Here is a 144,179-nt window from a genome sequence, read left to right as displayed (position 1 = left end):
TGTCGAAGTTCTAACTCCCAGTGCCCCAGAGTGTGATTATATTTGGAGATAGGAGCTTGAACAAAGTCATTAAGTTAAAATGAGGCCATTGGGATGAGCCTTCAAACACTCTGGTGTCCTAATGAGAAGTTTCTGTTGTTTAAGCCACCTAGTCTCCATTATTTTGTTGTGGTAGCCTTAGCAAACTACTACAATATCAAAGCCCACTGTAAAAATTTTTAATTTCTAAAAATGTGCAAGAAATTGCTTTTGATTGCATGGTAGATTTTTATCTACATTTGGAAAATGGTTTCAAGTTATTTTCAGTGGTCCCCAACCTTTTTGGCACCAGGGACCAGTTTCATGAAGATAATTTTTCCACAGACCTGAGGCAGGGAGCCGGGCAGGGGAGATGGCAAGTGATGAGGAGCAGCCGTAAATACAGATGAAATTTCGCTCACTCACCTCCCGTGTGAGGCCTCGTTCCTAACAGGCCACGATCTAGTACCAGTCCATGGCCTCTGGGGCTGGGGACTACAGATTTAGCACTATTTTTTCCCCCCATGATTGATTCTTTCCAATTTCCAGAAAGTAATTTGTTCATACTCTTCTGAAACTTAAACCCCAGTTAAATATCAGAACTGGAAGGTGTTTTTGAATCATTCTACTCTAGCCCCTTATCTTATAGAAGAGAAACTGAATCTCCAATTCATACAATCAGCCATTTCTGTAAAATAGAGGGCTGGAGGATAACCAGGTACCTTTGTCATAGGAGTATTGTAAAGAAAAACATGGGTAATTCCAGTAAAGCCCTTAGCACAAAGCCTAGTAGGTAGCAAGTGCTCAGTATATAACAGCTTCTTAAGATAATACTGAAAGAGGGCAAATGCTTTTATCTGGGTCACACTTCTAATTGTTGCTAAATCTAGCTTTCCTTCAATGTTTGGGGTACTGAAACTGTCAGATATCCCCCCAAATCCAAGCCCCATAGGTCTTCCCAATAATAATAAACTCGATCTGATTTAGAATAAACTCACTGGGAGGCTGATGAGTTTTTAAATATTTGATTTAATTTGTCAACAGGAACCACAAAGAATGTGGGCAGCTGAAGGGTGCAGACCCCCTCATAAGCCTTCCACTCGGTCCTTAGACTCAGTCAAAGCCAGACTAAACTGCTGAGCCCATGAGTCAACAGCCCACTCTCCAGGCCCCTCCTTTCCTTCTGGAAAGAAACCAGAAGCACGAAGGGCGTCCAGGGAAGGTAGGCTGCCCACCAGCTCATTCCATGGGGCCATCACCAGAGACAACCTGATCAGTAGCCTGGGGCCAATGTGAACTAGTCCTCTCGGTTCACCACCCCCCAGCCAGAGCCATTCCTAATCCTTAAAAAAGAAGAAAATTAGGCCCTTGATTTCCCTTTGGCCCCTGACCCTGGCTATCTGCATGGATCCTCCCCAGCTGTGTTGAATCACTCCTTTCTACCTTTCTGTCTCTGTCCTCCCAGCACTGCCTTTGCTAAGTAACACAGACGGTCGCCCAGACTCGACACCTTCCCCGACTTGCAGTCTGGATCGCAGAGGAATACTCTTTCATGTGAGGCGCTGGAGTCTATGGTAAAGATTGCATTAGGGACAGTTACCTGCCAGCTATTAACCATCGCCTCTGGTCTGACCTGAATTCACAGAGGGCATGGTCACCCGACAACTTAATCAATGAGCCCCTTTGGCTTTAGGGTAGCAGGGGCCAAGAGCTCCATCAAAGAAGCTTATGTGCTTTCAGCAACTCAGAAGATTCCAGTTGTTTTCAGCAGGCCTGAGAGGTTAAAATAAACAAATAAGAAAATGCCAGGTTGCCCTCTCATTTCTTCTCATACCCCATGCCAGCCAGGCCAGGGCTGGACAGGCTGCCCCCAAAAAGGCTGCGGTGGTGCCCATGGGTGCCAAGCCACGCGACCAGAGCTTTCCCTGCACTAAGTGTCTGCCTTTCTCTCCCGCCCCTGCACTCTCCCTTTCTAAAAATGCACGAAATGTCCATTGCTGTGTAATTACCAAATGAATAAAAGGCCCTCCAACCCCTCTCCTGGCACAGGGTTCACCCAGGCTGGGGCTGCAGTTGGCAGCCTTTGGGGACATTAACACTTTCAGTGGTGTTTGAAAACAAAGCCTGGTGCAGAAAAGCCAAGCAATTGCTTGTGTTTGCAACTGTCACTGGTCGTGATTTTTCTGTCCTATGGCGGTAAGGCCTGGGACATGAGTGAGATCTCCACGATGGCATCACAGGGTAAATACACATCCTCCCTTTTGCCCTCAGCCTTTAGGCCCTTGCAGGGCTTTTTTAAAAGCTCATAAACACGTTTGGCTGCCAGACAGCTCACAGAAGAGAGGCTGCTCACTGAGCCATTGTCCGACCTGAGGGTCGTACTTCACGGCAACTTTGGCCCTGTACTTTGTGTCCTTTCAGATGCATAGATCTTCTGAACTGGAATGGAACCGACAAATGCTTTCACTGTTTATTGGTTAGTTTTGAATGCAAGCATTCAGTCTTTAGACTCTGAATACAAGAGGGTTGTATGTCCCTCTTGCCTGAGATGAGAAGAAAAATTGCATAAAGCACTTGTGAATGTCTGTTGACCTTGAGCATTGATGTTGAACTTGTTGCATGTGTGCATTGAATTTGTTACATGAATGCACATGTGCATACACATAAGGGTGAGAGGTGGTCAAAGCCAGGGCCAACATTCAACTCAGCCTCTGCTGATAGTGTTCTCAAAAGTCACCAGTGAGTTCCTAATTGCCAAATCCAGTGGCCACTTCTCAGTCCTCGAGCTCCTTGATGTCCTGGTAGCATGTGATACCATTGATCATCTGCCCCTCTTTCTCAAAGCTCTTTCTTGCAAAAGCATGTAAGACACTGCACCATTGTGATTTTTTCTGATCTGACAACTCTTTCCCGGGTCTTCATCTTCTTTTGTCCCTGAAACCTGCATTTCCCCATCAGTACGGTCATGTCCTCAGCCATCTTCTTTCTCCAAGTCTCTCATAGGGCACTCTGTGCCCTATCCAGAAATCAAAGTCTGCTACTATGTGAATGACTCCTAAGTAGACATCCCTGGCCCTCCCTTTACACTCAAATCTTATTTCTTTCTCAGCTCAACCTAGATATCATACCAGTATCTCAAACTCAGCAAACACCGACTAGAATCTCACATGTGCACACCCCTCCCCCTTAGCCCCAGCTTCCAGACCTGCTCCTGTCCTTTCATTCCCTGTTTGTGTCTGGATCACCAGCCTCCATCTAACCAGCCAGTCTCAGAACCCCAGAATCACCTCCAATTTCTTTCTTCCACTTGCCCCTCATATGGGACAGTTAATCCACCTGGTGCCCTAAATATCTTAGGTAATATTTTCCTTCTCCATTCCCTCTACCACCACACTGGTCAAGCCTCTGTTATTCTCACCCAGAGTATTACTAGAATCTCTAAGAATTTTACAGCTTTCTCCCCGTATTCCACTCCGTCCTATGCATTACAATCAGATTAATCACCTCACAACACGGTTTTTATTATATTACTCCTCACCACAAAAATCAGTGGCCCTACTACCCGTAAAATAAAGTTCAAACTCTTTAACCTAAAATTAAAATCACTTCAGGACTCTGGCCACAGCCCATCCAGTGTTCATCCAAATGTGACTTTCTGATATTCCCTGTAAGTATTTGCCATTAACATCTGTGTCTTTATTCATGCTGTTCCTGCTGTCCAGAATCTCCACCCATCTCTTTGTCTTCAAATGTACAGACTTTCCAAGACTTGGCATAAAAGCCACCTTCTCCTTAAAGATTTTTCAGACATCTTCTTCCCTTAACTCAGCACATCTCCAACCCAGTAACTACAGAGATTACTTACCTGGATTCTCAATGGCTTATCCATAGCTTTGTATGGCATGTTCTACCAAAGAGTCAAACACACACACACACACACACACACACACACACACACACACACAAATATAGTATAATATTCATATCTAAACATTGTTTTAGAGTAGGGTTCATATCTTATTCATTGTTATGGACTAAATGTTTGTGTCCCACTCCCAAATCCGTATGTCGAAGCCCCAACCTCCAATCTGATGGTATTTATAATTGGGGCCTTTGGGAGGTAATTGGGGTTAGACAAGGTCATCAGGTTGGGGCCCTCAAAGATGATATTAGTGCCCTATAAGAAGAGACACTACAAAGAGCTTCTCATTCATGCTCACACTCCATCTCTCTGTGTCTCATTCTCTTCCCAGCCCATGCAAAGAAGATGCCATGTGAGCACAGAGCCATTTGCAAGCCAGGAAAAGAGCCCTCACCAGAACCAGACCATGCAGGTACCCTGAGAAGTAAATTTCTGTTGTTATGGCAGCCTAAGCTGCCTAAAACACTCATTGTAGTACCCATTGCTTAACACAGTGCCTGACAACATCATAAAAACTTCTAAATATTTGTCAGATAAATGAATAAATATATGTGTGGAATATGTGTCAAAAATTGTCTCTGATCAAATAAATCCAGTGGGCTCTCTGATGACCTGCAGGGCCTGCCACTCACGTTAACGTTCCTTTGTACTCTGACTCCTCCCCACTGCTCCAGCCACTCCCCTGCCCCAGGTTCACTTCAGCCTGACCACTGCAAGCTCATCCCTCTTTCTAAGCCAGAGGTGGCCAACTGGCAGCCCAGAGGCCAGATGTTGCCTACAATCACTTGTTTGTCCAACATTATAATGTTTTTCAAATTTTGAGTTAGTTGCCAGCATTTAAAAATTGGGAGATTTCATTTGAATATATGAATTGAGGCCATGGTGGACCCTCAATGACAATAAGCTACCATTCATAGATGGGGCCTGTATTGTTGAAGCCACAGCCCAAAGTAGTTTATGTGACTTTCATGGCCCTTGTATAAGTATTTGAGTGTAAGAGTCATGTCCTATGTCTTTTCCCACTTTCTCAGCTCTGTAGCTAAATTCTATATCTCTAATTTTGTCCTTCTCATGCCAGGAAGAATTCACCAACTATCAGAGCCTGAAATTGACTCTCCTCCCCTCTTTGTATTTCCATAGCTCAGCAGAGTTAGCATAAGTCTCCAGGAAATTAGGGTACACCAACATTGTACTCTCTCACTTTTCTCATTTATTCAAGTAAAAGAGTTCAGAGTGAGGCTCCAGAAAAGTGGCCTGTGATATTAATTCTCACAAGTGAGAACTGGTGTTCTAGCCCAGTTCTTATGACTTCAGGTTTTGTTCTTTATCTTAATGATGAGTTCTTCCTTTACTGGTTTGTGCTGTTGTCTTCTGCAATTCAATCCAACTTAATTAAGCAAATATTTAAGTACTGAAAAAATGTTATAGGAACTCCTTTCTGTCCTGGATCAGTAAACATCCTCAATCTAATTACTGAAAATTCTTACTCTTTGACTGGTTACCCTGCCCATTGACAAAGGACAGCCACTAAAGATAAATTTTTTCCTTCACTTAATACTTAATGAGTATCTATTTTATTTAAGGACCATGCTAGATCCTAGAAATACAACAGTAAATAAAACCAATATCTCCTTGCCCTCATGGGGCTTAAAATATATTTATATTTATAAATATTTATATTTATATATTAAATAAATGTACAGTCTTTTGTTTCTAACAAATTACAATTCCTATAGGGCAAGACCTGAGTCTTAACTCACTTTGAATGATACAATGGAATGAATTCAGAAGGTACTTAATTGTTGTTATTGGTGACAAATATTCAGCTCTTTCCAGGTAGAAGCTGTGCTTGTCTCTGCCTTCTCTCCTGAGCTTCAAAGCTTCTCTCTGCCTCCTGACAGCTGGTTTTCATAGAACCATAAGGGCAAGAATATATCAAGCCAGTTCATGTGACCGGGACAGTCACACAAGGCCCTGTACTCGAGTTAATGCTATGCTATTACCATCCTGAAATTCTTATTTTTGAACAAGGAGCCTCACCACTTTTGTAGTTGTTCTGAGAGCAGAGTTGGGTGTGGCAGCTGATACAACTTTAATGACAGCACTATTAGGTTGTCATTAGGCTCACTTATGATATATCTTGAGACCTATTCAAATGCAGAAAAATAGTAGGGGCACAGTTTGGAAGCTGTCTCCATATGTGAAGTTATCTGTATTCTATAGTGCCTCACAGAGTGCCCGGTTCTAAGACACAAAAGAAATAATGATGATGCAAAGACAACAACAACGTCCTGTTCACTTAGACCCCTGGTCTCTTGAGGTTCAGTTTGCAGTGGTTCTTAAAGTGACAGCCCTGGGCCACCAGCATCCACATCACCTGGGAACTTGTTAGAAATGCAAATCCCTGGTCCCTTCCCCAGACTTACTGAATTAGAAACTCTAAAGGTGGGGCCCAGTTACCTGTGTTTTAACAAGCACGTCTGATGATTCTAGTATGTGCCGAACATTGGCTGCTGCTGGGCTATGGCATTGCCAGCCCCTCGAGAGCAAGGTCCTTGTCTCCATGTTACTCTAATCCAGGCGTCCTCAAACTACGTCCCAAGAGCCACATACAGGCCGCCTAGCACATTTATCCGGCCCTCCGGTGTTTTTGCTACCGCTGCCTGTCCTGCTTAGCAGCCGACTCGTCCAGGGCCCACAGTGCGCACTCTCCAACGGTCTGGGGGACAGTGAACTGGCCCCCTGTTTAAAAAGTTTGAGGACCCCTGCTAAACCATCTACTGTTTCTCAGCCTGCTGTGGATTATTTATTACTGACCTATTGGAGGACAACTGGGGCATACCCAGGCTTAAAGAACTTTTTTTTTAAGAGTTTGTATAAACAGAGGGGAATAGAACAGAACTGGTTTTTTTTTCCCCCTTGGGCAACATATTTGTTTATCTAGCTCCTTTGAAATCAGAGGCAATAATGTAGAAGGCTTTGGTGGCTAAAGCTTGACATCTGAGTGAAATAGAAAAACCTTCTTTTAACTGCTCCCTTGCATATACACATTTTGGGGATAATATCACAGAGCCCTATTGCGAGAGTGGCCTTAGATAATAAGGCTCCAGCCCCACATTTTACAAATGAGAAAAGCAACACCGAGAGAGATGAGCTGACTTACCTGGGGTCGCCCAATCTTCCCTTGGCAGAGAAAGGTTTGTCAAGGTGAAAGTCGGAATCACCTGTTGACAGCTTTGTGCGCTTTATGATGGGGCAGCCATGAATGAGATAAGTGGGAAGCAGTCACCCTATCTGAAGCTCTATCAATTGCTTTGCCATAGAGCAATTCATTCATTTACTCCCTGTCTTCTCCTGGTGGTTTGATTTCAGAACACATGTATTTTTAAAGAGACAGCCTTCCCTGTCTCCTCCTATTTCCAATGTTCAATTTTTCCTTTGCAGTTGGACATCTCGCCCCAGGAAGACAAGGTGGTGGCCAAGCTGTGTTGCTGATGACCAACTCTCACTCCTGGGGAGGAAGATGAGTCCTGCTTCGAGGTGGCCTTGCTCAGCTCCAAGTTGCTTATCTCCACACCTGGTTCTCGTTTGTAACACCAAAAGCATTTCATGCTTATTAAGCATCATCTGTTCTCAATTTTTAAACCACAAGTTTGGCTTGGTTTATTTTTAATAAGTGGTTACAACAGAGTCCACCTTTTCAGTGTGATCATGTCTCTTAAACCAAGCTATTGGCATCTTTTAGATTTGGATTAATATGGCCATTATAGGAGGTTAAAAACATGAAAAACATAAATCCTGCAATGTCTTACTTTCTCCAGCCTAAGATACAAAACAGATTTATTTCCAACACATGTATTTCAAGAAAAGAATGATCATGTCTAAAGGTATTGTGTAACACTCTTTATCTTTGCATAGCAGTCTGTGTCTCCATTTTTCTTCTCCAATTTTGAATTTGAAAAAGTCCTAGATTTATTCAAACTTAGTTTGGGGGGATAAAGTCAATAGAGCCCTTCATCATCGCTCAAGTTCTATTTCTCGGTATTTTGCAATTGGTATCGCTTGGTTTTTTGACAGCCAGTAGTACTTTCTGTGGTATTTTGTCACTGCACTTGGCCAGGAAAGTTAAGACATTCATCTTCTTTGAAGATGAGAGAGTCAGGAGTCTGTCAGTTCCAAGTCAAATATAATTGTAAAGTCACAAGTTTTAAAAAAGATATGTAACTGATAGTTAAATTTTAACAGGATTTTCCAGGTTCCTTTATAATGCATTTTTAAATGCCCATTGCCTGGTATTAAACACACATAACCATTCATGCATTGGGCAGGGATATTTTAGTCCTGGTTCTGGGCAGGGATATTTTAATTTTAGCATGTTAAATTCTTTGATGTTGGGTGAGTGTCACAGGTTTGGGCCAGCATGGCATAAGTCTGCAGCCATCTCAACTCTCTTCCTTTAAATTAAAGGCCAACCTGAATTGGTGGAAATGTTTACTTTTTCTTCTAAAATAAGTGTAATGGATGTTTCCAAGCTGTCCTACCTTCAGGAGAAACAGCCCTCCTATGAATGACCAATAACAGTCTAAACCTTCTTCCAGTGTGATTTCAAAAGCTAAGTCCTTTTCACAAGTATTTCTAAGGATGTGCCCTAGAACATGCTTGTATGTTTCACAGATATGTCCTATCATAGTCTGTACTCCACCCTATTGTTCCAACTTAATTGTCTGTCCTCATTAACTCTGAGCTACATGCGGTCAGAGCCCTTTCTACCTCTTCTCCACATGTCCTCAAGACCTAGAACAGTGCCTTGCACGTAATAGATGCTGAATTAATCTCTTGGGTGTGGACTGAATGAGTGAACCGAGGACTAAATAAATGAGAAAATACAATGGAAACATACCTAACATGATGATCCACCCTTAAAGTTCAAAACTTAGATTTTTATATAAGAATGAGAGAAAAGTAAGGAAATTACAAGAATACTAACCTAAATCTCTATATTATTCCTAGGGGACTGTCTCTAAATTAATATTACTATTCAGTAATAAATAATCAAGCCTCTTAATTGGATTAAACTCTGCAATTATCATTGCTATAATCCCTACAGATTAGGGATATTTTTCTTTAATGTTTATGAATTGCCCTGTGATATTTTCCTCACAGATGATATAAGATAGATCAAAATAGAAATTGTATTTCTCTTTCCCAAAACATGTGTGCAAATTAGTGAAAAGATATAAGAACTTTACAAATGTATAATAGCATGCTTACATTTTTGTTCCCTTTGGAAGTCCAGGTTAATGGCTAACAGAAATCACAAAGAAATTATTTTTTTATATCTGTCCATTCTTTTACATTTCAAAATTCCAAATCAGCAAATCAAAAAAACCAAAGAAAGATTATTAATATAAATGATCACACCTTGTGACAGATTTCTCTCCCAGTGCTGTCAATAAATTACCCTATAGGAAGAGTCAAACTCCTGAACATTTGAATGAAATGTTTCTAGCACTCTCTCTTTCTATCTTGGATCATTAGCATTCAAGGCATTTTTTTTTTCCTCTGCACATATACATCCCTTCAAAACTGCTTTTTCTTCAATATTCTCCATATCTCTCAGGAAGATTTTAATACCAATAAAAAGTAGAATTTACCTCATTTGGGAAGGATTGAGATTCTATTTTTTGGTTTTTGTTTTGTGTTGGGGTTTTTTGAATTTTTTTATTTCAGCATATTACAGGGGTACCAATGTTCAGGTTACACATATTACCTTTGCCCCACCTGAGTCAGAGCTTCAAGCATGTCCAACCCCTAGACGGTGTGCATCACACCCATTAGGTGTAAATATACCTGTCCTCTCCAACCCCCTCCCACCCACCTGGCACCCAATGAATATTACTACTATATGTGCACATAAGTGTTGGTCAGTTAATACCAATATGATGGTGAGTACATGTGGTGTTTGTTATTCCATTCTTGTGATTCTTCAGTTAGTACAATGGGCTCCAGCTCTATCCAGGATAATACAAGAGGTGCTAGATCACCATTGCTTTGTGGGGCTGAGTATAACTTCATGGTATACATATGCCACATTTTATTAATCCACTCATGTATTGATGGACACTTGGGTTGTTTCCACATCTTTGCAATTGTGAATTGTGCTGCTATGAACACTCGAGTGCAGATGTCTTTTTTATGGAATGTCTTTTTTCCTTTGGGTAGATGCCCAGTAATGGGATTGCTGAATCAAATGGTAGTTCTACTTATAGCTGTTTGAAGTATCTCCATATTACTTTCCACAGAAGTTGTACTAGCTTGCAGTCCCACCAGCAGTGTATGAGTGTTCCTATATCTCTCTCCACATCCACACCAACATTTACTGTTTTGGGACTTTTTGATAAAAGCCATTCTCATTGGGGTTAAATAATATCTCACTGTGGTTTTGATTTGCATTTCCCTGATGATTAGAGATGTTGAGCATTTTTTATATGTTTGGTAGCCATTAGTCTATCTTCTTTTGAAAAGTTTTCATTCATGTCCTTTGCTCACTTTTTAATGGGGTTGTTTGATTTTTTCTTGCTGACTTTCCTGAGTTCTACATAGATTTTAGTTATCAGCCCTTTATCAGATGTGTAGCATGTGAATATTTTCTCCCATTGTGTAGATTGTCTGTTTGCTCTCCTGATATTTCCTTGGCTGTGCAGAGCTTTTTAATAAACAGGTTCTGTTTATTTATTTTTATTGTTGCTGTGATTGCCTTTAGAGTCTTCTTCATACATTTTGTTCCCTAGGCCAATGTCTCTAAGAGTTTTTCCAACATTTTCTCCTAGAATTCTTATAGTTTCATGCCTTTGATTCAAGTCTGTCATCCACCTTGAGTTGATTTTTGTGAGAAGTGAGATGTACGGATCCTGTCTCAGACTTCTACATGTGGCTATCCAATTTTCCCAGCACCATTTATTGAATAAGATTCTTTTCCCCAGTGTATGTTTATCTGCTTTGTCAAAGATTAGATGAAGTCTCAGGTTTTCCTGAGGATGGTTTTATATCTGGGTTCTCAGTTCTGTTCCATTGGTCTATGTTTCTCTTCTGGTGCTAGTACCATGTTGTTTTAGCTACTATAGCCTCATAGTATAGCTTGAAGTCTGGTAAATTGATGCTTCCCAAGTTGTTCTTTTTGCTTAAGATTGCTTTTGCTATACAGGGTCATCTCTGGTTCCATACAAAGTGTATAATTACTTTTTCTAGATCTTCATAAAATGATGTTGGTATTTTAATCGGTACTGCATTAAATCTGTAGATACCTTTGGGCATTATAGACATTGTAACAATGTTGATTCTGCCGACCCATGAACATGGTATGGTTTTCCACCTGTTTATGTCCTCTGCTATTTCCTTCCTCAGTGTTTCGTAGTTCTCCCTATAGAGGTCTTCCACCTCCTTAGTTATATATATTCCTAGGTATTTTATTTTCTTTATTGCTATTGTGAAGACTATTGAGTCTTTGATTTTGTTCTCAAAGTCTCTTTGACTGTTGTTCATGTATAGGAATGCTACTGATTTCTGTACATTGATTTTGTAACCTGAGACTTCACTGAATTTATTATCAATTCCAGTAGTTTCATGGCAGAACCTTTGGGGTTTTCTAGATATAAGATTATATCATCAGCAAAAAGTGATAGTATGACCTCTTCTGCCCCCATTTGGATGCTCTTGATTTCCTTCTCTTGTCTGATTGCTCTGGCTAGGACTTCCAGTGCTATGTTAAAGAGAAGTAGTAATAGAGGGCAACCTTGTCTAGTTCCAGTTTTAAGCAGGAATGCTTTCAATTTTTCTCTATTCAATATGATGTTGACTGTGAGTTCTCAGACAACCAAAGACTGAGGGCATTCATCAAAACAAGACCTGCCCTCCATGAAGTACTCAGAAGAGCATTACACATGGATCAGCACAATAAACACTCACCAGTGTAAGATCATCCAAAAGCTGAAGGTCAAAAGCCAGATACCACAATGGCTCAAGAAAGCAAACAAAACAATAAAGTTCAATCAACAGGATGAACAGAAATCTGTCCCACTTACCAATTCTCTTAATAAATGTGAATGGCTTGAACTGCCCACTAAGGAGACATAGGCTGGTTGAATGGATAAATATACACAAGCCAAGTGTCTGCTGTCTTCAGGAAACACATCTAAGCCACAAGGATGCATTCAGACTCAAGGTGAAGAGATGGAAAACAATATTTCAAGCAAACAGCAGCCAAAAGAAAGCTGGTGTGGCAGTTCCGGTTTCAGATAACTTAGTCTTCAAATCAACAAAAGTAATGAAAGACAAAATGGTCACTATATAATGGTGAAGGGTACAATTTAACAAGAAGACATGACAATTCTAAATGTTTATGCACCTGATTCAAGTGCACCCAGATTCATATATCAAATCCTACTTGATCTAAACAAAATGATAAACAGCAGCACTGTGATAGCCAGGGATTTCAACACCCCTCTGAAAGAACAGGACAGATCCTCCAAACAGAAAATGAACAAAGAAACAATGAGCTTAAACAGAACTCTATAACAAATGGGCCTGACATTTACAGAACATTCTACCCAAAAACCATTGAATATATGTTTTTCTCATCAGCTCATGGGACATTCTCTAAGATTGACCATATGCTAGGTCATGAAGCATGTCTCAACAAATTTTAAAAAATAGAAATTATACCAGGCATCTTCTCACACCACAATGAAATAAAATTAGAAATTGACTCCAACAGAAACTATCATCTCTACACAAAGTCATGGAAACTAACAGCCTTCTGCTGAACGATTATTGGGTTAAGGAGGAAATTAAGATGGATTCAGATTCTAGATGTTGGTTCTCATGCTCTGTTCTCTTCTACATCTACAGTAAGTCCACATTTAATGTTGTCCATAGGCTCTTGGAAACTATGACTTTAAGAGAAATGATGTATAGCAGGTTCTGGAGTAACATCATTTTGTCCAACTTTTTGTTATAACGTGGATGAAAAAAAGAAATTGTATGTGTTGCTTCAATTGAAGTCACAATTTCCAACAACCTAACAACGACATTAAATAAAGACTTACTGTACTTGTGTCTTTCAGGAAAATCCTAACCTTATTGTATCTTGCATATCAATGGCCCAAATAAAAGCACCCTGAGTCAGTTCACAATGCCCAAATATTTTTATGTACCCTAGAATCAGATTTTCGACAAGGCACTGAAAAAATATGTTAAAATACTTTTGTCAAACAGCATGATGACTTCCTATATTCCCACTCACAGACTCAACTTTTTTTTTTTAATAGTTCCTTCTTGGTGTCTGATATTTTTACAATGAAATTGTGTTTTCTCATATATTGTCTCATTTGACCACAATGCAACTTGCTGTATACATTTTAAAGACAACATACCATAATGGTTAGGGGCACAGGCTTTGCAGTGAAACTGTAGTTTGACCTCTGACTAGCTGTGTGAACTTAGGTAAATTATTTAACCCTCTGTCTGAGCTCCCTCCATACAACTATTAAAAGAGTTAGGTGGGAGAAATACATGGATAACAAAGAATACCTTGGTTGAGGCTGATATTCTGCTATACCTACATGTGAATTTGGTTGATATGTACATTGGCATCAAGCAGTATGACTTCTTCACTCAGACACATTCTTGAAAATATATGCATGTTAGTACAAAGAGATTGGCCTCCTGTCTTTTAAATGGCCATAGAATATTTCATAGTATAAATGCTCCAGTTTGGTTTTGTTTGTGTTTGTATTTTTGCTTTTTCTTTTGCTTTTATTTTTATCTATCCCTCAACAGATGGCCATTTTGGTGGCTGCCAACATTTTTACTATTACAACAATAATGCAGTGAACCTCTTATATATCTTCCCTTGCACATTTGTGCTAGTGTTTAGTGGGGTAGATGCCAATAAGTTGAACTGCTGGAACATAAAGTATACACATTTTCAGTCTCAATAGATGATACCAAACTGCTCTCTGGTTTCAATAGAGGCTACCAAAGGCTTTTCAAAGATGAATTTCAGCTCACCTTTGACAACATATGATATCATCAAAAGTTTTTAGGTTGAACACTCAACAAATAAGAAATAGAAGAAAATTAACTCAACATAATAAAGGCCTCTTATGAAAAGCCCACAACTAACATCATACTCAATAGTGAAAGACTGACAGCCCTTCTTCTAAAATCAGAAACAAGGCAAGGATGCCCACTCACCAGTCTTTCTTAACATAGTATTAGAAGTCCTAGCCAGAGTAATTAGATAAGGAAAAAAATAAAAGTCATCCAAATTGGAAAGAAAGAAGTAAAATATCTCTACTTGCAGATGCCATGATTCTATATTTTAAAAACTCCAAGGATTTCACCCCCCCCAAAAAAACCTATTAGACCTAATAAATGAATTCAGTAATGTTGCAGAATATAAAATCTAACATACAAAAATCAGTAGCATTTTTATACACAAATAAGAACCTAACTGAAAAAGAAATCAAGAAAATAATCCTATTAACAATAGCATTTTAAACAAATACCTAGGAATAAATTTAACCAAAGAGATGAAAGAGCTGTGCACTGAAAACTATAAAGCATAGGTGAAAGAAATTCAAGAAGACACAAATGAGTGGAAAGGCATCCCATGTTCATGCATTGAAAGACTTAATAATATTAACATGACCATACTATCCAAAGCAATCTACACATTAAATGCAATCTCTATCAAAATCCAATGACATTTTAGCATAAATAAAAAAAATTCATCCTGAAATTCATATGGAAGCTCAAGGGACACCCACAAATATTTAGAACAATTTTGAAAAAGAAAAACAGAGTTGGAAGACTCACATATCTTGATTTCAAAATATATTACATAGCTACAGTAATTAAAGCAGTGTGGTATTGGCATAAAGACAGACAAATAGACCAATGGAATAGAATAAAGAGCCCAGGAATAAACCCACAGATGTATGCTCAAATGATCTTCAACAGAGTGCCAAGACTGCTTGATGGGAAAAGACAGTCTCTTGAATAGATGGTGCTGTGAAAACTGACAGCCACATACAAAAGGATGACTTTGAACTTTTGTCTCACATCCTTTGTGAGGTAAAGGGAAATTTTTGCTTATTGGGTATAGAGTTTCAGATTTGCAAGATGAAAAATTTCTGGAAATCTGTTTGCAACAATGAGAATATACTTAACACTACTGAACTGTACACTTAAAAATGGTTAAGATGGTAAATTTTATGTTATGTGTTTGTTACCACAATAAAAAGAAGTGATGATGAAAAAAAGTTTTTAGATATTATCACTCTGATAGATGTAAATTTGTATCTTACTGCATTAGTTCTCTGATCACTAACGAAGCTAAATATCTCTTCACTTATATAATGACCATTTGTAGTTCTTAATCTTGTCCATAGCAATGCTTATTTTTCTTATTGTCTGTGTGTTTTTTCCTTATTTACATACAGTATATTTAAAATATAATCTCAAAACTAATTAGTTATTTGTTAAATATGTTGTAAATATCATCTCTCAATCTTTCTCTTAACTTTTGACTTTACATGTAATGAATTTTTGGTATTTAAAAATTTTCATTTTAGTCAAATTATTTTTCCTTATGACTCATTCATTTTGTGTCTTAAGAAACTCTTTTCTATACCTAGATAAAAACATATTCTCCTGTATTTTCTACTTATAATTTTAGGTGGGTTTTTTTCATATTTGCATCATTAATGGATCTGGAATTTATTTTTATTTTTGTGAATGTCAGAGTTAGGGATATAACTATTTTTTCCAAATGGATAACCAGGTGTTCCAAAAGCATCCAATGACTAGATATTCCTTTTTTCACTGATTTGAAATGCCACATTGATCATATTGGTGATTTTCACAAGTGTTTTCTAATTATTTCTGGATTTTCTAAGTGTTTCATTGACATGCATGTCTCTTTTTGTTCCCATATCACACAGTTTTATTAAGTCTTTATGACATATTTTGATAAGCAGTACGGAAAATCATCTTGTTCTTTTGTTTTCAAAATTGTCTTTGCTTTTCTTGCATAATTACTCTCTTGTGATTGTTAGAATCAGTTCGTCAAGTAGAACACAAAAATTTTAGGGGATTTTGATTGGGATTCCACTGATTTTATTGATTAATTTGAGGAAAATTGACACATTTACAAAATTGAATTTTTCCATCCATAAATATGGTGTACAGCCCTTTTTTCAGATCTTTTTGCCTGTTCTTCAATAAAGTTTATGGTTTTCTCCAAAAGCCTTACATACTTATTGTTAGACTTATTCATAAGCACTTTAGAGTTGTTGCTATTATATAAATGAGATATTTTTCATTATATTTTCTAATTAATTATTGCTGGTACATATCGCTTTTCATATTTTTAACTTGTTTTCTGTCCAATTCACTATATCCTTATTAGTTCTGGTGGTTTGTTCATTGATTATCTTGGGTTGAGATGGATGATCATATGAAAGGTCTCACAAGGTGCCAGCCAGGCTGCATTGCCATCCAGAGGCTTACCTGGGGGGAAGAATCAATTTCCAGTCTCACTCACGATGTTGGCAGAATTCATTTCCTTGTAGTGGCAGGACCGAGGGCCCAGCTTCTTGCTGGCTGTCAGAAAGATGTCACCATCTGCTCCTCAAGGCTTCCTGCAGTTCCTAGAGACTGTCCACAGTTCCTTGCCAAATGGGCTTTTCCAACATGATCACTCATTTCGTGAAGCCAGCAGCAAGGGCCTCTAGAAACAGTCTAATAGTAAGACAGAGGTGTATATAATGTACCATAATTGTGAATGACATCCATTTACTATGAGTTAGAAGCAAGTCACAGGCCCTGCCCACACTCATGGGGAGGCAACTGCACAAAGGCATGAACACCAAGAGTCTAGCATCATGGGAAACCACCTTACATTCTCTCCACCACAGCCTTGATATGATATTAAATTTTTAGAATATGTTAAGTTTCCCTATTTAGGCTAGTAGTTAGATAATATTTTATAAACATATTATGTGTAATTAAGATAATTTAAGGTATGTAATTAAGTTAGCAATTCTACATGCAACTATCAGATCAAATTGATGCAAATACTCTCTACCCTTACTCACCTTGTTTGTTCAATCTGTGAATTTCTGAGAGGTTTTTATGAAGGTGTCTACTAATTGAAAATTTATGAAGTTACTATTGTAGTCTTTTTTCTCTTGATAAATATTTTGAAGTTATGTGGTTAGGTACATAATTGAGGATGATTATATATCTTCATAGTGGATGATTCCTTTTATCTGGAATCTCTCTTTTAATACTCCACTTATTCTCTTATGCCTGGCGTTAATATTACTACACTAGATTTTTTTTAAATTCCTGAGTATAATTCAATTTTAGTTGTTTTACATCAAAGATATATTTGCATGTAATTTAAAGAACAAAATAGTTCCATAAGACTGATGGAAATTTGCAGTTCTTCCTCTAACTTTCCTGCTATGCCCACACAATTTTACAATTCTAAGAGGCAACCACTTTTAAATACTTATTATTCAATGGCATGTTCATAATACTGTCCTTTTATTTTTCAATTTCAGTTTTAAATATGAAAATATTTCCCTGTTCACACACATACACACACCCCTCATCTCCACTCATTTAGATACACTCTTACTTCTTTCAATACAGTTAAATCATAATATTGGTTAAATTAATATGTAATGTTTATATTATACTATGTAAATGCCACTCAAATCTGAGATTATATATTATGCCGTAATGCTCTTTCCTTATTTGTATTGCTTTTGATTTTTCCTGGAGTTAGTAATTATTTTGTGTTTTCATGATTATTTTTCCATCTACTTGTTATTTACCACCCAACTCTTCCTGAATTTGGTCAGTTTCCTCTGAATACATTTATAATCCTTTATTTAGTTTTTCTTCTTGAAAAATTCTCTCCAGGGCCTCTGACATGCTCCAGTCTGGATTTTTTGAACATTAGACCTGTTGAAAGGCCATCCTCGTGGAATGACTTCTTAGTGATACACCAGCATAATCCTTGAGATCGCCTTTGCTTTTTTCTTGCGAAGGATTCCTATTCCCTGCATCACATTCTTCCTCTTTCTTAGTTACTCCCACATTATAGTGGAGTTATATTATATGTCATCTTGTATCTTCTCACAAAAGGTGCCTAGGTAGTAAATTTTTTAAATTCTTCAGTGTTTGAAAAAGTTGAAGGGCACAGTATTATAAGGCAATGTGTTAGTGAGAATGCTGGACTCAAAAGAGAAGCCTGCTCACTGGACTGCAGTCCCCCTCTCTGTGATCTTGGGAAAGCCACAGAACTCTCTGAGCCTCAGTTTCTCTTTCTGCAATGGATAATATCCCAAGCTGTGCCTGCTTAGAGGTATGGCTAGGAGAGTGTGTGGAAAGAGGCTTTATATGGTGAAAGAATCTTATAAAGACCATATGCTGCAGCCAACTTATACTGGCTTGCAAGAGCCAATTGTTAAACCATTGGTAGCCTGAAATTGGCCATGGTGAAAGTATTTACACCACAGAAATGGGCAAATGCTACAGGGACTCCTTTTACTTATTTTTTTTTTTGAAGACAGCCAGTTTATGAGCATATCAATTACAAATGGAAGTGAATATTACAACTGTTGTTGTTGCTATGCCCTCCCTGGTGTTCCCATGGCCTCATGTACAGCTCAGTGTGGTATTGATCACACGTATTATTATTATACAATAAGTCATGAATGCCTTGAGCCGTGAGACCGTGTCTTATTCATGGCGATATATCTTCCCTGCACCCTACTTCCCCCAGTACCTAATACATTAACTGGCACTTAACTGATATTTAATTCCAAATTTGTTGAATGAATAAAAAAATGTTGATTGTTGTTTTTTTTTTTTTCATGAGTTGAGGATAACCATAGGGAGAGGTGAGGTGAAGGAAGGGGTTAGAAAAGGTTTAACACATGGAACACCTTTTGAAAGGGGTGTCCTGTTAGGCATAATAGAAATGGCCCCAGGGAAGGCACATTCCTCGTGGTTGAGCGCTGAGCTGTTGATTTAAAAGATTCTTAGAATATTCTGTTCAATACCCCAGTGGGAGTCTTCTATTACCCAGGCACCATTCTAGATGCTGTGCAGAAATTATCTCATATTACCCCCATAAAAACTCATGAGGCAGGTGTTATTATCACCATTTCACAGATGAGAAAAAGAAGATGCAGGAGTAAAGAAATGTGCCCTTCATCGCACAGGTTCAAATCTAAAGAATGCCTTTGCTTAATCATATCCCTGCACTGAAAAGTAGCAAACGACAATATCTATGGGCATATAGGTAAAAATAATAATAATAACATTTGAGTGAAACAAGTCCACTTAAAATAAGAAGGAGGAGTGAGGATTGTAGCAAACTCAAGCCCAGACCCTGTCTAAAGCGGATAGCTTTGTGACCTGAAGAAATGTGATCTATGAAGGCTAGAACTTGGATTTTTTTTTCCAAAAGAACCTGGGAATCTGGAATTTTATCTTCCGGATTTCATATGTTGGTAACTAGTTCTAATCGAAAACCAAGAAAGGACTCTTGAGGGTAAACATCTGTAAATGCGCTGTCAGTTGGTGAACTGTGATATATACTACGTTCCCCCAAAATAAATTTCGAGCAACTAGGGGGCAGCATAAGGGTGCGAAGTGTCGCTGGAGGAGGAAATGGATGAAACAAAAGGCAGGTTTAGTCCGGTTCACGGTGTTCCCCGAGTGCAGACTTGCAGGGAGCACCGATCGCGTTGCAGAGCAGGGACGGGGATAAGCCTCCCCGCTGTGCACATTCCGCCTGCTGCAGGCTTCCCCCGGGATGCCACATTCCTCTGGTCGAGAGGCTGAGCTGTTGATTTAAAAGATTCTTAGAATATTCTGTTCAATACCCCAGTGGGTTTTTCCTGCCTAGGAAACAGTATATCGAGGCCCTGCCTGGGACAGTGGGACCTCCGTGAAAGGGAGTGGGGAAAATGTCACGACTCCAGGCCCCGCGGGAGAGTTTCCCTGGGGTCTAGCAAGTCCCTTAGTGTCCCTCATCCATCAGTTTCTTCTTCCCGCAGCAGGGAACAGTGCTGGTCACCCTGCTAAATCACAAGCTAATTGCCCATTCTTTCCCAGAAAGTGTAGCTTCTGCAGAAAGTTGGAAGGTTGATTCATGCTATTTAATGAATCTGCAGTTCTTTTTCAATGAAGCTTTTAAATAGTTGCAAAGTTCCTCACAATTACCTCTTGAAGATATAAATAGCTTAACTATAAGCCCATTCTTCATGGACTGCAACTGACTCCCCAAGATTAATTAGGGAATTCAGATTGAGGATCTACAAGAGATGACAAGGACTCGAAGAGAAGGTTTCCACAAGTCCAGGTACAATGTGAGGGGCTCCTGATTCAGAGCAAGGTGTGAAAGGAAAGTTTCGGCCTGAATGTGACAGACAGTTTATCTCAATGGGGGACCAGTTACCAAAGCCCATCCGGACAGGCATGTGTGTTTTGAAAAATCTTCTCTGCTATTTCTGATAGCCTTTCCCACCCCACCCCCAAAGCCCAGTGGGAACCTCTGTGGTAAAAGGCAGATGAAAAAGCCAGGCTGGAACAGCAGGGCTGTGGATTGGCCAAGCGGGGCACAAAGCAAATTGCTCTAGGAAAGATGTGAAAAGGTCCTTACTGTTCGCCGCAGCCTCGCTGTGACTCAGTTACGTTCTAACAGCCCCTGGGGAGTTGATAAATAGATGCAGTGCTTTCCAGCAAAGCTTCAATTGTTTCCCTACAGCACAAGGGTCTTCAGAGCTGGTGCCCTGGGGCTCTAACCCTAATTTCTTTTTAACATTCACAACTCAATAGTGCTTGCAGATAAAGACCCCAGAGATATTGTGCTACTTTCTCAATAAAAAGAATTGAGGCTCTGCTGAGTTCCGCTGCTGAACCCAGCACAGCATAATACATTCCATTATGCTTTTATTCCCTCCACTGCGGGCATCTGGTACGGGAATAGTCTATCCCTGCGCTCGCTCGCCTCCCACCTTCCTGCTTCGGTGCATTCCAGACAGTAGCCAGCCGGCCCTTGCCCGGTCCCTCCCCACTGGACACAGCAGCCTGAGCCGAATGCTCTCGCTTAATCCTCACACCTATCTGGAGGAGGCAAAGGCCATCCTTATTCTACAGATGAGAAGATTAAGACTGAGAAGTTGCAGTAATTTGTCCAAGATTCCAGAGCCAGATGCAAATTCAAGTCGAGTTGGACTTCAAAACAGCCCATTGGATACCCTAAAAGCCAGACTTAACTGCTATGCAATGTATGCATGTAGCAAAATTGCACATGTACCCCATAAACTTGTACAAATTTAATAAGTGCAGCTGAAGTTTGTAATAAATGTTTTAAAATAGATTTTTAAAAAATCTTTCCCATCAATTTGCCCTAGGTGACCCACACAGCCAATGTCCCCTCCTTTTCTGCATCGCTAGTTCACTGCCAAGTACACTCTCTTTTTAACACAAGGTCACTCTAACTCTCTTTGCTTCTTCTTGCTCAGTTACCTGATAAATATCACTTTCCTATTTATTCTTATGGACTAGGACTTATGAGAACTGGGTCCAAGTCTGTTTCAACACCATTTGCGTGATCTCAGGCAACAAAATAGTTCTATAATCCTATGAATAAGATGCAGTTGCTTTCCTCAAGAGGAACCTAGCACCATGGACTTGTATTTGTCTCAGCCTCTGCCCCCATGAAGCAGCTTACACCTTATTCAGGGTGACTAGGTGCACACACAAAAAACAGAACAAATCAATGCAAACTGTAATCAAATTATAAAACTTGTCTGGTATCTAAAACAGCTGTGGAAATTCAGAAAACATGTGTCCGTCCCTATGGAATAACGTAGTTGGCAATAACAATAAAGGAAGAGAGATTCAAGGTAAGTCTAAGAGCACAGGCAGGTGTCTTAGTCAACTCAGGCTGCTGTAACAAAATACCACAGTCTATGTGGTGCAAACAACATAAATTTATTTTCTTACAATTTTGGAGGCTGGAAGTTTCAGGTCAAGGTGCAGGCCAAGTCGGTTCCTGGCAAGGGCTCTCTTCTTGGCTCACAAAGGGCCACCTTCTTGATCTGTGTTCTTGTGGCCTTTCCTTGGTGCCGGGAGAGGGGGAGAGAGAGAGAGCGCTCTGGTGTCTCTTCTTAAAAGGACACTAATACACTCAGATCAGGGCCCCACCCTTATAACTGAATTTAACCTTAACGACTTCCTTAGAAGCCTATCTCCAAATACAGTCACACCGGGGCGACAGCCTATGAATTTGTGGGGGACACAAACATTCAGCTCGTAACAATAAGATATGACTAAGGAATGTGAAGGAAAGTGTTTCAGACCAAAGACAGCATGAGAGAAAATGAGGAGGTAGGAAAAGTGTGCATGGATAGGCCTATGTATATTTATGTGTGTGTATTGTGTTCACACTCACACAGGCACACACGGGAGGGCATTAATGATATCTGAACAGGTATTTTTTGAGCACCTACTCTGAGCCAGTCACTGTTCCAGGCACAGGGACCCATCATTGAACAAAACAGACACAGCCTCTGCCCTGGTGGAGTCAACTTTCCAGCAGGCAGAGACACGCATAAGCAGAATGGGCAAATTATGTAGCAAATGTCATCACCCGTGCAAAAGCGATGAGCACGGTGGAAACGAGAAGAAAGTAGAGCAGGCTGTGAGGGCCAGAGGTAGGGGTGGTTCAGGGCAGAGGCGGGGGTTTAATTAGGGCAGCCAACACGGGCCTCATGAGAAGGACAGAACAGAGCCCAGCCTCAAGGGGTGGCCGAGGTGGGCAAGTCGGGGAGAGCATCTCAGGCAGAGGGAAGGCATGAGACACAGGAAAACTCTTGACTTTCAAGAAAGAATGAAGAGGGCAATGTGGCCGGACAGGAAGGAGGGATGTGGCAGGTCCCCTACATGCGTTGAGAGCCAGTGGGGACAGGGCTTGGACAAAGGAGTGACCCGACCCACCCTCTCCGCAGGCTGGCTGTAGCTCCGTGTGCATGGCGAGGAGCTGGGAGGCCAGTACGTGTTTGTGGCAATGACCCAGGGGAGACAGGATGGTGGCTCAGACCAAGGCAGTGGCAGGGGACGAAGGGTGGGGGTGGCAGGTGCGATTCTGGATGTATGTTGATGGTGGAGCCAAGAGAATTTACTGCAGACTAAGAACGGGTAGGAGGAGTCAAGAATGGCCCTGAGCATCCCCTGTGCACGTTACACGAACTAGGTTGGTTCACTGCAGTTAGGGTGCCTCTGTGTCCCTGCCCCAGCCCTGCTGTTGCTTAGAGGTGAGGAACGCAGGAGCCTCTCTCTGAGTGGCCCAAAGTCTCTGTCTCTGTGTGGCTAAAGGATTCAGAACTGAAACTGTTTCTGTGTGTCATACATAGTATAACTTCAGTTTACATTGGTTCAGTGCTGCCTGTACTGTTAAATCCGGGCATTCTCTGATCACCTTTTGAAAAATTGCAACCCTACGGTCCCTATTTCCCTGTTTTGGTTTATTGTTTCCCAAGAAATTCCAATATCTAATATGATATATATTGTATTTATATATCTTGTTTATTGTCCGTAGGATAATAGAAGCAGCAGTTTCTCTCGGTTTGTTCACCGCGCTATCTCTACTGCCTAGAAGAATGCTTGGTATGTGGCAGGTGTGCAGTAGATATGTATTAGCTGAATGCATGCATGAGTGTGTGAAAGAAAGGGGGGGAGGAAGGGATGAAGGGAGGGAGGAAGGGGGGAAAGGGAAAGGGCTAGAGAAAAAAGAGAGAAAGAGAAAGACAGATGGGAAGTTAAAATTCCCCAGCTTTTACTCCAGAAGACTTGAAATCCTGCCAATTTCCACTGAATGGGAGATAAAAGCTAAGGTAGGAGTTAGAGAAGCTATAACATAGGGTTTTTAAATGAATATTGAGCAAATAAATCTAGCAACACCATTCTTTCAAATAATGTTGAACTGTGTGTACCAGCAACATTTAGTGACTCATAACTCTGAAGCCCCTCACAGAAGAAAATGTGCTACATCCTTTTGTATAAACTGAAGAAGAATTGAAATTGGGGGGGCACAAAGTCAGGACTGAGCAAGCTGGCCTTTCCAACCTCTGGTCCCCATGAATCCAAATGCAGGACAGCCAGCAGGCATGGAAGTGATGCCTGTTAGTGAATCGGTAACACCACTCGCTGCAGCTCTTCCCAGAATTGGAAAGGGGTTGAACTGAAAGACGACAAACCCTCAGAAACAAGGAGTGAATATTTTCAATGTCACCATATCTAATACACATATTTCAGTTTGCAATTTGCAATGCATGTTTCATGTATTTAGGGCATCTGGGGAGCTAGGTAGAGCTGCTTTGCCTAGGTAAGAGGCAAATCACTTAAATTCGAGTTTTTCATGGTCCCTGTGCTAGGTGTCTTCCATTTGCCACTCCAGGTCCATTCTCCTCTCTTCTCCTTCTCCCTATTCTGTATCCTCCTCTGTGTCTAGGAAGCTGATCCCACTGCAGCAAGGATCCCCTGGGCTTCTGGCTTCTCACTGGACTCATCCTTGGGAGACACAGTGGAGAGGCAACCTGGGCATTAATTTCACCTGCTTGCTTCCTACCAGATCTCCAGGCCCCTGGGGAAGCCACACAGTTCCTTTCTGGAACCCTTCTTGGTTCCAGACATGGCCCCCTCGCCTTTGCCCCTCCAGGCCTGGAGATGACAACATGTCAATGATAGCCCCAAATATTGCACAATTACTTATTGGTTTCCCTGAACCTGGCCTTCACTTTGTGCATAGCCCCTTTATTAAACTTTCTTCAAGTCACCTGATTTGAGTGTCGCATTTGTTTCCTGCTGGGATCCAGCAATACACACACTTATCAGTAAGGGGAAGAACAGGACTCAAATCCACATCTGTTAACTCCGAGTCCAGGCTTCTTCCCCTGTTTAATAGTCAAGGCTATCGGATGACAAAGCTATACACCTTCTAGAGGAAACCTCATTGTCCTCTTCATATTTTTTTAACAATGCCAAATACCTCTCTCACTTTGAATGCCATTTATTCAACCTGCCCACCAACATTTATTGAGAGCATACTCTGTGCTAAGCACTTTTGCTGGTGCTGAAAATACAAAGATGAAAAGGGCACAGTCCCCATCCCCAAGTTGCTCAGATCAGATGAAGGCAGATATCCCACAGGGGACCCGTGGAAGCTGATTCTAAGATGGACATCAGTATGCAGATTTATTAGGGAGCTCTTGAAATCAGCACCTGTGGAAAGGCAGAAAGGAAGCGGGATTGGCCACAGGGAGAAGTTGAGCTGCGATGCAGTCTCAATGGAAGCCTCAGCCAACCTGCAGAGTGCTCTGAAGCTCAGGTGACTTTCAAACTTGAACCCACCTGGGTTTAAAGGCCAACACCTTCCACCTCTGTGTTGGTGAGTCACCAGAGACTGACCATCGCAGAAAGGGGATGTGACTTGGCTCAGTCAGCCCTTGCAACAAAGGCAATCCCTTGAAGGGAGCTGACAGCTGATGGCTCTCTCCAGCGGCACTTCCAGCATCTGAGGGAGTATGTTCCTCGTTCCTGAGGAGGATCAGTGTCCCTTACAGTAGGAGAAGGAGGAGAGACAGACAGTTATACAAAATATCATTGGGTCAGCCATGGAGATAAGCACCGGATGTTATGGGTGCCTGGAAAGGAAACCTAATCCAGCCTTGAGAATCTTGAAGAAACTTCCTGGACAAGGTGGTGCTTGATTTGAATCTTAAAGGCTAAAGAAGATACCAACCAGACAGACAGGAGTGGCTTGCAAAGGCACTGTGGGTATTCTGGACAAAGGCAGGGACTGCATATGGCACTGTGCATCTAAAAGAAGAAAGCGTGCTGGGGCATGAAGTTTGAGGCTGGAAAGGCAAGAAATTAAGCCAGAAAAGTAAGACCACAGCAGAGAGACTTTGCTGTGTCAAAGAACAGGGGCTTTGGACTTTAGGCAAAGGGAAGCCACTGTGGAGAGAAAGAAAGCCCTCCCCCAGGACGCAGGCCCCCCATCAGGGGGTATGCAGTGGCAGGGCAGGCTCTGGAGACAGGAAGGCGCTTCAGGTTCTCCCAAGGCAGGGCCATGTGCATACCGTGAGCATGTGCAGCTTTTTCCCTTTTGCTTTGCTCCCTCTTCTCTGCCTTGGAGGAGATCCTCACTGAGAAGGTGTCTGCTCACTAAATGGCCCACCTCCAGAGGCAGATCTGGTTTCCACCCTGGGCAGAGGCAGGATGAGGCCCACACACGGACTCGGGGAAGCTCAGAGGAACTGATCATCCTGGAGGAACCATCATTCCATTCTGTTCAGTTTCACAGGTATAAATCACCCCCACCCAAGAAGCCAGACAGGATTCCTGATTCTCATTCTTTCTCTCTGCCACTACACTGGCCAAGCCCAACAAGTCCTCCTCTTCTCTGTACAAGGCACACACTGTAGTAAGACAGTTTAAGCTGCCTCTGAGGAGTCAAGGGCTGCTAGGATCCTTCAGAAGCAACCGTCAAACCGGGTGAACTGGTGTAAAAGCCCAGTCCTGTGCTGTGATGAAATTAATCACAGCAGGGAAGGAGGCAGCTGCACATGTTCACGCCTGATGCGAATGTCATTAACTGATGTGTTCCTGTCGTGTCAGGTTGGTCCGGGGAAGAGCATCACTCTGGACAACCACATCTTCCAACAAGCTGAGAAATACTAAGACGTTCGACTTTGACCTTTAGTTCTGGTGGACAGGCTTGATTGTTGTTGAATTGTATAGAATCTGTTTTTCAAAACATGATTTTTCCCAAGGTAGACAAAGCCTCCAAGTTCAGTTGGCTCCATGTAGATCATTAAAGTGTTAAATATATGAGACTGAGAAGGAAGAGGCTGCCCGACTGGATCCTTCCACCTTCCCACGATGTGTTTTTGGGCTCTCTTCACTGGCTGCAGAAAGGTAGAGATAAAATTCCATGCGGAACACTCTGCTCTCTTCCACGGAGTAAAATGAGAACATCAAGGGAAAGGAAAGTGGTTTTGGCCAGGGAGGAGCCCTGCCAGGGTCAGAGTTGGAAAAAAAAAAAAAAAACACCTCAATTTGTCCAAGCCTCTGCTGTAGATTTGAAATATATAGCTATGCAGGATTTTTGGCTGATTTCCCAGGGGCATATATGCTCCAAATTCCTAGCTCATCTATCAAGAGCTGTAAGTTGTTTAATGTTGCTTAAGACACTTTGGGTGTTGCCAATATATCTTTCCCTTCAGGGAGCATTTTTCCCCTTGAATGTTTTCATCTTGGCCTGTTTGAGGCAGAGGCCTTAAAAACACATCAAGTGCTTTGCTCGGGGTATCTCCACACCCCAACTGCTCCTCTTCATTCTGCACCTCAGCACATATCGAAATGGGTCCTTTCACTCATTCTTTCATCCACTAAGCCTTGAAGGATTATATCTGTTCCACATATCGAGCTTAGAGGCTTAGGCAAATGAGGGAGATCAACAAGTCAACACAAAACCATAATCCAAGCTTATTATTGCTGAGAGATTTGGAACAAAGTGCTTCTGGAATACTTTCCAGCTATCTTGTCCTCAAAAAAATTATGGGCTCATCTCAGTGATTTTGCTTTCTTCGGGTCCTCACTATACCAAATAGAAATCTCTCCTTTAGTTCAGTTCTTTCCAGAAGAGCATTACTATTTATTCTTCCTAATGGATGGGCCCAGAAAGTCTGTTTTACATAATGCTACTAATTCTTTATTATAGTTGTATTATAGTCCTTATATCATAAATATCACAAGGCGATTTCTCCAAAGTACGGAGCCATTCCAAATAGTAGCTAAGAGGCACCCAGGCTTTTGTGCGATGGATTCATTCAAGAGGAGGATGGCTTCCTCTTGAAGGATTTTATGCAGAATACTGAAGATGGGAACTCAGTCTTCAGTCTCCTAAACAGAGGGCTCTTGAAAAACAGGAAGGAGTGGCAGCTTAATGTTCTTTCAGTTAAGTCATCTAAAAGCATAAACACAGGAATTCCACTTCCTTATCAATTTATTTATCTCTAACGCCTCTGATGGATGAAGAGGTGATCTCACGTTGTTGATTTGGATGGGCAGCAGCAAGGCATTCTGTAGAATATGTTAGAGGAAAGAAAAGTAAGGCCAATTCCTTAAAACAATTATGGAGAAACTGCCAACAGAGCTGGCATTTCTTTATAAACAGTTGGCTTGGCACGGCCCAGAGATTAATCGACTGGGAGGAGGCATAGCCTCATCGGCTTTCACCTTGACGTCATGGAACTACCGTTGCATGCTCTTCCCTCTATCAAACAAAGCCACTCAGAGCCCCCAGTGAGTCCATTTCCCTATTCCTGTCACCAAACGCCCTCACGCATTTAAATGTCAGTGCCTCTGTAAAGGGACCTGGCCCTGCAGGCCAGGAAGAGGGAGAGCAAACAGAGGCTTATCTACAGGAGCAGAGGAACAGACTGCTCTGGTCTGAAGCTGAGCTGCAGCTGAGCGAGGCACCTCGAGGACGCCGCCTGGCAGGAGGCCATGCGCGGCCGTCCGCGGAGGCCCGGCGCCCTGAAAGAGTTCATTCACTCCACATGGGTGAGCAATTTCCTCCCAAGTGGCTACTCACCAATGGCAGACCCAATTACAGACAAGATTGATGGGTCTGCCTGGCGTGCTGAACCTACCTTGCCTTTTTATTTTTTTCCTTTGAATAAAATAATATTCACACACAAGAAACTCCAGTACAAATAATAGCAGGATTTCTTTAAACAGAGTTTAAAAGGAAACAAAATAGGAAAGCCACAAGAAATATCGCAGAAAGTGACTCAGGAAGCACTGACTTTCATACCTCCTCTCTCTCTCTCTCTCTCTCTCACACACACACACACACACACACACACACACACACACACACACACGCACCCCAAAGGGCAATAATTCTCAGGGCCAAGAGTTGAAGACACTTTCTTACTAGTGTGGGAAAAGCCATAAGCTCTGCCCACGGGAACTCCACCGGCCTTGTGCACGTTCTTCCCCTTCCTGCCTGGATTCCTGTGGCCAAGAGGAGGAGTTTGCCTTTGTCCCATTTTATCTAGAGTAGCTTCTTGGTAAAGCTGTATTGGGACCCCAAGGACTCTGAATTTCACCTCCTAGCATCTTTCTTCCAGAGCCGACTACATAATTTATGGGGCCCGGTCCAAAATAAAAATGTGGGCCCCTTGTTCACAATAGCAGGCAAAAAAAAAAAAAGTTTTTTCTTCCTTCCTCAGTCTCACTTTTGACTGTCAAGGTGGTTTTTTATTTTCTGTTTAATGTTGCACTTTCTTGGATGGAACAGAGAACATCAGAGCAAATGATGGAGACCCTCATGGGTGTCCGAGGCCTCATCCTGAAATGAAGGGGCACATGCACTTGACCTCCGACCTCCCTCCACCCATGCCCATGCCCCCAGCAGGGACAGGGGACAGCAGCAACAACTGGACATCTCATAGGACAGAGACAGAGACCCGTCCAGTGGAGGCAGCAGAAGACAGGAGCACAAGTGAATCTAGACTCCAAATGCCCCATGCACACTCCGTGGTCCCATCAAATGTCACCCACAAAGCACAAATTCAAACAGAAAACTATAAAGAGTTTCGGGACAGTTACCACAGAGCATTAAGCCCCAAGTACAGTACCCCTTTCTGAGTATGGTACCTCAAGCAATTGCACTAGGAGTTTACCCATGAAGCCAGCCCTGTTTTCTTCTGATACAGGAAATAGTATGTGGGCGTAAGAATTACAAGAGTTTCCCCCAAAATATATACATTTAGATAAATAGACAGATATGGGCAAACACATGCATTTATATTTGTATGTAATTGACTCTTCCCTTATTGTTTTCTTAACTAGTTGCTCAGATGCAGGATTACTGAGACAAAGATATGCACATCCTTGGAGCGCTTGATACATACTGACAGATTGTTGAAAGCTGTGGTGACTTGCAGTGCCACCAACAAGTCCCAGCAGGACAGATTGACTACATTGCCTTAGGCACTAGATGGTACTATGTGCTGGCAAATAGTTCTGTTCATTTAATGTGAAAAAAGTTAACATAAAAATTTTTATTTTAATTTAGGTTAAAATGTTATTTTGTGTACTTTTTGTATGTTTGAAATATTTTGCAAAGTGTTTTTTTAAGAGACAGAGTCTCACTATGTTGCCCAGGCTGGCCTCGAACTCCTGGGCTCAGGTGATACTACTGCCTCAGCCTCCTGAGTAGCTGGGGGTACAGGCATGTGCCACCACACCCAGCTATTTTGCAGTTTTTAAAACCATCAAATTTTTTAAACATTAGTGATATAATGTAATGCTATTTTAAAATGTCACCTTTTGTGTTGATCTTAATGTAACAGTCTACATCCAGCAGAAAAGGAGAGAAGAAGGAAGGAAAGGAGAAAAGGAAAAGAAAATTAAGTTTTGGGTAAAAAGTATCTTACCTTAAAGTTATTAATGCAGCAGTTGGACCTCACACTTGTCATTGTAATGAGACAGGCACATCTGGTCCCACAGGCTATGTTATCAGTATTTGTCATAAGGCCTTTGTGATTTGCTACATTGAACCACAGTTACTTGTGTGATTGTTTCATTCCCTATCTTTTCACCCCTAAATAAATTGTGAGCCCCTGGGATTTTAGTCAGCTTTGCATGTTTCACAATGCTTTGCATGGTGATAGGTATAATCATCACCAGGCTTTCTGAAAGAATCAAGAAAATTCAAATGGCTTATTCATGTTGAGGTTCCTCATTCTGTCCTCTGACCCTCTTATGTAGCTATTACTAGATTGACGAGTTCCAGGTAGAATTATATAGTAACCTTGAGTTAAAAGATAAATGAATCCAAAAGAGTTTGTATTACATATATGTAGGTATAAATATAGATGATAGATTGATATAGAATGACATTTGGTTAAACCACAATATCTGCTCTATTCAGAGTACATGATAGTTCTTTTACTTAAATTATTTCCTAATTAATATCTAAATTAAGGAAATTTAGGATGATTGGAACAATACTTTCTAACTTGGCAGATACATATATTACAAGTATAAAATACATTATACATTAGAAGTTTTACGAATATTTTGAAATAGCTAACCAACACTGAAATTAAACATATTTTCAAATATTTTAAAACTGAATGCAATACACTTTCCTTTTCCATGAACCACAGTGAAACCAATACTCATAAATATGGATGACTTAATACAAAACACACTACGAATGGAGAAAAGAATTTTGAAGAGATTTACTGGATAATGCAGTTACTAGATACAATGTTCTGGCCAGTTAAAGAACTCCTGATATATATTATACCTAGAGATAATAGGCATAGATCATATATCTCCATAGATATACGGGGAGATATATAGACAAATAGATAATGGATCATTCAAAGGATTGTCATCGCCATGTTCTCTGCCATTATATAAAAAATACTAGCACAAAAACAGCTTATCAAGCATTTACCATGTGAGAGATATTCTAGATTATTCTATTTAATTCTCACAACATTTCTAAGGAAACAGAGGCTGATATTGTCCACCATTTCACAGAGGAGGGGACTGAGGCTGAGCGAGATGCAGGAAGCTGGTAAGCAGTGCAACCAGGGTGTGAACCCCAAAAAACAGAGTGCAGCTTTGGTCCCTACAGTGTTCTGCCTCCCACAGTGTTATTAGTGGACTCACTGTCCTTAAAGCTTGGGCCCGGCCACCAGTTGCTTCTTGCCTAGGAAGCGGACTTGTAGGGCTGTCAGATTTATCCAATAAAAATACAGGATATCCAATTAAAATTAAATTTCAGATAAACAGCAAGTTTTTTCTTTTAAAAAAAGAAGTCCTTTTTAGTATAAGTATGTCCCAATATTGAATGGGACATACTTATATTAAGAATTACTGTTCATCTTAAATTCAAATTTAACGAGGTGTCCTATATTTTATCTGGCAACCCTACCAGCTTACCATACCTCAGTAACTCTAAGTGACTGTCACAGTTTCTGAAATGACAGCAATGTGGCTTTTTGAGAAAGATAGAAGAGTAATTCTAGGTGGAAGCTGGCATCAGAAACAAGGACAAACCCTGTTTCCATAGACAAAATCTCCACTTTATAGCAGCCAAAATGAACATCACCCTTAAGTCTGCAGGTTGAAACAAATGGCCCCACTGAACACCCGTCTCCCCACTTTCCTAAGCCCGGTTAAGCCTCATTCAATATTTGCAGAACGAGCACCCTCTGACCTTCAGCTTCTCACTTTCTAAATAATGATAATATTTCACTGAGTTGTTTTGAAGGTCAAGAGAGGTTATGTATGTAAACATTTACTGTAAATGCTATTTTCCATCTTGTGTTTTTGGACATACGAAATTAAGAAGTTACATCATTTTTTCCCCAAGAACCAAGAATAAATGTTGTTAATCCAGCCACTTTCAGTGAACATATAAATCAGGAAGTCTAATATTTAAACAGATTAAGACGAAAACTAATATATTTGAAAGTGTATTTTTTTAAAGAACTATTTAAAATTTGAAATCAGCTGTAAAACTCACTTAGCATCTTTTCAGGCAGTTATATACATGTAAAAATAGCCCTGTATGCATGTTATATGCATTCTTTACTTTCATTGTTATGTGATGTCAATGTTTTAAAAATGATATGGATATATCAAAAGCAAGTAATATTATTAAAGATCATCCTTTCTTTTTAAACCAAAAAGCTACCAAAAACAATTAGATAGAAAAAAAGATTATATAAAAACAGGTAGTAACTAAGAGTAGTATGGAAAGAGAAAAAGTAAGTGTGTTATAGACATACAGGGTGATAATGAAACAATGATTTTTGAAAGTGTTTTAATTTATCAACATTTTTTCAGGTATTTCCTCAAGTTCTTTGGAAAAAGAAAGTCTTCTTATTTTTGTTGTTGTTCTTAGAAATATTCCCTGCCCCATAAATGAAAATTTCAGACTCTTCTCTGTTCAGAGGGAACCTGTTTCCTTCAAAAAAAAAAAAAAAAAATTAAAACACCTCTAAGGAAAAGTTAATTGAACAGAAGTCTCAAATACTCAAGTTGAATTGATCAGCTAAAGAAATTTTTCCCCAAAATTCCTTTATAGACTTGCAGCCCTCGGACTGACCAGGTAAGAGTACTTGAAATATAACTCTATTGCTGAAAACTTCTGAAAGCATTTGAAGAAACTCCAAGGGGTCTGAAAAGAAATGGCGGTATGGCCGGGCGCTGTGGCTTATGCCTGTAATCCTAGCTCTTGGGAGGCCGAGGCGGGCGGATTGCTCAAGGTCAGGAGTTCAAAACCAGCCTGAGCAAGAGCGAGACCCCGTCTCTACTATAAATAGAAAGAAATTAATTGGCCAACTGATATATATATATATATAAATTAGCCGGGCATGGTGGCGCATGCCTGTAGTCCCAGCTACTCGGGAGGCTGAGGCAGAAGGATCACTCAAGCCCGGGAGTTTGAGGTTGCTGTGAGCTAGGCTGACGCCACGGCACTCACTCTAGCCTGGACAACAAAGCGAGACTCTGTCTCAAAAAAAAAAAAAAAAAGAAAAAAAAAAAAAAGAAATGGCGGTATATAGAACAGAGAGAAATAGTTGAAGCTGGTAGAACTGAGTATAATCCTGTGGCTTCAGAGAGCAGGCAGTTGAGGAGGTGGGGTTGTAAGGAAAAGGATATGAACTTACAAGTCAGGAAAGTCTGAATTCTTGTCCTGGCTCCACTACCAACTTGCTGTGTGCAACTGAGGAAATCACTCAACTCCTCTGAGCCTCTGTTCCTTCGTCTTCAGAATGGAGACAATAATACCTCACAGGGATATTGTGAGGAGTAAATGAGATCATGTGGTCAAAACACATTAACTTAAAGTTAATAAATGGTTGTTATGAATTATATTCTTACAACATTTATAAGGGAGTAGAACTTAGGGGCTACATGCTCAGGAAAGAGGGGAGTCAGATGGGAGACGCCATAGGCAGAACTCGAGAACTTTTTATAACAGAGTTCATTTAGGTGCAGGGAGAAGAAACTGGGGAGGGAAATGTTGGTATGGAGTCTGAGAAAAAGCATTGTAGTTCCAGAAAGTTCTGATGCTAACTGGAACATAGACCTGGAAATTACCACAAAGACTTCCACTGTCTATGGACTCATGGCAAACATCACGGTACATGTCGCTCATCTTACAAAGTCACTCCCCACAACAACAGCGCCCTCGTTTGTGTTGTGCCTGAGTTTGCCGTATGGAGATGACACGAGGCGGAGCAATGACTCAGGAGAGTTAAAAGAAAGGTCATGGGTTTAGAAGATAAATCTATGATTGGATGTGACAGAGAAAGGTTTCCCAAGTGTCAACTAAACCAGATAGATGTGTTCCGACTCGATGACTTCATGTTTTGCAATGGTTCCAAATTGGAAACTGTTGGCAGACTGTCAGAAGGGAAATCAAGTCAAATCAAATCAAATTATGAGTGTCATCTCACCTCTTCCCTCTGCCACTTTGCAGGTGAGATCAGCCAACTTGAGGAATGAATAAGGCACCAAGCATTGCACCGCCCAGGTTCCGGTGGATGCATATGAGGTCCTCTGGGTGATTTTCTTGAAGCCTGTTCCCCTACTTGGCTTAAGGTGAAAGATTAGTATTTCCTGCACCCACTCCCAGGACAGGAGTTAGCCCTACCATGCTGAAATTGTTCTTCAGAGATATGTTCCCACTGGTCCTGTCAACTTCTTCATGAATTCTTAGCATTTTCTAATATAACCTCTTTTATGAGCTAATAATACCAGACATAGTCCTAGATCACTAACTGCAAATTCTTTGTAAATGGTCCAATAACCTCTCTCTAGAAAGTAGCTGTTAGAACCTATTGTTTTGTTCTTGGCTTTGTGGGCCCTTAGAAAAACTGGAACATCAAGAAAAATCTCAATTAATATCCCATTTCATTAGCATATTGATAGAAAAATCTGAAGGAATATGTACAAAAGTATAATATATACATTTTCAAGAAAGTGGGGTGACCAAAAGGGACTTTGATTTTCTATATGATAAAATTTTACTAATTCAATTCTATTAATTCAGATTTATATATTTATTTCTTACTTTTGTCATCTGGAAAAAAAAATCATTAGTATGGACATCCTCAGGATCCTAGGTTAAGGTATTCACAGGGAATGTTGAATTGAATATGAAGTCCAATGAGAAGGATGACTCTGGCTTCAAGGCATGGTGACTCCATAGGTTCAAAAGATGATGTCAGCTCCCTGACCCTCTCTCCTTCTAACTTGGCATTGCTTTTCTCTGAGTTGGCTTTATTCCCAGCCAGAACGATCTCACCATAAAAGCAAATGCACTTCCTGAAGTTTCAAGTTCACTTGGTTTCTTGATGTTCACAAAGTTGCTAACAAGAGACAGGAGTCTCTGCTTCGTAGTTCATATTGCTGTCCTCCACCAAAGAAAATTCTCAGTGGCCCAGCTAGCACCTCTGGAGCAATCACTGTGTCCAGGGAGTGGAGCCCTGTGATTGATCAGCATGGGTTAAGTGGCTACCAAGTTGCAGGTGAGATAAGATCCACTTGAGTGCTCACTCCATCTAAAACACATGTAAAGGAGAAGAGGTGGGTGATTTAAGGCAGTCAGAGGAAGGAAGGGAAGGGAGGTAAGGAAGGAGAAGAGAAGGAAGGAAGAAAGGAAGGGGGGAAAGAAGGGGGGGAAAGGGAGGGAGGGAGGGAAGGAGTTGTCTTCTACATCACTCAGCATTTATAGGGAACATTTACTGATTGCCTACTTCATGCATGGTACTGAAGACCCTTGGAAATCTAGAATTTAACATTGAAAATTTTAGCTGCAAAGGACTTCAAAGATCTATGACATGATGGTGTATAATAAATTCTATGTTGATAATGTTTTCTACACCAGTGGTTCCCAAACTTTAGTGTGCATTGGAGAGCTTGTTAAAACACTTGGAGAGCTTGTTAAAACACGGATTGCTGGCCCAGTAATCTGGGGCGGGGCCAAAGGATGTACATTTCTAGTAAGTTCTCAAGTGCTGCTGATACTGTGAGGACCAGACTTTGAGAACCACTGCCCTACATCAAAAGGTTTCATGAAGACAAATTAGATAACATGTGTAAAGCTGCTACTACTAATTTGAATCTCTGATTCATCAAGAGTCATAACCTTATTTGGTGAATAAATCAATTTGACTTCTGCATCTCAGTTAGTGGTGTTCTTGAGTTTAGGAGCATCCTAAAGTCATGTATTCTTCATAATTATCAAGAGTTTGGTGTCGAAAGCTCTTTAACCAATGGTCTGCCCTGGAGAACAGGGAGACTCAATGTCAGATGAGTTCTCTGACCAAAGCTAAAGCCTGAAGCAAACGGCCCATCCCGACCTGTCCTCAGAGCTGCCCCATCCTGTGCAAAACAATGCAAGGCATGGCCAGGTCAAGGACACGACCAGAAAGAAGCCAGAAAAACAGGCAGAAAAGACAGCAGGAGCTTTGAACTCGAAATGCTTTCATCTTCAAAACAACGCGTTCTTTCTCTCCGGTTCACTCGGTTTTTCTGACGGAAGTGAAATTCTTCTCTGGCGTCCAAGAAAGATTTATGACTAAAAAAGAACAGATTTTATCTGGCAGTGGGTGCGTGCAGGGTTTGTCCTTCCATACTAGCCCCAGTTGCTGTTTATTTTGCAGACACTAATATTAGACCCAGTTAATCATTGCATATTCCTTTTATTAGGTGAGGAGCTACATTCTTGAAACCACCCTCGGGAAAACAATCCTTCACTTCCAGACCACCCTGAGTTGTAGACTTGGGGTTTCGGCAGCGGTGGCACTGTCGGGCCATGTGGTAGACTTTTGGGCAGCCCATAGACAGCTGCTCTTCAGCCTCAGCCCTTTGGAAGTGGTTCGGGAACTTCCTCTTTTCTTGTTCACTTGGCCCAAGGTTGCTCCTTCTACAAACATCATGAAGGTGTTAGCACCACCAGAATATTAAACTTTATTGCCTCTTTCCCTATGGGCAAAGCTGTCTGTGATGAGGGCAAGGCTGCTGGAATAGGATGTATTCAATAGACTCCATTTGAAGGCCCTAATTCAGCCAGGTTAGAGCCATCTGAGTTCTGTGCAAAATCTGAAATATGAAGTTGTTAGACCATATGCAATGTTGTTAGTTGTAAGTAAATATGCCTTGACTCTAAAGTGTTTCCTAAGTGAATTATTGGCAAATTAATAGCCAATTCACCATAGAAACATTGTGGTCAGATTCTGAGCACCCCCCCAGATGCTTCCTTAACTCATTTGGTGTGGGAATAGGGTACCCCACTACTGGCACCATGAAATCGCATCACCACCTCAACTGTGCTTTCGGAATAAAAACATCCCAAGTTTCAACTTGGGACTTGAGGATGTCCCCAGCACTGAGGTGGGGACCCCAGAAAGCTGAAAGGGGCTCCCAGGGGGGAGATTTGGGGTGACAGCAGCAACAGAAGTCTAGGTCTTCAGTGGACATGAGCAAGCAGTGGCAGCTGTCCACGTTTGACGTGGTAGTAGCTGGTCCCAGTCCCTGCTGAGTGACAACAGTGAAGGAAACAGGGAGTGAGGAGGCAGGAGGAGGAAAAGGTGGCCCCTCACAGAAGGAGTGATGCCAGCAGGGAGGGAGGCTTATGGCTTGGCCTCCAGGTCACAAGAAGAAAATAGTTAAGAGTCTTAAATCCGTAAGTGGACCATTTGGTGACAACGGTGGAACAAAAAAATATGTTGCCAAGATTTTTAGGGATCCGCCTCACCAAACAAATAAAATGATTTATAATTAGCACATCAATTTGAAACCTAAATGCTCCCAATATGCTTTAAAATTATTTATTTTCTTAATTCTTTCAGCATCTACTTCTCTGCTATCCCCAGACTCCATTTATCAGAGCTCACCCAGCAACTATACATTGAGTGCACGCTCTGTGCCAAGACCAGTTTCATGTATCTATGATTAGTTTGCACAACCTGCAAAGCAGGTGCTGTGTATACAGAAAATAAATGCACTCACCTGGTTCTTTCTCACATAATGCCTTCTGGGCCCCTCTTTCGCTCCTCATTTGCTCTTTCTCTTACCTTTCGAAGATCTTTCCACCTGACCAATCCTCCGACGGGGCCCGCTGGGCACTGCCCGTCCTAGAATCTCACTAGGGATTCTAGTGGCCCAGACAGACAAGACCTCCCCATCCCTCAGAACAAGGAAGCAAACCCGAGTCCTGGCAGCAGCCAGGCTAGGAAGAAGGACAAGGTGTGAAGCCGGAAAGAAGAAAGAAAAGAAAGAGAAAGAAAGCTTGCTTTCCCTCTTTCCAATTTTTCCTTATATCCTTTCCCATTCCTTCTCTTTAATTCTTCCTTCCTTCCTTCTTTCCCACATTTCTCTGCAGTGAGGAGCGTGGGGCAGATGTGATGCGTATACACGCCCGGCACACACAGATGCACACGTGAGGCTGCAAATGATGAAAACTGAAATCTAAAATTACATTTCCAGAAGATTCTACTTGGGAAGGACTCCTCACAGGCTTTCATGGAAGGCTCCAGCCTCTGAAGCTTCATTTACATTTTATAGTTTTTACTGAATTTTCTTCAACTGTCTCACCAAACATACTTCTCTGGCCCATAAACCCTTTCCAGTGAAACTTGGATCATCCTTGTTGTGGTTCCTGCAACTCTGCGAGAATCTGAGACAGGCCATTCATTTCTAGGCAAAGTGCCCTGTTGAAAAGATGGCGTCTGCCACTTCTCTGGCAGCGTGGCCGGCAGCACCACATCCCTCCGGATGATCATGGTGGTCTGGGTCTTCCCCAAACAGCAGTGACTGGGACCCTGCTTGCTGCTTTTAATTTCCTTGCTTCTTTATAGACCCTTATTTATTTATTAAGCTATGAACAAGTCAACTCGAATTGCCCAGGGACCAACGTGAGAGAAATGCTGATAACATTTGGTGTCCTCAGCCTTCCCTGCTGACTCCTTCATAAGTAAAAATCTTCCATACTAACATTTACAGAACAGATAAGGCTTAGAAGTGACTTCTTCCAGTATACTGTATTTCAGTCGGGGCTAAAGTAATGTGGACTTTCAGGGAGGGAGCATCGAGGGTATGTTTTGAAGCTCTGGAAATATTGCATGACTAAGATAGCCACGGACTACCGTGGGTCTGAGGGCTCCGAGAAAGGAGAGGACTTGCTCACTGGCCCACTGCTGCCTGGAGTTTCACTTCTAAAATGCTCAGGATGTAATCAGAAGAGACAGCCGGGCCCAGGCAGACCACCTAAGGCAGGAATCGCACCGGCGGGAGAGGCACAGCCCTGCCCTCCCCTCCCCGGAATCGAGGGCACACACAAAGGCCCCTTTAAGCCACCTGGGAGAAACAGACTCTCTTGTAGGCATCTAGCCAAGGCAAAGAACGTTTTGTTAATCATTACTTATTATCCATTTGGCCAAAGAATTGTTGTGAGTTTTGGCGTGGTTTTGTTTTATTTTTACATCTGGGTGGCACAGACTCAGGGCAAATTTCATCACATATACAATCAGTTTACGATTCTGGGTGGTTTCCCTGGGGCAGAAACTTGCAAACCTGTCCTCAGCTTCCAGTGGGATCTAGTTCACCTTCGTCCCCTTGGCTTGGTGAGATGGAATTCTCTGTGCCTCTCTTCAGAGCTAGGAGGCTTTTCTGGCATACATTGTTTCTCTGGGACTACCATTTGCATATACTTTTGCCAGAAAATGCAATAATGAGTGAAGACACTTCTGAGCATTCTTCAGTTCCCATCACCTGGTGCCTTGGACTCAAGGGCTCAGCTTCTCATTGGGAACAGGATAATGCTTTGCAATACTGCCAGTGGCTCTTGCTTCTTTCCTCAAGATAGTTCTTCAAACAGTGGCCTTATTTATTTTTTTATTATTTTTTTAAATTTCTGAATATTACAGGGGTGCAAAGCCAAAGGTGACCTTATTTAATTTAAACAAACCACGTTGGTTATTCTGCCTTCAGCAATGGAAAAGTCTAGCAGGAAATCCACAATTGCTCTTGGGGATAGCAGATATGCATTATTAATTATTAATTACTCTAACCCTCAAAGGTGCTTAGAAACACTGAGTCAAGTTTTTATCTCCCATAATAGTCCCTGGGGAAATCCCAAGCAAAAATTGTTTGCTTAGTAGGTAGGAAACAATTGTTAATATTTCATTTTGTTTTATTTCCTGAGAGAATTTGAAAAACCACCCTTCCACTCTTCTGATATGGGAGATAGAAAACAATCAAAATATTCTCCTTAAAACCCACCACAGGACAAGCTGGACTAGCCAAGACTGTTCAAATTCTAAGAAAAAGCCAAATCATTCTGCTCAAAATCGAATTGCACTCTTCTAGAGGACGAATTCAAGACAATTTTTCAAACTCTTTTTTTTTTGGACTACAACCCCCAGCTAAAAACATATTTTTACATCATGACTCGGTGCACAGTAGTGCACACACACATACTTACCTGAAATACATTTTATGAAACATAACCTTACCCTTACTATATGCTATAAACTCTAAATTTTTTGTCTGTTCTATTCCATCCTATTCAATTCTATTCCATTCTATAAAAAATGCTAGCTGTGTGTGATCCACAAAATTGATTTCCTAAACCATGACACACCATGTAAAAAACACTTTTGGGGGTGTGGGATAGAGAAGTTAATCCTGCTCACAAATTCTCCAAATTCTCCTTCTTCTACTGAAGATGGATGTCATTGCTTTGGTCAAGAATACTGTCTTATTAAAATGGGAATGAATCCTGAATGGGTAACAGATTACACCTGGTCCATCATTTACACCTTTATGAAATTGAGTATATTTCATTGCATCTCACATCATGAACATCACATCACATCACAGTGGAGAAAGGAGGCTGGTTCAATGAGGAAAGGGGTGGAAGTGAGAAGAAGTGTGTTCAAGGCTCCTGCAGAAGAGATTAGGGCGCCTCAAAGATCCCAGCCTTTGCCTCCTCCCCATATATAGGTGGAGAGAACCCAGGCTGAAGGCCCCCTTAGCCCACCCAGGGTTCCCCAGCTTTCCCCTCCATTTCTGCGCATATCTGAGCAGGAATAGGAATTTCAGTGTGGAAATGGAAGGGCCAGAGCTATGGTACCATGAGGCCTGCAGGGGTGTAACCAGGAGAAGGAGGTGTCACCTCTTTTCCTTTTGCTGCACTCTTTCTCCCTATGAGAATGCTCTTCCCATTCCTTTCCACCTTATTCACCTTTTCCAATAAGAAGTTCCCAGCTCTGCCACCATCTCATGGAGTTCTGGCTGCACTTTCTGCCAATACCACCGTCCTTTCAAAGCAACCTGCACCTGCGACCATCAGAGCACTGCACAGAAAACATGTTGCTGTTTGATCAGCTGCAGCAGGTGTCAGATTGTCAGCTCCTTGAGAGTCTCCTGGTCATTTCCAGCAACCAGCACAGTGGCCACAGCCCCTCACTCACACATACATGCTTCATTCATGTAGCAAATATTAATATAGTGCTGGTCCGTATCAGGCACTGTGCCAGGCATAGGGAGTACTGTGATGAACTGCTTTTGTAGAGCATGTCTGTTAATGTTGTCTATTTGTTAATGAATAAATATTTGCTGAATAATGAAGGGGTCAAGGAGTGAATAAGTGGATCCTACGCTGCCATATCTGTTATCTCACTTCTTCATCAGACAGGCCCACCAATCCCCAGATGGCTTTCATTGTGAGCATCCTTATATTGAATCAGAGGCTGCTGCCCTGCAGCTTCCATGTATTAGTCCACAAAGAATACAATCAGGGGCTGACAGCTAATATGTCCCCAAGCCTCCTTTCCTGTCTAAATGTACCTGGGTCTTTTGGGAGTTCCTCAAGACAGCAGCATCAACAATAACTTGGAATGGTTCAAATTGTCCCACTAGTCTAGATGCTTTCCTCCCAGCACCCTCCATTTGCTCTATAATCTCCTCTAAACATGACCCTCAAAATGAAAACACAGCTCCAGGCACACTATCTGCTGCACCCCAAACCCTTAACATCCCCGGATGCAGCCTCCCCCAATATCAGCATCTCTGGAAAAAAACATTCTGTCACTGGCTTCATATTACCATTGACCATGCGCTTACACTTGGACTTTATGGAGTTATTTATCCAGAAACATCTTTCATTTCTTGGAAACTTCAAACACCCCTCTTCTTCCTCCCTCCCCATGAGCACATTTAAATGACTGTTTTGAGAACTACCATGTAGTTGGACGTGATTCTCCCTTCCTGGCTACAGGATAAAAGCCTTTACCAGGTTTCCTATCAGAATTCACCCTCAGAATTTTTCTGGCTGTATCTAAAACAGCCAGCCCCTCTCAAGACCAGTAGCAAAAGTTAGAAGAGGTGAGACTTACAAACATCGAAGGGCCATAATCCTGCTTTGTGCAGAAGGATGGTTTGCAGTGAAAGAGAATAAAACCCAGAAGAGAGAATGCCACCCAAAGAGAGGCCGGTGGAGACTGGAAATGGAGAGAGCCCCAGGGCTCTTGTGTCCCTTGCCAATTTGTCCCAAAAACCCAGCAGCCTCCCTTCCCCGCCCTTCCCTCAGTTTGGTTGTTCTTAGATTCTGAGAGCCAATAAATTCCCTTTTGCCCTTTTGCCTAATCCCAGTTGGGTTTCAGTAAGTTGCAACCAAAAAAATTCTGACTAATACAACCCCTAATTTTTTCTTCCTAAGTGCTGCTGTGCTGTTCCTAAACCAAACACTCGCATCCTGTACTTACATGTGTTTGAACTCAAAGGCAGGATCTTACTTTTACTGCTGTGGAATATCATCTTGTTTTATGTGATTCATAATTCTAGTGTGGCTGCTCACAAGTTTGCACACACTACCGCTGGTTGTGCTAAGAAAATGTGGCTTTTGTCAGTTTTTGGTAACAGAGTTAGTCACCCTCATAAGTCCTTGCTGGATAACAAGGAAAAAAACTAAGAGTTCCAGTAACAGCATCTCATTTAAAAAAAACTTTAAGCTGGAAGAAATGGACTCAGTTTCTTGGGAGTAAATTGTCCATCCTTTGAAGCACTCCAGGCTCTGTTCTCCGAGAGGTCAACTGGCTAAAAGAGGGAATCATGAGACCTCGTGATGCTGGAAAGGGGGCTCCAAGTCCAGACAACATCCTCCGGCCCCCACAGGTCTACACCACAGAGCAACTTGTCTGGTCTCATCTCTGAGATGTAGCTGGCCCCATCTGAGCCTGGGCGCATGGTACTGGTGTCCTCAGCTGGAGTCAGTGGCCCTGACCATTTGCCTCTGGTCACAAACTCACCATAATATGCTGTTGGCAAATAAAAACAAATCCGGATTTAGTAAGGAGAAACTTTATCCAAAAGAATTATTGCAAAAGGGGGAAAAGGACCATTGCAATGGGGAGGTATACTACAGCAATAGGAAGATTGTTGTGACCATGTGCTCCACAAGCATCTCAAGAATCAGGCAAAAGAGGGTTTTCCTTCATAGGGAGGAGGAGACAAGGCTAACATGAGCAGGGAGTGAGGAAAGGGCAGTGTGATCGAATAGAAGAGCAGAGACTATTTTACCCTGGGGCCAGCCTGTTCTGAGAAAGGGCTGGCTGCTGCTTCAGGCTGCGTGCGCGCCCAAGTTGAGAGACTGGGGGAAGGAGAGAATCTTAACCAGAGCGTGATTAAGACATAACTACCTTGTTTTGATTGATCAGTGGGCACAGGCAGTTTGGCTAATCACTTGCGAGGCAAAAGAATGGGGATAAGGAGGGTCCATGTGTGGTCTTGTCACAGGTAAATAGGCAGCATCCGTGAGTCTCGTCTAAGTCACAGGGGAAGAATGGCTCTTTGCAAGTGAGCCCTTTGCCAGAACACCCGAGGGTGAGGGAATTTCTCAACCTTTGCTTGTTTTCCAGGGTCACAGGGCTCAGGTAAGGCTCAACATAGTCCTGTGAGCCTTTGTTTTGACTCCAAGGTCTCTCAGCGTGGCCCTACCGCTACTCGGGAGGCTAAGACAGGAGGATTGCTTGAGGCCAAGAGTTCAAGACTGCAGTGAGCTATGAACATGCCACTGCACTCCAGCCTGGGTGACACAGTCAGACCCTGCCTAAAAAAAAAAAGGATAAAATTATTGAATGACATAGACGATAGAGTTCTGAGAAACACACCACTAGAAACATAAACAGTAGTAAGTTAACAGTGACCAACAGTGAAAGCAGTGCTTGACCAGAACTTATTTCTATGGTAGCCCAAGTAAATCTCTTGTTTGGGGTCCTGATGGACAGACCCTAAGGTAACGACTGATGATTCTCACCTTCTGGTGTTTGTGCCTGGAGTTTGGGTACTACTGTGACTTGCCCCTAAGTGATAGAATGTGCCAAAGGTGATGCAATGTCTCTGCCCTGATTATGTTAAGTTATACAAGACTCCATCTTGCTAGAGACTTTCTCCCTTGCTGGCTTTGAAGGAGTAAGTGGAAACATTAGGAGGTACATATGGCAAGGAGGTAAGGATGACCTCTAGGAGATAAAGACAGCCTCTAGTCAACAGCCAGAAGGAAGCTGGGGCCCTCAGTTTTACAGCCACACCAACCACCTGAGGGAGCTTGGAAGCGAATACTTCTCCATTTGGGCCTCCAGATGGGAACACAGTCTGGATGATACTTTGATTATTGCAGCCTGAATAAAGAGAATACAGCTAAGCCTTGATCAGAGTCCTGACTCATAGAAAATGAGATAGTAAACACGTGTTGTTTTAAGAGGCTGCGTGTGTGACCATTTGTTACATAGCATGGAAAGCTCAGAGTCATAGTGAGGGAACAAACTGATCAGACAACGTGCCTTTGTTCTTATCCCTGCTTTAGATTATGTTGCCTCTTTTGGAAGGTGATGGAATCAACACTCAGAAGAGCTGGAAACTAAGGCAATTCCCTTCCCTTCTCTATGCCTAAGTTTTCTCATCTGTAAAATGAGGACATTCATTGTACTTGGGGAACTCTAAGGAATCTTCCAGCTAAAAGAGTCTATGTCCTATGATCCAAAAAGAGGAAGGGATCCTTGAAATTCATTTGAACTGAGGTGAAGCAGAAAGGAATGAAGTTTGTAAATAATGGAACAGAAATGAGCAAGTATTGAAGACTAAAAGAAAATTTGTCTGTGAGTAGACAGGAGAGCCTATATTCTCATAGCCCCCTTAGAAGTCAATGAAATGCAATGACCCAGACCAGCCACAGACATGATGCTGGTAAATCCAGCCGGGTGGGCAGTGGGTCCTTTGGCACCACTCAGCTCATTTTTATAAACATTATTCGGAAGACATCTATTGTTAAAAATAAATAAATAAACAATGGCTCAAGTTTTTCCAATGAAAGAAAAAAAAGAACTTATCCTCAGCCTAACTCTGAGAAATGTAGCATGAAAATCCTCTTCATCCTCTCCACTCCTAATAACAGACACTGCTCAGTTATTAGACCACTGTCTTGACTTCTGGTTACTTGAGAGAGTGGAGCCAATGTTCTTCGAAGTAAACCATAGCAACAAACTCATGTGAAATAGTTTTGTGGGTCTCCATTTTCTAATGCTACATATAAAGAAAGGCTTTGAATAGTGCTGGATTCTGGAAAGAACCATGTTGAGTGTTTTCTAAGATTTCAAAGTCAATGGAGGATATAACTGAGAACATAAATTCTAAAACCATCGTAAGCTGAATGTTGGAAAAAGAGAAGCAAGTGTTCTTTCCAGTGTGAAAGAAAAAACCCTGCTCATTAGAGCCTTAGAATGAATCTACTCTTACAAGCCTAATCCATGAATAAACTAAGAAATAGAACTTTGCTGAAAAATTCCTCATGGATTTACAAGTTGCTATAAGTCCCCAAGGAGTGGGGTTTGAGCTATAAAGTTGCCTGAGGTACACAGGTCTGTACAGTGTAGTGAAAATTTGGGAACTGACATCTTTCCACAACAAAGACACCACTGATACTAAAAACCGACCTATCTGGCTTTCTGTCCCCTGTGTTAAATAGTACTTAGTGTGGGTTTAAGAGTAACTTAATGGTTGCTGGCTTAAGAAAGAGGGAATTTTGAGGGACTTTTGGATATGTGAAAATAGAAGAGCCGATCTAAATTTCTCAAAATCCTAGAACTTGAAATCATTTAATTTAATTTTTTTCCTAATCTTAAATTGATGATTACAAATAGTCTAATAATGTTCAAATTCTGAATTACTTAGAGACATATTGGTAAAACCAGAAAATATGTGCATATATATCTTTATCCCTCTTGTCAAAAGAAATAACAATGTTAAATAGCCAAGCAAATAGAAGGTTTCAATAAATGTAGGTTTTATTTTATCTTTCATTCTATGCTTTAGTCAATTGGCCCATAGGAATAGTGAAACAATTATTTGCCAACTCTTGGATTTTATAATTTATTCAGCTGAATTTAAATATGTTGTTTTGAATATATGTCAGTTAAAAAGAGTCACAAAACTAGATTACAGTAGGACCAAGCTGATAATATTGACTATCTTGAAGATTATACCATATGCCAACTTCTTACGCTAAATTCATTTTTGAAGCCTTCTTTGGCCAACTGCAACATTCCTTTCTTCTTCAGCTGAAGAAGTACACAATTTGGTTGTATAGATGCTCCTTGAGTTATAATGGGATTATGTCCTGATAAACCCATCATAAATTGAAAATATTAAAAGTCAAAATGCACTTAATACACCTAACCTACTGAATATCAATCATCATAGCTTAACTTAGCCTACCTTAAACATTCTCAGAATACTTACATTAGCCTACAACTGGGCAAAATCATCTAACATAAAGCCTATTGTATAATAAAATGTTGAATACCTCATGTAATTAATTGAACACTGTACTGAAAGTGAAACACAGAATGGTTGTGGGTCCTCCAAGAGCAGTTTCTACTGGGTCATATCACTTTTGAAAAATCGTAAGTCAAACCACCAGGGTGGTGGTTCACACCTGTAATCCTAGTGCTTTGGGAGGCCAATGTAGGAGGATGGCTTAAAGCCAAGAATTCAAGACTATCCTGAGCAACATAGTGAGACCTTATCTCTACAAAAAAAAAAAAAAAATAGACATGGTGGCATGCATCTGTAATCCTAGCTATTCAAGAGACAGAGCCAGGAGGATTGCTTGAGCCCAAGAATTTGAGGTTGCAGTAAGCTATGATTGCACCACTGTACTCCAGTCCAAGCAACAGAGCAAGATCCTGTCTCAAAAAAAAAAAAAAAGAAGAAGAAGAAGAAAAGAAACAAACAAACAAACAAAAAAAGAAAGAAAGAAAAGAAAAATTGTAAGTCAAACTATTATAAGTCAGGGACATCTATACTATAGGAGATAAGAAAATGATCAACTTTGGGAGCATAAAAACGCCTGGTCAGAATAAAGACTATTTTATCTTCTCTATGCTCTAATCATTAGATTGAATCAGAAATGTGTAAGTCTATGATTGGGAGTGATCTTATAACTTTAAACAGAGAGCCGGATGTTCATCAGATGGAGGATTTGAGGGTCATGTTCTGTGATCTCTTCAAGGTAGAGAAGGTACCTCTCTACCTTGGTAAAAGGTAAAAAGGTAGGTTTTTTTACTTACTTTTGAGTTCAATCAGATTTTCTAGTTCACATTCAAGAATTAACAAAAGAAAATATTTAGCAATTTCACTAAGTATTTATAATTACCTACCAAATACTCATTCACCAAAGAATGTATTGATTTCCTAATATATGCAAAAACATCTTGCCAATGAAGGACAGTAGTTTGGAAAAAGAAGGAAGGGAAATAAATAAGACATAATTCCTACCCTCTAAGAACACATAATCTAGTAGGAGAAATGAGACCCACCACCATAATGCAAGGCAGAATATGTCATAAGAAGAGTATACATAATATGTGATGTGAGTTCAAAGGCAGAAGGGATTCTTTGTGATTGGTAACAGTCAAGAAAAGATTCAGTGGTATTTATCATCGCTGTCATGATACGGAGCAATCAGAATCACCTTAGAATCAAATATCTCAGAATTAGGATTCTGAGAAATCATCAAGTCAATCCTTTATTCCATGGGTTCTAAAGTGGAAATCCATGAACTTGCTTTAGGGTGTTCAGACCCTCTACATTTTTTCCCATCCTCTGTCTCATTTGGAGATTCATCTTCTTCTATCCTGCCATTAAATAGTGAAGTTCCTCAAGGATTAATCCCAGGCATGTCTGCCCACATCCATAAATGATTTCAATAACTATCAATGACACGTAATTTTCTCTCTCCAGCCTAGATCTCACTTCTAAATTCCAGACCATGTATTTCACTGACTACTTGCCATCTCCACTAAAAAAAAAACTTAAAGGCATCTTATACTCAACATGTCCAAAATCTACCTCATAATCTGCCTCCTCATCCTAGTCTTTTATAGGCCCCTTGAATCTATCCTTTAATCCCTACCACCAAATCTCCACATAGTGGAGCATCTTTCTTTAATCCACATCTGACCATGCTACACTTTTTCAAAAACACTTTAGCAGCCCTCCAGTGTTCATTAGTTAAAGACTAAACTCTGCACATGGCTACGTGGTTTTGGATGCTTTGGGCTGCAAATAACGTAGAACTCCTCACTCAAACAGCTTATATAGTGATGACGTCACTTAACAAGAATTCTTTTAAAATGGTGCCTCACCAGGATGCACAATTTTAAGAACTCCCATCCTGCTAACATGACCAAAAAGTGTCATGATCCCATACCAACTTATCTGTGAAACACCACAACCAATGAGTTTCAAGGTTAGAAGCATTCAGTTGTATTGGACTGAAGTGTTTAATTGTGTTTGGTCAAGCATATGTTGGCACACTGATAGCCTTTGGGCTTGCTCCCAACAAAATAAAATATTCACCAATCATGAGTCATACATTCTCTCCTTGCTATGTACTTTGCTGTGTTGAATAGGTGCAGGGCTATGACTCAAGAGATAATAAGGAAATAAAAGGGAATGTAAGAAGTATAATAGCAACACACATAACCTTAACATTTGTACCCCCATAATATGCTGAACTTAGAAAAAAATAAGAGGAAAAAAAAGAACTATGATTTTTTTTTTTTTTAATTTTAGAGTCATGCATTAGAGGAGAGACACACTGGGCAGTAAGACAACATGAGATACCCAAAGGTGTCTCTCTCTTTCCCTCCTTGGGAATGGCATGCTACTGACAGAAAAACATGGCTCCCAAGCTAAACACGGCAGGTTCTGACTCAATATCAACTGCAAATAAAATTTGATGAACAAGAAAGTAGTCTGGGGTGAAAATGATATATTGTTTACGGTCGTTCCTTAAAGGAAACCAAAGTGACCTTTGTGACCTCCAAGAGCAGCCAGCCACTTCAGCCTGAAGAGAGATCAAACTAAAATCTGGAGGGAGTAGACCCCTGTAGTTCTAGTGTAGTCCAAGCATAGAAAAGGTGTGACACAATGACCCCACGATGGGCTCACAGAAAAAAAGCAGAAGCCATGATGAAGTGGCCTTTCCATCACCACGAGACTATGCAGAAGGTTTGTAAGGAGAGCTCTATAAAGTTTTTGGAATGAAATCATGTGGAATTTGGTGGCAAATGTTTGCTGAGTGACAATTTTGGATGAAAACCAGACACAAATGTTCTAGATGATTTCCACTCTGGGTCAGAAAACTCTTAATTTGTCAAAACTGCTTTACATTTTGAAAATCTCTGCCTTTGAAAGTTGAACTGAGATTTCCAAGGTTGACTGATCAAATGTTTTCAAAACATCCATAATTCCAGGGATCTTATAGAGAAGTATAAGAAAGACATTGCTACCTCACACCCGTTCTGATGGCTATGATCAAAACAATAACAATAATAGAAACTAATAAGTGTTGGTGAGGATGTGAAGAATTGGAACCCTTGTGCCCTGTTGGTGAGATTATAAAATGTTGCAACGACTAGAGAAAACAGTATGGAGGTTCCTCAAAAAATTAAAATTAGAACTTTCATATGACCCAGCAATCTCACTTGTGTATATATATCCAAAAGAATTGAAAACAAGGTCTCCAAGAAATATTTACACACCCATGTTCATAGCAGCACCACTCACAGTAGCCAAGAAGTGAAAGCAACCCAAATGTCCATCAACAGATGAATGGATAAACAAATGTAGCGTATGCATACAATGAAATACTATGCAGCCTTAAAAAGGAAGGAAATCCTGTCACATGCTACAAAATGAATAAATCTTGATGACATTATGCTAAGTGAAATAAACTAGGCACAAAAGGACAAATACCAAATATTTCCAGTCCTATGACGTATCTAAAGTAGTCAAATTCATAGATACAGAAAGTAGAATGGTGGTTACCAGGGGCTTGAGGGTGAGAAAAAGGGGGAGTTGTTTACTGAGTATAGAGTTTCAGATTTGCAGGATGAAAAAGTTGTGGAGACGTGTTTCACAATGATGTGAATATACTTAACACTGCTGAACTGTACACTTAAAAATGGTTAAAATGGTAAATTTTATGTTAGGTGTTTTTACCAGAATAAAAAAGAGAAAGAGAAAAAAAGAAAGACATTGCCAATGCCTTTGCTGGCAATTAACTTCAGGAGAGATTGGGTGGGAGACGTCCTCACAAGCAACAGAAAAACGGGTGGGAGAAGGAACACAGAGTTTAAAAAGATCTCTATTGTCTGTTGCTCTAAGTAACTTGAGAACAATTGGGGCTGCTGAGTATAAAGGAAGATGGAGCTAAAATAATAACCTTGGAACATAAGAGGGACTGAGTAGGTTCATGCAATATCTCCTTTCTGCTAACTTCAGGTCTCCTCAATTCTGAATGTCTTAGTAGATGCACATTTTTGGACAGCAGAGACTCACTCTCTCCTCCCCAGAATATGCACTTCCTGAACCAGGGGTGGGGACCCTGTGGCCTCAGAGACACGTGTGGCCTTCTGGATCCTTGAGTGTGGCCTCTTTAGCGAATCCACATTTCACAGAACAAAGTCAGAGTTTTCATGTTATTTGCCCCAGTCTGTCTTGAAAGAAGACTAAGAGAAAGTGCTACATCCCAGGAGCTAAAGCACAAGACTAGGTTGGGCCATGGAGGAAACCTGGCCATCGGGTGGGCCATCTAAAGATGGATATGCACAGTTCTCCAGGCTGAAACGAGGCAATGGTTCAAAACAATCGGGCTATGAGAAACCACATGATAACAAAGATCTGAAAACAAGGTGAGCCCGTGGGTCAGAGCCTAAGAAACAGAGACCAGTAGTGTGGAGTACAGGCCCAGGTGGGACATGTGACCAACAGAGGTTTCAGGACTTACCAGTCAGGTGGTCCAGGCAGCAGACCCAAGAGTCCTGCAGTAAAATGTAAGATGCCCTGATGCCCCTGTCAAAAAGCTCCTCCCAAGAGTAATGCAGACCACCCCATACAAAAACCCACCTCACTCACAGACCCTAATGTGAACGGTGTCCATGACTTATGCTTCCTACTACCACTAAGAAAGGGCATCCATTGTTGATCTCTTTTGGGTTACATCAGATTTCAAAAGCTTCATTTCTGGCAGGATGGAAGATATGATTACCTGGAAACTGCCCACAGCAGAACAGCTAGAAACACTGGAAAATATAACAAACATCTTTTTAAATGCATACTTTAACTCAACAAAAAATTAAGGGGAGGCGCCAGGGGTCCAAAATGCAGAAGAAACTGAATGAAGACCAGAGTGGTAAGAGCAGGAGCCAGAGAGTCATTTCCCAGGTGCTAAAGGGATGGGGATAGGGAGGTTGCCAGTGTGCAGATCAGTACTTGGGTTTTCACAGCCTTGTGGGAACAGAGAATGAACATTGCAGACAAAATTTGCTCTGACTAGGTATCTCTCTTGGGTGACACCTAGCCTCCTCCTCAGATCCAGCCCCACGTCTGTCTTCCATTGTCTGGTCCTGAGGAAGAACATGATGAACTTAGCTCAGTGCTTCTGGGTACAGCTCTACAGAAAGCAGAGAATTTTGAAGACACTTAACCACAATAACAAAGCTTGGAGAATCTCAGCATCCTCCAGCATTGGCAGCATGTATTCACCTACGAGTCTTCAGCTACTCACCTACTCACCCAGGTTCACAAAGTTTAGACTCACATCTTCTACTGTCTCTGCCTGCCCAATACCAAGTCTTCTTAATTCTAGAATCCATAGCCCAGAAAACTCTGAGCCCAGAGCCTAGCTCACCTTAAAAAGAAAAGTCAAGCTTAGAAATTTCTTTCAGAAAGATTAAATGATTCTTCCTTTTGGAAGGAAGCAGTTTGACTTTTTAAAAAACCAGATATAATGTCTTTCCTTTAACAAGTCTCCACAGTGACAGCTTTGGTCCTGGCCACCTCAAGTCTGGGCCAGCACCTGAGAGAAGAATCGGAGGTCTCAGGAAACAGCACCGAAGTGTAAGGTCAGGGAACCAGTGGGCACCTGGAAGGAAAAAAGGAGCCTATGGTGACAGTAAAAACAGAGCTCCTTATCGGTGGTGTTCATTCTCCTCAAACAAGGAATTCCGTGTTTTCCTGAGAATAAATCTGAGAAGGTCAGTTAGCCCCGAGATGACTCACCGAAACGCACCCAGAGTAGCTGTATGTTCGTGGGAGACCCCCATTGGCATCACAGGCTGTAAATTATGGTCATTCCTAAGAGGTAACAAGAGAGGTTCTGTCAGCTGTGCAATTACTTTGTTTTGGCAGGACACTTTGGAGTCAAGAAAACATTGGCTAGAGTTCAAGGCCAAGATTTTGGATCAGCTGCCACCATAATTTTTCAGAAATGTGATGACTATTCCTCAAGAAATAGTTTCCTAAGTAGGCTGCAGGAATGTCTCCTGTACATGCTCACAAGGGATTTAAAGAATGAAGCCCTTGAGGGACCTACCAGTACAGCTCAGTTACCCTGGGCTTTTCAAGCACAGGGTGAGAAGTCCGGGTCACTTTAGGAACCCCCCTCACCAACTGCAGTGAAGGAATGAGAGTGGCTTTCAGCAAGAAAAAACATGCCTGAACTCTGTATGTGCTGCACGATGCATGAGCACAGTAATATAAAATCTGTCTGTTACCTAGATAGAGCTTCCTTTTTCTGTATTGCCAGTTCCACATTAAACTAAACAGTGTGAGCTTCCTACACTGCCCGGTATCCTGTTTGGATGTAATGACAGTGAAGAGGAGAATCATGTGAGCATCTGAAAGACTCTCTGGCCCTCTAGAGAGCCACAGAAGTCATGGATGTGAGACAGATCTCAGAACAGAATCCTCGAACTGGGGTCCGGCCTGAAAGCCAAGTGCGTACTTGGCTTCACTCAGGAAAGGATTCAAGAGCTTGCTTCAACAGAGCAAAGAGAAGCAAGTTTATTGAAGTAACAAAGAAACAAAAGGAAGGCTTGCTCCATAGACAGGGCAGCCTCTATCTCTCAGAGTAACAGAGATTAGCACTTTGTCAGTTTCTGGGGTCTTATTTTATACCTTCTATTTAATTTTATGTTAAGCAGAGAGACAATTATTCAGAAGATTTCTGGGAAAAGGGTGGGACTTCCCAGAACCTAGAGTCCCTCCCCATTTTAAACCATATAGGGCAACTTCCCGGAGTTGCTATGGCATTTGTAAACCGTCATGGCGCTGGTAGGGGTTTCTTTTAGCATGCTAATACGTTACACAGGGCTTAATGAGCAGTGAGGGTAACCTGAGGTCGTTTTTTTCTTGTTTTGTTTTGTTTTGTTTTGTTTTGTTTTGTTTTGTTTTGTTTTGTTTTGTTTTGTGGCCATCCTGGTTCTAGCTGGTTTTGTCTGGCTTCTCCACAGCCCCCTGTTTTATCAGACCTTGGTTTGGGTCATATGATTCTTTATCAAATAAGGCCTGTTGGTTCCCTATCTCAGTACTCACTTTCTCTTTCTTGCCTATTCCTGGTCCTTTATTTGTATATCAGAAAGTATCACTCATCCTTTAAAAGTTCAGGGGATCGTTGCAGTTTGAATACCCAAGTCTATGTCCTGGCTTGGAAAACATTCTCTGCTCTTTTTAACTTAGCATAAGATTGCTTCTAGACATTCTATTATTAACTATATAATAATAACTCTAATAATATAAATAAAAACTATATAATAATAACTGTGGTTGTCAAGTGAAAGATTTACAATGTACCTGAGCTTCTAAGATAGAAGAAGATGAAATTTCGGGGGTGGGAGGTTGGGTGTGAAACCGAGAGTGCACTGAGGCAGAAATGTCATCGTGGAAGCACAGACAGGATGCCTGTGGAGGCACTGAGCACATTGGCCAGCAAGGAAGGGAGAGAAATGTTAGCGCTTTGAGGGTAGCAGCAGGGCCATGCAGATGATAGCCTGAAAAGATGAAACAAGCCATTCATTTATTATCAGTCATATTCATCTTAGTAATTTGATAGAAATAAAATTAAGTATATTAAAAACACTGCTCTATAAGAGATTTTAAAAAGATAGCAGCTGGTCTCTGAGGGCTTATTTAGTTAAGACAATTTCTAAAATGGAGGCTGATGCTGAATTCTTCATTCCATTTAGGAAATTATATTCATTACTCCTGGGGAAGCCTGTAAAACTTTCTCTGCTTTGATATGAATGTACTTAAATTGATTCTACATTATATATATAATATTTTCAATGTCACAGGAGGTACTATTATGCAAATGGATATGGACTGAAGTCTTATTTGAAAGGCTTACTGTGCCTCAGTTTTTGGAAGACCTACTGTGTTTCCATTGTTTTGAATTAAATGTTTATTTTCTATATATTTTTATTATGTTTCCAACTTTTATCATGGGTAAAGTTGGATGGGTATGTGGTGTGGGGACGGGAGCAGTAAATTTAGGAGGTGGTACAAAGCCTGGAAGATTCAACAGCAAAGCTTCCTGTTTTCAGATTCCTAGCGGTTCTCTTCCTTTTGTGTCACCCTCCCCTTCCCATCTACCCACCAAATTGCAATGCGCACACAAACCTCACTAAAATACTGAGGGTTTCTGGTGAGACAACAATTTGAGACTATCCGCTGAGTCCATAAAAGCATTTTTGTATTTTAAGGATTCCTGTTACAGGAATCAAAATCTCTGATCTCTTGGCAGACCCTCAGAACAGCACTTTCTCCAGGGCCGTTATGAAGCTGGGAAGTTCATCCTGAAATTCAAAGTTCTTTTTAGGGTCAGAGGTGTCCTTCATTCTCTAGCATAAAAAGAACACTACATAGGTTTTTGAAGCCCTGGGCTCTAGCTTTGGGTTTACTGTTTTTTCGCAGTGAGACTTTCAACAGATCACTTAACTTCTCAGAACACCAATGTCCTTAACTGTGAAAGAGGAATGTCATTGCTGGGCGGAGTGCTGGGTCCACCCAGCAGGAAGCAGAGAATGGCAGGCAGTGGTGTGCTGGTAAGCACCTAGCGACTAGGTCTGAAAAGAACATGCCATGATTGGTAGCATTTGTTGATTTTCGTGGTGTAAATACTTGTACCATGGCCAATGTCAAGCTACCAACGTGACATCCCTGAACGTGAGGCTGGGAAGGGATATACCATAGCCCACCACTATGTGGGATTTCCATAGTACAGATGGAGTAGTTGTAAATTACCTCAACAGCACAAGTAATAGTCAAATGTAGCAAAAATAATTAGAAACTGTTGTCTTTTGAGTATTTATTACCTTTGTTTTTCATAAAATGTATGTAATCACAAGTTTATGTAATTTCATTTTTAAAGAATGGCTTATTTACCCACCAGCTTACAAAATTCCTGATGATTTAATCATCCGTTCTCACAACCCAGTATGAGCCAGCTTCTCCACGCCACCAAGGGTTTGGTTTCTTTCATATGACAGAGATAAACCAGAGAATACCAACTCATTCTTAAATAAAAGTCTAAGAATAGCTTTGAACCAAACCTTACTTGAATGCAAAGATATATGATCTTGGACAGGTAGAAATGAGAATAAAATGCAACAAGTATCCTTGGTGATATAAAGGAATTTAGAGTCTGGAGTTTTTATTTCTCATAAGTCAAAACAGCTAAGTTTAGAAAAGGCTTACAGTAAAAAAAAAAAAAAAAAAAAAAAAAAAAGTGCTCATGTCATAGTTTGGGAGGATCCACTACGTAAAAGCCTCTAATGTGTTGTCACATTATTATCATGATCGTTATCGTTGTTGTTATAATAAGCTGATAGGTAGTGATCTGTTTTACTATAGAAACTGCTTGTAAGTGTAGCTGTAAGTTCAACACTGGGGCCTGGTTTTAAGAAACAGCTCTGAAAGCTTTTCAAGGAAAGAGCAGTGGTCTGAGATGTTTGTTTTGCCAACGGTTTTGGTTTGAGGATGGCTCGTTAATCGCTCGACTATAGTCAGAATGTGAGAGATCTTTCAAAGGAGGACAGAGATACACTATTAGGAACCTGAGCTGGGACACAAGTTTTGTGTGGCCCTTAAAAGAATCAGACAGCAGGGATTTAGTGAACAGATTTCTGCAAGTCACTGGGATACAAAAAAAAGGAGGTGACAGCAGAGTCCTGATTCCCAGAAGACAAGATATCTTCTCATGTGACGATGAATAAACAAGTGGACAGGATGTAATTCAATCAGGCAACGACAGACTAAAAGAATGTTTCTAGGCTCATGGATTTCATGAATTTCAACCATGTCAAAAAAAATTTTTTAAGTTTGCCAACTTTTTAAAAATTTTGTCAACGAAAGACAGAAAACACCCACTATTATAATTACTGTTTTTTAACAGAAAAGGCATTTTCACAACTCATACACAAAATCATAAAGTTATAACGTCAGAAAGAAGATTTAACTATTGCCTTAAATATTAATATTTCATATTTGATACTTAAATATTGAATCAGTTTATGTTTATGAACATTTCCCTATATCATCCTAATTTTTCTTATAGCAGCACAGATTATTAAAACTCCCTGGATTGGCACCTGTCTACAGATGGGTATTTGGGAAGCCCTGAACTGCAGTGCTAAATTCTGCTGCAAAGGTGCTCTTTTCCTTATCATGATTGATGCGTGATAGGGCAGTGGGGACAGAGGATTAAAAGTGGCAGGGCCTTCAGAGGGTCCTCCAGGCACACGTAGGGCGTGAGTGAGAGCACAGTGACTGTGATGCTGTGTACATGAGAGCCAAGGAGAACTTGGCGCTGGAGCCAGATTTCCTGCTATCACGCCCTGGCTCTGTCGTGTCCTGACTGGGTGACAGGGCAGGTTGTTTAATCATTCTGGGTCTCAGAGTTGACCACAGTGCCTGCCACGTGGGGCCGTGGTGAGGAATGTGTGAGACATAGGGCTGAAATCAGCTCGTGGCAGAGAGTCCCTGCCACACACAGGAACTCTGATCATTGCTCTGTGCCAAGATCTTCACACCCACAAACCGGAGGATGCCTCAGCATCCTCGTCTATGGAATGAAGTTAAGAATTAGAAAGGACTCGTGCCAGGGCCTCAGTTATGGGCCAGTCTTGACACCAGGAGCTCAAGAACTTGAGGCACTAAGTAAGGGGTACCTCGTGAAAATATAAATAGCCCCCACCAGTGTATGTCAGTCACCCCTTGAAACCCTTGAAACCCTACAAAGGAGTCTTACCCTCCTGATTGTACAAAGGGGAAACTGAGGCTCAGAATGGTCCCATGGTTTGCAGAGGCCACACAGCTAGTAAATAGAAAAGCAGAGATTTAAGTTCTAGAGTCTTTCTTGTAGGAGGCCATTTAATAATAACATAGTTCTAAGAAAATCTGCTTTCATAATGTTTCATAAAGCAGAAACATTATGGAGTGAGTATTAGCATTACAGAAACACTATGGAGTTTCTTTGAATAATAATTCCCCTGGTACAGGAAATATTTTGTTTTGGAATCACTTAGTAATTGATAAAGAAGCCAAAAAAGATAGAGAGAGACAAATCTGTGGTGTCAGGGAATTCTTTGAAGACCAGCCACTTGGAAGTTATAATGTTAAAAAGATAAATAATGTGGCAATAAGAGAGATCATATAAAACTCACCAACTAGCTGTACACACAGGGTTTGCAAAGCCCCAAAATAAATTAGTGCAGAGAGATGGGTATAAGAACAGGAGTGTAAGGATTCTGGCAAATCAGAAAACATTTGCCCTATCCAAAGGCATTCAAATTCCCCCCTTTTTCTCCAATAAAACTAGCTGCCCAAACAAAACTCATCTGCAGACCACCCATTCATAACCCCTGAGACACAAAATAAGGGACAGCTCATTTGAGGTTAGGGTGAACAGGGAAGTTTACTAAGGAAACAGGATTTGAACTGCAGCTGAAGGATGGACTCCATTAGAAAGCAAAGGGTTTTTCGGGCAGGAGGAACAGTGGGAATAAAACATTCCAGACAGGAAAGTGCAGGGAATGTTTTGGGGGTGACAAATAAATCAATGTAAGTCAAATTCAACACAATTTAACCAAATCAAAGGAATAGTGAATAATAAAGCAAGACTGAGAGCCAGGGCTATGGTCACCAAGCGTGGAACATGGAATCTGACCTGTGAGAAAAGGCAGCCATTAACGGTATTTGAACAAAAGAGTAACATTGTCAAAGCAGTATTTTAGGAAGACAGAGAGGGCAATTGTGTGAAAAATAAGTGAAAGAGGAAAGATTAGAAATAAGAAGCATTAGGAGGCTGCTCCTTGCTTATTTGGGGGCAATGTGATGAAGACTTTGTTTACCCCGGCAGTGAAAATGGAAAGAGAAGTGGATGGGAATCTGACCAGGTGTGGAAGGTAATGAAAAGGAAGTGAGCTCTACTCACAGAAGACTGAAAATGACTGCCATCTGCCAGATGAGGCAGTTTGGCATAGCCATTGTCCACAGGCGGCATCCTGTCTTTACACCCCTGCTCTGTAGCTGTGAAACTTTGGGCAAATCACTTAACCTCAGTGCGTTGGTTTATGCATTTCTAAGGTGAAGAAGATACCCATAGTCCTTCCTCATAAGGGTGCTGTGAAGGTTAAATCAATGCACACATTTAAGGTGCTCAGCCCCACGTTAGCATGTGGAAAGCTCTTAATAAATGGCCAGCATCATCAAATGGGCAATGGCGTGCACTCTGCTCATTCTTCATTTCCCTTCTGAATAAAATGCTAACAATAGTCATGAAGTGGTATATGGTTAAGATACCAGGTGGTAAGTTCTATTTGGATTCTTGCTAGATGTTTGCTGAAAGCATAAAATTCCTTTGATACCACCCAAGACGTTTTTGCTAGAGGGACATAGATCTCTTCATACACAGCTGGTCCTTCTCAAGCATTCCACAGAGCCAGTTGTGAACAGAAGTTCTCTGAAAAGTAATCTGGAGAAGAGCCTTTATTCCAGTGAACAGAAATCAGACAGATGCAGCCTTCAGTATAAACGGAAGGTACCAAGGTATATTCCAGGGAACAAAGCAGAGGCTTTGGTTTTATAGCACAAGTTCCCACCCAAGGTTCCCAATCAGGTCTGTCTATGCAAATGAAGGATTGAAATTTGCTTACTTCTGATTGGACAAGAGAGCTGAGCCCTGATTGGTTGAGGTAGGTGAGTTCTGATTGGTTGCCCCGTGTACGCTTGGAAATCCCCCACCCGCCAACACCCTTTAATGAGTTGCTGTTGCTGAGTCTGGGACAAAATGCCAGCATTCTCCGGGAAGCCCTGGGACATAGGGCTGTCACCGAGGCCACATGAGGATCCTCTGTGTCCTGAGGGAGCAGGTAGTGCTCTAACCAGTCACAGCACCTAGGGGATAAATTGCAGGGGCAGTCCTTAGGGCCAGTGTCAGCTGGAGGAGAGGGCAGGTGGCAGAAGGCAAGTGTAGCAGGTATGGCCTGCTGGTCTAGCGCTGGCACCTCCACTCTGAGGAGGAAGCACAGATTTGAATAAAACTGCTCAGACCCTCTGAAAGATTCAGAGGCAATGTGGCCATCACTGTCCCCTTCTTAGCCCTTTGGAGGCCAAGGTGGGTCAGTGTACATGAAAAGGACCTCTTGTCTCTCATCTCATCCTCCAAGAGGTCAAGGCCACTTGTCCTCAAGACAAATTGAAAAGAAATTTGGTGTGCCTGACTTTCAACTGTAAAGGCTCCTCTTGTCTTGAAGTCCCCAAAGATTATATTTTTGTCTCTTTATCCAAGGAGCCAGGAGAGTATAAAGATAATTCCATTGAATGTTTCACTATGTGCCAGGCGGGATTCTAAGTGTGAAGTCCTCACGGCAGCCCAGTGAGATTGGGACTAGTATTACCCCTATTTTCACACAGGGATCAAAGCCAGGCTAGAAACCCCAGGAGTCTGGCTCCAGAGTGTCCTCCTGTATGAAATGGGAATGACAGAAGGGGCACGAGGAGTGAATGGCATGACTAATGCCAAGCAAATAGCACATCACGCCCTGCCTATCCATTTGCTCCTCTTCCTCCTCTCCACTCTTTAAGAGCTTTGGCAGCTAAAGATTGTCAGGGTTACACAAGGTCTACAAAGGTAATTTTCTTTCTTGGCTCTAGTTTGATGCTAATAGATGGTTTACTAAATTGATTTTTTTAAGAAAAAAAAAAAAAGACATGTGGCCATTGATACCTTTCACAATAGTGGTTGCTATTTAAGTCAATGCCCAAAGCCCATGATTTAGAATTAGGGAAGGGCCCTAAATCAATGGCGTTTGGAGTTACTCAGGGTTCCTCCAGGGGACATAGCCCCAACAGTCATGAGGCATTTGTGGCTTATCATGGGATGTTGGGTATGCATGAAGTGAAGCTCAGAGGGGACTGGGGAGGCAGGAATTGGTGGAAAGATTCAAAGAGGCCACCGTCCCAAAGGGGATATGGGAAAGCCACGATGGGAATGTCTGTTTCCTGGAGGAGGTGTCCTGACTCTACCCTTCACTCCTGCCACGCCCTTCCACATCATCCTGCTGCGGAATCTCTTCAAACACGGGCCCCCAGTGGAGTGGTCTTTGTGGTGTTGTCCGGGGACCTCACTGGCGGTGGAAGCAGCAGCAGGACCAGGGGAACATTTCTCCAACCATGCGCCTTGTGTTTCTCAGGCTTAAAATAAATTGTAACTTCTCAGATGATGTAGAAGCTTTTTACAACCCAGAGGCAACTAGAGACGATGGAGGCTAATTAATCTGCTTGGTATGATGGAACGTGGGGAGACCTTTCGAGTGACAAAATTGATTTAGGATCTCTTTAAAATGAGCAAGGGACACAATAATACAACGCAAGGAGCCTGTCTGTAACCATGTAGTGCTCTCAAGTTGTAGAGACTCAAGATGATGGTTATTATTCATGAAGATTTCTTCCCTTACCTGCCAATTCAAGGTTTGCCTCTCATTTTAATAGTATACTGTTTTCTTATTTCTGCAGGTAAGGGAAGAAATGGCTGGGCTTTGCTGGGCAGAAATGTATGAGTTCTTTCAGGGATATCATTCAAACATTACAATTCATCAGGGCCACTAAATTTTACTTAAATTCGTCCCAACAGAACAAAAAGTCCTCAAAGAATATGGATATGCACAGTGTTCGTTAGTTTAATTATAAACAGGAAAAAGTTTCTGTGGGATGTAATTTTTAATGTGAACACATTGTTATACTCCTAGTATGTGGCATTCTTGCTTAAAAGAAACATTTACAAGAACACATACACATTTATATCCAAACACCAAATGAAGTAGAAATTTTAAATGACCAGTTTGCACCAGAAACAAAATATATTATACAAAACAGGAGTTATATCCACAGTTATTAATTCTCATTTTCTACACAAAACAACAATAAATTAAATCACATTATATGCAGATAGTTCTACTTACATTAGAATAATAAACTGTGTATAGCTTATGTAGCTCTTATTTTTACTTTTATACCAGACTCATGGCAGGTTTGTACTATTTGGTAGTCCTATATTTAAATTAACAATGAATAATATGACCCAGAAGACATGGGCCACAGAATTGATCCTCCACAGTGTCTATCCCACGTCTTCTTGGTGTCAATTATCCACCATGTGTGGGGAACAGAGCTCAGATTCCTAGGACCCAACACAAAGCTGTGCAAATCACAGAGTCTCCAGGCTGTTGAGGGGCACTTCACTGCTGTCTTGTAAGTGAAAGATTAAAATTAAAGATTTTCAGATCTTGGCATTGAATAATAAATAAGACACCCTGTTTCAAAATCTGAATTTCTCTGTTAGCCTTCTCTGCCCAATTATTATGTACTATAACAGCTTTGTTCCTTAGCAAATAAAAAATAATTTGGTAGCTTATGTTGTGCTTCACACTTGGTACGTGGGCCCTTTATTTCTTGTGCATAGATAAGTAGATCTTTAAACATACGAATCAAAGCAATGCAGCATTCTTGCTAAGTCTTGATTTCACTTGTTTAAATCTTTCCCCTAGGAATCATCTCTCACCTGACACATCAAAGAGCTATATGACATACGGATTTTTACTTGTGAGACTCAGCTCCCATTGAAACCCTTTCATTGTGTCTGAAGTAGCTTAAAACATGGACATTAACAGCATCAGCTGATTTAGAATACTTTGCCTTTGGTATGAATTAACATTAGTGGTTAATCAGAAATTTGAACAAACTCCAATCCAGCACTTTTTGAAAGTTATTTTAATCCTGCAGTCTAACCGGGGGGTACATCTGCAAGAGACATTTGTGATATCTGCATTCAACACCAAAGCCAGGCTTGTTTGGAGTATCTGCGCATTGCAGGCTTGAACTGCTCTGAGAGAATGTGTGGTCAAGTTAGAGTAAAGACTCTGATTAAAAGCCAGCTCCATTCTTACAACTGACACTATTTTGTCTTTCTTCCCTCTGAGGAACTATGGAGGCCAACTCACAAGTTTCTACCTGCGTGGGCAAGAGGCTGATGCATCTCTGCAGCCATGTTGGATTGCATGGAGGGTGGGGGGTCAGGAGTAGGAAGGGGCAGTAAAGACAGTGGCAGCCTGCAAAGCCACCCTCTTCTGTTTCTTTTGGAGGACCAAGCTTCTGATTCTTCTTGCTGGGCATGTCCTAAACTTCTTGCTGAGTCTGGCTGTTGAAGAGGGACTAAATTTTGGTTATTTGGTTATTCGTTGGTCCCTCGAACACCACCATCTCATTCTCTCTGCTTCCACACTGCCCCTAAAACATATCCCGTGTTTTTACACAGTTTTAGTTTTCTCCACTGAATAAGAAATTCAGCTTATTACCACCTTCCCCATGAAGCCCTGAACCACAAGGTGTAACTAAACAGAACCCATGAAACATGTAGCTGGAGCGGCCTAATTTTGCTTGGCGTTTGCTTTTATGTCTGCATCCACTCAGGATCTAAGTTGTGTCCCAAGAAACATAGGAATTCCACAAATAGCCAGTGTATACTCACATGCAAGAATGCAGTGATGCCACTGGGACCTACTTACTGAATCCCTGTCACTGTCCACATGAGGTCTAGACAATGGCCTTAACGTTGCTGTTGACTGCGTATCTTATGCCCCCCAAAATCAGCCACAACCAGAAGGAAAATGTTAAGTTTGGGGCAAAGAAGGCACATGTGCCTTAAGTGAATTAATGATTCTAGAAACCTGTGAATAGGGAGAAGTGACTGCATTCCAAAGCAGCACTCTTTAAATTTAAGGGAGAAGAGAAAGGAGTTGTCTTTCCGTACGTTTCTCCTCTGCCCCCATTAAACATAGCTTCTGAGATGTAAAGAACTATCTCAAGGCCTGTGGAACCATGTCTGAGGTTCATGAACAGGCAAGTCGATGGTTCTTAAGAGAAATGTGATGCTTATAGGGGCTTCCTTGTAGAACCCGTGGTCAGTCCGGTGGGATGTATGGACTGTATACAGAAAGTTCTTTCCAGATAGACATCATCTGGTGAAAGCGTTCATTTTTGAGTTCCTCCTCCCCTACCATGCACCTTCCCCCCACAAAAAAAATCTAAGAAGACAATGATGACCATAAAACCTATACTTATTTCCAACACCAAAATGTATATACTCATTTTGACCTGCATCAATGTCAGCTAATGTTTGACCAGATGAGAAACTACTGATAAAGTATCCCATTTGAAATCTGAACACTCTGGATTTCAGGGTAAAAATTTATAGAATGGTTTAAGAATTAAAGCCCTATTTATTTTACTATATGTTCTGTGGCTACTGGCAGAGTATGCATGAGTAATTGTCAAATATATTGCTTAGCAATAAGAAACTTAAATCCCAAAATATAATCTTCAGAGGTCTTAACCCAGGGTAGCCCTGGGCCAAACACCTACACTTTTAGCCAAGCTTTCCCACCTGTTTGGAGTTCTCAAAACTTAACAGAGTTTTGGTAATTCATATGAAGATTTCAAGAAAGAAATAATAGACAAAAGACATGTAAATAAGCAGTCAATCTTAAGAACACTGGAGTTGATTTAAAATTGGTATGGCATCCACCTACCAGAAACCCTCGTGATTTGTCCTACCATTTTTAAAAGACTAAATTCTCACATATCTTTAAGATCATATCTAGGGATACAATATCAAGTTTATAACTATTCCTCTACCTTAAGTAGAACTAGAAGATATTGGCTCTACACATGTTAGCATTAATGAGCTGCTATGTAAATTCTAGAAAGGTTAGAAATGTTTATACCAAAAGACTGCAACCAGGTACAGTGTTTTTACCCCTGTAATAAGCACATAGACTTGAAATGTAAATGTTTTTTACAAGCACAAGGTAACAGAAAATGAATATCTCTAAAATACATAGAAAACATTATTAAAAAATAAAAATGAGAGAGAAATAAGCTCTTCAATTCAAGTAACTAAGATGGACACAATCATTCCAATCTGTTTTCCTTTTGGGAGGCTCAAATTATCTAACTTTTTCCTTTCCTAGATTTCACTTCTCAAACTCTCTTCCTACATTAGAATTTCTGGAGTTTTCCTTTCTTGCCTTCTTTGTTCCATCCTTTTTGGATTCAGCACTTTTCCTTTGCGCCCAGCATGGAGAAATACAACACAGTTGTTTCAGTTGATCACACTTAATTCTTTTATCATGCCCTCCCAGCAGCCTGCACCCCATTTTTCAAACAGTCAAACAGGTGAGGGGAAATGAGCCTCGCACAGAAATCATCTGTTCACTTTGACTCAAGTGGGAACAACAGAGGGAGACTCTGCCCGGGAGCAAGCACGAGCCAGTGTCTAGAACATGTAGCATGCACCTGGTCCTCTGTTACCTGTGTGAACTCTGACCTCCATCACTACCAAGAATTGCACAAACCCCCGTGTTTTCCTCCCTATACATGGCCTTTTATAGATATTAGTATAATTTTTATTAATAAAATGGTTTTTCAAATGCTCAAAGCGTTATTGAATAACTACCCTAGTAACATCATTCCAAGATGGTACACTAATCTTCCCATTCCTCTGTCACTATCTTCTGCACAAATTTTAAGTGAAAATGGCAACCTGAGTTGAAACCTATGTCTGCACCAAGTACTGGGTGCAAAGCACGTATCCAGTAATACTTATTCAATTTCCTTATATTCAAATTCCTTGAATCCACACCTACCTGACTATTAAATGGTTATTGGTGGGTAACTATAAAGCTCTTTGGAGTTGACAGAAAAGTAACAGAGTAGATATTTAGATTCCCTCTTTTAACCAAAATCATCACTGTGAATTTTGGCAATTTTTTAACTTATCATGTCTGTGCTTAATATTAAGTTCTAACTCTCAATCAAGTTGTTCTTGAGGGAAAAGGACTGCCTCCCTTTATAAAACTCTGCCCACTTTCTCATAACTTTTCACTCTTGATCTTGAAATTCATCATTTGGCCAGAATTAGAAAGGGTGTTCCCTAAAGGTACTTGCATTTAAAGCACTTAAAATTCCAAACGGTTAAAAACTCATGTATTCCTGAAGAGTTTGTAACCTAAATATGTTTCCAGACCTCTGTAATTAAAGCAGCAATCAGTGTTTGGCTATGGCCAAGGGGAAGAGTGAAACAGACAGAAAAACAGAAGCATATTTCATCATTATTGGTTTGTTGTACACTTTACCCATGCTTTTAAAATATAAGTGAAATTTAATCTTCAAAATGAAAAAATAGACACATTTCCTAATACCAAAATATAAGATTAAGATACTTAAAAATAAAACGTTAGTGTGAAATAGGGCTTTTTTTTTTATACATCAAAAAGAAACATTTCAGACTTGCTTTTCTTGTGTATATCCTCCTATCTCACTAATATTTACAACTTTCCAGAGTAGCTTTTATGAGACAACTGAAAGACACAGGGAGGAAATTCTTTTTCGAGATATGAAATTAGAACCTGAATGTAGACACTGGACAGAGCCACCCTTAACCACAAATCTGTCCCCTACCCCTAGGGAGAGTAGTGCCGTCATTCCAACCTTGAGATTTTTCATTACATTTTCCTCTTATTGGGTGTTAAATTCTTTCCAAGAATATTCTACTTGTGAAGATGATTTTATTCTAGCTATAAAACATTTCACTGAAGAAAACCACATTTTATACCTTTGTGTGAAATGCCCCCAAAAGCCATCAAGATATGGAGACGTCAGACTTTAAAAACATAAATCTAATCATATCCCCTCGAAACAGTATGAACATTTGACAGAGTGACGTTATATCCTTATATTTGTTTGCCATGAGATGAAAGGCTGGGAGGCAGATAGTGATTAATAGTAGTTCCTGAGCTTCTAAAGAAATTTTAAAACAAAGTGACTAACTGCTTAAAAGAATGAATTCTTCAAGAACGCCCCTTCTGTTTTCATCAATGTCTTTCATCCCATCTATCTCCTTAAAGAATCCCAGGCAGGAAAAAAAAAGGGGGGGGGGGCTTCCTTTAAGCCACCGAAAAATGAGATCTGATGGAATCTTCCCGTAACTCCCGATGTTTTCCAACGTTACTTTCTTCTTGTTGATGTCGCCTCTCAATGGTTATTCTGTATTTCTTCCTGGATAAAGGGAAAGTGAATGTAGTAATAAAACTTGGCTCCAAAACACTATAGTTCCTCTTACAAAGAATGCCCTCAAGGGACATCTGGGTTTGGGTTGATAAATGAGAAGTGACAGAATATGAAACCATGGTCAGAGATTAAAGAAGTGTGCCCTCAGGCGTTATGCCCCTATTCAAGGAGGAAAATTGGCATGCTTTCCAAAATGCCATAGAACAAGCCTTCCCCTTCTTCCCTGGGAGCCTTGGGGGTTTGGTCTTGTCTATTCTGCCACAAAAGTTCCCCCTGGCTCCCAGGATATGCCCTAGATAAAGATCAGATTAAGTGTACTGTGACCAAGGGAACAGGAATACAATTGTTCCCACAAAGGGTCACATACTCCCAGAGCTACATTTCCATATAGAAATAAAGAAATCGTGCTCTGATGACTTATGAATAAGCCACAAACTCAACCACCAAAGATTACAAAGGGGATGGAACGGTCACTCAGCACCTTGAACACATGTACATTATTACAATTTTACGAGCCTTGGGGCTTAACCACGGTGGTAACTAAGCATACAGGTTCTCCAGATACTGGGCACAGATCAGCCTGAGAGCATGGGTTACTCAGAGTTCCCTCCTGCTCTTTAAGAAGATGAGCCCAGACACCTATTTTGGAATTGGAAGAAGCCTGAGAACAGGGAGGTTGAGCTTCTCCTTTGTCCTCTCTCCACATATGCATTTGGTGAGTGATAGAAATTCTTGTCAGAATATCTGTAATCATCAGACAGCAGTGGCTCTCTGTCCCACAAGAGGATGCAAAAGAAACCCATGACCCCAATACCCAGTATGCTAACTCACGGACCACAAACCCGGACTCACACCAAAAGGATGGCTTGGGTGTTTTAACCACCATGCTCCTTGGGCAAAGGAAAGATGTTGACAGGTCATAAAGAGGAGCATGCAAAACCAAGTGGTGAAGGCAGTGAAGGAGAGTGAATTTAACTTTATAAACGTCCTCACCTGAAAAAGTAGAAGGCCATCAGCAAACCAGCTCCTAGCAGGGCCCCCACGACAATTCCCGTCACCGCTGATTCTTCTAGGCCACCTGCTTAAGAAAGAAACATAGATAATCAGGGTTCATTCTGAGAAGCAGTTAGCAATGCCTTGAGTTTCATTCATTGGAAGATTCCTGATTTCCCACTTGAGGCAAATTTTCTTTTCTTTTTAAGAATTATTTTTTAGGGAATCCTGCACTTTGGTTTTTTGTTTGTTTGTTTTTTATTTGCCCTAGTGCAACAAAACTTAAGAAGCATTTGAGAAAGTGCTAGATAAAAAGAAACCTCAGTTTCTGGTTACTGCTAAGGGAGTGAGCACCATAGGAATAGAAGCTGATTAAAGAAGAATTTGAAGAAAACTGGAAACTGAAGATTTCAGATATAGCCACATCTTTTTTAGTCTATAGTCAGAGGAGACAACAAGATGGACCATGACACTGACCCAGAACTTCTTATTTTCACAGAGGGATGGTGACACTTTAAAGTGCTAGAAGATTTGGTGAAAAATTCATTGGGTCAATGTTCTGTTTTTAGGTGTTCTCTCACCAAAGCCAGAGTTTCATGTCAAAATGTCCTATATAGCTTTGTGAAAATGTGAATAACAATTTGAAACCATCCTGTTCAGTAGTGTCCCAATTATACAAAAATGACAAATAAGTAGCTTGTATATAAAGAATTTAGAATACGGCCTTCAATGCATTAGCTCATGAGATCCTCAAAACAGCCCTAAGAATTGGGTCTATTTCTTTAATTTTACAAGGGTGGGATTTCAAATCCATAACTCCAGAGACTGAGTTCTTAACACACTTCCTCCTTAATTCCTTCCCAAAATGATTGCATAGACAGAAACCGCTCACAGTTTGGAAGACAGTCCCCAAAGCATATATGTAAGCCTAAAATGACCAGCTGGCCTGGGAAATCGATCTTTACTTTGTTCTCCCTCAGTACCTTATAAAAGGGTCTCTCTAAAGCTATGATTTCTAACAGTTTTCCTATTTGCAAGCTACTTATAAGAACATCCATTTGCTTCTCTATGTACGAGGCTGTTCATAAAAACAAATTTGCACTTACCTGCTGATTTGTAAATTTTCCAGTGTTTAAGGGATGTTATCTGTTTGGTTCTGAGGAACTGGAGGATGACTACAAACTTTGAAAATCAAAATGAGACTTGCTATGAGGGATGACTATATGACTGACACTTTGTAATTGATATTTCAATTTTTCCTAAAAGTGGAAATCTCGAACAACTAAGAGATTATAATAAGAGATGTAAAAGTAGGAACAAGCCTTCTACCACTGGGGAGAGAAGAGTAGAAGGGAAGAATAACCTAGAATCCTCAAATATAGGCAGGATTCCAGTTTGTGAATTGTTCCATGCGTTTTACCACCTCAGAAAAAGAAATGTGAACTTTGAGAACATGAACTCCTAGAGAACACGTGTGTTTTAAACTTGCATTGCACCAAGACTAGAGATGATGACATAAGTAACAAATTAAGTCTCTAGACTTACATGATTTGCAAGGAGAGCTGTTGGTGTGCTCCACGATTCTGGTTTCATCTATTCTCAGTTTTAAAGGGCCCCAAGGATATTTGACATTTGGCCGCATTTCAAAACGACCTTCTTTACCAAAGTAATCACCAATAACCTGTATAAAAGCAAACAACCAAATAGATAAAGTGAAAAGCCAAAGAAGGCAAGAAGCTCGCAGTCTTGCACACCTACTCCCAAAAGTGCACAGCCTCATCTAAAATGGGCTGCCTCTGGGCGCGTCATAAAGTCGCCCCCTCCAGGAAGGGAAGAGCACGTGGCCTGGGCGGGCTCCCCTGCTGTACCCCTGACTGCCCCGTGTGTGCTCAGGACTTTGTAAGACAGGACTTGAAGTCGCTTTTGGTGCTCTCACTGTAGCTCCCCACCGCAGGGCAAGTGCCCACGCAGGACCAGAAGGATGTGGGAAGGGTGCACCTGGGCCTCCCCCCACTGAAGGCCCAGTCCTGCCAGCATTGCCCCTGGGCAGTCTTCAGTCACTACTACCTAGTGGAAAGGGAGTTTTTTCCCCCTATCTCAGAATTCATGGCTTTTCCCTTGCTCAACACAGAGAGCACTGCCCCACCCACCTGCCCCGGGGGAGCCCACCCGCTCAGCCATTTGTAAGGCCCAAGTTACTTTCAGAGACATGTGAGGGACAGCCAGCGTCCACTGCATACCCAGGCGAAGCACATCACAGGTACCTGGCCTCACGTCCCTCAATTAGCTCAATATATAATTAAAGAATTAAAGAGTATCTTTTAGAAACGTCCTGTTTCACCCTCTTCCGATGGTCAGACTGTTCCTTCCAGGGTCACACTGTCCTCTCTGATTAATTCACCCTATTTGCACCCCCATTTCCAGGCTGAACTCTCTATTTCAACTGGCTCCTGGGGCTCCTGGACAGTCATTATTCCTTTATGGTTCAGTTCCAGGATCACCCCTCAGTTTCTGGTTACATCGACTCTTTGATCAGCTCCCCCAAACCTGACCTAGAAGCACCTTCCCACCCAGGTTCTCGGGACTTTTTTTACTTTTGTCTGGGCACAAGCACAGGACTTCTGAGTGGCTCATGACATCTCCTCCCCTCTCTCCTGAGCGAGGCCCAGCAGGCTCTCAGGCTGTCAGGTCACAGTAGAAAGAATTCCAGATCACCACCAAAATATAGCAATGGCTGGCGCGTACTGAGCAATTAGCACGTGCTTAACACACCTGGGCACACTCCTGCAACCTCACAAACTATTACTACCCACCTTGCCCAGAGGGGGAGCCTGGAATTACAGATGAGAAGACCCAGACCACTCAATGAGCAAAAAACCATTCAATAAACATGGCAGGGGTGACTGCTGCTGCCTTGCCCACACTCAAGGGCCAGGCATCTGGGTGCAGAGAGGAAAACACTTGCCAGGCCCCATAAAGGGCTGCTGGAGCAATGGCCCTGCATGAGTGAGGGTGATCAAGGCAACACAGAGGAAGTGGAATTCTTTGCGGAAACATTGTCTGTTTGTATAATTTATATATATATTTATAATTTAAAATTTATATAGTACTTTTCTAGGTTTCATTTTAACTGGTCCTCATTAATCATCATGTGAGACTGGCAAGGAAGAGATTATGATTTCCATGTTATAATGCTACAGCTGAGGAAACTGAGGCAGAGAGCTCACACTCCCGGTAAGCATAGGAGACTCATCTTTCTGTCCAGGGCACTCCTTTCTCTTCATGATAGTATCCTGAAACTATGTCAGCTTTTGAAATATTAACACGTGCTGACTTTGCAACCACCCACGAAAGAAAAGCTCAAATATTAAGGGAGGAAATACAGTCCAAGTTACCTTTTTTATCTGATGACCCTCTCGCGTAGGACTATGATATGATTCTTGGCGACTTGAAAGGTAGGATTGTTCTACTTGGAAAAAACATGAAGTCTTCCCCAGCACCCCTAATCAACCGTGAGCTCTCCCTACTTGGAGACACCCAGGCTTTCAACTCATTCTTATTTGGAGGATTTGAAGGCTGCTTTGGGGACAGCTCTTTGGCCACCAGGACAAATACATTCCTCAGAGTCCCACCTAGAGGAAGGAGCAGCTGCTGCGGAAATGTCGTGTGCTCACCTCCTGGGTGCCCGCTTCCGTGTCCGTCATGGCGATGACAGAGAAATCCCCGTAGCGATCCCCGTTGGCATCTATGGACACCTGGCCGGCGATACCTGCAGGACGAGAGGTGAAGAACGCGAAGTTGGTTACTGAAAACACCTCTGTCTGCCAACAAAAACAAGAGAATGAATTGATCGGATTTTTTTAAACAAACTCATGCCACAGGGAATGTCATCAGACTCGGAGCATTTTTGTTGGCATTTGGAAAGACATCGTAATTTCATCTGTGTCTGCATTCCTAAATTCTTAACATTTCTCCATTTAAAAAGGAAAAGGAAAAGAAATAAATGATCTTCTTTGGGGAATATGTTTGAAAAAAGATTAAGGCTAATCCTGAAAGCAGCATGCTTATCCCAGCCAGAGTTTTGTATTAATGTTTTTTTTAAGTTGCAGAGTGAGAAGCAGAGGTGTGGTACACTCAGAGACTTGTCGTGGGCCCGCATTATTGTGAATAAACACTATAAAAGAAAAATAATTCCATGTGCTTTACTGCAGGCTGCTTTAATACACAGGAGAGCAGAGGGCCTGCCTCGTGGGTCACTGGAGCCAATAACTGGAGAAGAGCTATTCTTCTGTATCCCGGCTGGGTTCTTCATTCATTATTTATCCACATGTTCTCTGGATGATTACAGGGAGCTGAATTCGTGCTGCGGCTGAGGCAAAGATGAATCGGACACATTGTCTGCTCAAGAGAGGGGCAGCCTAGACTGGGGATTGGGCTTGTTCACAGTGGGATCCAACTGCTTGCATTTAAACCCCACATTTTACATCAAAGTAGCTCCATGACCTTGTACATAGCCCTCTGAGCCTCAGTCTCCACAATTATAAAATGGGCATAATAGTACCTCCCTAGCAAGAGGCAGTGGAGAAGATTAAATGAGATAAAACAAGCAATGCACTTTCAACACATGTTTAAGAAAAGTTAGTTGTCTTTGTCCATTGTTAATACTACTAGCACTATTACTATTTATGTTATAATTATTCTTATTACTACTATGCTTAAAGTCTGAGAGGGAGCGCCTGACCATGCCAAAGCATTCAGAAGAGGAGCTAGCACATCAAGCTGTAGAATCAGGGAGGACTCCATGAAAGAGCACTTTACAGGGCTGTTAGGGGAAGAAGTCTATGATTTAGACAAGAAGTAGTCAAGAAGTGGGAGCACTCTAGGCAGAAAGGCTGGCCTGGTTGTGTTTACCAAGGCATGGAGGCCCAAAGGAACCAGAGGAGCTCTGAGGTTTCTGGGAAGATGGCCCATGTGTATGGGTGGGGGGCAGGGGCAGTGACATGAAAGGCCAGAATGGGGTGGCCAGAGAGTAGAGGGCCTTGGCTGGCCACTTGCTTTGGCCAGCAACGGTAGCTTAGAGAAGCTCATCAGTAAAAGCAAATATACATCATTGGCTAATATTAAATATGTCTGTATCATAATTTTCAATCACTAAATGAGAGAACGCATACATCCACCGCATTCTAATTAACTAACGCTATTTCCTTTTAAACCGGGGGAGTTCAGTGTAATTCTTAATTGGTGTTTCTATTGATTTGGTTCTCTCTGGAAGTACTGACTCCTCTAGTAAAATGAATGTCTGGGAAAAAGGCTCCCAAGGGAAAGTTCCATCCTCTAGTGTGGTTTGGAGTGAGCAGGTATTTGGGTCTACTGTCCTTTGGGCTGTGGTTTGAAGGCCCACTGATTTTTCCAGACTTCGGTCTACTTTGCCGGAAACAGAGTGGAGCTACCATTCATTTTGATTTTTTTGTCTTCTTAATATAGGCTGGTTACAAAGGATACATCTATCTTTAACTTGTGTATCCTTGACAGCCTATAAAACTTTTGAGTGATAGATATGATTTTTTTAAAAAATATATTTATCCAAATATACTGGCTGTGCAAAGCCATTTGTCATTCCATCAAGAGGTGTTTGTGCTGGTGTGTCCTGCTAAGTGTTTCGCAGAGTATTTTATAAGATGAGGTGGCCCTAGTAACTCAAGACCTCATTACACCTTTAAGCTATTACTATTCTGCCAAGAAACGGGGTGAGAATCCTCGGGGTGGCCGATTAGCAAAGTGAGATTTCACCCAAGAGTATCGTACATAAGGTGAGAGTGTCAGGCTTACAGCAGAATTTTCCTGTACTTAAGTGATGAGACTTTCCACCCTCATTTCTGTTTGCCTGTAGTGGAGCTCAAGGTTGAAGCCACAGTCCTATTTACCTTGTCACTCTGACCTCTCACACAGAGGAAATTCAGCTTCTTCCCAGGCCATTTATTGAAAGCCTTGAGAGTTGATCACAGGTTTCAAGGCAATAAAATCCAAATTTGTCAAATCACATCCAGGGTATTTTTCCCTTGACAATTTAATGGTCACTTCCAGTGACCACTCAAATTAAAATTGTTTTTCATTTTAGGAAGGTTAGAGTTTTCCTTCATACAGATACCTTGGAGTTCTCTGGGGGCCTACCATCAAATGGACCATTGTTTAGCAAATATAATGGGCTCTCCAAACAACTCAAGCCCCAAACTTACCTTAGCTTCAATTACCTTTACATTTGGACAAATGAGATTTTAATTTTGGACTAAATTATACAATTGATTGTTTTAGGACTCATTTCATATTGCCTATGTAGACCTGGCCCTGGAATGGGACTAGCAAGGCAGCCTATGGGGAAATAGAGCCCATGCCCTGGCTCTGCACAAAGCTACATTCTGCCATCGTGGGCACCTGCCCTGCCCTTAATAACCTCCTTCAGTGGCGCCCTCCAGCAGCCCCCAACTCTGGCCTCTATCCTTCTGTCAGAAAACCAAGAACAAATGACCACACCGCGTAGTGAGTAATAGCTAAGAATGGGCTGTGGCCGACCAAGGTTGTGTCCACACACGCCAGTTCCTCAGTGTATTGTGCAAAACTTCTGGGAAAGTTGACTCTGTCCTAATTTAACCCCCTGAATTATCCTGTTCGGTTCCAACTCCTCAGCTGAAGCAGTCAGAGGTAAAGCAAGATAATCCCGAGGCCTCCTTGCCCATGTCCTGCAATCTGTCTGAAGTTAAGGATGTCGCTCTGCTTTTGAGTAAGACATGGCACCCACGAAAACCCCAGGGAGAAATGAAATCCACCAGTTGCCACCATAGTTACTATGGTGGCCACAGGAGCGTGGCTAGGGGGCTAGGACAGCCTGACCCCTCCCTACTAGCCCACCCTTTCTAACAACTGGGGACGAGCTGAGGAGTGCAGTGGCCAGAAGTCCCAACTGAAAAAAACATGTGCCCCAAATCTAGAGTTGACAGTACTTGTTCCCATCATTGAAAAACGTCACGAGTTGGGCCAAGCACGGTGGCTCACGCCAGTAATCCTAGCACTCTGGGAGGCCAGGGCAGGAGGATTGTTTGAGCTCAGGAGTTTGAGACCAGCCTGAGCAAGAGCGAGACCCCATCTCTACTAGAAATAGAAAAAATTAGCCAGGCATGGTGTCACATGCTTGTAGTCCCAGCTACTTGGGAGGCTGAAGCAGGAGGATCACTTGAGCCCAAGAGTTTGAGGTTGCTGTGAGCTAGGCTGATGCCACAGCACTCTAACTAAAGCAAAAAATGAGACTCTGTCTCAAAAATATATATATGTATATATCGCTAGCTGGATTACAAATAAATATAGGCACACCCTAATGCATGCAAGGGCTCAAAGGAGGAGTTAGCACCATGCAGAACTGAAAGGGCCCTTGTCGTCCTTGCACAGGGGGAGAAGGGGAAGTTTGGGGGACGGGGTGATTAGTTCATGGCTAGGATGCAGGCTTCCTCGCCCCCAGTCCAGCTATCTGCATCCTATGTTAATGGTTCTCAAATGATGCCTGTCAGCACATATGGTTTACTTTCCACATTGCAGCCATAAGGACCACCTTTTGAAGACACAAGGCAGATCATGTCACTTGAAATCCTCAGGTGACTTTCTCACTCAGGTGGAGCCTAAAATCCTCAGCAAGGCTTCCAGGTTGGCCTAATCCAGCCCCACTACCTCTTCGGCTTAGACTCCCATCACACTGCCGCCCACACCTTTCTTGCTCCTCTGGGAACAGTCCGCACTCTCCCACCAGAGGCACTCGAAGTCTCCCAGTCTCTGTGTTTGCTGCTCCCTCGGGAATTCTCGCCCCTAAACATTACATACTTTCTCCTACTTCCCTCAAGTCTCTTATTCAATTGCATCTCTCGGAAGACCTTCCCTGACCAGCCTAAACTAGCATTCCCATGCCTCCCCTCCACCACCTCTAGCTCCCTACCCTGCTCTATTTTATAGTCCCTGAAATGGTGTATTTATTTGTTTATAGCTATTCCCTCAACTAGTATGTAAGCTCAATTGATTGCAGGAAACATCTTCTGTTCACTGCTGAATCCTCAGCACCTTGAACGGTGCCTAGCACATTGTAGGTGCTCATTGAATATTTGTCGAATGAATGAATGAATGAATGAATGAATGAATGAAAGTTGTTATCTGCAAGGCTTCAGCCTCAGATCATTTCCATATTGAGTTCTGTGTTAGTGTTCTTTGAGTGTTGGTGAGGTGAGAAGAAACCAACACTCTTATATACACCGTTGGCAAGAATAGATTAGTAGACCTTTCCAGAAGCTATTTGGCAATAGTTAATGCATTTTAAAAAACACCAACATACTTTTGGATCCAGAAATCCCACAACTCGGAATGTTCCCTGTTGGAAGTACTCACAAAAATTCATCACGATGTGCAAGAAGCTTGCAACAGCATATTGCATAATAGCAAAAATTGTAGACAACCGAAGTGTCCAGTAGGAGATTGGTTAAAGAAATTCTTGTACAGCCATACACTGAAATAATATATAGTCATCACTTTAAAATGCATTGGATCTATGAGTTCTCATATAGAAAATTATTTTACTTGACATGCAAGTTAAAAATCCTAAGATGAAAAGTGGCATTCATAGTATGATAGCTTTTGTGTAAAATTTTTAAGTAAGATATACAAATGCAGCATATGTGCATCAAATATATTTAGATAGAATCATAGAAATTGTTAATAGTGATTTACATTGAGGAGAGGGGAGGAGGGTGAGAAGGCACTTTTCATTTTGCATATTCTTGTACTGTTTAGATTTTCTAACCAAGAATAGTCTCCTTCTTGTACAATTTTTAAATGTCAACAAAGTTGCTTGAGTGGTAAGACTATGGGCCATTTTTCCGTTGTTTTCTTATACTTCTCTGTTCTTAAGAAAGGGACAACTAATAGCCACTATTTTAAAAGTAAAAGCATAGGGCTCAACTGGACCTGCTAATCATCTCAAACCTCCAGGTTTAACTGTGACAGCTAATATTTTCTGAGTGTCACAAAACCAACATGGTCTGAACAAATGAATGTACCTCTGAGATTAATACTTGTTTTAAAAATAGCCACGGACCCCTTCACAAACTAATGGTTCTGTCGTGAATGAGGCTTGTGTTAAATGTAATTTCAAGACACAGAAAGTTGTTACTTTAAAAATCAGAAAGAGACAAGGCAATTCCTATTTCAGTGGGACTTTTTCAAAGCACTTTCACATGCATTATCTCACTTAGTTTTCACAACAAGCCTGTGAGGTGAGTTGATCTTGATTTTTTTTTTTTTATCCTTACTTTATAGCTGAGCAAAGCAGAATACTGGAAAGGACCCACAGCTGCAACAGAGAAAAACAGACCCAGAAAAAAGCAGCCACTCAATCGGCTGCAGTGCCGTCGCCGTATAGACTGAATCCGCACCTTCAAAGGTCCTGTTCCAAGTCTGCTGGATAATCTTCCCTCCATCCTTCTTGCTGTAACCAGCTCTGAGTACTTCGTGTAGAGCCAGGACGTAGAGGAGGATGGCATCGTGGAATCCTTCAACAAACATGTTCACCTGTAAAGGAAACCCCAGCCAGGTGAGCCCAGATGCCACATGACTCGCGTTCAGGAATAACACAAGCAATCGAAAGCGCTAACGAGTTAGACTTGAGGTCTGCGAGCAATGGCGGGGGTGGGCAGAAGGGTTGCTAACAGGAATCATGCCGTGGTTTTCCCGGCACTGGCCTAGTGGGGAAACCCCTTCCCCAGTTTGGGAATCTGGAGAGCAGACAAGATATTCGAGAAGTCAAGAAAGCTGTTGTCTGTTGACCAGGTCTGGGATTCCAGGTGTACCCACCTTTGTGGACAGACCCTTCTGCCCTTCTTCTTCCCCGCATCTGCCCTCTACCCCCAGCCTGCAGAGTCCAACCTCCCTGGTGAGGTCTTCCCCGCCCTCAACAGCCCGTGAGCTATCCCTGCTCTGAATGTGGAGCACGAATAACACGTAGGGACCCTAACAGCAGGGATCTGTTCACCAAAGTCAACCATGGCTGGCCGCCCACAGGAGTGCTGGTGCCAAGCGTGCAAAGAGGAGGGGACACTGAGACTTCTGCCCGTCCAGCATTTGTGTCCTCTCTTCTGCTAGCAATGACATCTCAGTCTCTCCTTATAGTTTTTGTTTTGAGTGGTTTGAGTGCAGCTAACCACTCCCTAGCCCACTCCCTGCCAAGATCCAAGGACAAGAAGAGAACCCAGGCTTGGACTGGAGGTGTAGCCTGGTTGAGGCGTGGCTTTAGCAAGATAGCCCTTGCCCTCAGGACACTTACAGTTTCATAAACATAAATAAACACTGGCCATGTGAACTCAGGGAAGTCGCTTCGCCTCTTTGAGCTTTGTTGCTTTCATCTTGTATGTTGGCCAGGAGACTAGTACCTGCTTCAAGAGGTGGCAAGAATTATATGATACAAGCAGCATAAAGTGCTTAGTATCATAACGCTCAGAGCATATGAAGTTTTCAGTAAATATAAACCAATACCATCACGACTACTTGATGGGCTCTAAAGTGTTAGAGTCCCTGCTGTGTCTGTCGTCTGCTCGGGATACAGTATGAACAACAAAAAAGGGAGTGGCCAGTATCATGGGTGGGGAGGGGTGGGCAAGAGAGGCTTAACAGCAGCGGCAGAAGTTGAACTGAGTTTGGAAAATGAAGAGATGTTTCGCAGGGTGGGAGGTTGAAGGAAATACTTCAGGAAGAGAGGTGTGGACAAAGGCAGGCACAGTCATGGCATACCCTGACAGGCTGGTGTATTCTAGGAGCTGCAAATGTTGTATGAGGCTGGGGGCGGGAGGGACATCATCATGCCGAGAGAGAGACAGGGACGGAGAGGGAAGGAGAGACAGAGCATGGAGACCCTGGAGGCCACACTGAGGAACTGGGGCTGTCTTCGGCAGGCATTTAATCACATGAGTTTAGTTTGCCCCTTAGCTGGAGTATAAGCACCCTTTGGTAAGTTCTAATACCACATTTAAACCCATCAGAACATTCATCCGACACGAAGTGAGCAAGTACAATGTTGAGAGGCTTACAAACTCTGTATACAAAGTACAAGATACGCAAGCCTTCTTATTTCAGGAAAATGTGTCAGTCATGGGATGCCTAGGAGGCAGAATGAATGGGGCAGTCTGCAGACCACCAGGAGGCCTGCCCCATCTCTGAAAAGAAACCCCGTGGGAAGAGATCTGCAGCACCTGGTTCAGATGCACAATCATCCACAAAAGGCACAGCTCGGCATCCGCTCTACTTGGCCTGTCCTGCCCCTCAGGATGGGGAATCCTGCTGGCAGCACAGAAGCAAATATTTCAGGTTTGCCAAAGCTTCCTGCTGAGAAGCAGGTTAGAATAATGGTTAAAAAGCCTGGGCCCCCTTCCGGCTCTGCCACTTCCCAGCCATGTTTCTGGTTTCCTCATCTGGAAAATGAGGATAATAATACCTGTCTCACGGGGTAATATTATTATGTCTCACAGGGATGCTGTTAGGTTAAATTAATAAATATAAAAGGCCTTGTTTGAACAGTGTCTGGCACAGCACTCACCATTAGCTTTGTTGTTGCGATTGTCTAGCCCACTGACTGCCACAGTAGACAAAAAATGTTTTTTCCTTGTGTCCCTGGTGTTTTATAACGAAAATAGAATAAAAACTTCGAAAACAAAACGATCCTTTCTAATTTAATGAAAAATTTGTTATTTTTATTGTTTTCTGTGCGTGAGTTTCATGCAAATTGAAAAATAATTCTCTCAGCTTCCAAGGTGAAGAGACATGTGAGTTACATACGCTTCACAAAGCCCTAGACTCAAAACTAGCGTGAGTTAAATACAACTCACACGGCAGTTAACGTGTTAGAAATGGAAAACTATGAACCTAGAGATCCACTTAGCTTTGAACTTCTAATAGTAGTGTTCAGAAAATAAGTGGTTTCCTCACAGATAGCACCTCTTATTGACCCATTTTATCCTTATGGGGAGCGAAGTTTCCCATCCGGCTTTGGTACCCAAGACTGTGCTCTTCCACAAAGCCAAGCCCTTAATTCTGCCCAAAGGTGACAGGTGCAGTGTCCTGCTGACCCTCTGGTAGAGGAGGAGTGTGGGAAAGAATGTGTCCAGAGGGGAGCTATGAGTTAGCTGGCTGGACCCACTGTCAGTCCTGGCCCTGCCATGTTACTTAATCTCAGTTAATTCTGAGAATCTCAGCTAATTCTCAGTTTCCTCATCTGTTAAGTGGGGGTTTAGTACCAACTCACCTCATAGAGCTCTTCTGGGGACTAAGTGAACTAGTGCGTGTAAAAGACCTAAAACAATTCCAAGGACCCTGGAGGCAACTGCTAGATGCTGGAGCTCATTCTTAGCTGTCAAGCTTAAGTCCCAGCGTGATTATTTTCTTAGGCAAACAAGAATGATGTAGAAACAACATCTACTAGTCAAAGATAATTTTCTGCTCATTTGCCTATGCCAGTTGGATTTTCCAAAGGAATATGAAATTTTCACTTAATCCATGAGGTCATCATGGCTTGAGAAAGTATGCACACTGATGAATTTTAATAGGTGGACTTCAGCTGTGTAATTTCATTCTCGGGTCACAATAAAACAGATATTTTTTTCAAAAGGTCCATCTTCTCTTTGATAACTCTATAGAAACCACCCTGCTACAGAGGGAAGTCACAGAAGCACGGAGTCGTGGACCAGAGGAGGTGGCAGGTGCCTTACGTGGGCTGTGAACTGATCCCCTCCTCACTTTGAGAACCCAAAGAGCATCGCTCTCCTCTGTCTTCCCTCTGTCTTCTGTACCTGAGTGTCTCGCCCTGTAAGCGCTTTGTTCCTGGGGTGCCCTGGACAGCCCCTGCTGAAGTTGTGAAGTACCAGCTTCTGGACATCACCCATCCATCCCTGTGCTCCTCCTCTGTCCCCTGCTCACACGGACACTGGCCGCCCAAACACTGGCCACCCATGTGCCCCAGCACCACGCCCTGTCTGGCCCTTCTCCTTTCTTCCTTCTTGATTTGTACTCTGAGCCACCCACCTTTACAAGCCAGGATGGAAAGAACAATTATCTGGTGGCGAACCATGAACTTGGGCTACTTTTGTCCTAACAGATCTGGTGGTAGAAGGGAATATACAGGCTCTGAGCACACGCTCAGGTCTGAAAACGCATTTTATCTTGATTTGCAAATGGATCGCAAAGTTTACCTTCTTTTCTCTGCAAGTGGCTGAGCGTCCCCCTCTCCTGCCAAAACCCGCAGGAGAGCTGCTGCTGGCCCCGCCTGCTGCGGGGGAGGCTTCATAACACCTACCTCATAGGACCTCGAGCCAGAAGCAAAACCCTAGAGACCGTCTTTGCTCGAGGAGAACATTCTCACATCTACACGTGTTTTTTAATGGGAGGAAAGCCCGTTAGCACATTGTAGACACTGAAAATTAGAAGTGCAAATTAAGAAGGAAAAAAAAAATGAGGGAGGAAAAAAACCCAGAGTATAAAGTTGCCTCAGGAACACTTTCTACCAACCCTCAGGCTGAAAGAAACAAAGTCATCTGGTGTGTCCCCTGCCTTCCAAGGGAACCACGCTTGAACGTCAAGGTCCCGACTGATGTTCAGGTCGTGCTGTTGTGACCTACGACAGAAAATGGGATCTCCCCATTGAGCAGCCTATTCCAGTATCGAGCAACTTTTCTTGCCAGAAATCTCTTTCTTACCATCATTAACCACTAAGCCTTAATTAAATTCCTAAATCCACCCATTCCCCTGCTACATGCTGAACAAACTGAGTCAAGAGAACACTACAGTTTTTAATCTCCACCAAACAGCACCACAGCTCCGTACAAACTGTAGGTGTGCTCTACGAACGCAAGTTGTGCAATGGGCCACCATGAAGGCCAAGCTCCAGGGTAACCATTTTTTGTGCAATGTATCAAATAAAGGGTCTGGCACTCAAACGAGATGAGAAGTGTTCACAATCTTCCACTCACCCTGGGAAGTCTGCCAGAACAAGGTAGCATGATAACTCGCTTATTAATTTATCTCAATTCTCTGTGCAGCTGGCCACCAGCAGCTATGCCAAATGGAAGAACACCATTTTTGTCATTGGCCTTCCTCTCTGACAGCATTGGCCAGCTACCTCTATTTCTTAGTGGCCTTTTCTAAGCCTCTAGCATGGGTAGAGCTGAATAGAAATCTTGTTACTTTTTATTTTTTTTAACTGAGCATAGAAGAGTTGCTGCTCATGGTGGGGCTCCTGTCTGTGACAGGGAGTCACCTCTCTCCGTCTCATTTTTCTCTGGGGAGGCAAAGTCATATTTAGATGCATTCCTCAATGCTTGTGTTCCAAAGAAGCAGGCGAAGAACGCAGCAGGCCTCAGCTGTTCTGTAAAGTGAGAGTGATCCAGCTCGTGGCGGAGCCTGGATATCTGAGAAAGCCTGTGACGCTCGCAGACAGAGGCGGCTGGACCAGAGCAACCCAGGCTCGATGCAAGGCTGGGCCGTGCCGGGGTTTTGCTCGTGTGTTCACGTGAACTCAACCACAGCACACGGGAGTTCTCTCTTCCTCCCCACAAACCGGTGGTTCCCAGCGCAAATGAGGAAGCATTCCTCATGAACCCTTTGGAAAAGACATGCCTTTTAACCTCCCATTTGGTTGAAGGGGCGGTGGGGGAAGGGGAATTGATGGAGGGCAGGTAAGAGAAGAAATGGGCCCATGACCTGCCTTCCGCCATGGTAGCTAGCAATGGCAGCATTGTCTTCTCTGACTAGTAATAAAATAAGACCCCGAAATGAACCTTGTCCAGCCCACCTGGACCCCTGGAAACAGAAGACAGCAGAGGGAGGTGGCCTGGGAATGCTGCACGCATAGCCCAAAGGTCAAACAATATTCTGCATTTGATGAACACTGTCCAAGAGATGTCTATACTTCAAAAATAGAGTATCTGTTTTCATTCAATTTCCTTTTAAATTATAACATTAAAAGTGTGCCATCTAGGGTAACAGCAGCAACTGCCATAAGCCAAGTAACATGACAACCTCCTCAACACCACTCGGGGTTGGGGGTGTCTCATGCTTACTGACAGACTCCCCAGTGTCTGCTCTCTATACTGGGCCTCCTCCATGGAGTTCCCACTTGGTCCCTTGCTGACTTATTTTAGCCTTGAGGAAAGTTAAGCCGAAGCTCTACACCCCGATCCTAGTAGAACTCAGGAAACACAAAGGGCGAGAAGCTTCCTGACAGCCAACGGCACAGCAGGGCGAGAGCCAGGGTTGACCCCCACAGCTCAGGGCTAGGCCACAGCACCGCTGCACCCCGGCAGACTTCTTCCTGCCCGAACTGAAGTTTTATGACTTTAGGTGGGGCAGGGTTTGCCCTAAGTGCCCTAAATAATTGTCCCCATCTTGGGCTCAGTTCTGTCCCTACAGCATACCCTGGCCTGGCAAATCAACTGGGACCTTATAGCCTGCAGCGTGGCCGCCAGCAGGTAGAGCAGACTTTTATCTCTCTTCGTCTGGAACAGAATGGATCACTGAACACAAGCAGCCTCAGGAAGGTCATTACGTAATGACCCTCCTTCACTTCCCCTAAAGACTAGGACAGCAGTGGGGGCTGAGCACAGGGCTCGCAGGGATAGCGCGTGGGATCCGTTGACCCGAGCAAAGCTCCACAAGGAAAGCCCGCGGGCCCTGGTTGTGAGGAACAGCAAGGAGGTGTTCGTGGGCTTCGATTTGGGAATTGGTGGGTATGGAGCACGAGCACATGATAATGACCTTTGCAAATTCTCCCAAGGCTCACACAGGGAATTCAGTCATCTGATACACGTGCCCTTTGAATGTGTCAGACACATGTTACATACCATGCTTCCCCTCAGCCCCCCCTCGAAGGCCTAGTTGAGAAATGCACGTACATGATGACATAGTTGTCCCCAGCTGGCAGATGAACGAGTGACGTCTCTCCTTGGCCTTGACGTCTCACCAGTGCCAACCAGATACGACTCTGGAGAGCTGGTGACCCGGCCCCACAAGACTGCTGGGGACACGTGCCGGCCTCTCTTCCCAGGGCTCTGTGCTCCTGTCGAGGCACGATGTGCAGGTGGGCAAAGGCATAACCAAACCCACAGGGGAAGGGCGGGAGCCGGCGGCAGGCACCCTGCGTCCCTGCAGCTCTGCCAGGTGCTGATGCAGAAAGACAAAGACCAAAGACGGGGTGACCTGGCCCAAAAAAGATAGAGATGGGGGAAGTCTCTAACCTTATTCTAAAAGGTTAGAGATGGGGCCAATCTCTAACCTTATTCTAAAAGGCCGAAACCAGAAAGAGCATTAATTCTAACTTCTCAGACTCGATGGTGCCCTCTTAAACTAGCCCTGAGAACTTCCAAAATTTAGCTGCCCCTAAATTTCTAGAGTCACCTGGAGGTATGATTACAAAGAAGAAATGAACAGAAATCCAGGTTTGGGATAAGGATGACATTTTTCCTTTTCTGTTTGGTACCCTAAAATGACATGGATTGAAGCTCTTACTCGAGGGGGGAAGGGGGCATGGGCAATATAAGTAACCTTAACACTTGTACCCCCATAATACGCTAAAATAAAAATAAATAAAATAAAATGACATATCCTCCCTGTTTTTATTTAAGCCATTTCAAAGTAATGACTAAGTAAGATCCAGAACTCCAAATCCAACAGTTTAATTTTGTCCAATTCTTAATTCAGAGTTTCCCAAGCCATATTCCATAGAACAAAAGCGTTCTCTGAAATGTTAGTGAATGTTCTATGAATAGCAAAACTGTGGTTATGCAGGTTTACAAAATGCTAAATCAAACAAAGTCAAGCAGTTCTCTCACTGCTGGGCAATAATCATAATAGACAACTTTTATTGAACATCTACTATATGCTAGGAGTTGTGTAAATGCAGCTTGAGTTCTACTGCATTTAGTCCTTACAAAACTTTCATAGATGGGTACTGCTGTTATCCCTTGGAAGACAGTCTGGCGAACATCCTAACAGAAAAAAAAGATCTTGGTCAGAGAATGGGGTCAAAACTGGAGAAAATATTGGGTATCCAAGTTCTTCAGCAGGGCCCAAACCTGGCTTGCCTAGTTATATGACATTTACCTTACTGACACATTGGTTCAGCCAACAAATTTGGGAAAAACAGCTTTGTGCTCTAGTCTGGGTTTTCAATTGGCCAATACTTGAGTAGCTTTACGACGTGCACGTGTAGGCTGGGAAGACAAATGAAAGAAAACTAAAGACTGGCAATTCAGTTCTTCAGTGACTGTGAAAGAGATGACCTCCAACCCATCCTCAGCGTGAGGAGGGACAGAACCCACACATGGACAGGGAATGGGAGGGCAGAAGATGGAAGAAGAAAGGAGGAGACAGAACGTGAGGCAACAAGACAGCCCCTCATTGGAAGCACACCTTTAAACCTGTAGCTAGTACAGCATGACGCAGCCAGATCAAGAGAATCGGGATTTCTGGTAAGCGAGGGACCCAGCCAAAGCTGACCTTGTCCCTACCATGAATGAAAGGCCTATTTTGCCACAGGAGCCTCTTAGCAAGCTGGACATGAAGGACAAGTGTCCTACCTAAGGGACCAGCCTGCTCCAAACACATCAGCATCCCAACCAGGTAGGAAAAGATGGATTCAATGTTTTCTAACTAGCACTCAGTATGAAATATAATGACTTTGGTTTGGGAGGGTCTTTATTCTATAAGTCCTTGAGTCTTGATAATAATAATAACCTTGATAAGCAATAATAATAATAGCAAGGCTTCATTTATCCAGCCTTATCAGGGAAACATGATGTTTCATGTAAGCAAACTTTCCAGGTTCCTAAATGTTATATCTCTAAGTATCAAAACTCTTTAAATCATCTAAACACCTTTGATGGAAATGTCCCTAAAGCAAAGCACGGGCACTCTTGCCATGGCAGCAGAAATATGCTGCATGAGGGACGGAAGGCTGTGACAACAGCACAGCCCAGCAGCCTCCATCACCATTGCGTGTGCTCCGTGCCGTGCACACAACGCTGACGCCACGCTGGTATTTTCCAAGCTATTCTCTCTTCTTCCACAGAACATGAGTCGGGACCCGCACCCCTCCCCCACACGCCTCCTTCCCGCGGCTGCCGACTCCTGCTTCTCATCCAGCCCTTCCTGCTGGGGATTAGGTTCTCACCAGCTCCGAATTAAGCCTAAATGCTTCCAGATGGTGAGGGTCACTCTCCATTGCTAGCCACCCCTGGAAAAACTCTGAGCACCACTGCTTTCAAAACCACTTGGATTCTCTGAGAATGCCTTGAGGTACTTTACACATTAGTCCCTGGGCTCAGACTGCCCTCCCCGTGGGCCTTGTGTCATCTAAAGCAAAGTCCCACTCAGCCGTGCTGCATGGTCTCAGGTCACCCCTCCAACCCACCTCCTAGCCTTCCCCAGCCAGTTCTGGGCCCTGGGAGGCCGACATACGTGCACAGCACCAACGGAGTCTCCGGTCCTCCAGCTTCTGGGTGGATTCGGCAGGAGATGAGAGGGCAGAGGAGAGAAAGGTGAGGATGCCAAGGGCTACTCTTCCCCACCAGATGCCACAGGTGGCTGTCCCCAGTTGCCATAGGGCTTGTGGGTCTGGTAACCTCTCCTTCCTCTTGCCCCCTCTGGTCTACAGGTGGTAACAGCTTCCCACTTTTGCAGGCCCTGTGAGCCACTCAGACTTGTTCTCTCTGAAGCCTTCTCTGAACCATCCAATTCCTGATTTCCTCCCCAAGTGCATTTAGTCCGAATTTGTATGATTTCAGTCACCAGTCTATTTTGCACTTTTCACATGCATGTAACCTGATCCTGCATGAGCTCCTTGATGCACATAAGCCATACCTTACTTAGGTATCTTCGTTTCTCTAGGACCCAGCCCTGTGTTGAACACAGAGACTGCACTCACTTGAACTGACGCCGCTGCCACTGTGCCTGCTCTAGCATGCCATCCTCCTCTCTCTCACCTGCTTCTACTAATGGTCTTTAAGCTGGGGGAAGAAATTCCAGGCTTGTTATAGCTATATTTAACATAAAAGTAAAGAGGTTCTGAGTGAGGATTGGAAAGATTCCCCTATAATAAAATTAACAGATTATATGTCTTTTTTTAGCTGCTCAAAGGCCCTTTTCACATACTTCTTTGCTCTTGACTGGGTCCTGCATTGTTGATATTACCATGAAATTGGCTCAGCAGCTATTGCTAAGGGAAAGATTTCCAGGTTTTAACACCAAGACAGGGATACTCATACAAACACTAACAATACACTTTTTAGCCAGTGAATACTCATTTTTTTTTCAGAAATCTTTTTCATCAAGTTTGCTACCAAAAAATAAAAAAACTAAATATTATCTTTATCACAATAAACTTAATTCCTTACATTTTGAGTATGGATTTGGAATGAAATTAAGAAATTATTGGCAACTTTCAGGGGTGATAATAGTATTATGGCTATGTTTTCAAAACATGATTTCCAGTAGTGGCAGGATAATTTGTACCATATTAACTCTCCCAAATAACAATTATATACTCTGGATAAAAATTTTTAAGAAGAACTATTTGGAGGCACCGGAAATTGACCAGAAGCAGACAGTAGCTGGCAGAGATCTGACCCTGGAAAGAAGAGACCACATTGCATGAGAACTAAATTTACACAGCTTTTCCCCTGAAGGTGCCCCTGGGCCAGGAGGTGCGGGGCAGCTAGCACTCCAGCAGAAAGTCACAAGCCTCTTGGCTTTAGAGGTCAAAGGATGTAGCTGAGAGCTGATATCAAGGGTGCAAATTGAGGGAGTAAATCCTGGGAAGAAGAGAGCCCCAGCGAAGGGAGCACCCGGATCTTTCCATAAACTTCTGATGTTCTTGATGGAGCCCTAACCTGCACGTGCACAAGGGAGACACCAAGAAGTCCATTTAAAAGCTGGAAGGCCAAGGAAGCTGAGGAGCATTTGAACTTCTGCCTTCTTCTGCACAGAAGAGAGTGTGTAGCTTGAATACCACCAAGTTAGAGGAACCTGGGACTTTCCAGTAAAACCCTATACAGACCGCAACTTAGGAGTAAAGAGTTTGTCCAAAGACTAAGGATTCATCCTAAAAATAAAAGCAAAACCAAAACAGAGCAACCCTAAGAAAGAAAAAGAAAAAAAAAAGTTTCCAAAAGTTCAAAGGTCAGTCAGTAATTTAATTACCTGCTAGAACAAAAATTAACTCTTCAGAGAAATGTATCTGAATACATATCATCCGCAATATCTATATAAAATCAAAAAATACTAGACAAGTGAGGACAGAAGAGGTGATCTATAGTCAAGAAAAATATAGTGAATAGAAAGTGACCCTGGGATGATCCAAATGTTAGAATTAGCAGATAAGGACTTTAAAACCACTAATACAAATATGTTTAAGGACTTAAAAAAAATGGCCAAAGACAGTGACCACATAGGGAATCTCAACTGAGAAATGGAAGCTATAAAATAAACAAATACAATTTCTAGAACTGAAAAGAAGTGCAATATGGAAAAAGGAAATATTCACTAGATAGGTTTAAAAGCAGAGTAGAGACAATAGAAGCATCTCTGATCTTGAAAATATAACAGTAAATATCCCAATCTAAAGAACAGAAACAAACAAAGCCAATATTTAAAACATTGTATTTCTGTATACTACCAACAAACAATTAGAAATGATTCTTTTAGCCTGCATACAACAGTATCAAGAGACATAAAATTATTAGCAAAAAATTTAATCAAAGATGTGTGCTGGCTCATACCTGTAATCCTAGCACTCTGGGAGGCCAAGGTGGGAAGATTGCTTGAGCTCAGGAGTTTGAGACCAGCCTCAGCAAGAGCAAGACCTTATCTCTACAAAAATATAAAAATTAGCCAGGTGCAAACCTGTAGTCCCAGCTACTCAGGAGGCTGAGGCAGGAGGATCACTTGAGCCCAGGAGTTTGAGTTCGCAGTGAGCTATGATGACACCACTGCACTTTAGCCCAGGTAACAAAGTAAGACTCTGTCTCAAAAAAAAAGACATGCAGAGAACCTCCACACAGAAAGCTACAAACATTGCTGAGAGAAATTTAAAATAAATGGAGAAGTATCTTGTATTCATGGATTAGAAGACTCAATATATTCAAGATGTCAATTTTCCCCACAAACAGACCAATATAATCCAAATCAAAAATCCAGGAAGTTGTTTTGTAGAAAGTGAAGAAATTGACAAGTTGATTCAAAAATTTATATAGAAAAAGAAAAGAGAACAGGCAAAACTTTTCTCAAAAAAAAGGACAAATTAGAGAACTCATATTGCCAGATTTCAAGATTCACTATGAAGCTACAATATTTAAGAAAGTATGGAACTGATATAAGGATAGACAAATAGATCAATGGATCAGAATAAAGAGTCTAATATAAAACTATACTGATACAGTCATTCAAGCTTTGACCAAGATACCTAAGCAATTTAATGGGATAAACAGAGTCTTTTCAACTGTGGTGGTAGAACAAAAAATAAAAAGAATAAAAAATGGGAAAATACTAAAACTTGATTCCTAACTCAAAACATACACAAAAACTCATTTTTGGTAGGTCACAGACTTCAATATAACAGCCAAGAATTTTATGAAGTTCTTAAAGAAAACAGGAGAGTATCTTTGTGACTTTGGGGTTGGCAAATTTTTATTAAAGAGGCTATAAAAAGCACTGAGCATTAAAAACAAAGTCAACTTCAATTCCAGCCTAGGTGACTGTCTTTTTAGGAAAAAAAAAAAAAATTTATTTCATTGGAGTAAAAAAATCCTGCTCATCAAGAAGCACCATTAAAAATATTGAAAAGCACATGAAAGATTAGGAGAAAATATTCATTATACATATATCTGACTTATATCCAGAATATCATAAAAAACTCTTCAAATAAATTATCAAAAGACAAATAACCCAATTTTTAAATGGACAAAATACTTAGTAGACAGGTCACAAAAATGAAATAGCCAACACGCACATATGAAAAGAGGCTCAAAACCACTAGTCATCAGAGGATTAAAATTTAAAGCAATAATGAGATACCATTTTACATTCATTGGAAGAGGTAAAATTAAAAAGCTGACAACACCAAATCCAGGTGAGATTGTGGAACTATTGAAACTCCCATACGTTGCTGGTGGAAGTGTAATATGACGCTACTTTAGCAGTTACTTATAAAGTTAAACATGCATCTATGAGATGGCCCAGCAATTCCATTCCTAGTCACTCAATAGAAATGAAAACATATGTCCACGAAAAGATTTATATAATAATGCTCATTGCAGCTTTGCTCATAATAGTTCCAAACTGGGGGGGAAATGCCCAAATGTGCATCAACAGGAGAATAAATAAATTTTGGAATATTTACACAACAGTATAGTACTCAGCAATTTTTAAAAAGAAGAGGAATGAACTACTAATATATGAATCACCATGCAAAATCTCAAAAGCAGCATATGGGGTGAAAGAAGCCAAACACAAGTGTATGTATCACATGATTCCACTCCGACAGTATGCACTGTGTGAATTCAAGAACAGACAAAACTAATGGATGGTAATGGAAATAAGAATGGTTGCTTCTAGGGATGACGATTGGTAGGGAAGGGCCATTAGTAGGGACTATATGTGGTCATGGAAATGTCCCATATTTTGATTGGAGTGAGGGTTACATGGACATATACATTTATCTAAATATACAATTAAGATTTTAGGCCAGGAATGGTGGCTCATGCCTGTAATCCTAGCACTTTGGGAGGCCAAGGCAGGAGGATTGCTTGATGCCAGGAGTCCGAGACCAGCCTGGGCAACATAACAAGACTCCATCTCCAGAAAAGTGTATAAAAATTAGCCAGGCATGGTGGCATGTGCCTGTAATCCCAGCTACTCAGAAGGCTGAAACAGGAGGATCCCTTGAACCAAGGAGTTTGAGGTTGCAGTGAGCTACAATGATGCCACTGCACTCTAGCCTGGGTGACAAACCCTGTGTCAAAACTCTGTGTCAAAAAAAAAAAAAAAAAAAAAAGATCTATAGATTTCATTGCATATAATTTTCTTTTTAACAAAATAATAAAGAGCCTCATCTTTTAAACACACAATAAAATATTTACAGACAAAAGGGTATCTTGGATTACTTCACAATTATCAGGGTGTGAGAGTAAGGAAAAGATTATAAATAAAATTCAACCAAGTTGATAATCATGGGATATGAGTAATGGGGACATAATTTCACTATACTTGGCTTTCTATTTTAAACTTTCCCATTTTAAAAAGCTTTGTTTATTAATCAATTCCCTAAATGAACAGCCTAAGCCTGGAAAATTGCGGAAATGTTTCCACAGTCAGTGCATTTAGAACATATGAAAATCCATAATAATAAGGTCAACATTTATGTTTTGTCTAGTCTAGTACCATTCTCTTATCACTGAACCAAAATAATTCTTTAAAAGAAAAAAAGACATTTGTATACTGCAAATATCAGCCTGAAAGAATAGGGCAACATACCAAACAACACTCCCTCAGTCCCCGTTGGGACCCATCATAATGAACTTATCTCAATCATTCTGGAACCCACTTTCAAATAGTCTTTGAAAACTATGCAAAAAAAAGTTTCACATGCTTACTATCAGCAAAATAGTAATTCCTTGTAATTATCCTGAAGGTATCCCTTCAGGTCTACAATTTGAGAATTCAGTTAAGTCTTCAAATTTCAAGAAATGCCCCATGGTCTTCACAAGATTTGATCATACTATATCTTATTACATATTTTGAAGAGACTGATCTTTTTTGCCTATTTCATAAGTAAATTGTTTCACTCCCTTGGGCAACTAAAAGGGCCTCCATTTCTTTTTTAAAACCTTTAGGGCCAACATTCTCTATTAAAGTGAAGAGACTTGTTTCTCTTAAGAAAGGTACCAAAACTGTGCAGATTATTCTGAATGAGGATGTATCCTGATTTGGAATCATGAAGATATTCTCAATATTTTGAAAGGTGGAATGACTTAAGCCCAATAATTACCTTGGCCACAATAGAAGGCAGACTCCTGGGTACATGTCTTAGGGAGATGCATTGTCTCCTTCTTAGTAGCCTAAAAGAATTACAGGATCACACAATTTTACTACTTGAAAGGAATTTACTGGAGGACGGACACACTTGAAGTTCTGACTTGGTGGGGCAAAGGCAATATTTGTAACCTAAACATTTGTACCCCCATAATACGCTGAAATAAAAAAAAAAGAAATTTAGAGCTCATATAGTCTAAAAAGTATATTGTATAAATGAGAAACTGAAGCCTACAACAGTTGCCTGATTCACCCACTGTCATTCAGAGAGAAGGACAGAGCTGCAATGGGAACTCAAGTCTCCTGACTCCAAACAAGCACCTTCATCATCAGTGCTCCTTTGTTAATCGGGCCGGGTACCTCCCTAACCACCTAACTCACATCCAGGGAGACAGCACCAAGTATATAAGCCTCTTTCTTAGAAGACTTAATATGACTTCTCTAGAATGTATAAAGAGTTCCAAGATGTTATCCACATACCAGAAGGGATTTAAAAAAAAAAAGAGGTTAATTTTTAATTAACCATCAGGAAAATAGGATCAAAGGGGAGGAGGGAGATAATATCAGATACTAGATTGTTATAGTTAGCTTTAGGGCTGTTGAAAAAATTGTAAATTGACACAGAGCCAGAAAAAGTGCTTAATCTCTTTCAATTCACTACTGATAAAGTCAATTCATCATTATTTAAGGGCCTGCTACAATTTTTTTAAGAGCTGAGATGCAGAATTTAAAGGGGAAAAAAATCCTAACCAGAGGCTGTTCTCAAAGAACAGAGACACCAAAAATCTTACATGTCAAATATCACTGTCATCTGATGCAGGGGCCCTCCCTTATTCTCAGGGAATAATGGGTGCATTAAGGAGGTTGGCAGTGCTCACATTCTTCCTCTCTACCCACATTACTGCATTCATAGTGGGCCACTTTGATGCCCCTGTGCATTGTCCATTCATTCAATGCCATAAACTCTAGGTTCCTTGACCGCCATTATGGTAAATTTCATCACCACTCAATTTCATCTACTCATTCTCATGCACATGCTCCTAACCAATGTTTTTCAGAATTTGACATGCATACAGTGTACCTGGAGATATTGTTCAAATGCATATTCTGATTCAGTAGGTCTGAGAGACAAGGGACTTAGATTCTTCAATTGTACTATCTCCTATGTGATGCTAATGTCACCTGCAAGACCCTAGACTTTATTATCAAAACTGCTCTGTTTTCAAAATCCTTGGAAATCCTATTTTTTTACTTTGATTCCCCAGCTGCCTTACACTCTTCTATGTACAGAAAAAGCTCTTCTATCCCTTTGACTCCTCCTCTGGGCTTAGGTGCAGAGCCCTGAATGGAGCCATCCCCAATAAAGAGATGAGGCAGGTAGACACGGTGCTATTTGGGCAGCGGTGCCCATGGGAGACTGGAAGTGGGGGCTGCTACTCAGGAGAGAAGCTGGAGTCAGAGATAGAAATTCAGGTGTTGCCCACATAGAGGTGAATATCCCACCCAGGCAAGTGGGTATGCTGCCCAGAAAGAGTATTTAGGGAAGACCCTTGGGAAACACCAATATTTGGGGAGCAAATAGAAATGAGTCATCATCAAGGAAGTGAAGAAGGACACAGCAATGTAGGTACGGAACTTGGAGACAGTGGTGTTTTGGCAGCCAAGGGAGGAGCAAATGTCAAAAAAAAGAGAGAGAGAGATCCTTCCAAACTACTTCTCTAAGAAAACCGTCCATTCAAGCTGGGCTATTTCACTATTCCCTGACTGTGTCCAATGCATCTCTACTTCTAAGTTTGGACTCCCTGCATTTGCCTCACTTAGGAGGCTCATCTATACCCATCTATCTTACTCATCAGAGGCTACTACATAGGTGCTGAATTGTCCTCACAGCACCTAGCACAATACCTTACCTAAAGGAGGAGCTCAGAAAGTGCTAGACAGCGTGCCTACAGGTTGGATCATCCACCCTCTTAAGGCTCAGCTATATGCCTGGTGATAGAGAGGGTCAAGTGATCAGCAAAACCTATGTGCACTGACAGGGCAAACAAGCCATCTGAAATCTGTTCTATCCAAGGAATTCTTGGATATACAGATATCATAAATGTGTCACCACCGACTACAGAATAGGGAAAATGACCTAAGATTGAAATGAATGTAATTTATGTGACAACAGTGGGCAAATTGGTATACCAATCTGACACAGAACTATTTACTAATAAAGAAATTGAACCTCTTTAAGATCATTAAGATAGAAACACAGACTTCCAACTTCAGTGATTTAGTAATTTGCCACATAGAGACAACTGGGTAAAAGAAATAATTAATAAAGGTCTCCAAATTTAGGCCAACCGCAAAATTGTTTATTATACCAAAAAAAAACAAAAAAAAAAACAAAAACGGCCTCTGTTCACCCCCTCCAAATCTCAGCCCATGGGGGCAAGATTTTTAGATCTTTGTAAAAGAAGCAAGTTCACTCCAGGGAAAAAAGAAATCAGAAGATAAAGACTAATCCAAAATAATTTACTACAGCTTGAGCCACTTTCAAATTTAATAACCAGCTAGAGGGTTGAATCCCCAGCAATATATTATTCTAGTTCCTCTCTTTTAACAATTGGCTGGACCCCAAAAAGGCTGTCACTTAAAACTGCTCCCACACGCTGCTTGCAGGGCCATGGGGATGTTCTGCTCTCAGCTGCTGGGGCTGTTTTCTTTGGAAGCTATCACTCCAAGCGCTTAAGCTTAAAAACCCCTTTACAATCATTTTTCATAACTTCCAAGAGCAACTCAGTGTGGTTTTCTCCATTTAACAGATTAAAGTCTCTGGCACACAAGGTGGCATGCCCTGGGGTCATCGATTGTTTTAATGCCCATCAATTAATATTTATTGAACCACTACCTTGGGTTCCTCCACCACATCTACCCACAGGGTAGCAGCATCAGTGGCCAGGCCTCATGAACCAGAACTCTTTCCTAAGACTTTACAAACCTGTGGCTGCTGTCAGCATCAAACACCAGAGTCCTCAGTCAGTGCAGTGGCCAAGGAAGCTGGCAATGGCCTGCCAACCTCCCTTCTTCCAAGCTGGAAGGCTGAATACCTGGGCATGCCCTTCTAGCTCCTGTCAAATTATTTGAAATGCAGAATTATTTTGCTGCTGCTCTATTAGTGCGATGCAAAGCATGAATGCAAGGGAGTTTAAGTTCTGAGAGTATCATGATATTCTAGCCATTGGGTGCTCTGACTAAAAGACATGTTTCATGAACAGGACTCTCTTATGGGAGTAAATCCTGGCATTTGAGGGCACCCTCATCTCCTTACCTGACAGCAAAATAACATCTTTAGGTTTGTTTACTTTAAGCCTTCCTTTTCCAGGTTTCTCCTTTAAATGCAATATCCTGGTAAAGTTAATCTACCTAATGTCTAACATCTTTGTGCAAACAAATTCTTCACAGAGTGAAGAAAGGGATGCTGAGACCCTGAGGTGCTCACAGGAACTGAAAGGGGTGAGAAAGGCCAAAAAAGGCAATCTGAGCTTCTGTCCTCTGCGATTTTGCCCCAGGCTCCTTCACTTAGACTGGTGGGCATAGTTGTTAGAGCTAATGCATGTTCTTTCTGCAAGCTGAATGAGTAATCTGTCTACAGTCCCTATTTTAAATGATCTGACTATTCTAAAAAGAATTTGTGCTTCAATTGTGAAGAAGTTGGCCAAATGAGCTGAAAAAAAAAAGAAAACAGCTTAGCCTTTCCATTGTGAAACGTATTTCCACCCTGCATCACTATTTTAGTCATGCATATTTGAGTATATTGTCACCATTATTGCAAAATATCTTTCTGACTGAAATCAATTACATCAGCACACATAATGGTAAAAAAAAAAAAAACACTGATTGTCTTTCAAAAGGACAAAATGAAGCTTATCCCTTGGAAAAGTCCCTTTTCATAGGTACTGTGGTTCTTCCTTGAACACTTTCAGTTGTGCCAATTCAATAGCATTTTTGACACCTGCCAATATGTGGCAAACACAAGCAAATGGATACTTATTTACGATCAAACAAAAAAACACTTTAATCACGAGATTCCCAAGTTCTTCAAATACTCCAACACAACTAAAGCTACTTAGAAGTTGCAGGAATAAGCAATTGAAAGTGCTTTTCCCCTTTATTTCAAGAAAATGAAAGTGATGCATATTTTTTAGATTTCAATGCATCTTTATTTAAATGCATTCTGAAAGCCACCTGATGGCTCTTAGCAAGAGAAAATGAATAGCTTTTAATCAGCCATTCCTGTTGCAGTGCCTCGGTCTGTCTGAGTACATTTTCCTAATAAAACTAATCTTATTAATACGTTGGCATGTGAACTCATTATTTTTCTGTCCTTATAAGCCAACTTTCGGTTTGCTTTTATTCTCTCAAATACAATTAGCAAAGCCCTCCAGGGCCTCAAAGGAGCCTTTCTGTTTGGACAAATCTTTCCCTGGCTGACTTTAAAGAAAAGGAGTGTGGACAAAGGATGGAAGGGGAGAATTCTCCTTCTATTCTGATGCAATAGTTTGAACAGAAAGGCCAGGCTGTGCACGGTCTTGCTAGAAGTGGGGCAAATACGGCTTGCATCAGCGGCATTCTATTTCTCCCATTAGCTTGACTGAAGAGCTAACTTCTAAAAATTTTAGTAGGAGTATACAATTCCAATTAAATTACATTATATAAGACAAGAGGGAGTGAAGTGTCTGGCCAAGAATTTATTGATGATCTGATGACTTTTCAGCTAATGTCACCTCCCACATGGCTTCTGCACAAAACTAGTGCCAAAATCCAAGTTGGTTTAAACAGCTTTACTGCTGGGCCTTCCCCCTCATTGAGAAATTAGAGTATTGCTTTTCAACATTTTGTACTTTCCAAAATGTAATGTCTGGCTTGTTTAACAATTATTTATTAAGCTCTGTTCTGTTCAAATACCTTGGCTAGATAAACCACCCCTTCCCCAGGCTCCCATTCCATTTTTGAGTGTCAGAGGTAGACCCAGGAGAGAGGGAATGCCCAAACACACATCCCGTCTCCCCAACAATGCTGCCGTGCATGGAACACTGCCTGGGTATTTGTTTAATTAGTTAAATTTTCAACTTTCAAATAAGGAGAAAAAACAAGCTACGGGTGGCCCGCCAACCTCAAACGAGCAAATATCCAAGGTTATAAAATCACCCCCTGCTCAGAATACCGGGTTAGAAATAAAAACAGCATTTACCAAATGCTACCCCAAGACAAGAACAGAGGTCGCATTAAGAAGTATGAAACTGAATTTGAAAGCCAAAGGACTAAGGATGCAGCATTATTTTATTAAAAATGTACTCAACACACTCCTTATAACTAAAACACCTTTCTTTAACAAAACAAAACCCCCCAAAGAAGCCACCTCTGAAATTAATTGGAGAAATTCGGATCCACTCTTAAAAACTGGGCTCTAATTTTACGTTTGCAAAACTACACTTACAGCTGTATCTTTGCAAACACAAATTGGACACAGAACATTGCAATTACTTAATTTGTGTATACAACGGTGGCTTTTGCATGTACAAACAGTTACATGCCATAGAACGGTGACCAGTTTGGAGCTGAAGAAAAGCTAGTCCTTTGTATTTTAAAGCTCTGGAGTAACGAAAATTTCCAAGAGACCTTTCTGATGTAATGTTACAAGCAGTAAAATACTTTATTGTAACAAAATATTCCTAAAATGGGGGTGGGGAGGGGGGGTTGTGATGATTGTGACACTGTGATTTTTCAATAAAAGGTAAATAAATTCCAAGCCCAGATAATGACAATGAAACTCAGCCTCTAAATTAAGACTAGAGTTAGAAAAACACTGTTAGCACATATATTAATAACAGAATCCTGGGAATGGGAAGGCTCCCTGAGGTGGTAGTTGTATAACCAAGGAAGCCGTAAGAAGCCAAGGGACCTGGCCAAGGGCTTTCTCAGCCCAAGTCCACCGTGCAAGTCCATGGCCTGGACTCTGCCTTCCCTCCCTTGCCACTAGAACAATCAACCCTGGAGATGACTAGAAGGGAGCTCCATCTCAGGGGAGATGGTCTCTGCTCTCTAAGGTTACAATGGAAGGTTACTGAGCCCATATTGGGGCCCTCTTGACAAGTTTATGTCCTCAAATGTCTTTCAACTTTTTTCTATTTTATTTCACAATAAAAGAGTACTAGCAGATTCTACAAAGGGTTTGAAATTGCTACCACTGCATTGTGATAAATTAAATATAACCTGCCAGGACACAAATCTCTAATTATTTGTATGTACATATCCCATCTTTCAACTTTAAAATCACGTCAGCATGTCTTTTAAAAAATCTACTTTAAAACCTAAAATTCTACTTACACGGACAATAGGATTCCTAGATAACATTCCTAGATTTGTACAAAAGAATTGTTTTTAAAATGAAGCCGGCAAAGAGCTATATCAGAGGAAACAGTTTAGCCCTGAACATAAAGTAAAATAAACAGTCTTCATATATCTTTATGATAAACCCTTTTGTAAAGAACAACCATTTTTTTTAGTATGCATTATTTTAATGTATATTGTTTGTGTACAATTGCTTTTAAAGAATCACAGAAGTCAGGTATGTTTGTGAGGCTAAGAAAGAAAGCATCAAGCTAGTAAATGAAGAAAAAGCCACTACACTTTGGGAGGCCAAGGTGGGAGGATCAATGTAGCTCAAGAGTTCAAGACCAGCCTGAGCAAGAGCGAGATCCCATCTCTACTAAAAATAGAAAAATTAGCCGTGTATGCTGATGCGTGCCTATAGTCCCAGCTACTTGGGAGGTTGAGGCAGGATGATTGAGCCCAGAAGTTTGAGGTTGCTCTGAGCTAGGCTAATGGCACAGCACTCTAGCCTAAGCAACAGAGTGAGACTCTGTCTCAAAAAAAGAAAGGAAAGAAAGAAAGAAAGAAAGAAAGAAAGAAAGAAAGAAAGAAAGAAAGAAAGAAAGAAAGAAAGAAAGAGAAGAGAAGAGAAGAGAAGAGAAGAGAAGAGAAGAGAAGAGAAGAGAAGAGAAGAGAAGAGAAGAGAAGAGAAGAGAAGAGAAGAGAAGAGAAGAGAAGAGAAGAGAAGAGGCAGCCATTAGATGGAAATTGTAACCAAATGGGAATTTCTAAAGGAGCATTCTGTATCATAAGAAATATGCCCACTCCCTCTTCACACACACATTCTCTCTCTTTCCCTTGCTTTATACATAACAAGATTAATATAACCAGTTTATTCCCCTTCCCCCTTAACAACAACAAAAAAAGATGGCACCATCATTTTTGAACACTTGCATATATCATGTGATCCAACAATCCAGAAGGGACTTCTGGTAAATCACAGCCATTTAAACACACATTCCCTCCTAAATCCCCACTAAAATGACAATAAATGAATTTTTTAAGGCATAAACCTACAAATCTAAAGAGTACAGGAAGGAAATAGTAGATGAGAAACATCAACAAAATTTGGGAAGATGGAAAGTGAAAACTGACTCAATAGACCTGAGAAACTAAAACCAAAGTATGCACAGGAGGGTGGCAGGGAACGCTAACAAGAAGCAAAGCCACTTCGGTTCAGGGGCTCAAGAACTGGAGACACTAATTACCTCTGGATGTGTGGATGCAATGGGCTGAAAATAGTGAGATTAGTTGAAAGTCTGTATAACGAACATTTGTCATTATTTTTATGTAAATTTTCCATTTTTTTAACCTTAAAATTGAGTCAGATCTCCTCCCCAACCTTACACAGAGAGGAAACCACCCCTCCTCATCCAGGCGGAAGACAGTTTTATTGTCTAAAGACGATCTGAACAGGAGGGTACCAGGCACACATGGAGACTGGGCAAAGTGTAAAACTGATAATTAGGTTTAAGTAATAAGTATACAGTCCTAAAAGTAAGACTCCCTCTCTCTGGGAGAGGCAACTTTGTTTTAGGTGCCCTTAGAAAGAAAAAATTCTACTTAGCAAATTATGACAGCAACCAATTATAAAATCAATCCCTACCTTAGATAAAATGTGAAGAAAATTGTACTCTAGAACTAATGAATGGGTACACTCAGAAAGATAAAATATCATATTCAGGAAACAAGGTCAAGGTGCTATTTTTGAAAGGGGGGGGCACCCAGAGAACAATAGAGATCTCTTGGAAATTACAAATATGATAGCAGAAATTAAAAATTCAGTAGACAAGTTGGAAGATAAATCTGAGGCAATCTTCAGGAAGGAAAAGAAAAAAAGTAGAGTTGGAAAATAGGAGAGAAAATTAAAGGATCAACTGAGGAGAGCCAACATACAATCTTTAAAGTTCTAGAAAAAGCAAACAAAAAGTTCCCAGCACAAAGACATAAAAACACCCACACCAAGACACATCATTGTGAAATTTCAGAACACCAATGAGCCCAATTGTCTGCCTATTTCATTTCTAATTCATTCCCCTCCTTTCATCTGCTTTGCTCTGCTCTACATCACAGTAGAATGACTCCTCCAGGTACATTTCCCTGTTAGCTGACTTCTGGTTGGTTCAGCCAATGAGAAGCACTGGTGGGAGACTAGGGCCAGAAGTAAGGTGAAAGCCAGGGTGTTTTTCACTCTCTCTCTTTGTCTTGGCTAGCATCTCTAGAAGAAACTGCATTTACTCTGCTTCTAGCCCTCATAGGAGAGCTAGCTTTCCCTAACTATTGAGTCCTGGGAACACTATCTCTTCCCTGGTCCTTCTAGCTCCAGGGGTGATAATGGCTTTTTGCTATTGCTAATCTCTGGCTTTCCTTACTCTTCCGTTCTACCCTTTAAAGTTAATCTTCCTATTAAATTCCTGTTGAAATATCTGGTATAGGCTCTATTTTCCTGACTAAATCCTGACATATACAAATAATAATACAGAGAAAAATCATGAAAAAGATGAAGAATCAGAATGGCAATACCAAAAGCTACAAAACAATAGAGCAATGGCATCAAAATTTTAAGGGAAAATAATATTCAAACTAAAATGTTATACCCAGCTAAGTTGTCAATTAAACATAAGAATACAACAACATGTTTTCTGATACTCAAAGTATCAAAATATTTTACACTCATGTCCTCTTTCTCCTTCAAAACTAAGGTCAAATTTAAGAAAGAAGGAGATCTGATATCAAATAAAAGGGATATAATATAGGACAGAACTAAAGGACATTTCCAGTTTGATACTAAAAGAAGAAATTACTCTAGATAGGAGCAGGGTGACAAAAGTTCAAAAAAATTAGCATCATTATCTAAAATGTTTGAGGAAATTAAAATGAAATAGAATTACATGGAAGTAAATAAGAAACCAAGGCAAGGCCAGGCACAGTAACTCACGTCTATAATTGTAGCACTCTAAGAGGCCAAGTCAAGAGGATTGCTTGAGGTCAAGAGGTCAAGACCAGCCTAAGCAAGAGCAAGACCCCATATCTACAAAAAATTTTAAAAAATTAATTGGGCATGGTGGCACATGCCTGTAGGCCCAGCTGCTCAGGAGGCTGAGACAGGAGGATCACTCAAGCCCAGGATTTTGAGGTTGCAGTGAGCTATGATGACACCACTGCACTCTAGCCTGGGTGACAGAGTGAGACCCTATCTCAAAAAATAAAATAAAATAAAATAAAATAAAATAAAATAAAATAAAATAAAATAAAAACAAAAAACACAAAGGCAATTATTAACACCAGAGAAAACAAAAAGCTACACAGGAAAGATATGTAATCATAGCATATCATATGATTCTACTGTAAACATTTATATGGTAATAATAATAAAAGCTCTGGATATATTTTTAACTTTTCTTCAAATTTTATTTTGTGAATCTATTTTTAAACAGAAACTATGTTACAAAATATTGGGAGAGTGGGAGGAAAAGGAAGTATTGCCAGAGGAAAAAAGAGCTAAATCTTTTTTTCCATTTTACGAAATCAAGAGATCATGTCAAAAATAGCAATATACGTAATCTATTTTAGAAATATGGAGGGGAACAGCAGAAAAGCAGATAAAACATTCATGACAATTGCTTCTAAGGAATGGGAGTCAGGGGTAGAAAAGATCAGAACAGGGGATTCATGTTTGTCTACAACTCTTTAGTACTATGAACTTGTTTTTAACTCAGTGTAGGGTTTTTTTCATTCGTTGTATTGGGCCCTTTCAGTCTAAAAAGTTATGTACCATTTTTATTTAAATAATAAAAATACCAGGGAAAGAAGATGAGTTTCACCCCAGGGTTGAACCAACTGTTAAAGCACAGCCAATGAATAGGTCTCAAAAGAGCCAAACACAATAGGGAAATGGGTCAAGGCCAAGTGTGGGATTTACAGGGCAGAGAAGCCAGAGAGGCTGCCAGAAGGGAAAAAGTGTCTCCAAGGTTGGCTCAGTCTAACCTGAGAAATAGTAGCAAGGAAAAATTTAAGTCTACCTTTTAAAGGCATGATGCAAAGATATTGGGAATTGGAAACACCCAATTATCTCCCTATTCCAGAATAAATGAATGAACAAATGAATAAATATGTCTTTCATCTCAGAAATAAAACTAATGGTTTTTGAATGTAAGATTAGGTAGTATTTGAGCATGTGGGCATTCCTTTATTTTTTCTCCAAGGGAGTGATTTTTAATGCAACCCTGCATGTACGCGCTGTGCATGCAGGGTTGCATTCCCTATCCATGTGCATAAACAGGGCTCAGGACAACAACTGAGCAAACGGTATACTGACCAGCCATGGTCTAGCTCAGTGATTCTTAGCTTTTACTACACTGACCTCATTAAGCATCAGGTGGTAATCACTGGCCCCTCTCTCCAAGTACACAAATGTGTACTTACAAAATCTTGTACATAATTCTAAAAAGTTAATGCACTCTAAGTCAAGAAACCCTCATCCACTTAAAGAGCTCAGGGAAAACATGGATGAATTTGAAAGAAGCCTCCTACTAAAGAAGAACTAAGTGCACTTTGATCTCATTTCTCTAGAAACATAGATATTTTCGCATATGTACCACATTTGATCCGCTACAAGATAAACTGTCCAGACTTCAGTGATCACCATGTCAGAGTGCTTTACGCGAAGGTGCATGGGGTGTCATGTGCATACAGGACTGGAGCTCTCGTGGGCCCCCAGATCTCATGGCCACGGATATTAATACACCTGCCTGAGCATTTTTAGGGAGTGAGCATGGCATCCCAGCTGGGACAATCGCTGTCCAGGATCACGCTCACAGTCATGCTTCCTGAGACACTCGCTAGGCATCTGATGGTCAGGACAATGACGGTCTACATTCAGAAAAAGCAGGAAAAACAGGTCGCTGTGGTTGAGGAGGAGACCAAGCCCTAGCCAGACTTTGTCAGGTGCGTTAGAGAGTACAGAGAATCTGATATCTCCAAAGCGTGTATCTGGGTAGGTGAGGTGCAGAGCAGGGAAGGAAATACTCCAGCCCGAGCTGCCTCCAAGGCTCACTTGCAGCGCCCGAGACATGTAATCCTCGGGTCATGGGTCTGCCCCGCATGGGGCGCATTGCTGTTATTACACAAAGGTCAGACTGATGTAGTGGAAAAAGAAAGTCACTGACCCAGGAGTCAGAAGATGCAACTAATCTCGGCTTGGCTACCGCACAGCGCATTCTAAAACCAAATACCAGCGCTCTGCAATTGGAACCCCTCTCGTGGCAGAGGCCAAGCACCTCCCCTAAGACGCCCTTGAGTGAGAACCACCGCACATGTGGGTGACCCAGTAAAAACCACCAGGGAAGGCCAGACGGGCACTTGGCAGCAACTCGCCTGAGCCATGCCTGGAGCTCCACTGACACTGGAGGGCCTCTCCAGTGGGGCTTTACTGCTAACTTTAGATTTCTGATGACCTCCAGGTCGTCTTCAGTACCCTCACTGCGAAACCCCACTACTCTCCCCCAGTACCATCTCCACAGTATCACCCCAGCTCCCCGAGCCTCAGTTTCCACCACTGTCCAGGAAGCAGGGTGGAGTCAGTGTCCTTTTGATTCAATAATAATAAAAATAATAAGCATAATAATAGGTACTTTTATGTGCCACAAACACAGTAAGAGAACGCAAGAGTGAGCAGAAACGAGCACGAATCGTGCTCTCGCAGCACACACGGTCTGACGGAAGAGACCAAAGTTAATCCGGAAGCACACGCATGCCTGTGGATTCCACTGAGAGGTGTGCTAGGCCGGAAGGGAGCGGGGTGCTAGGAGGTAGTCTGGGGTGCTGGGAAAGAGCATCCTGAGGAGGTAGCACGTGAGTTACATCTGAAGGACGGGTAGGAGTACTAGAGGCATTAGGCACGGAGGAGTGTCACACACATCAGCCTGGAGTAGGAGAAACGAAAGAAAGAAATGACGGCTACCGTCCACTGAATGCTAACCGGGTGTCTGGCATGTGTCGAACTTCATGTAATTCCTGAGTTCTCCAACAACTTTGTCAGTTTAAAATTATTATCCACATTTTATGGTCAATAAACTAAGGCACCGACTTTCAGAAATGTGCCCGAGATAAGAATGGTAAGATAAGACTAGTAAGAGGCAGAGCCGGGTCTGTGAAATCCTAAACCTGTGTATTTAGCTCCCCGGCTATGCTACCTCCAGTGGTGGCCATCCAGCCCCACTAAACCATAACATATCAGAAGGGGACAGGTTTCCACTAGGTTCACTAGTAAGAAAACAAATATACTTTTATATAGTTTAGAGACAGCAATGATATTTTTTAGTAAAATGAATAGTCTATATTTTTAATTTACCAAATTTTGATAAGTTACTGAAATGTTATTTCTTTCTTCTTCTTCTTCTTTTTTTTTTTTTTTTTTTTTTAGAGAGAGGGGCTCTCTCTCTGTCACCCTGGCTGGACTGCAGAGGCATGATCATAGCTCACTATAACTTTGTACTCCTGGGCCCAAGCCATGCCTCGCAAATAGCTGAAACTATAGGCATGCACCACCACACCCAGCTAATTTTCTTTCTTTTTTTTTTTTTTTGTAGAGACCAGGTTTCACTATGTTGCCCAGGCTGGTCTTAAACTCCTAGCCTCAAGTGATCCTCCTGCCTCAGTCTCCCATTATCTGGGATTACAGGTGTGAGCCACCATGCCCAGCCAAATGTACTTTTCTTTTCTGTTTTTAAACTTCAAAATAAAAAGCTTCTACACAGCCAAATGTACTTTAAAAATTATCCCACCCACCAAGGGAAGGGTGGAGACACTGTCATAAGATACGTATACTAACAACTAGACAATTACAGCACATGCAATACTCACAGCCCCAGTGATAGACCAGCCCTATTTTCTATCACAATCCTATTTTCTATCACACCACACACATGCACCACCTAGCCACCCACTCGAGTTGAGTGAAACAGGAGTGGACATTTCACCCAGAGAAGCTAACTTACAGGCCGCCAATGGCCTTTGAGACAACCTAGCCTGCAAAGATTTACCTAGGCGTGCAAGTATAGCTTTAACCATAAGTATATTCTTCAAAACACAAACTGGGAAATAGAGAAGCTCAAAGTCTTGAGGTCGAGAAAAACTAGTTATTCTAGGAGTGCAGAGATGGTAAAAATTAGAAAAATCTAGTAATGAAGCTGTATACTAAATCCTAAGCCCCCAACACCACTGAACAGACCCCCTCGTGGCCAAGAAGACCCCAGAGAAATCTTAGAAATGAAGTTCCTGGCCATGACGGGGACGAGAGGGCAGACGAGCCTCCTTTAGACACAACTGACCAGCATTAATGTCCAAATTAAGATCATAAGACGGGTGTAATGGACTCTTTGTGGCAATATGATACCAATTCCTAAATAGGACGTAAGGCCATGCCAGGCAAGGGTTAAGTCACACACCCCTACACTTAAAGCATAAACTATATTCAAATTGCCACAGGATTTTTTTTCCTTTTTCTCCAGCAGCTAAACAAGCACCAGCCTTGAGATAAGCAATGGCAGCTCACCAGCCACCAGACACTGACTAACCGAACCCCTGTCCCACAAGCCATAACTACAGCTTTGACTGCACGAGAGACTGATTTTTGTAACTTTCCCCTGATAAGAGACCACTGACCATGGACTGGTTCTGGCCGGTTTTACAGAGGCTGCACACCTGAGTTTATGTCCTGAAAAGACCTTTGACACATAGGGCCTAATTATAATGCACTTAAACGTTAAGTCTCCATTCCACAGTATACATGAGGCACATGTAACATGCATGTTCGTTTATTATGCATGTGCACGACCCCCCTTTCATGAATATTCATGGCCCCTCCTACATCCTGTTAATTATGTATGCTTGGCCAACCTGTTCAGCATAAACTCCCATCTTACTCCTCCCTCCCTCACAGTACTTGCTTTTGGTTTTTCCAGCTGGAGGCTGGACTTCCCACCTGTAGGTTGTAATCCCCTTCTTAAGAAATAAAGCTCTCCTTTCTAAATTTATAAATCATGTGAATTTTAACACAACTCACCACATTATAACTTTATAACAGAATAAAGAAAAACTATCTGATTACCACAACAGATATAGAAAAGGTATTTCATAAAAGTCAAACACCCAAATATACACAGGTGATAAAACATAATATACACATGCATATAAGTAAAATCGGGGAAATTAGAGTATGTTCAGTATATTGTATCAATGTATTAATGTCAATGTCAATTAGTGATTGAGATCGTACACATAATTTTCCAAAATGTTGCCATTGGAGAAAACTGGACAATGTATACATGTAATCTCTCTGTATTGTACATTAAAACTGCATGTATACCTGCAATTATCTCAATTAAAAAGTCAATTTAAAAAAGACAGAGAGAGCCAGGTGTGATGGCACACACCTGTTATCCCAACTACTCAGGAGGCTGAGGTGGAAAGATTGCTTGAGCCCTAGGAGTTCCAGGCTGCTGTGAGCCACTACATGCCACTGCACTCCATCCAGTCTGAGCTGGAGCAAGACCCCCTCTCTAAAAAGAAAAAAAAGACAGAGAAAGAACAAAAGATGAAGAGAGAGAGAGAGAGAGAGAGAGAGAAGAGATCCATTTTATAGAAACAAAATTGCATTAACCCATCAAAATTTGGTAAATCAAAAATTTTAATATTAATTTAATTTTACTAAAAAAAAAATCATTGCTACTCCATCCTCCCAAAGCTTCAGTATAGCCCGTAAAAATTTTAAAGTTTCGAATTCTTGCATTTTGAAAAGGTCATGACCTTTCTAAGGATGCTGACATGATAATATGATGAATGTGATGCTAACATATATGAAATAGAATCAGTGATAGCGTGCAATGTAGAATGCCTAAAATAAAAACCTATTTCTAGAGCCTTTCTTTAACCTACATTATACAAACCTTGATGCTTGTTGTGCTATGTTTGTTTCAATTATCCTAATAGAAAGTGTGATTTTGCCAAAATAAAGTTCACTAACAACCAATTAAATGGAATTTCCACAATCTAATGAAGACTCTCCCCAAAACCCCACAGCAAACATCATGCTTAAGTAGTGATATGAAACAGATATGAAGTGTTATATGCTCTTCATTTTAAAGTGGATATGTCCACTATCACTGCCTATATTTAATGCTGTATTTGGATCCTAGTCAGGACCATTAAAAGTTGTAATTTAATGAATTACACTTAATCTTAATTCAATACACTTAATACTTAAATTTAATTAAGTATACATATGTAAGCACACTTTTTAAAACTATTTCATTTATATATTTATTTATGTTGAGATGGGATCGCACTATGTGGCCCAGGCTGGACTTGAACTCCTGGGCTCAAGCGATCCTCCTGCCTCAGCCCTGAGTAGTTGGGACTACAGGCACGTGCCGCCATACCCAGCTCCTTCAGTACACTTTAATAAAACTTAAATACTTAAAAGTAAAAAAATTTAAAAGAAGCAAAACTGTCACTATTCCCAGGCAGTGTGGCTGTTCAGAAAATGCATGGTAAATTTTAGAATGAACCACCAAAATTGCTGGGTTCAAGGTGAATAGCAGAGGCTGATGAGGGTCGTGAACTGAAGTTCTGAGTAATCAGACAGGACAACTCATTAGCGCAAGTAAGAGAAGAGCTGAGCCCAGAGTGAAGACCACAGGCTCTTGTGAAGCATCTCCTGCCGCACTAGATCAAGGTCTAGTACCACAAGATCCAGCCACACCAGGCTCCTCCTCTTTGGCTCCTACAGATCTCTCCCACAATACTCACCATGAACACCTACCTGTCTAAACTGACCTCCTAACATCTGCAACTGGCACTTAAAATAGCCCAGCTAAAATCCACATACATATGAAAGACAGACACACCTCCAGAACTGGAATAAGTTATTATAATGAGTTCTAACTTACACTTAAAATTATAATTTCTATTTATTTATATTTATCTATAAAGTCAGTTTTAATAGTCCCATCATCAGAGAGAAGCAGTATTGCTTCTACAGCTACAAATAATCTCTACAGTGCTAGTATTTGGTTTAGAATGTGATATGAGTATTTGTCGTAGGTACACCTTCCCAGTGAGATTTTGCTTACACTAGTATTAAAATAAGATTTAATATTCTGAACACAGAGGAACTGAAGACCAAGAAGAATTACCCAGTAGTGTGTTCAGATGCTGACTTTTGCCCCGTGAGCACCATTATGTTGGACAACATATGCTGAAATAGTTAAACTTCAACAACCTCAGGGAGGAAGCCAGACAAAACAGCACCGTTATTGAGTTTTTAAACCACACAATTAATGTAAGCCTAATAAGATAAAATAATATACAGTGACATATGTAAAAAAGCTCAATGTTTTCAATATTGGCACAGGCCACCTTTGACAGCACTGCTGAAGGAAGTTCAATAGCCTTTGTATTCTTTTATATTCCTGGGGCAAAGGATTTGAACAATGCAAGACTATTATACATTTCCTTAAACTTGGCTCTGTTGCAGAAGCCCTACTTCTTTCATAATTCAGAGCACACTGTCCAATATGGTAGCCACCAGTGGCTACTAAGTAGTCACACATGGCTACTAAGAATCTGAACAAAGGCTCAAATGCTGTAAGTATAAAATTACACTGGATTTCAAAGACTTTGTACAACAAAAAGAATATAAAAATCTCATAAATAATTTTTACATTGATTAAATGTTGAAATGATAATATTTTTTATATTTGAGTTAAACAGAATATATTGTTAATCTCACCTGCTTTTTTGTACTTTCTTAAATGTTTCTAATAGGAAATTTTAAATTACATAATTTGGCTCACATTTGTGACTCACATTATCCATCTACCGGATAGCACTGATTTAAAAAGCCAAAAGGTATTTTAAATGATGCGGTTGTATAATATATACATAACATTTTAAAACATTAATATGTATGTTTATAAGACCATTTGTATGTCATTTGATAGCACATTCCTGTAAAGACAGCTATAATCTTGTAACAATAGTACACAAGAGGTACTATTTATTTAGTTTGAAATTTTTGACAGGCATAGTGCTAAATGCTTCAGATAAATTATCTATAATCCTCCCAACAAGAAGGAGCACAACAAGAAGGAGCACCTTGGATCAGGGAGATTGAAAAATTTGTTCTAGGTCACACAGCTAGATCCAGGCTCTGAATGCAGGTCTGTCTGAGGCCAATGCCAGGACTCTGTGGTACTTCAAGTGAAGAAACAGGGACAACTCCTATTTGGAAGTGACTGTCTCTTATGAAGCTGATCATTATCCAACTCAGGCAGGGACGATCCGGCCATATGCCTGTCATTAACAAGGTGCTCCTTTTCTATTTTGGACACTGCAGAGTGAACAGTTTTGAAAACCAACTCACTTACCCTACTGGCCCAAGGAGCCCCCTGTTCACTCTGCTCTGAGAAAGGACTTGCAGGAGTGACACAGTGGCCACACAGCAAAGGGTGCCAGAGGCAGCCGAAATGATGGCACCAAATGAAGTGTGGTCAGAAGCCACCTCTTAGATGAGTCCCCCAGCTTAATCCTTAGCCTGGTCTAAGCCTTCCACTCTTAGAAAATCCACTAGTCACAACAGCACTAAGGGAGTGGAAAGCCCTGGAACAGTTGAGCAGGAAGCAGCTTACAGCACAAGAGGGCAACAACCCCATCCATAAGACAGAAGCAGACTGGCCATAAGCTAAGACAGATTGCCAAAAGAAAGAGCCTCCTAAAACTCCAAATATCTTCTACCACCAAGCTTTGGAAAAATCAGGCATGCAAAACTTTGGCACTACTTCATTCATCTTCTCCCCCAAAACCCTCCTAGCCAAATACGTGATGGAAGTCTACAGACATTCTGCTCAGCATTACCACAAGTGCCCACAAAAAGCGACTTTCCTTCCTGTAGCAGTTGAAAAAGTGTAATCGAAGGGTGGGGGTGACGGGGGTATGATGGGGGAGGGAGGGAGGAAAACCAGCCAGAAAAAAAAAAAAAAAAAAAACACAGAAGGCAGCAGTGACATTCAGACCTGAACCTAGGAATTTCTGAATGGCTCAGAATGGGACACTCTGTCACCTCTGATTTAATTAGAAGACTGTTTGCAGGATGCTGAAGTTCTAGGCTCATAATCAAGGACTTACGTAATCCTCCTCATTGAGTCCTTGTTTCTCAACAGAACTTTTCACTTCCATGGAAAACTTCTCAAACTCAGGTTTCACTGTCCTCAGTAGGGTGACTGTTTGAAGGGACGAGTACGCCTGCTTAGCTTCAAAGTCGTGTTTGTCTCCTCTCTTCCACGAGCCATCTCCTACAGAAGAAATAAAAATATTTATAATTCCAAGCCCGTCACCATAAAGAGGCCATTCTCCCTTTACAACCACGGCGTGTCCCTACACGTTGCTGTTGGCAGCCGGGGCAAGAGGTATTGTCACAGTTTTGCACTTGGGTATAATGTGACAACGTCAAGACCGTTAAAGGAGAAGACAGCCCTCTGGACACGTGTTCCTTTGAAATGCGAGAGAGAAAGAAAAGTACAGTTGAGGTAATTGCCTTAGAATAACCATGGAACTGCAATTTTCAGCCTCCCAGATATGGGGCACTGCGGGAATAAGAAGTACATTTTTATTCCTTCCCATTCACACTTATTTTTTAATACCTACAATCAACTGTGGAGGCAAAATAAATCATATGACACCAGCGTGGCCTAATAAACCTGATGTCATGTGGGTGAGGAACGACAGGTCACAGCTATGCACGACCCGGACATGTGCAAGCATGATAGAGTGGCAGTGGTAAAAGAAAAAAGTTTGAAATTGCTGATATTTCTTGAAGCTCCTTCAGAGTGAAAAGTAGCTTGAGTGAAGCTGAGAGTTTATATCTCTCTGGTGCCAGCAACATCATAAAAATTATTTATGGGAAAATGTCCATCACAGCATCAATGGTAATAAAATAGAATTGCTAACATTTATTAAGCACATATTAACAATACTAAAAGCTCTATTTGTTAAGCTCTTGATATGTATAAATACATTTAATCCTCACAAGACCCCAAGATGTGGGTATTATCATCCTCTCTATTTTACAGATGAGGAAACTGAGGCATAGAGAAGCCAGGTAGCCTCCTGCTTCACTGATCTCCCTTGCACAAAAGCAAAGGCAAATTATACACATAAGATTCATTATTCTTCTGTTTATTATTTCACTTTTGAGAAAATATGTGGACTGCAGGGCCCCCAAAGGCAAGGTGGACCCCTAGCTTTTGACAATAAACTGTTTTTTTCTATGAATTATGATTATGATTCCTGGAGATCTCTGAAAATACAACAAGAAATTCAACCTGTTGGGATCCAGCACCAAAGTCATTTGTTTGCCCCAAACTCCCCGTCCACAGCAGAGGCCTCGAGCTCAATAGCTGGGCAGTGAGGATCTCCCTGGGGCGTGCGACCAGGGCTCTGCAGCATGCACTCTGCTCTTCCAAAAGCTCAACAGACACTTGGTGGCTTTGGAATTTCTATCACAGTTGGAATCAGACAAACATGTATGAACTATGTATTATACGCAAGGTCTGAGATAGCCATGTTGGGCATTATAAATGTCTGGGCAGTTTCTACCGCATTCCAGAGAGAGAGTGAGAGTCAGACATGTAAACAACTGAGGTTATTCCAGGGCAGGACTGACAGCTTATGATGCGGGGAGGAGGACAAGAAACAGTGCAGAATATAGAGGAAGAAGCAATGCGATCCAGCCTGGGGAAGGTTCTGGGTGAGGAGGAGGCATTAGCCTGGTCCTACGCGTGTGCATCGGATTTTACTAGGAGGACAGGAGGCTGGAAAGCCGTGCCTGGCAGAGCACGCAGCGCGGGCAAGGGTGCAAATGTGCACAGCATCCAGCAGGCAGCTGGCAGCCTCAGTCTGGAACCCGAGAAAAGACAGAGACAAAGAATGTGTTTGCGGAGGCATCTGGACGATCATAATCCTAATAATAGCAAGCATTTATTAATTGCTTACTATCTGCCAGGGAGCTGGTAAAAGATAAATAAGACGCAGCTGAGGACAGAATTCATTAAGGACTGGATCCGAGCTCAGTGAGCACAAGATTAAATTTCAGATCACTAAACAAAACTTAACAAAGTCCTCCTCCTCTCTCATGAAACCTCCCAGACACAGAGGAGGCCACAGCACGAGCAGAGCCAGCAGAGCCAGCACTGCCACCAGACAGGTGAACCCAGCTGGGTGCTCAGTTGCCAAGACACAGACGACATGGCCTTTGTTAAGGGCCAACTCCATTGCCAGGAGGACTCCAGATTCTAAGGATGCCCAGGACCTCTTCATGCCATGGAGGAACCCATTGCTTATAGGCAGGCAATCGATATTTATTGATTCATTTTTAATTGCTCGAGGTATCAAGACTCAGTAGCGGTGATGTCTCTTGGGCAAAACGGTCAGAGTTTTCTCAAGCTCTGGCAAAGAGATCTCTCCAGGAGCGAAGAAGGGAAATACTTAACCATCTAGCCTTTTATGCTGTGGGATTGGAAAATACACATAGAACTAGAAACAGCAATTATCTCAGTCATTGAAATAAGCAAAACATTTTTTTTAATTTGGAAAGAAGTGAAATTCAGTACAGTAAGTCTATCTACCACAGTCTAAAAAAATCTCTAATAACTTTGGAGTTTTGTTTTCTAGAGGAGAAGAATGGGGCCAGGTGCAGTGGCTCACGCCTATAATCCTAGCACTCTGAAAGGCCAAGGCAGGAGGATCGCTTAAGGCCCAGAGTTCAAGACCAGCCTGAGCAAGAGCGAGACCTCATCTCTACCAAAAAAAAAAGAAAAAAAAAATGAAAACAATAATTATTAATAAATTCTTAAGCCAAACTAAATAAATATCTATTCAATATCTGTTCACAACCATGACTGATACTATGACTTCCTGTTTTTGTGGGCATTTCTTATTGTGATGTGTCAATAATATCTCCCATATGGGGTCTGTTGAACACTAGGAAGGCAGAGATCGGCTTGGCATGACGTCCCATCAGTGGGGACAAATTTAATTCAGTAGACAACTGGGTGCCTCTGGAGATTTATGAGCGGAACAGAAGAGTGACATGATGAGAATCTGGCCTAGGGAAACAGCAGCGGATTAGGGTGGGGAGACGCTGGGTGTTCACAGCCGCGGTAATCCAGGCAAGAGGTTACGAGAGGTTATATGTGGGAAGTCACACACCCAAAAAATTAACAAGGATTCTCTGGGTGGTTAGAATTAGGAGAAAGTTATCTTTCTCTTTCTCTCTCTCTCTCTCCCCCCCCTTTTTTGCATTTTTCTGAACATAGTAAATTTTCAATAAAAAGTATTCAGTACTTTTATAAATTGTTCACAGAGGATTACACAGGAAGGATCTCAAGACTGTACAACAACAGGTAGGGAGTGAGGGACAATGGAGAGGGGGCATGTCACAGAGGATGCCAAGGGGAAAGGGAAAACATGTTATCATTGGAAAAAATCTCGGAGCCAGATGGAGGAGGAGGACTTTAGGGGTTTAGGTGGACATGGGAATAGTTTCAGTTAGGGCTATGGTCGATCCAAGGCAACTGCAGAAGGTCCAAGTGACACCACCAGGCTGGAGTTGGAAATAGTGTCTGAAGCCAGAAAGAGGAATGAGGGCTCGAGACAGCTCGGGGTTAGAAGCCAGGGACTCCCTGGCTGGATAAGGAAGAGAGTGCAGAAAGAGCAGGGAGAAGGTAGAGCACAGACACTTTGGAGAAGCTATTTTTAGCAGGCAGGAGGAGTAAGAAGAGACACCATAGAGCTAACAGAGAACCAGAAGAATGCTGTGTCACCAAAGCTAAGAGCATAGGGTTACCAGAAAGAGATGGATGAAAACATGATTGAGTGCTCTAGAGCTGTGCTGTCTCATGGAGGAGCCACTGGCCATGTGTGTGACTGTTTACGTTTGCATTAATTAAAATTTAAAATTCAGTTCTTCAGTCACACTTGCCTAGAATTAAGACATGATCCCTGGAGCTTTAGCCATCATCTTTGATCTTGACAATGGACTCCATGCTATAAAACCAAGAGAACAGGAAAATAGAAGCAGCTCGATTCCCTGATGACATTATGGAACCACCATCCCTGCCCGGGACTCCTTTCAGATAGGAGAATAAACCTCTACATTTGTTTAAATCACTACAATTGGGTGTCTTGGTTATGTACCTGCAGATGCGATTCCTAATGCACACAGGTCCTTAGGATGTATTAAATTAACATTGGCTAATTTGGTAACTGAATGCATGACCCTAAATCTGTCTATAAAACTACCATCACAGAAAAATGCATGAACTTAACTTGCAATTTTTTAAGTACTATGTACAATGGTCAAAGGAAACCAAGACTAAGAATAAATGTAGCTAATACTTATTAAATAGTTATTACATTCCAAGAAGTTTGCTGGGTATTTTACATAAATCACCTCATTTGTTCCTCAGCATGATGCCGTAAGGTAAGTACTGTTATTATCATTAGAATAAACTAAAGGAGAAGAGGGAAGGTTAAGTCACTTTGCTAGTACATGGCCCAGCCTCTCAGGCAGACCAACACCAGGCCCCAAAGTCTGAGCAAATATGGTATAAAATGTAAAACAAAGGGAATCTAATCAAAACATCAAGTGTACTTTATAAGAGCACTCTGTATAACTATGTGCAATTAAATTGTCAAGAAGTAGAAACACTGAACTCATGTGAAAGTATGTTTTTAAAAGTTGTCCAAACATTACCAAGCAATAAGTCATAAAGATGTGACTTCTTTTTTTATTTTTATTTATTTGTTTGTTTGTTTGTTGAGAGAGGGTCTCACTCTCTTGCCCTGGCTGGGGTGCAGTAGCATCATCATAGCTCACTGCAACCTTGAACTCCCGAGCTCAAGTGATCCTCCTGCCTCAGCCTCCTCAACAACTGGGACTACAGGTATGTGCCACCATATCCAGCTAATTTGCTATTTTTTGTAGAGATGGGGTCTCGCTCTTGCTTAGGCTGGTCTCATATTCCTGACCTCAAGCAATCTTCCTGACTCAGTCTCCAAAGTGCTAGGATTACAGGCGTGAATCACTGCATCCAGACATATAGATATGACTTCTTATGCACTAGTATCATGCTCTGAGAAGAACACAACATCACCTTTTCAGTATTCTTGCCAAAACGTATAAACTCAATGTTATCATGGGAAAATACCAAATAAATCCAAATTGAAAAACATTCTACAAAATAAGAGATTCATCAAAAGTGTCAAAGTCATGAAAGACAAGGAAAGGTCAAAGTCATGAAAGTCAAGGAAAGATTAAAGAGTATCACAGATTGAAGTAGATTAAGGAAAGACACAACGAATCAATGCAGTGTGGGATCCTGGATTGGATCTTGGAACAGAACATTGAGGAAAAGTGGTAAATTTCCAACAAGGCTTGTTGTTTAGTTAGTAGTAATGTACCAACGTTAATTTTCTTGTTTTGATAAATTTACTATGGTTATGTAAGTTGTTAACATTAGAGCTTGGTAAAACACACACAGTCATGCATCGCCTAACGATGTTTCAGTCAACAATGAACCACACATATGGCAGTAGTCTCATAAGATTATAATACTGTATTTTCACTGTACCTTCTATATGTTTAGATATGTTTAGATGCTCAAATACGTGACATTGTGTTACAATTGCCTACAGTGTTCAGTACAGTAACATGCTGTGCAAGTTTGTAACCTAGGAGCAATAGGTTATACCATATAGCCTAGGTGTGCAGTAGGCTATACCATCTAGGTTTGTGTGAGTACACTCTATGGTGTTTGCAGAATGATAAAATCACTTGACAACTTATTTCTCAAAATGTATCCCCATCGTTAAGTGATGCATGACTATGCATGAAGTCTCTATACAGGCTGAGCATCCCTAATCCAAAAATCAGAAATCTAAGATGTTCCAAAATCTGAAACTTTTGGAGTACCAACATGACACCACAGTAGAAAATCGCACACCTGACCTCATGTGATGGGTCGAAATGCAGATGCACAACCCATGGATTATTCAGCATCCCCACAGAAAAAATAAAATTATCTCCAGGCTATGTGTACAAGATGTATATGAAATATAAATGACTTTCATGTTTAAACTTCAGTCCCATCCCCAAGGTATTTCATTATGTATATGCAAATATTCCAAAATCCAAAACAATCTGAAATTCAAGACACTTCAGCCCCAAGAATTTTAGATAAGGGATATTTAACCTATATTATTTTTATAAGTTTTCTATAAGTCTAAAATTATTTCAAAATAAAAAGATTTTTTAAGTTGTCCAAAAATTACCTCTAAAAAGAAGTTAGTTGCAAATACAAAATTGAATTGTTTCCATATTTCAAAGAATTCCTATGGTATATAAACTGTTACAGAGCATGAAAAACAACAAAAAATACCCCAATTAATTCTATAAAGCTAATGTGCACCTGATATTAAAATCTGACAATAACATCTCAAGGCAAGAAAACTATTCTCAAATCTCACTCATGAATATAGATCCAAAATCCTAAATAAAACAATAAAAACCTAAATTCAGCAATATATCTTTAAAAAACATCACAACAAAATATGCTCAATTCTGAGAATTGATGGCCCAATATTGGGAAATTTATTAAAAGGTCAAATGCAATTGATAAAATTCCATTATTAATTTCTGATTTTTAAAATCAAACTTGATAAACTAGGAATAAAACGACTTTAATACCTACTTCAAGACAAGAAGTCAAAAATTAAAATATCGCCAGAATAATATTATTCTGGAAGCTCTTGCCAACGCAATAAGAAAAGAATGGGAAACATTAATAAGATGTACAGCTATCAAAATGGATGAAAAGCTGTCATGTTATTTGAAAATAATAGAAAAACTAGTAGAGCACTGGATTTAATGTGTGGAATTCTTGCAGAATAAACAAAAACTTTTAGCTTTTCTGCATAACTACTGTTCTATTACAAAATATAACAGGAAAAGATCATGATCATAATAACAACCAAAAAATATAGAATGCCTACGAATCAACTCAACAAGAATGGTACAGAATGTAAATGAAGAAAACTGCAAAACTTTGCTTATGAACATAAAAAGAAATTCAAACAAACAAAATAATGTGCATGTTAGACTATGCAGAGTTGACAAGCATAGAGAAAAACAGACAATGTCACACATTGCTGCAAAAGCGAAAATTGGTAAACCTTTCTACAGGGCAACTTGACAATGTCTATCGAAACTTAAATGCACACAACCTTTGAGCCAGCAATTTTGCTTCTAGAAATTTATTTTACAGATTATATATGCATAAATATGTGAGGCTACTCAACATAGCATCATTCTTAATAGCCAAAAGCTGGGAACAGCATAATATTGAAAAATAAGAGATGGATTAAAGATAACATTATCAACATTTTAAATACTATGTGGCCATATTGTAAATAGTATCATTTTTTAAAAAGTATTTTTGTAAAATATATATGTATAAAATAGGATGTACATACTTCTGAAAATTATCAATATACTTTTATCTGAGTGGCATAATTATTGTAACTTATTTTCTTCCTTGTGCTTTTCTATGTTTTCCAAATTGTCTACAGTACTCATGTACTATAATTAACAGGGAAAAATAATACAAGCTTTACCTGTGGATGAAACTAATTCTAGTAGCTAACATTTGTATCAAGTACTAGATGCATAATGTGCATTCATATGCATTGCCTCTAAATTCTATATTTACGATTGCCAACTTGCAAAACTCAGAACACATCTTTTTCATTTTCACCAGTTTCTACCAAAATCTCAATGAACTCAATACTGCAGCCAATAATATTTAATATAATTCCATTCTGATCTTGGATTGAGAAGTGAAAATTCCACTCTGCCATGTAAAGGAGAGAGAAAAGAAATATTATGCCCACAAGGAGGGTAAAATAGTGTTTTTGTCTTGCAAGCCTCAAATCTCTGATTTTATCCACTACAGGAAGCAGTGGCTACTTTTGTCTCATCAACTTTTCTTTATCCCCATGAGAAGTGTGTTTTATTATCTGTATATACACAATGACCTACTGCTTAAGTAAGCCAGGATATCAGGGCAGGAAACCGGGGAGTATGTTTTAAGGTTTAGATCCTGTCCAACTATATCCCGTCAGCAAGAATTGGGAAGTGGAGCTCAGTATAAACATGCCATTTGTGATATGCGCACTTACGGCTCCCCTAACACTGCTCAGCTTTGAGCAGCCAACAAGCAGCATTTGAGAAAATGTTCTGTAGCCCTACCATGTCTACTTCAGAGAGAGCCCTAATCACATGGGGGGGGGGGAATGTTTTCTACCTGTGATCATGATGACCTCCTTAAAAACTCTCCATCTCTATCCAAAGGGAAAAAAAGACATTCTATAATAAAGACATCTGCACTCGAATGTTTATAGCACCACAATTCACAATTGCAAAGATGTGGAAACAACCCAAGTGCCCATCAATACATGAGTGGGTTAATAAAATGTGGTATATGTGTACCATGGAATACTACTCAACTACAAAAAACAATGGTGATCTAGCACCTCTTATATTATCCTGGAGATTGAGGCCATCCTTCGAAGTGGTACCACAAAGATGGAAAAACATGCACCACGTGTACTTGCCATCAAATTGGTACTAACTGATCAACACTAAGGTGTTCGCATGGTAGTAATACTCATTGAGTGCTGGTCAAGTGGGGTGGTAAGAGGGGTGCTAAACCCACAACTGGAAGCGGAGCGCACTGTATGGGGGAAGGACACACTTGTAGCCCTGGCTTGAGCAAGGCAAATGCATTACATGTAACCAAGATGTTTGTACCCCCATAATATACTGGATTTTTTTAAAAGGCTTATATATACAAAGAAAACCTCTAGAAGGAAATAAGAGAAACTGGTAACCAAAAAAAAGCCTCCATCAAGGGAACCCTGGGAACTTCCCCAGATACATTATAAGGAATTAAATGTGGCCGGGCGCGGTGGCTCACGCCTGTAATCCTAGCACTCTGGGAGGCCGAGGCGGGCGGATTGCTCGAGGTCAGGAGTTCAGAACCAGCCTGAGCAAGAGCAAGACCCCGTCTCTACTATAAATAGAAAGAAATTAATTGGCCGACTAATATATATATATATATATACAAAAAATTAGCTGGGCATGCTGGCGCATGCCTGTAGTCCTCGCTACTCGGGAGGCTGAGGCAGAAGGATTGCTTGAGCCCAGGAGTTTGAGGTTGTTGTGAGCTAGGCTGATGCCAGGGCACTCACTCTAGCCTGGGCAACAAAGCGAGACTCTGTCTCAAAAAAAAAAAAAAGGAATTAAATGCTTTCAGTCCTCCAATAGGTGGTTCCTGAATTTGTACATAGGAGAAGTTTAAGGTGCGGTCATCTGGAAGGAAGGAGAGGGCTGGGGGCAATAGCTTCCAAATGTTTTTACCTCAATATACAGTAATAGTTTTTGACTTCACACTGATCCATTGCAAACATGTGTAACATGCATTCATATGTACAAAGAAGCATACAATTATATCACTAAGACAAAAGTTTTATAAAACAATACACATGTTAAGTGTGACACACCTTGACCTATTCTATTCCGTGCTACTAAAAATTCTGCCCAAATCTCACTGAAATTATTCCAACAGTTCATCATGATGACAGCCACCTGCAGTTGGAAAAGCACTGGGCAAGGGGACTTTGGGGCCTGGATTATGATCATTTGGAGTGTGGGAGGGGGCTACACTCACCCCCAGACAAGAGCCTTGGTATCACAGGTACATGGTATCCGTTTCCTCTAATTGAGTTGTCGGAGAAGAAAAGCTGGAGAGATTCTGAGAAGTCGTGGGAGTGTTCAAAATCACAAATTTCCAAAATCATATTTACAGAAATCACATCTACAGACTTAATTCAAATGTTTTGAATCTTCCTCACAACCTCTTTGTGACACCTCAGCAGAGGAGGGGAAACTGGAAGCAGAGTTACCGTAGGAGGAACTGTTGAAGAGCTCGATGTTGAAGAAGGCGTAGTCCCCACTGGTCATGCCGTGCCTGTGCGCTGCCAACATGATGCTCCGGATGGTGTCGCTGCTCGCACACATGATCACCACTGGGGGAGAGACAGACAGCACGCGTGAGACAGCCCTTCACAAGGACATCAAGCGCACCTGCGCCAGTGGGGGACACCTAGCCAGGAACGGGGCACTTACATGGCCCTGAAGTATCTCCTACCAAATTACTTGTTAATTACAAAGGGGAATAGAGTAAACTTACGGTGCAAAAACACAGAGGACACTACCATAACCAAGAGATGGAAGCCAACATCACCAACCTTGGGAATGCAGAGTCATGAGCCTCCCGATGTCACACTCCAAGGACCAAGAACGCACAAATGGGCAGCCTGCATCTAACCGGAAGGAAGCCGCCCCAAACCCAGCTTGGGGGACAGTCTGTAGAATAATTGGCCTATGCTCTCTAAAATGGTCGATTTCATGAAAAACAAAGACAGGCTTAGGAAACGTTCTGGAAGAGACTTAGAACAGAAAACTAAATGCCATGTGTGATGCTGGAATGCATCCTGGACCTTAATAAATAAATAAATAAATAAATAAATAGTCATGTTATAAAGGACCTTATGGAGACAACTGGTGAAATGTGAATAAAGGCTGTACCTTAGATAATAGAATTGTGTTTGCGTTAAAGGTTTTGCTTTTCATAATTATACTGTGGTGATGTAAGTGAACGTCCTTATTCTTAAGAAACACACACCTAAATGCTTAGGGGTAAAGAAGCATGATTCTGCACTTACTCTCAAATGGTTCATAAAAAGATAATATTATCTGTGTGTATGTGTATGTGTAGATAGGTGGATAAATGGATGGCGGGATAGATTGGTAGGAGAGGAGAAGAGAAAGAAAGGGGGAGATTTGAAATCATGAAGCAAATGTGGCAAAATATTAACAATTGGTGAAAATCTGAGTGAAGGCTCTACAGAGAGGTTATTTAATACTTTCTTCCATCTTTTTTAGAAGTGTAAAATTATTTCAAAATAAAGTTCTTTTTTAAAAAAAATACATCAAATAAATCACCAGATTTGCCCAGTATAAGACAGGGAAGAGTGTCAACTGCTTTTTCTACTTAATAGCATGGTAAATAGATTTTCCTGAAAAAGCAAACTCAATGGTTTTAGAGAGAAGATTCTTTTGGCAAATCAGTGGATGCAGTGAGGGCTCTGGGCTTTCTGCTGTCTGAATCTTAGAGCATTATTCTCAGGTTGTCCCAATACACGTAGGAAATAGTTAACAAGATTCCAAGTCCCTCCCCCGTGTTCTCTCAGCATATAACCACATGGTCGGGTCTGAGAGGCTTCACGCAACTCCAGAATATTGTTGCCTACCACATAAGAGCCACACGGGCTGGCGTGAAGTGGGGACTTAACCACTACCCGGTCAATTTGATCCCTGTCGATGGCCCCTCGGCTCTGTGACCAGCACCACTATGTTTTGCTGCATACACACTGTGCAGAGGAGAGACCTGGAGAGACCTGGGTGCTGTAAACCGCATTATCACGATGCGTGCCAGCCCTCCAAGATGTGTATGTTCTTTGTAAAAGCATGGGTGCTGAAAGACGTAAAACAAACTTCAGGCTATGCCAAAGCGGCCTTGGCAACCTGCATGGAGAGTTAAGCTCTTGTTGATATTTCGTTTACTATACACGTTAATTCAGAGTGTTAGATCATAACTCTGACATTGCATACTGCAAAAGGGCTTGGTGTACAGGATAAAGCTCTAGAGATCAAATTTCTAAAAGAAGACTCCTAAACATCCATAACTATGGGAGTAGATGTTGTTTATGCCTGGAGTACAGTTATATATTTAGGATAAATAATCGAATTCCAAGATGCCTCAGTAAGGAAGCTTTCAAAGAAACTCCTAATTATTCATCATGACTTACATGCTTGTTTTAGCTCTGATTTGATTCTATCCCCATAAATGAACAAACAGCCACGGTGTCCCACAAAACAGCCAACATCAGGCTGAGGCTGGACAAGGTTGAAGAGTGTGGATTCCAAGGGCCAGTGTCTCCAGGAAGCTCTGGCTGACCAGCCACCAAGCGGCCCTCATCATTTCTCAATCAACTGATCAAATTCCAGGGTCTGGCTCTCAACCCCCTGATGCAGAACCTGATTCTGTCAGCACATACAGCATAGTGTCACAACCTCTTTTTGATACCTTAGCAGTTTAGGGGCAGATTTCCAATAACCCAACTCAGATATTTACAGATAATCTGAAATGCAGTTTACTTAAATTCAATGAGGACCAGAATGGCTATGGATACATTTGTATCAGCATGCCCTGTACCCAGGCATGCTAACTAGACAGGCAAATTATAAGCATTAGGATGCTAGTGAGGATAAAATCAGCATCAGGGAGGTCAGTTGGAGGATTCAGGTGTCAAAGGCACCAGGCCTTGATAACTCTAAGCAACCATCTAAGAGATAGACCTGGTCCAGGACCAAACAGGCTGTGTCCTAGAGCCAGACCACAAGCTTCTCTAAGCATTGCCCAACACTGGCTTCTGTGACACCATTTTTTCTGTTTTTACATTCCTGCCCTGTCTCCTTCTCTTTCTCCCTGCTATGGTTTGATCATGTCCCCTAACATTTCATGTGTTGGAAACTTAATCTTCAAATCCATATGTTGGTGGTATTTGGAGGTGGGGCCTTTAGGAGATAATTAAGATTAGATAAGGCCATCAGGGTGGGGCCCACATGATGGAATTGGTGGCTTTATAAGAAGAAGAGACCAGAGCTGGCACACACTTGCCCTCTCACTATGTGATGCCCTCAACCGTGTTATGATACAGCAAGAAGACCCTCACTGGATGCTGGCACCATGCTCTTGGGCTTCCTAGCATCTAGAACCACGAGCTAAATAAACTTCTTTTCTTTATAAATTACCCAGTCTGTGGTATTCTGTTAGAGCAGCAGAAAATGAACTAAAACACTTCCCATCATCACCACCACCATCAAACCCTTCCAAGGGACATATTCTTCCTTAAAATGTTAATACCCACTTAGATGGAGCAAGAGTGATGCAGACTGGCACTGTGCCTATCTAAGCCGAGTTTGATTATGTTAGATCTTATCCATTTTGTGTTGACCATGCAGTTTAAGTCTCAAAAGGAAACCCTAATTCCCAAGTTCATGGGTGGAGCACTGTCTTTCTTGAATAAACCAAACCCATAATGCACATTTATCATCCAGTTTTAGTTCAAGTTGGAGCAAGTGCTTGATGACATTGGCAAAGCAGTCAGTGCAGATTCCTAGATTTTTATCATATTCCCCAATCTCTTAGGGATGTCTCATTCGTGCCTAATTGAATAGCAAGTATTTTTAGCATCTTGCCTTTATATACTCTATCAAATTGTCTAAAATATTTTTTCATTAAAGTAGTTTTCTCCTTCTACTCATGTTTTATCAATTTACATAATAACTAATTTAATTACTAGTTGTGATAATAAACACAACTGGCATAAACAGATTTGGGGGCACCTCATGGAATGTAAATAGAGAAGTATTAGCAGTGTGTGGCATACTCAAGAGAACTATACTAGCTGCCAGCACCTACCATCACGTGATAAAATTTACACAGGAACAGAGAGCATCAGCTAATCCTGCAACCTGCATAAGTGGAGGTCAGTTAAGGCAATTTCTGTTGCATCTAAGCATATTTAAATACACAAATATTAATTTTTTTGGTCAAATTGTTAAACTTCTAAAAGACAGCATGATGATGTGGCTCTAACTTTCTGGACAGACTTTTCTTCATCCTGCTCTATTTTCTCCTTCTTGCCAAAGAACTTGCAATGTTCCATGCTATCCTCCACCATCTGGTTCCTGCAACCACTTCTGTAAATGGCTTCTCACTAATGCAGGACATTCTTGCAATCACTCTAAGAACAACAGAAAGAAATGCAAAGGAGTGGCTGGAAAAGTCAATTCAGAGAACCAAAAACATTCCAGATAGTATACCTAAGTTGGGGCTGATATCCTTTCCCCAGTTTTCCATATGGAGCAACCTCTAATGGGTTAATATTCCTCATCTCTCAATGTGCCTTTGTTTATCCTCTCTGCACCCTCAAAAAATAAAAAAGAAGTGAACTGTCTGATTGTTGAGCCTAAAACTGGGCATGCTAGACTCAGTCCTTTCTTCCTTCCTCTTCGGGATGTGTCTGCTTGCAGAGAGCACACTATTGGGCTACTTTTGTCATCAAGTAAAGGGCTGGATCCTAGAGGGGGATTTACTGCATGCCCCTGCTAATTCTAAGAGGAACTAATAGCAAGCAGGCTCTTTTGGCAACAGATCTAAATCCATGTTCTCCAACTGGTTTTATCAATAATAAAAATGATTTTTTCATATTCACCATCTGACTCCTAACCCATCTTCCCTGTAATCCTAAACTTAGAAGGGAAAGATGAATGTTACTGCATGGAAGAAAAGTTAGGTGTGCCATGTCCTGCAAACTGAAAATATGATAACAGAAATGGAAAACTCAATAGGAATTTTAGAAGTGGTCAAAGAAATATCCAAGCAAAAGGAATTTAAAAAAAAACAAAGGCAGGTAGTAAATAGGAGCAAGATAAGAAAAATAGAGAATCAATCCAGGAGGTCTAACATCCAAATAAGAAAAAAATCTAGGCCGGGTGTGGTGGTTCACCCCTGTAATCCTAGCACTCTAGGAGGCCAAGGTGGGCTGATCGTTTGAGCTCAGGAGTTTGAGACCAGCCTGAGCAAGAGTGAGACACTGTCTCTACTAAAAATAGAAAGAAATTAGCTGGACAACCAAAAATATATAGAAAAAAGTAGCCAGGCATGGTGGCGCATGCCTGTAGTCCCAGCTACTCAGGAGGCTAAGGCAGGAGGATCGCTTGAGCCCAGGAGTTTGAGGTTGCTGTGAGCTAGGCTGACGCCACGGCACTGTAGCCAAGGCAACAAGAATAAGACTCTGTCAAAGGAAAGAAAGAAAGAAAGAAAGAAAGAAAGAAAGAAAGAAAGAAAGAAAGAAAGAAAGAAAGAAAGAAAGAAAGAAAGAAAGAAAGAAAGAAAGAAAGAAAGAAGAAAGAAAGAAAGAAATCTAGAAAGAGAAAAACCAAAAAAAAGGGAGATAACATTATCAAAAAAATACTTTAAGAAATGTTCCCAGAATTTAAAAAAACATGAGGTTCTGGATAGACAGGCCCTATCGAGTATGCAAGCCAAAATACTGGCATCAAAGCACATTATAATGAAATGTTAAAACACTAAGAGCAAAGAGAAGATTCTAAAAATTTCCAGGAAAAACAAAATAATAAACAATAAGTCCAAAATCCGAATCAATTCAAGCTTCCTAATAACAACACTAGAATTTAGAAGACAATGGAGCAATACTGTCAAATTTTGAGAGAAAAGCACGTGCACAGAATTCTATAGTTATGTATAAGGATAGGATAGGAAATTTTTCAGTCACAAAAGGTCTCAAAATGTAGATTTCATCTATCTTTCCTCAGAAAGCTTCTGGAGGATGTGCTCCATCAAAACAAGAGTATAATCAAGAAAGAGGAACATACAATCAGCTCAACAGGGAGGCGATGAGAGTCCCAGGAAGGTACAAAAGAAAGAACCCAAAGTGTCAATATGCAGTGTGCCTGGAAAATAAACTGAAAATAGCTCAGGAGGCTTAACATGGAGAATTAGAAGATGATTTATTTACAACTCCATAGGAAACTAAGCAAATTAACAAAAACATTGGTTTTTTTAATCCTAAGGAAAGCAAGAAGGGCAAGAAAGGAAATGCCAGAATAGTCCTCTATACAGCTCAACTGCAAATATCATTTAGAAGGTAATAATCATATCAATACCAAATACTGAGCTAACTAAAAAAAAATTTAAGGAATGGGATTTCACTGTGTTGTCCAGACTGGAGTGCAGTGGCTATTCACAGGTGCAACCTCAAAGTCCTGGATTCAAGTAATCCTCCTGCCTCATCCTCCCCAGAAAAGTCTGAACACAACCATATTGGAAGAATGACTGGAAGGAAAACTTGCATGTGTGATTAACGGGCAGTAGAAGAGAACTGAACATCATCTTCCACTGGGATACCAAGAGATAAGACCTAAAACTGAAAAATAAAAATCAAAATTATTATAGCAAGTTATTCAGAGATATAAAGGCATTACCTGCAGGAACAGCTACAAGAGTTGAAAGTGGTTGCCTCTGGAAAGTAAGAAATGGAGAGTAGAAAACAGGAAACTTTTTTTCCCACTAAGATGTGTAATTTTATGATTTTAAACTATGTTATTGTATAACTGACTTTGGTAAAAATAAAATCTAATTTTTCTCTAAAAAGGTTTCTCTCTGGCTATTTCTACACTACACAGCAATGGATATCATTTGCAAAATAGAGAGTGTACCTTTATTTTTGTTGTTCACAAAGCTCTATCTCCTCCAAAGGCCTTCAGAATTTCTACACTGCAGCCGAGAAGGCTTCTTTTCCCCCTGCTGTGTGTTAGTTATTTCACATTTAACATGTACTTTTTGCTTAAAAATTCTGCTTGAATGCTCAGTCATTCACCCCAGACTAATTCTAAAAATAAATGACTCTTGTATTGATTAACTACTGTTGTCTTTATAGTTATTATGGAGGCCTGGTTTAATGATATATATGACTTAAAAGGATAAAACTACAGTTCTTACAAAAACATTTGTGTGTGGAATACTTCTAGGTCTACATCATATAGGGTGTATAGAGAAAATAGCTACTGGCTTTTGTTGCTTGAAAAAATTCTTTCTTTCTAAACCTGTCTTTGTAAAAATGAATTTATTGTGAAAAGAGGAATATTGAGGGCAGTAGTAGGCTGTATAAGTGAATCCATTTTAAACAAAGATCATTATTTTTTTAAATAATATATACTCAGCTATGTGCATTTCAGTGATATTAGCTAAAGATATGACAGAAAAAGATGTTTTTAAATTATTGACTTTGATGGAAAATCCCTAAAATGAAATAACAGTTAATGTCTATTAGTTTTTCTTTCTGCAGTACAGCACATAGCCAAATGAAATTTTAGTCATGTTATTATTTGAGATGGTGGGATTGCCAGTTTTTACCTGTTAAGAAATTCAAACGTTTACAATCTGGTTTTAAAGAGAAATTTAACCTCAAAATAAGTGCTAAAAATATTCTCACCAAAAGAATGGGGTCTCTTTCTACTTTAGTACCTGATGGTTACTATGGAATTTTCAGAGGCAAAAATACTGTCAGTTGCATTTTTACACTTGGGTGGGTGCAAATCAGGACACCAAATATCAGTTTTGAGAGGCCTGATGCCCACTCTACTTGTTTCACAGAGAAGAAAACATAGATGCCAAGTGGAGATGCCAAATCCAGAAGCATCTGCTTCTCAGCCCAGGGTTCTTCCCCATGGCATGGCCTCACCTTCTCGGTAAAGGTGATTATCATCACATAGGTAAAATCATTATAACAACTACAATAAAAGAGCACATTTATTGAGCACTTAGTATACACCCGGCACTGTTTCAGTGCATTCCTGAGTTAGCTCTTTTAACCCTCCCAGCTTCCCAAAGTTGTTGGTGTTCCATTACCCCATTTTACCTGAGAGACCTGAAGTTTGGAGATTTAACAGCAGTCCAAGAGCCCCCAGCCAGTGAGTGGCTGAGCCCCAAATCCCAAGGAAACCATATCCTAAACCCCTATTTACATTAACTGCTTATAGTGAAGCAGCAGGACTCAAATGTGTTTGTAAAAGATCCCCCAAGAAAGCTTTGTTATCAAGTAACTCTCTCTCCTGAGAGTAAGGAATTTCAGAGGGGAGAGGGGGAGGGACAGCTTAGAGGAGAAACTATTTTGTTTCATATTTCTGAGTATCTGCCAAGTCACTGTTGGAAATACGTTTTAGAGTAAGAATCATAAAACAGTAAACTTATCACCTGTAAAATATACAGGTCAGCCCAGCAAAGTTTCACCACTAAATTCGAACTCGGAAGAAAGAAAAAAGCGCAAAGAGAAGTGGGAACTTCTACGACGCTTTTGGAATCAAAGTGACAACCAGCCGTGGCAGACTGCAGCCCAAGTCCTCTGAAGCCCCAAGGAGCATCGCGTCCCCAAGTCCCTCTAGAGCACTGCCGCCCTTCCTGCCCCCAGGCCCCAGCCACCAGTGTGGGGCTCAGGGGGGCCCCACCCCGCGCCTGCCCCCCTCATCTGAGCGGACGGATGCCCTGGGCCTGATATCCCAGGCCACGTGCACTGTGGCCACCGGCAACACTGGCACCTACAGGGCTGTGGCAGCACAGAAGCGTTCGCCAATTGCGGATCTCGCCCGCAGGGGGACACACCCCCACACCCAGCGGGCCCTGGGAAGTCTCCGACTTCTAGCTCCCGGCCCTCCAAAGCCGAGAGCTGAAAAAAAATGTTCCAGAGGCAAGAGCAGCCCGAGGTCTTCAGGAGGCTGCGCTAACATGGGAACTGGGAGTGGGGAGAAAAGTGGATGTGGGTTCCTCGAGCGGGCACGTCAGCAGCCGGTGGACACTAATGCCCTTTTTCATAATCACCAAAGACCGCGCCCCGTCTGCTTGGCCGGCGGGGATTCGGTTCAGACAACCCGGAGTTCGGGCGCTCAAAACTTGGTCATGCGTCCCCACTGTCACCAGCTCCTGCCTCTTCGCTCTAAAGGGTGCGTTCACTCAAGTCCGAAGTGGCCATGCTGGGAAAAGGGGGTGGCTGCAGCGCCACCCTCGATGGCTTCTCTGCCCACTCTCACCTTTTCCTGAGCCTCCCACCCAACCCCCCGCCTCCGTTTGCGCTGCCCCTCACAGCCGGCGCCCTGGTGCCCGGTCATGCCAAGTTGTGGACGAGCCCCGCTCCCCTTCGGTCTCAGCCGCCTGGCTCTGGGGTTGCCAGGAGCTTTGCGGGGGGATTGCACTTCCCAAGTGCGTGCGCGCCCAGGGGGAGCAGAGGCGGGATCCCTGAGCGCTGTGCACCGCAGGAGCGACGCGAGGGAGGAGGGAACCGCGCTGCGCTGGAAACTCAACCCGCCACCCCGCGGTCTCCCCCGCCGCACTGGGGGGTTCCGCGATTACGTATCCGCGACCACCCGCTCCCCGTAGCCATAGCAGCCACCCCCAGCCTCGCGCTCTTTGTCCAGTTGGGGTATTATTTCAAACTCCCAGAGACCCGGGGAGAAAACTTGGGGATGGGCGGGGGATGGGGTGGGGGAGACAGGTGGAAAGGAGGTTCATCGCCCAAGTCTCCAGAACGCGCTCCCGCAAAGCCTAGCTCTGGGCGCTTTAGAGACTGCGATGCCCAGAGCGACAAGGAAGTGAATGTCGCCTGTGTCCACGTACAGAGAGGTATTTCGGATGGAAACCACAGAAGCTCGTTTATAAGGGGCTGGAGGGGCCATGGAAGGAATGAGAACAGTGGCACAGTGAGCCTTTAAAAGAAACCTGGGGTCTGTGGAAAGAGCAGTCAGGGAAACCCGGAGACTTAGTGAGCCAAGTGGCGCGCACTGCTGCAGAGCGTCGCCACCGCACTAAGGGGGGGTGCAGGACAGCATAGGACTCGGTAACAAGTTCTTTGGGCCTCCACGTGCTTCAGACAGACCCTAGTTGGAGCAGGGCCCTGGGAGTGCGCCCCCTAATCACCGTCCGGTACCCGCTTAGTGGAAAGGAGGAAGAAAAAAACTAGATGGTTTTTACAGCACCTGTCGGACCTGGGCACACAGGAACGGCGGACTCAGATTTTCCCCAGACCCCTGCGCCTCCCTGGGACCATCTACGTACAGCCCTTGCCAGAGATGGGCGATCATCAAAGGTCGTCGCAGCTAAACAACGCACAGGTGAACGAGCGTGCCTTCCCAGGTCCTCGGCGCACTAGGGGGCAGTGGGGTTCGCAGAGGCGTGGACGGGTGTGTAGGGAGAGCCGCAGAGAGCGGTTGGGTTAGGGCCTGGGGCCCGGGGCGCGGTCCTGCTCACCTCGTTCGCTGGCCTGGATATAGCGCACGATGTCGTCCAGGTCCAAGTCTTTGGTCTCGTCGAAATTATAGGCGGACGTGTGTAAACCCTCCTCCTGGAAGACCTCGTGGACCCCCTCGAGGGTGAAGTAGCAGTTCCGCTCCAGCTTGTCGTCGCTGTAGACCAGCGCGGCACGGCTCCAGTGGTGGTGGCGGAACAGGGCAAGCATCATCTCGCCCATCTTGGCGTAGGCGGGCGCCACGCGCGTGAGATGCGAGTACTCAGTGTCCTTCTGCTGGAAGCCGGCGGCCAGTGCCCCGGCTGACAGCATGGGCAGGTCCCAGTGCGAAGCTAGTCGGGCCACGGGCGCTGCCGCGTACTCGCACACAGGTCCCAGGATGAGGTCGGGCTTGGCGCCCCGCGCCGCAGCCACGCGGTCCACCAAGTTGAAGAGCGCACGGTTGCCGCAGTCCGAGTCCTCGTAAGCCACCTGGAAGTGAGTGCCCGGCGGCAGAAGTCGCCTCCCTGTCCCGTTGCCCTCCACGCTGCGGAGAGCGTACTCGATGGCCGGACGCACCCGGGCCAGGGAGAACAAGTACGAATCATCCTGGGGCAACAGCACCAGCACCTCGATCTTCTGCGGCGGCAGCGCCTCTCTTTCCCAGCGCCCGCCGCCTGGGCCCGCGCCCCCGCCGCCACCGCCACCGCCACCGCCACCGCCACCGCCACCCGTGCTGCCGGCCAACAACGCCCAGCCGAGCAGGACGCACGCGGAGAAAGTGAGCACCAGCAGGGACTGCATCGTGCCTCAAGAAAGCTCTTTCCCTCGCCGCCGACTCACCCTCTGCCCCCCACCCACCCTTCCTCTTTCCTCCCCACTCTTCTCTCCGAAGTCCCTGCGCCCCCTTGGGCGCTTTAAGAAAATAGAATACCCCCTTCACTAACGCGCCAAAAGATAGAGAGGAAGAATCCTTCTCTGCAATGTCACTAGTTTAAAAAAAAGAAAAGAAAAAGTTCACTGGGTGTAAACCTGTGCGTCTGTAATATGCATATATATACTATTATAAATTGCCCTCCCTTTATACATATACTGTTTTGCTTAAAGGTGGCTTCTCATTTGGGCGTTGCTAACGTTGCTTTTGAAAGCGTATTTGTAAAAGAAAAAAAAAGTTAGACTTGTCCAAGTGCTTGTAATTGACGGTGCATCTCTGTCGCGTTTGATCTCATTGATTCGCGCCGGTTCCTGGATCCATAGCCCGCGTTTAAATAGCGTGGCAGCGGCGGAGCCGGTTACCTCACATGGCGCGCCGAGGCCGGGCTTGTATTTCCAGCGGGTGGGGTGGGTGGGGGTGGGGAGAGGTGGGGGCTGGGCTGGGGGAGCCTCTCATAAACATTCTTACATCAGGGCTCCTCCCCGCACCCCTTATATGCCCACGGCTCCCCTGTCCCTAATCCCTACTCCCCTCGGGCCCTCTGCCTTTTCCTTAAAGCCGCAACCGCCCAAGTCTGCACAGGCTGGAACCCCCAGCGAGCCGCGCGCTTCTGCGATCCCCGCCTGTCCCTGGCCACGCTCTCTCCAGCTCCGGGCTTTAAAGAAAGGAAATGTATCTGCAAGTAAAGACATGTGCACGCGCGCGCACACACACGCACGCACACACACCCACACACACACCGTGCAATAAACAACAGGATTGGGGGAAGGGGTTGGTTCTAGAAATTGTCGTTTCGATGCAAAAATCCGTAGGTCTCGCTAGCTCTCACCTCTTTCTCGCTCTTGGCCACATTCCCTTCTGACGCGCCGACTCGGGACCAGCACCTGACCTTCCCAGTCCCCCCGGCGCAAGGTCAGGGAACGAGGACCAAAGTCCCAATGCAGTTTCACCGCGGACCTGGTATGCCCAGCTGGCCGGGGCGTTACCCACACCCCTCCTTCCTCCGCCCCGCGCCGGCTCCCTCCCTCTGGGACACGCGGGTTCGCGCTGGAGTAGCAGTGGGGCCGGGGTCACCATGTCCCCGCGCGCACACCCTCCGCTCGCGCGCAGAGAGCAGGAAAGCGAAACTTGTTGCTCCCAGGGGCGAGTGAACGGTTCAGCTTCTGGAGGTGTCACAAAGCTTGGAAAGCATCCCTAAGGTGTCCTCGGGGCTTTGTTTGCTAAACCAGGTAACTAAATAAATGGACTGTGTCCCCAAAACGTTCCCGGGAGGGTCTCCTGTGTCCGGACGCGCGCTCCCCTCCAACCCGAGCGCTCGCGTCTCCTCGGCAGCGCTCGAGGCACCGTGCTCGGAGTTCTGCCACGCGGTGAAAGGTCCTGCCTCGGAGACCCAGTCCTACCACGGGTCACAGCCGCAACAGCGACGGAGACAGATGCAAACGGCCGTGGAGAGGTGCCTGGCCACACGAGCATCGCCGGGGTCCACCGCGCGGCGGGGCGGGGTCAGCATGGACCCTCCGCGTGTAGTATCACACCGAAGTCATTTACAATGTGAACGTGCTACCTTGGACGGGAGGATTCTGACACTTAAGTCCCGCAAATTCAAATAAATTGAAAATGTTTTGAAATGGTCTTTCATTTGACAAGGGCGTCCGTGCCCACAAATTTCTATTAGTCTTAGACCAACGCCCTCTTTCGGCAGAAACTTGCACCCGACTCTGAACCCGGGCGCCACAGCCCCAGGCGCTGCTGCATTTTTCACTCGGAGGCCCTAAAGCGCCCCGGCTCTCATTTGTGCCGGTGAAAAGGCACACTGAGGTTTGGATGTGGCGACTTCAGGCACCAGCGCCCGCCCCACCGCTCTTTCTGGCGCAGCACATGTAATCCTAGGCGACGTGTCTTGCTCGGGGTCATTTAGATTTCAAATTACGCACTGTGATCCCTAAATCTTCACTGTAAGTAAGAGCTTCTAACTCCTGCGAGAACTTTCACTTATTTAATTAGAGCTACTAACCAGTAGCAAAAGAGGCATCAATAGAAAATTTAATTCCACAAACAGGATAATCCACTCACACTGGAAATTGAGATTTAGCGCTTCAGGGCAATTAAATCCTTCCTGAACTCCTCGGAGGAGGGTAGGCATTTATGGAATCATAGATTTTTTAAAAATGATAATAATAACAATAGCAAAACAACCAAAACAACGGCCAAATCCCAAATTCCATGGTCTTATTGGATTTCAAAACTGGTTGCCAGGAGACATGAAGGAATCCGGGTTTCCAGTTACTCCGCGGTGTGCTCTCTGTGTCTGTGGAACACCGGCCAGTGGCGGTGTGATTCTGCAGTGTGTGGCGTGGGCTTATTCGGAAAGCCTGGGGTCTCGGTGGCCCCGGGCGCGAACGCCTCTCCCCTTCCAGCACTGCTCGGCCTGGCCCAGCGTGGGGCGGGGGCGGGCAGCAGCACAGCAATGCCCTCACGCTAGAGTGAGCACCGATCCCAAGTCTCTCCGTGGCCTTTGGGTAGTAGCTCTCACCTTCCAGCTTGTCACTAATGAGCAGGGACAAGAGGAAGCTGCAGAAGGGGAGAGTCCCAACCTACAGACAGCAGCAGGAGAAAAGCCAGTTTTGCTGCTCTTGCTGCTGCTCAAAACACCCTTGAAAATGCCAATGAGCAGAAATTAGGATTTTAAAGGAAGTTTTTCAAATGAAAACAGGCACAAGATTATAAGAAAACCCATCAAGTAATATAAGTATACGGATTTTAATGTTACTTTAAGTCAATTTTTTTTTTAAAACCAGCTGAAAGTTTGTGTAAATGTCATGAAATTCTAAATCTTAGGGACAGAAAAAACTTAAGTAGTCAACCATCCTGACACCCCTTACTCTGTAAATGAATTAAGGCCCCAAAACTGTAAATGACATACTTAAATACCTTTTCATCACCTGAGAATATTTTTAAACGGGATTGGATTAGAAATAAACCATGTACTAACTGTGACACCATCTTCTTTGAAGATGTTCTGAGAAAAAGCAACATTAGAAAGATTTCTGAAAAATGTATAGCTGGACTGTGATTTAACCTGGGTGCTGGCATGAGATTTGCAAGCTAACTCCCACGTTAAATAATAACATTCTTTATATCCAAATTTTATTTTCCATATAGCTAAGTTTTGAGGCTATTACAGCACAGTAAATCTGAAAGTAACATCAGACATATTTTATAATAGAACTTTGGCAGCACTTTAATCAAAAAAATGAACCAAAAGAAAAAGAAGTCAGAAAGTAGAAACAACTCATCTCTTTGACTCAATTTTTAAATATTAGTCCTTTCAATTCTGTAAAACACTGAAATGGAGAAAAAAGGAAGCACTTTTTTAACATTCAAAACAATGTTAACCTTTTTCCTGAGTGCATCCTTTCTGGCTCCAATTGTTGAATTAAAACAAAGGAAAGTTATGGGAAAATGCTGCAAAATAAAATAAAATTAGCCAATTGAAGGAAAGACATTGTTTGCTCTAAATGTGGTATTACTGAAACTAATAGACTTTCTATAGGATTTAGAAATGTTTTCATCAATATCCACAAACCATGTGGGGTTTTTTTTCTTTAACTTTAAGCTACTAAAATAAGGTGGCAAGTTTTCTATAAAGTACTCAACTGTTTGTTTTCTAGCTCTATGAAGTGAAACTACTGTCCATATGTTATTTCTCTGCTACCAGGAAAAATAGCACTACATAGGAAACTCAACATGTGAGTCCTTGAAATGCTATATCAGAAGGAAGTTTTCTCCACTGATCGTTAACAGTCCCTATAACCCTTCTCCCTCAGAAGTTTGGCTGCAACCTCTAAAGTAAGAGGAGCTCATCCAGATTTTCAAAGGGCTTCTTCTCCCTTGTAGAGCCAGCCCTGAAGTCACCTTAATGAAAACCCCTGTGAAGCCTGTGGCCCACAATAACATACCTTCTGAGGACAGAATTGTTGAATACACACTCCCCCCTAGAGGCAGAAAAGATGAAAACATTACATATAGTTCAGGAACATTTCTGTCATTTAACAAAGTGTTGGGAGTTCATTTTCAACATATCACATAGTTGATGTCTTAGAGGAAACAAAGAAGTAAAAGAAAAATCAATGGATGTCAAAAAATTAAATTAAAGCTTTGCTTCTAGTTTTTAACTTTCCTTAGGAAGAACTCTATTCATTGACATCTTTTCCTCAATTATGCACAAATCTACGATTTTGTTTTTGCCAGCACTACAAATAACAGTAACTACATATTTTTTTCTGTTTAAATTTATGGTTCTATTTCATCAGAAACTGCAGTTAAATGTGGCCTTGAGGGATGTTTCTTTTAAAAACATAGTTGTTTCTGTAGTACTGTCCTCACAGGATTCTATCAACTACAATCTTTTTTTCATTTCTTTGAAGATGTCCTGAGACAAAGCAACATTAGAAAGGCTTCTGAAAAATGTACAGCTGGACTGTGATTTAACCTGGGTACTGGCATGAGATTTGCAGGCTACCTGAAGAATTCTAATATCATTAATTTACAGACAAGTTATGTAATGTAGATTATGAGATTCATAAAAACAAGTGTATGTGCTTCAACTTCATGAATATCAATATTGACTATATCTAATTGGTTTCTTTAGTTGTATACCCTGTTCTTCCAAACAGGATTTCAGAAGGCACATAAATCTATAAAATGGAATTTTAGAAAACATTCCTTAGGGCAACATACAAAACCATTGAGTCTTACTCTCTTATGCTCTATCTTCTTTCTTCCTTAAGCCTTTAGTTATAGACCAAGCCTGAGAAATATTCTCCTCTCCCTTCTCAGTTTCCATAACATTTCTCAGGGTTCATGTTCACACTAAATTTTATTTCCATTTACAGGGAAGTATGTCTATTTGGGGACCCAGTCTCTCTCCACAGTGGTATAGTGTAGAAGCCTCACAATAAGGGCCATAGGTTATCACCTAATCTATTTGACCTTCAGTTTCCTCACTTTTCTCAATTTTTTCACTTCTAAAATGGAGATATCATCCTGGTGTTATAGAAGTAAGGTTGAAAAAAAGCAGATGCCAAGTGCTTAGTATACAGGAGGAAATTAATAAATGGAAGCTCTTATTATTACATTCCCTTCGATGCCTAGTAAAGTGTTCAATAAATGCTTATGGAATTAAAGAAATGAATGCATTCAAAACTCTAAGCAATATGGTTTATGTGTAACCCATTTGGAACTATGTACTGCCTAATCACAGCAGACCTTATTGTGTAATGTTTGTTAGCAGTGGCTTCCCCGGGGAAACACTTTTGGCAGTCACCCTGAGTTTGGCCCTGGAGTTTCAACCTCAGATATTTCCGTAAGCTTGAGACAAGAGCTTGTTCAACATTCTTTCTCCTGTTAATACATAATGGGGCAAAGAGAGCAGGGAGCTTATGTTTGCCACCCTAGATCTGCACTTAACAGCTATGAGCCTCCTCCAGAAACCCGGGCTGCTTCCAGATGGAGAGGACTAAAGGGAACAAGGGAAGACAGGGAGCAGCCAGGGGCAGTATAAGAGAAGGAGGAAAACAGAAGTGACTCTGCAGGGGGCAGGACTTTGAGGATGAGGGGGAGCAGGAAGCAGACAGTATGAAAGCGCAAAGAGGATTGTATTGGGAGGAATGTACTCAATTTATAGATCATGGATGTTATAAATAATGAAAGAAGAGTAGAAGGTATCAATGTAATCAATATCCACGTTATAAAAATGTCAGGCCCAGGGCTTAATGTACTTTTTCAATTCAACAAACCTTTTAAAACATCTACAGTTTAAAGGACTGTGTCAAGTGTCAATGACTATGATAGAACCTATGACTATAGCTAGAACCTATTATGGCAGACATTTATTTCTTTAGGGATAGGATTTGACCCAAGTTATATTTAAATCTGTGTGATAGCCAATTATGTCACAACAGTCCAATAACACATATTCAAGAGAAAAATTAGCAGGACAAAAATATACCAAATTTCAAAAACATCTTATAAAAATCATTTTCCTGGTCTTATTGAATCATAATGTTAAACGTTTTATACTCTAATCAACATTAAACCATTAAAATGTAAATCCCGTGAGGGCTGGGATTTTTTTCTTTAATCCTTCATGCCTTTCTTCATGAACAATATGTGACCCTGATTCGATCATTACACATTGTATACAGATATTTAAATACCACATGTACCTCCAAAATTTGTACAACTAATATATATATATATCAATAAAAAATTTTAAAGAACAATATGTATGTAGGCCCTTAGAATTTTATTGTACCAATTATAAATCCAAAGAATACAAAGATTACTATTTAGAAGAGAAATAATGAAGAGAAATAGAATTTAGAAGAGAAATAATGAAGCAATAAAAGAAAAAAATAGATAATTTAAAGAGAAATTAACTCATATGTATAAATTTATATGTATATACTTCTAAAATCCTAATTTCAGAACATTCAGATATGATCATGTTGGATTTGTGATCATGCAAACAATATAAGAGGCCAAAGATCCTAAATACCAACTTTAAGATATCTTGGCATATTGATTTATCAGCACCTCATCATTCATACTTAATTCTTGATTATTTCCTTGCTAATGAGAAAGATTTAATATCTTAAAAATAAATCAGTGCATTATCTTTTATCATGCTATGAACAGAAATTAAAAATGATGAGGAACATTTCTGTTACCTCCATATGCAAGGTTGTGAGATACAGTTTTTCATTTCTTTCCAGCAAGTACATTCCACTTGGTATTACATCTTGGATAGCTGATGCATGAGACTAAAATAGAATAGAATGCCATGAGGAAAACATCAGGAAAATTCTTGACATTTGCCCTCTCATATTTTTGGTAATCATGTTGTAACATCAAATTTTGCTCTTACATTAATGGAGAAGATTGTTTCATCAAGCTGCCATTGTTCCTATTCCATTGTTGGTAGCTTCTTTGACATTCAATGTTCTTCTTTGCTTTTCATCTATCCTACAAAAATATTCTGTTTTCAGCCTCTTTGAACTTTTTCCCATTACCATCTGCCTGGAGAAATGGTGAGGATTATTTTAACCTGTATCCTATTGCTTTGCAGGTTCTTGGTTTGTCTTGAGGTACGACATGGAAATGACTTTCTACTTGGGCATTTTCTCATGTTCAAGTGTATATCAATGGCAAATCATTCATTTTCTAGCAAATCACTTTGGATTCTTTTTTAACCACAGTACAATTATTTTAACTAACCATACCCTCAATTCTTGATACATTCTCATTATCAGTCTGCAATGTTCTTGTTTTATTTTAATTTCTCCCTTCATTGTTCTGTTCATATTCCTCTCACTCCATCAGATTCTTTTTAATGTGTTTAATATGTGCTGAAGACAGATCTATATTTCTGAAAAAGAATGTTTCTTATGCATACATCTTTTATTCCAATATGGAAATTGTATTGTACTATTTCTTATTTTTGCAGAGAGTGACATGGACAGATCTTAACAATATTAAGTGTAAAAATCTACGTCATGATTTTTGCATGCCACATAATAGTCTAGCATTTTTACTTATTCATTCTCCCAGCTTTTGACATCTGTGTTAATTCCCTACTACCAGAAACAGCTCTGAGAAGATCCTTACTTGTGTCTCCTTGTGGACTTATGTGAGCATTTCCCTGGGGTATACGTTTCTGGCTCATGGGTATATGTGTTTTATTTTTTATTTTTCTATACATCATCATAGCAATTTATCTGTTCATGTTTGTGTTCATAGAAATTGAACTAGAATTTTATTTTTTTATGTCAGTAGATTTAGGGGTTACAAGCGGTTTTTTGATGAATGGACGAATTACATAGTGGTAAAGTAAGGGCCTTTAGTGTACCTGTCACCTGAATAGAGTACATTATACCTGATAGGTAATTTTTGACCCTCTAGCCTGCTCCCACCCTCCCCCTCTCCAAGTCTCCATGTGTACCTGCCATTTAGCTCCCACTTAGAAGTGAGAATGTGCAGTATTTGTTCATTCTGAGACACTTCACTTAGGATAATGGCTTTCAGTTCCAAACACATTGCTGCAATAGACATTATTTCACCCTTTTTAGGGCTAGGTAATATTCTATGGTATGTATGCCAACATATACATTAATATATGCCATATTTTCCCTCACAAATTGATGTGGATAGTCTGCCACTGCGGGGTTCATCTTCAACATCATCTCGTCCCTTCTAAAAATGAGTTATCCATTTGTAAACTGCTAATTTCTTTGGTGAATTGTCCCCACAAATTTTTTGTAAAGCATCAATGATTTCACCATTCTTCCACCCAAGCTTCACCATAAATTTGATGTTTGTTCTGGCTTCAATTTTAGCAGAATTCATGTTGCACCGATAGGGGCTCTTTTCAAACTGATGTTTTTATCCTTCTCAGCGCCTCGGACTAGATCCTGTTCGGACATGTTATAATAAGTTAGTATGAGTTTATTTAGGTGTGAAAAACCCTGAAATCCATGCAAATTTTTTTCACAATACTCATTTTCCACAAACTCTTTGAAGACCCCTAGTACATACAGCGGGAGGTTACAATTAGTTTGGAATATGATTCATATAAATTGGCTATTTAAATGAACAAATTTATTTTTTAATAAAATTTCCTGCTTTTAGAGTAGTTATAGACTTACAACAAAATTACAAGAATATTACAGAGAGTTCTTGAAGAGCCCACACCCCATCTCCTCTATTATTAACATCTTACATTGGTATTTGACATTGGTCACAATTAATGAACCAGTTTTAATACATTATTGTTAACCAAAGCCCATACTTTATTCAGATTTCCTTAGTTTTTGCCTAATGTCCTTTTCTTGTTCCAAGAACCCATCCAGGTTGCCATATCACATATAGTCCTCATGTCTCCTCAGGCTCCTCCTGGCTGTGACAATTTCCCAGACATTCCTTGCCTTTGACGATCTGACAGTTTTGAGAAGTACTAATCAGGTATTTTTTAGGGTGTCCCTCAATTTGGGGTTTTTGATGTGTTTCTCTTAACTAGACTGGGGTTATGGGTTTGGGGGAGAAAGGCCTCAGAAGTGCAGTGCCCTTCTCATCACATCCTACTGAGGGTACATTCACTGATAATGTTATCCTTGGCCACCTGGCTAAGACAGCAGTTGTCAGATTCCTTCGTGGTAAACTTGTTATATTTTCTGTGCTTTGAAGGAATTTGCTAGATGTGATTAAAGTCCCTAATCAGTTGACTTTAAGTTAATCAGAAAGTAGGTTATCCTGAGGGGGTCTGATTAACAACTAGAAGTAAAATTATGTGTGTGACTCATGAAATCACTGTCTGCACTGCCAGAGAGGAGACACCTGCTTTGGTGAAGGTTGTATTGGATGACTTTTGAATTTCCTTCCAACTCAGAAAAGCCACAATCCTAAAATTTTCTGAAAAACACACATGACAAGTCAAGAGAGCTTCACTAAAATCAACCACTGTCTAAGGGATGTTGGAAACACATGACTAAGGAGATCTTAGGAGTTTCTGGTTTAGAAAAGATTTGAGGTAAGACGGTTCCATTGCTGAAAAAAGTCTCATGTCTCATGAGACTGCCTAAAAACAAAAACTCTCTAACTTCTTTGAAAATAAAACTCTCCCTGGTAGAGTAATATATTCATTCTTTGTTAACCCCTCATTGCAAATTAGCTCATGAGTTGGCTTTCTTCCATGACACAGGCAGCTAAGAAAATCTTGCTGAGGAAATGGAAATTTTTCTGGGTGTTTAAAAGATAGACTTGGAGTTGGGTCAACATCTCTGGTGGGGATTAGTCTAACAGTAGGGGGTTAGGGGTTCCTCAAACAATCAGAGAAGCCTGGCTTTTGTCAGTATAAAGTCTGGAGACGACAGGCTTTCCTCTTTGCAGAGCCAATCTTTGCAACTAGGTAGCAGAATATCTGCTGAATCTAATGGAATTGGCTTTGGTTACTTACCCAATGCCTCAAGCCAGACAATTCTTTTTTCAGGGTTACATGTACTAGACCTAGAGAGCTGGTCTAGAATGACAAAGAGAGCCCACTCTGCTCAAAAGACATGTTGAGATGCCACAAAGCATACCTACAATGACCCCTCTGGCTGCTATCTCTGTTTACAAGAAGATTTGGGAGATTTGAAAGGGAAAAATGATGGCTAAATGCCAGTCCTTTCTCCTTTAGATGAAGGTGTCTGCAAGGAAGAGCTTTCTGTCTTCTCTTTTCCGTTTGATAGAAGAAAAAGCCCAGTAGGAGGGATCCATGGCTAAACCTCTGTCCTCAAAAAATATGAAATAGTAATAAAACTAGCATCTCTCTAAAGCAAGCTCTCCAAGTATTTTTTCCCATCCCATCCAAGTAATATTTAGAAATAAGATCATTTTCATTTTTTTAAAAATGCTTTGAAAAGCTCTCTCAGCTCTTTTTTTGAGATATTGGTCAATGGATACTGAGACCAAACTTTTAAAGAAATGTTAAACTGCTTTACACTCTCATTAGACCATACTAGCCCAAAACTCAATTTTGTATCAGAAGATGCTTGTCCAGACAGCACTGTATTTCTTATTGCCAATACCAGAATGTCTTGATAATTTTGACTTAAGCTACACCTCTCGCTTTGTAGGCTGAAAGACTTGGTTATTTTGTACATGAAGTACAAGGAGCTGTCATAGTGAAATAGAAGCCTACAAAGACAAAAAGGCAAAGAGATGGTCCTGGCAAGAATGAAAACCTTGGAAAAGACTTGACAGAACCTTAGAGCAGGAAGATTTGTAAACTTTCTTGGAAATGGTGTCTTAGAGATTAAATGAGACTCAAAGCTTAGCAGTGGTTAGTTCTGCAGTAATGCATGGGGTTCTCCCAATCTGGGGTCTGAGAAGATTTTTTTAATGTAATGAACATCAACTCTGCCCACCACTAAAAATATTGGCTCCCCATGGGCACTGAGTAAAGTGAGGTGAACCTCTTTTGACAAATACATTTCCTATGATGATGTAAAGGTGGTTATCAGGGCACATTAACCTTCTGTTTATAGCCAACATGCTTTGGCTACATGGATTCTAAATATGGTAAATGTTAACCAAAATGATAGTTTCTTCATTAAAAACTTGCTGGTTCTTCATTTGTTCAAACATATTTGACCACCCAAGATCTTTGGGGCACTTTTTCTATGTTCCGAGAATTTCACATCTTTTAAGTCAGCACATCGCAAAATGGAAGCCAGGAACTAACTCTCTCAACCTCCCTGAAGCTAGGGTATGAGCATGTGACCAAAGCTCTGCCCACAAGTCACACAGATGGGAGACTTTCTTTTGGAAGCAACTGATGGGAAGAAGCAAATGTCGTGCAGAACCTGCTCTGGTGAGGGTGGCCACGGGGACATCCAGCTTCTAGAAGGAGTGATGGCAGGGGTTCTGACTTCTAGCACCCAGTGTCAGCAGGACAAGCTACAGTATCACTGCCCAGCAGCCATGAGTTTTAAAATGTAGTATATTAATTTAAAAATCAAGGTATAGCAAGGCTGACAGACCAAGAGACAATTGCCTCGGGAAAGATAGCTTGTGACTAACAGCTCCTAGGAGGAGGAGAAGTGTCATGCCATGGGGGGGGGGGGGGCTTACCAGGCAGAGTGGGGTGGGCCAGGAGACAAAAAAAAGGGGGCCGCTTCTGGACAAGAACCACACTGTGATTTCCATATGAAGGAATAGGCCAGGCAGGATAACCAAACTTCAGATTGGCTAGTTGGAATAATTTCAGTGGGCTCTGGGGCATAGCAGCTGTCTCAGGGTGTCTGGTACCTTGCGTGAGTAGGGCAGGTGGAAAGCGGCCCAGGGTATGAAGCTAGGTAGAGAAGACATTTACCGGTGTGGACACTGAATTTGTTGTTTTGTATTTGAAAAGCATTCCCCTGGGGGAGCTGATTACTATCTTAAGGCATTGACTTAATCCAAGAGTGGCAGTCCCCCCAGGATCAGCGAGGCCCAGATATCAAAGCATCAGATTACAGAAAATAAAAGACCTGATTAATATACCTAATATACCATGACAGTAGAGCCTGCCAGAGAGTAGTTTTCCTCTGTCATTCGGGCATTGCTCTTAGCTACATGGCTTCCAAACCTAATTCACTCCCCTTTTTGAGATTCTATGAACTAACTGGTATCCCTTAACAAATTCCATTTCTGCTTAATATAACTAAAGTGACTTTGATTTTTGTAATCAAGAACCCTGACTTACACAATATGAAGATTCCTCAGCACAGGAATTGTTAAAGAGTAAATACCGGTTATTATTATCATAAACTCTTTGCATCCTAGTGCAGAAAAGGACAGGAACGTCCTCCAGTGCTCATTCCAAAC

The 144,179-nt window shown here is 41.6% G+C and overlaps 1 protein-coding gene and 1 long non-coding RNA gene across 3 annotated transcripts; one reads left to right on the top strand and one right to left on the bottom strand.

Annotated features, from left to right (window-relative positions):
- Positions 1–61,699: 61,699 nt before the first annotated feature.
- NPR3 (natriuretic peptide receptor 3) lies at positions 61,700–132,595 on the bottom strand. Of its 2 annotated transcripts, none has more exons than XM_012738451.2 (8): positions 130,864–132,595; positions 120,818–120,940; positions 110,924–111,090; positions 77,629–77,764; positions 71,839–71,933; positions 69,710–69,845; positions 68,165–68,249; positions 61,700–67,159 (listed from the first exon to the last, which is right to left on the bottom strand). In XM_012738451.2, the coding sequence occupies exons 1-8, from the start codon at positions 131,642–131,644 to the stop codon at positions 67,048–67,050; spliced, it is 1,635 nt and encodes a 544-aa protein (XP_012593905.1). In that variant the 5' UTR covers positions 131,645–132,595; the 3' UTR covers positions 61,700–67,047. The 2 variants fall into 2 exon arrangements, with proteins under 2 accessions (XP_012593905.1, XP_012593904.1); XM_012738450.2 differs by having other exon boundaries at positions 68,165–68,252; positions 130,864–132,594.
- Positions 130,179–131,057, top strand: LOC142873717 (uncharacterized). Its single transcript, XR_012921667.1, has 3 exons — positions 130,179–130,239; positions 130,590–130,727; positions 130,935–131,057. It is a non-coding gene; the product is annotated as an uncharacterized LOC142873717 (long non-coding RNA).
- Positions 132,596–144,179: the final 11,584 nt, after the last annotated feature.

Source organism: Microcebus murinus, chromosome 11, assembly GCF_040939455.1.
Source record: "Microcebus murinus isolate Inina chromosome 11, M.murinus_Inina_mat1.0, whole genome shotgun sequence".
Lineage (NCBI taxonomy): Eukaryota > Metazoa > Chordata > Mammalia > Primates > Cheirogaleidae > Microcebus > Microcebus murinus.
This window is presented reverse-complemented; position numbering and strand designations above follow the sequence as displayed.

Bases quoted from the DNA above. Each gene is read 5' to 3' on its own strand.
- NPR3 (XM_012738450.2), bottom strand. From the start codon at position 131,644: ATGCAGTCCCTGCTGGTGCTCACTTTCTCCGCGTGCGTCCTGCTCGGC. The intron at 111,091-120,817 runs GTAACTCTGCTT...TTTCTTCTGTAG, and splicing joins CTTCAACAGTTCCTCCTACG to GAGATGGCTCGTGGAAGAGA. The intron at 67,160-68,164 runs GTGAGGACGTTT...CCCTTTATCCAG, and splicing joins ATGGCCTTCTACTTTTTCAG to GAAGAAATACAGAATAACCA.